This window comes from Mixophyes fleayi, chromosome 5, assembly GCF_038048845.1.
Source record: "Mixophyes fleayi isolate aMixFle1 chromosome 5, aMixFle1.hap1, whole genome shotgun sequence".
NCBI classification, from domain to species: Eukaryota; Metazoa; Chordata; class Amphibia; order Anura; family Limnodynastidae; genus Mixophyes; species Mixophyes fleayi.
Window position 1 is genome coordinate 30315927 of NC_134406.1, and position 144179 is coordinate 30460105.

Here is a 144179-nt window from a genome sequence, read left to right on the forward strand (position 1 = left end):
ACTAAAAATAAAACATCCCCAGTTTGCCCAGAAGGGGGATGGCTAATAGGCACACTCAGTATGTTAATTTGTCACTGAGAAGTGCTCTGTGTCTCTCCAGTCTTCCTTTCCCCTAGAATGTGAATAACCTCTCTGTCATCTCAGAGGTGATAGTTAACAGTTATGTATCTATATATATAAAGGAGATTTTGTACGAGAACCCAATTGTCATATGACCATAAATCATCTAAAGTTATACTAGGGAAAACTTCCATCTTTGTAAGTGTTTATAATCTTTTCAATGGTTTCACTATATTTTGACTACAAATAACCCGTATGCAACAGTCCAGCAGTCTGAAAGTAACTAGACTAGTAACATATTTGCTAATTAATGGAGTGTGTAATTAATTTCTATGTGGCGGGCTCTATTTGAGCTGGAAACACTAGCTAAGCAAGCTCACAGGACATTCCAGTGTATGTACAATACATGGGGTAGTGTTACTTAAGAGCTCAGCACACAATCTGGAATGCTGTAGGAATGCAGAGGCAATATAAAAACCTACAGACTTAAAAATGCACAATAGGATAAAGAATAATGCTAAATAATAAACCTAGCTAATGTATATCTCACATATGACACCATAAATTCCCTAGTTGGTGAAGCAGATGTGGTAAGTTACTTAACTAAAACTATTCATAAAAATAAGTGACAGTTTATATGTGTGTACTTACAGTTAACATGCCCCCATAAATAATCATTTTCTCACTAAATAGTAATTTAAAGGGAACTAAAAGCATTTTTCATGGATACACCACCAATCCAACTGGAAGCCACCATTCCAGTGGGTTCATTGTATCCTATAGGGAGCAATGCTTGGACAACAGGAAAGCACAGTGGACATTGGTAGTTTAATTTTGGTAACAGCAGTGGTCCCAGAGAAAGGTCTGTCCCATTAAAATCACTGAAGTGATCACTGAAGTTAGAGGGGAAAAAAAAAAAGTAAAAGTCCTCATATGGACATTTAAGCCAATTATTCCAGAAATACTTAAAGTGCACTTTTTTAACCCATGTTCTCCTTTCTTTACTTGCTGTCCTCACTAATGCCAGTGGCATGTTATGCAAATGAGTTGTGGAATTTTGGTTCCTGACACAATAGCTTTGAGGAGAGCAGTAAAAACAGCCTTTGAAAAACTTACTGTCCGTATCTTTGCGACACCAAGGAGAAGTCTGTGAATTTATCATATTCTTTCAGTGCTAAGGTAGTTTTCTCTTCCACATTATCTTGAAGTATGTGCAAATAAAAGTGTTCATTTTGTGAAAGTCACAGTAAAACAGTACAGACATTAACACTATATGTTAATATTCGTTTAAAATCTGTTTGTATCAGAAACCAGAATGGAGTTCATAAGAAAAAGATAAAAACATTTATGGTATAAAAATATTTTTCTTTAATTCTTAAGCACATGAAGATGGCAATTTTGTTTTAATACATGTAATTAATTCTAAGGCACGTGACTGTTGGAGAATACTGAGGTCCAAGTTACTGCTTGCGCTTCCACATTGCCCGTGCCGGTCGGCCTCAGCTTTTCGCCTGCCTCCGCTTCTGCACCAGTTCCACTAGCATCTTATACCTACATATACAGTCTTCCTGCAGGGGAAACACAAAACAACAGCATTACAGCATATAGTAATCATTATTCAAACATGATAATGTCTATTCTATAAAGCAAAAGCTACACGAACACATACAGCCTGTATGAAAAAAAAGAGTACATGTGATTTTAGATATTAAAAAACAATCATCATCTAGTCCTCACAAAGTCCTAAAATGTAATACATTTAACCTCCTGTGACAAATATATCATAACAAAGTTTACTTAATACAAGAAGCAGCCATCATGATCATCCATATGCCAAGGAGGAAAACATCTGCAATGATAGCAGAGAAACTATTGTCGTTGCTCATCAGTCTGGAAATGTTATAAGGCCATATCAAACTGGTTGTAATCCATCATTATATAGTGTAAAAAGTAATTACAGCTGCCAACCTTACTAGGAGTGGGCATCCCAGCACATTCATCCAATCATCAGGCTGTCTGATGACTGAGAAATCTCAAAAACCCTAAAAGCTACACCGTTCATGACTCCACAATCAGAAAGACTGACCAAGTATGTCTTTCATGGAAAGGTAGCCAGGAGAAAGCCTTTTTAGAGTGGAATGGTTTGGTCTTTGTGCACAACGTCATGTAATGTGAAAAGTCAACACATTGTATCATGACAAGAGCTTCCTACCAACCGTCAAGCATGGTCGTGGAGGGGTGATGATTTGGGGCGGTTTTGCAGCCACAGGACCTTTAACACCTTACAATCATTGAGTCCACTTTGTAATGAGTAATCTTGAGGAAAGTGTGAGGGCATCTGTCTGACAACTAACTGACACTGGACTATACAACAGGACAATGAACATATCTACTAGTGAATGTCTAAGAAATGGAAAGTATCAAGGTTTTTAAATGGCCAAGTCATTAGCCACTTAAATGTTGTGGTGGAACCTTACAAGAGCTGTGCATAAACAACTGCCCACAAACATCTATGTAACTAAAACAGCATTGTAAGAATGCCTCAAATAAAATGTAAGAGACTGAAACGCTGTTAGGACACACGACCACCAGGATGAACTTTTACAACAGATTAGGGTAGAGGACTTCACCTCTAGCAGCTGCCTTTCTCGTAGAGCCTTTTATGCTCACAGGTACTCAGATGCCCCCACAGATCTTAAGCTCATAGTAGTAAAAGCTCATCAATGGTGGTCGTGGGGCAAATGGAACCGCAGTCGCTAGCCCAGACTGGAGCGGGTGATCAGTAGCAGGCAGAGGTCAGAGGTCCGTAGCAAAACAGCGAAGACCAGCATACAGGCCAAAAGGTCAGGGTCACAGGAAAAAAGGCAAAGTTCAGGGTACAAGCAAAGGTCACAACGGAAAATCAGGCAGACAGGAATCCAATAGCAGGTCAACAACAGCACAAGCCCGGAAACGCTATAACCGGCAGGGAGGTCCAGTCCTCCCTGCCTTAAAAACCTAGAGCAGCCAATGGGAACTAAGCAACCCAGCCTAACTTAATCAGCTACAGGAGGCTGATAATAAATTATTCACCAACACGCACGCGCCTGGCTAATCTCACCGCCGGGGCGCGGCGTTTGACAGCGCGGCATCCAACCGTTTGTCTTGGCAACGGTCGGACCGGAAACCGGGACACCGGGCCCAGAGGAAAGACAGCTGCGGCTATGGACACCGCTGCGACTTGTGACAAACGCAAGCAGAAAATGATCACTTCAAATTATTGCAGCTAAAGGTAGTTCTACAAGCGTCTGAATCCTGTGGTCTACTTACTTTAGCAAACACGGCTTCTTCTCTTCAGCCTATTGTCAGTTGAATATATAATGACAAAGTAAAATCTGTGGTGTTACTTGAGTTTGGCTCATACTTGCCTACTTTTTGGAGCCCCCTCCCTTTTCAGAGGCGGCCCAGGGGAGCGGGACAATGTGATCTGCGTGATGATGCAACTAAATGCAAATTGTGTCAAGGCCCCGCACACTCATAAGACAGTGAAGCAGGATGCGGGAGAAAGACCTATCCCGGCCGTTCCAGGGCCGTTGGCAGCCATGTTTTGAACTAAATTAAATTTTAGGATTTGTTGAGAACTGGATAATATATATCATGATATGTAAAAAAAACCAACGATTTGAAATGGTTGTACTTAACCATTTCTCTGCCAACAGCCTTAAATGTTTAATATGTGGTAACTGGTTAGGTTGCGCTTATTTCCCCTCCCATGTGATATCAGAAGTGTTTATTTAGCTGCATCTGTTTGTAACCAATGTGTCTTACTGTTATCTGCAGCCATCTAGTTTACTGTACTGTGGACACCACTAATTCTCCTGCTACTGGAGGGGCATCCTCTTAAAACCTCCAGTGTCTGTGATTCTTAATAAGCACTTGTGGGCAGCGCTGTCACCTGTTTTAGTTCTCACAAAGACAGTCTGGGTCTGCTGGTATCAAAGACATGGAAAACAGGACAGAAAAACGATGCAGCGCTGACTGAGAATTGTCATTGCTCGAATAATTAAACGGTTCACTAAAAGGTCAAAGCATCTGCTGACAATGCAGAGAGAACAGGACAGAATACAAACCAGTCTCACTACTCTAAAGCCTAACCACTACCCTGTCCAGAGCGGTTGGCCCCACACAAACAGATCTGGGTAACCAATTTGATTTGTTGTTTTTAGGTGGTTGCAAAATTCAATTTGATCAGATGGAATATAAAATCAGGTTAACCTCTATTGGTGGGTAAGGATAGCATTACATATAGTATATAGTTGTTCAGCTCAATTGGTGCGATCTGTGCAATATAGTCATCCCCATTGAACAAATCTGAACAACTGGATTGAAACGTGTGTAACCAAGTAACAGGAGAACTCTGCTGTGGTGTGAGCAGTCTTGTCTGCACCCGTGCAAAGGCATAGTGCAGAAAGGAGAGAGCACAAGTCAGTAACAGGGCTCTAAATGCTGTTACCTGTCTACTCACACCCCCCCCCCCCCCTCCATCCGTGAGCCCCTTAATAGCTGCACGGTCTGCACCTATGGTTCTTATGCCCTTGACTGTAAGGAGAATTGTGCCTGAAGAATTATGTGCACAGCACTGCATACACCTATACACTAAATATTGATAACTATTAAATAAATAAAGCTGCTGTGTGACCGGTCCTGGCTACTGACTACTAGCACACCGCTGGGAGTATAAGCGGATACAAGCTCACAGCTCAGAGCAGAAAGACGAAGATAAAGGAAAAGTGACAATAGGAAACAGCACAGCGTGAGAGGAGCACAAAGGAAGAACCAGATAAACAAATGTAATTAATAGGCAGGTTAGGCAAAAACAAATTATAAAACCTACTAGTAGATTATTCTAAACCCTCAATTACAGTGTGCGGTTTTTACATGTTAAGAAAAATGCGACCAAGACAACATTTTAAAGGCTATACACCTGAGTCAGCGCGATCGTATTGGATAGAAGCCGTCTGATGTTCTATAGACAAAGGACCCTATGGGACGGTCTACACATGAGACTGACAGTCTGATAATAAGTAGTTATAGAGTTTATTATACCCTGACTGTGTAAGAATAGGCATTGAAGCAAAGGAAGAATACTGAATGATTAACACCAGGTGATCTAGAAATTTAGATCTCCAGCAAATGAGGGGATTTGAAATAGAGGTGACAGTCTGTGCTACTAAGGAGAGGAGGATATCAGACTATACAGTAGCTTCATTACTCTATTCCAGATTCAACTATAACAGGCACACACATCTTTCAATATATTTTATATAGTCTATGACATTATATTTATTTAATAAATGTCCGTCATCTTAATTATCAATTGATGTTACTTTCAATTGCTTCTTAAAAGTAGTCTATAATCGGGACAGTTGCACACTCCTTAATGATCCAGCAGATGCTAGAGCTTGTGTGCTGTGGCCTTTAACCTCATCCGACTGCCATTAGTGTTGGATGTGCATGCTGGTAACCATGGCCACAGTTATTATAGAAGAGTCCCCCCCCCCCCTGAAATAAATAGAGGGCAGTATTAGAAAGGAGTATGTCAATCTAACAAACCTCCATACACACAGCAAACATGCACGGCGCCGGTGAAAAGGGACAATCCTCTTTAGGAGTGCACTGTATAAGCCTTAATCAGAAGTGGAGGTAGAACGCAGTATACAATTGTACTCCAGATCAAAAGACTTTTGCTGTAAACCCTTTCAGGGTGGCCTCTTCGTGGGCACCAAAGGTTTTGTTTTAACTTGAATGTGGCCTATGAGTAATAAAAGAACTCTCCTGCAAAAAGGAATCTCAGATTAGTTATTAGGGAGTAACTAATCTACAAACACACAGACATTTCCACCAGTATCATTAACCCAAAACATTTTCTCTACAGATGTTAAAAATAAAAATTGGGATAGTTGAGCCATTTTGCCTGCACATGAGTTGAGAACGCGGATTATGAATAATGTTTAGGTCTAACCCTGTGCAGTATAAACCTGAACGACTTGGAGTAATCAATATCTATAAAACACAACGTAAGAAGTGTTATTACCAAACAGAATAAGGCATCAGATATCGATCAGTTGACATATGTTAATTATTACCTATTCTGTTTAATGGATACAGTTCTGTAGATGGAGAGGTTACACTGGTCACGCTATTTAATTCTACTGCCACATTTTGGACACTTACTATGCAGCATTGTGTGCAGGGCTGAAAGCCACACAAGGCCCTTATTGCTGCAGCTGGGTCAGATAAAGCATTAATACTTCAAGATTTTATATTAATTTTAGACAATATTTACTAAACATACAAGGCACTATAAAGCACTATGTAACAAAGAAAAAAAATATATAAAGCTATAGGACCTGGCAATGACTCCGTTTTAATCATGTAAATAACTGTGTCATGCTCTAGGGGTATATTTACTAAACTGTGTGTTTGAAAAAGTGGAGATGTTGCCTATAGCAACCAATCAGATTCTAGTTATGATTTATTTAGTACATTGTACAAAATGACAGCTAGAATCTGATTGGTTGCTATAGGCAACATCTCCACTTTTCAAACCTGCAGATTAATAAATACACCCCTTGAGTTTATGTAGATATAAGACAATGTGGTAAAAAGTTATGAAAAAGTATGAAAGTACCGCATTATGGTCGATATCTACTATAGGTGGAAAGATACCCTAATCACTGCCTTATGGGGGAAACGGATACTGAGATTTCATATTAACAAGTAGAAATTATTATTTTTTTTACGCCAATATTACTAGAAGTTCAGTAATGTTATATTCACCTTAGATTTCCCAGGCACACATTTGGCTATTTTATCCCAGCGTTCCGCCGTTCCTTTTGGATATTGCTGTAGTGCCAATTCCAGAAGCTTCTGCTGGTTCTGAGTCCATAGTTCTTCTAATCCGCGACTTCGCTCTTTCTTCCTGCTCTCATCCTCACTGTCCCCAAGTATTTCAGTCTCCTGCTCTGTATCAAAGTCTCTCTGCCGCCTGCCCCTGATCTTTTCCTCCGCTTCTTCTTTTATCGACAGGGCTGTGTCTATTGTTTTTGTACTCTTCCTTTTGCGGGCTCGTGCCGCTGCCGTGGGGGCCTCGTTCTGACAAGCGGAGATGTCGCGTTCCTCATAATCGGGCTCATCCTCCTCCCGCTGAGTGATTATGCTGTCAGGTAAAGTCACACTCGTCTTCGCAGTACACTTTAAGTCAGAAAATCTAATGGTACCTAAAAAGAATAAGAATATCTTTAATATCTATAAACCAACAGATGGGTTTTATAAACTTACATGATTAGCAGAATCCTTTATTTCTGCTCATTAGATGAATAGGTGTCATACACAAGGCCAGCACTGTTATTATTTAAACAATGTGAGACTGTTGGGAGACAGTGAATTTTCACCAAGGTCGTCCCAAGTGGTTATTTATAAACATTAACAGTCAGAGGTATCTACTATGAGACATTTATAAACTCCCATTAAATATGGTGGAATCCTGAGAAAGGATATACTTACCTAGTTTTGCAATACAACGGTTTAATGACCATAAAATAAATCAAAATACCTTTCATAAAAACTCCAAACTACTAAACAATCAGACACTACAAAATGCAAAGAACTGGACATCAAAATCATAAAAGTCGAAAAAAATCCCTCTGGTCATGAAAGGTTAAAGACATTTTCCGCATCTTAATGTCCTCGTACAATCGCGGTGCAGTCACTTAAACAGCACCAAACAGAAGGCAGGAAAGAAACGAGAGCATAAAATTGCACACTTAAAATATTGGGGTGTAAGGCCTCGTGATACTATGGATTAGTTATTGTCTTAATTCATTTCAAAGGTGCCCATACAAACTGCAATTTCATAGGTCAAAAGTTTTAAACTGCAGCAATTGATACATCCCGGAATCTATCAGATGTTGATCAGGACCGGGGTAAAAACAGGGCCGCACAGCAGCTGTGATCTGACCTTGTATGTGACCATGTCCGACAGCACTAATTGTGCCCTATCGGATCACACATCAAGTTGTATACAGATCCAAGTGCTTGCTGCGCAGTCTGGCACCTTAACTCACCAGAGGATTGGTCTTGTTCCACATAACATATGCAATTAGTGGTGATCTAACAATAAATGTATGAACACTTATTTATATAGCTCCAGCAGACTCTGCAGCAGTTTACAATTGGGAACAAACAGCAATAAACCAAGACTGGGTAATAACAGCCAGATAAAGAGGTAAGAGGACACTGCAGTCTATAGGGAAAGTAATCTTGCAGGCTATAGATGTTTCCTGTTCCCCGTGTGTTGGTATAGATCTGGATTAACTTCGTTTTTTGGTTTTGGCAAAACCGCCCTCGCGTGTTTTGGTTCCTTTTTTTTTAAATTCCTATTTTTTTTTGCTAAAATCACATAATTTGGCTCTTTTTCTGTTCCTACATTATTATTAACCTCAATAACATTAATTTCCAGTCAATTTTTGTCAAGTGGCAAGAACACTGCTACCCGTTTCTGTGTGAACAATGGGGCTGGATCTCCTGGGGAGGGAGGTACTTACGGAATCCAAAACCCGCGAGATCCGACAACACAACAATGATGTTTTGCCTCGATTCAGATCCAAGGACGCGCGAAAGTACCAAGCTGGCTCGCGAGCCTACTCGGATCCCCTAAGTTGGGGTTGGTTCGATTTTCAGAAAACTGAGCCCGAGCATCTCTATTGTAGGCAGGGAGTTATTATCTCTCTGGTTGTATTACCCACTATTGTTATTATTGCAATTGTTCCCAATTGTAAAGTGCTACATAATTTGTTAGCGGTATATAAATAAATGATGATGATGATGATGATAGGAAAATAGACGTTTGACACATGAGGTTAAGGCAGTGGATTCCAAACTTTTTCAGCTCAAGGCACCCTTAGAGTCTCCATAATTTTTTCAAGGCACCCCTAAGCCAAAATAATTACCAAGTATTCCCCCGCCTTGCTTACCACTGGCCCTGGCCGAGGCACCCCTGTGAGATGACCGAGGCACCCCTGTGAGATGACCGAGGCACCCCTGTGAGATGACCGAGGCACCCCTGTGAGATGACCGAGGCACCCCTGTGAGATGACCGAGGCACCCCTGTGAGATGACCGAGGCACCCCAGGCACACAGTTTGGGAACCACTGTGTTAAGGGCTAGGTGCTGCAGCCACACAGTGACATTACAAATAGTTTTTGATTGTCTGACTTAATAAATGAGAGTTAATTCACCTGATATTTGTACTTAAAATATCTACTGTAAGCTGCATGAACATGGTAGTGTCCCATGGAATAAACCACAGCTAAATAAGATGTCCTTAACAGGTGCAAAATAAAGTTTTTAAAGAAGGGGTAATTGTGATGGGGAAGACAGTATCACTGCAAGGATAATGACAATCTGCAATACAGTTAATGTGTGTACTATCCATCCGTTTATTTTCTGAATTATATGGTAATGATTTTAATGCCTTTTTTTTTTATTCAAGACTTTGATGCAATTCATTTTACCAACATAAACCCTAAAAAACACACACCTGAAGCATGGGAAACTAAATCCTTTGCCTGTTTTGCTTTTGCTGTTACCTGCAAAATAGAAATAAACAGTAAAAAACAAATTGGATGAATTCACATACACATATGGTTAAATAGACTGGATATACATTATATTTTTTTTAAAAAATACACACAGGCTATTGACAAATTATTAGATAATTTGTAAACCTGATTTCACTCCACCTCCTGGTTTACTAAACTGCGGGTTTGAAAAAGTGGAGATGTTGCCTATAGCAACCAATCAGATTCTAGCTGTCATTTATTTAGTACATTCTACAAAATGACAGCTAGAATCTGATTGGTTGCTATAGGCAACATCTCCTAATCTCCACTCTAGGGCCACACTCGCGCCTGTTGTCTGAGCTCTGCCCTTTCCCACTCAAGAAAGCGCTCATGGGCAGGGCCCTCCTTAGCCTTTGGTTTTCTGTTTGAACTTGTCTACCAAGTATTTCCCTGTTTTACACCCTGTTCTCACTGTCAGACACTGCAAGCACAATTGAGCCACACAAATAAATAATAGCAGTAATTATTCAGTTTTCGTTGCATTAGCCTCTAAAAATAAAATTATTATTATTTTTTTTTAACTTAAAAGGTTTTTATTAAGTTTTTAGTAAAAGAATATGTAACAAACATGGCAGTTGCAACAGAGTAGAGTGCATAATGTAGATCCAATAAATCAGTCAGAACTGCCCATAAACAATCAAAAAAGAAACAACAAACAATAACACAGGAAACATTTAAAAAGAATCTGCAGCACTAAGAGTGATGTCACATGTGCATTTTTCATGCTAGAGCTTTTGCAGTTTCAGAAGAGCAAATGCCTAATTTTCATAGACTATTTATTGCAGCTAGAAAAAAGTAGGGCATCTAAAATTCAGTTTATATTTGTGACAGGGTCAGCGTTGGAACACGTGTCCAAAATGCCGTCAGTCTCATGTGACAGCTGCTAGGATTACTCATAGAAATGATTTCCATTTACAACAATTAGTTGCTTTTCACACCACATGTAAAGTTCAGCTTCTGTGTGACGAAAACAGGGAGATTCTATTCAGCACGATGTGTCTCCGAAACAGCCCAAGGACACATTGGCGCGATATTGAGAATGGAATCTCCGCTCATTATTCCTCGCGTCCAATAGAGATGCGTAGAAAAATGAGCAGAGATTCCTTGTCATAATGGGCGGAAATGTGCGCATCCGAACATCAAGGTGTTGTTCAGTGGCACCTCGCTCCTAATTTAATTTCCCTCTAAAAGTTAACAGTTCTCTACACTATAGCAACAAAAAAAATAAAAAAATAGTTGTAACTGTGGCTTCAAGTTGTAATGTATTCAAATGATAGATCTCAATAGTAAGCGCTCCCCCAAAGTACAAACTACAGCTTTGGGCTCACCAAGAACATGCAGTGTTCCACAGATCATAGCCAGCAATGGTCTCTCTTACCCTAAAAAAACAAGTCACCTTACATAAATAAGCTAATATTGCCATTCATATGTATTGTATTTACATGTTATGTAGTCGAGTGCACGTTTATATGCTACTTCGGGGTGAGTAGAAGCTGACTGCATCATTCTTCAATAGGATTACGGACAGGATGTAAGCTGCGTAAAGGAAAATATACACCCCCCACAATCACAAGATGTATTTTTAGCTTGGTGCTCATTTATGGAGCATTCACCATGTGGTAACCACAGCTAAGAGCACTGGGGGACACAGACGTGCATCTTGTCCAGTATGTATGACTGTGTAATGTGGTGTCACATGGCCACGTTACACTCAGGGCCGGATTAACCCGAGGTCTAACTGGGCTATAGCCCAGGGGCCTCGGGCATTCAGGGGGCCCTTAAAAACTCCTCAGCAGCATTATTGATCGGTCGGGGGCGGGGGCGCCCCCGGCCCGATCGATGCTGCTGAGTACTGTCAGTGCAGTCCTCCGTCCCGGCGCGCTGTAGTCTGCTTACTGAGGATATCTCGCGAGAGTTCATGAACTCTCGCGAGATCTCCTCAGTAAGGAGCTTACAGCGCGCCGGGACGGAGGACTGCACTGACAGGTAAGTGCTTGGGGGGGTCCTCGCGGGGGGTGGGGGGCGGCGGACGGCTCACATTGGGGGCCTCGCGGGGAATGGAGGGCCCCTTAGCCCAGGGGCCTCCATTCCCTTAATCCGGCCCTGGTTACACTGAATGCCAGTCACAAGTGATACTATTCTAGATGCAAACAAACCACCCGGGTGCTAGGACTGCTTGAGCAGATGTGATGAAGAACCCTTGAAGGTAAGTATAAACAGGATTTTTAATTTCTGTCATACTCCTTAAGTTTTCAGTGGAGGTATAAATTAAGCTCCTAAAAAATTACATTTATGAGAATGATACGAGAACATCTATTATATAAATCAACTTGTATTTTAGGTATACTATGCTTTTTACTACAGGATAACTTGCTTCTTTGTTAGAAGTGAGAATACTGCTATGGAATCCTATGAGGAATATATGTGAGCAACTGCAATATAATGTTAATAGGTCCAAGATTAATCAGAAAAGCACCGAATACAAGAACCTGTGTGTCTACATTAGAACTAGCAGACTGCATTTCACAGACACGGGAAGCTGTATCTTATGACCCTAGCAAAGAAAAATCTGCTTTATGGTCCTGCACATGGAATGTGATAAGATGACATTTAGTTGGAACTGTGGATTTAGATCCATGTATCCTATTAGAATCGAAGACATTGTGATATCAAAAACACAATAGGACACGATGGAACCACATTCAGCAACACATTGCACCAAAGAACACATTCACTTAATGATGTCCAGTAAGTGGGATTTGTTTATTTAAAACTTATAGATGAAACAAAGAAAATAAACAAAGCAAAAAACAGTATTGCTACTGATAAGATTATTATACATGAATGTGCAGAAGATCTAAGCTTCTATGTAGAGGGGAAACATTATGTCCTATTTAATAAAATTGCACTACAAGTAGACAAATGTCATAGCCCATTGCAACCAGATTATAAACTTATTTTCCTGCTGCAGTTCAGCAAACATCTGATTAGTTGCTATGGGTTACAACACACTAGTGCAGAGTACCACTTATGGCCTGTGTCTGGTAAGAATAATATTACAAGGCACTTTATGCAATCAGAGCTTTGGTGGAAAAAACATGGAACAATACAGCCCACAGATATGAAAAGTATTCAGCCACATCTACGCATCATCCACTCGGTTCCTCCGTAAACAAATGACTGAACCACCTACAAAACACTAATTCACAGAGAAACACAAAACAAGAAATAAGTCCGCTTACACGCCAGGAAAGCCTCTAAGACACTACTGTAACACAAGATGAAGCTATTGTTTAGAACAGCTGTAACAGAAAAAGCAACAACTTTACAGCAGTGTATAAAACAGCTTCGCGGAGGAGCAGGAGGTAAAATTTCTTTGAATTGTTCAGATGCTGCAGGGTTTTAGCTTTCCTTAAATTAACTTCTACTATTTCTCTTTGGAGACAGGAGGGACAGTTTATCTAGTGGAGCATTCTGCTCACATGGCAAGGTAGCCCGGTAATTAAGAAAGTCGCCTTTAATCTATCCACCTGTCTGTTGTTTTCCTGCCTACCTGAGCCCTTTTCCAGGCAGCCGGCAAATCCCCTATCAGTCTGCTATCGCAACCTGAATGCTAGAGATTAGTAACCACAGGGAGACGCAGAATCGGTTTACATCCTCTCAGGCTAGAGAGCCGTACTACTTCACAAGTATGAAATTCGAGAATTTGTGGCCTTTAATTTAAAAAACCTGTAGCTAATAATCACATTATGGCCTGTTTTGCATGCCAGACAGTTTGTGTTTCCTGTTATTTTAACAATTTAAGTGGCCTTTGTGGTTACAAAAATCATCTGGTGAAAGCTATAAATTAACATTGTAAACATTTTAACCGTGCTAAGAGTGTGTGTGGCCACGGTAAGATCATATAATGATACACATATTGTTCCTTCCATCAATGTCACTGTAATAACAGAACAGAAGTAACATTTGTGCATTTAAAAATAAATAGAAGAGGCAACACAGTTCTAGTTTCCCCAGATTAAAGCATTGTCTGCACACAGTGGAGGCAGCCATATTGTGGTCAGAGCCAATGACCACGTTAGTGTGCCTCATGTCTTACTGATGTCACTAATATATAAAGGGTTTCAAGACCTCACATCTATTTACCCAGACGTCTTTTCTCCAAGAAACCAGCACAGATCTGCAGGGAATGACAGAAAAGCTGTAAATATAGGACTTTTAGAAGACCCACAACATCTACTCATGTGGCAAAGTGTTTAAGGCATTTCGCTTTGAGCTGTGTATGTAAACAGACATCACATGAGGGGGAAAACTGGGTGGATTGTTCTTAAAGGACGGGAATGAGTTCTAAGCCTGGGGCTACACATTGAGCTCGGAAAATGGGTCAGGGAACAGATGTGAATTGGCTGACGGGGAGACTGGGCTACAGGTAACCGGGTCACCAAGCAGGAACTATGATTTCAACAAACGCAATCTGGTTTCTCTTCATAATCAAGGAAACAAACCCAATTAACCCTTTCCTGCAGACAGGACAATTATGCTCATTAGCCTCCCGAGTGACGTGAAATGATTTTAAGGAACAATAGGGCTGTATAAATATGCAAATATACCATTTTAGGTGGATTTTTTTTTTTTTTAAGTTGGAAAGTAAATTTGGTGCAAAAAAAAAACCTGTGCAAAGCGTGTAAATAATAGTATCTGTACACTTATTAGAAAGCTGTAATGGCATACAGGTGAATAACAGGACACTGCCCAATGAAAGAGAGAAAGTTGCTACAAAACATGGTTATAAGATAGTTCTGTCAAATAAAAAAAAATGTTTGTAATAGGAGATCTGTGAAATGATTAAACTAAACACATCTGGTAACAGATCGTTGCTGGATTGTGTTGGGAAAGGTTGCATTAAATTTATGGCATGAACTGGTGTAGTATAAAACCGATCAACACTAAGAATATTTTAGGAGAACTATTCACATGTCATGTTTCTTAAATACAAAAATAGGTAAAGGGATATTTTATAAAATGTCACACTATTTATTTCTAACATATCTGTAATAAAAAATAACTTTTTGTCGAGAGATACTCTATCTGCCAATTCCACGCCACTGATTAAAAACAGTTACTGCAAATATAAATGGCATTGTTTTTCTGTGATCAGGTTACAGTAGCCTAAACCTCTAAGCACCAAAATCCCCTGTACAGCTGATCAGTTACAGCTGTTAATTGTAGAGCAGGGGACGTGCACACATCTGCTTCTTGCTTACTTAGTTAATGGTTCACTTCCAGAACCTAAAAGGATTGTGGTCTCTTTGAAAAGACAATGTCAGGCTCTATTCTGAGCCTGCCTTTTACACTGCCTGTCTTGTTCTGGTTTGTCACTTGCTGTACAATGCAAATCTGAGTGAACTCACATCTGCCACTGATCGACCCAATTCGTTTGCAATTTTCTCCCATCGACTAGGGGTGCCCCCAGGGAACTTAACCATACTTCTTGTCAGCTGGCTGAGGTCCTCCTCTGTCCATTCAGGTGCCTGAGTGAGAAAACAATGCAAAGTTTACTACTTCTAGTAGTATATCAGAAATATTAGCGATAGAGATGCAAAATAAATAAATAAATAAATAATAAAATCAATAATAAATGATCTTAGCAAAAAAAAACAAAAAAAAAAAAACACAAAAAACAAAATGTAAAAAAACGACATCTTGAGAAATAAAAGTACAAATTGTTTAAATAATAACATACAATTGACATCAGTAGACAGTAAAGCAGGGTCTGTTACTTAAAAATGACAGTCACACTTCAGAGGATGTAATAATATTATGTGTAAACATATTTGTATGCTTGTATATTTAGATCTTTCTATTTGTCACAGTTAGGGACATTTATGAACCAGATAATGCTAAAACAATACAGAACCCATACACCATATTAAAAAGCATAACCTTTACAGATAAATACCTCATCTAATCACCTTTTCCGATAATGAACAGACATGCATCAAGCACTTTCATTACCGAGCCATCAGCACAGAACAACAGTCAGAGGTGAGTGACCCCAGGGACTATCTCCAAAGCTACAGCAAAGCTTCTCCCTGACACTAATCCTCCCTGTCATTCTCCCACTGTGCTCTAACTACACTGACATCCGCCTGCCGCACTGCAAGCTTAACGGGGCCCTTCCTGACTTCTTTCACTGTCTCCCCTAATCAATGGTTCAAGCGTGCTCTTTTCACCATATCCAAATGGCAGCTTCACTCATAATCAAAGAGCACTGCCCCTGTTAAAGGGCTTCCCGAAAGGCTGTACCATTTGCATTCATTTGCAAAGCAAACTACTTTTATTCACTTTGTTCTGCTATCAGCAATGTTCCCTGAAGCAGATAAATTAGCATAAATACAACCTGCCACTTAAGAGTCAGTAAATAATGGCCAATAGCAGGCAGGATTGTATCAATCATTCTGTTTTGTGCCCACGTGATCCTTTGTTCGTTTAATTTTGAAAACCTCAAATATATTCACGGTTGTTGGGCTGCTCGCATTGTACGCATGCAAATTTATGCATGCACCGAAATATAACACGACCAGTACCCATTATAGGTTCCACTTTTAACAAACTCCAAGCTGCATTAAATCCAAAACCATAGTATATATATATATTTTTTTTACAGCTTGAAATAAAAGTAATTCTGGCACTTTTCATCTAAAAAAATGATTCATCAGAAAAATGACTGATCAGTAAATTAAAAGGTCTAAAAAGTGTACTCAGTTGTTTAAATTTGCGATTTGGGGTTGAACGATTATAAATCGCTCTGACAAAACAAAAAGTTACAATTTTCACTCTTCTACCAAGAGGAGAAGAAAGCAGCCAATTAGAATGCAGCACGGTTTAAAAATCAAAATCTTCCAAATAAACTCCAAGTAAAATATATAAAGGTGAGAATTCTATACAGCTTGCAACAAAACTATACAACGGCAAAATCCTGGGCATGTCTGACTTTATACAGTTGGCTGGTAAGGCATGCTGGTACTTCTAGTTCTCAGCAATGATGTATAAGCAACTACAAATAGAGATGTAAGTTTTGATTTTTTTGGGCTCAACAGGTGCAAGTGCAGATTTTAAGCCTCATCACATATCTGAGGTCCTATCCATATTATGGATAGGACCACAGGCTGCCACCAGGTAGACTGTAATCAGCTCATTTATTGTACAAAATGTCAAATAGAATGATATGGCATTTATTCATGGGATTTATAATACAGATTACAATGCAAGAGACAGTGTGCTTCTGCTATGGAGAAAAAAAGGGGGGTGCTGATGCAACGGTTTAATTAACTATATTCTGCCACTCAGATAACCAATGATAAAAAGTAAAGAGTGACCTTTTTGCCAACAAAACATATATAAAATAAAAAAACATCCGGTTTATATACAATTTTACATAGCTTATAACGAGTATGCAGCAAAATATTTAAAATACAGTACATAAGAACGTTTCAAACAGGTTTTCACAACAATTGTGCTGAAAGATTGCATGAAACCAGGCAACAGAAACAGTCATGATTACTTGTGGACACTGAACATATGCACACTACACTCTTCACAACCCCCCCCCCCCCCCCCCACACCCCGCTTTAAAATAAGCAAAACAAAAAAACAAACCAGAAAGCTTTAGTGTAAATGCCTCCATCAGTAATTAGCTGTATCTTTAAATAAACCACTGATCTGACTACCACTAGGGTGGCTCTAGTATGACTGTATTAATATTGAGCCAATTGTAGCTGTAATTCAAATGAAGGCATATGCATACTGCTTTGTCACTAGGAAACGTGCGTCCAATATTACAGAAACATTGGGAAAAGAATGAATCTGTGCAGCAGTGTTAACAGAGGACACCACATGGTGAGTGGGCAGCTGTCCTGGCTTCACCAGCATTCAGGTTCTGCAGCACAAACAGTCCAGCTCTTCGTCTGAATAGTAAATGAAAGTTCAGAGAAGCTTGGGTACCAAAGAATAAAAATTCATATCATGTCCCTGATGCAGGGGTGAAGAAAACAAAAACAAACGTAATGGACACAGTTAAAAGGAAGGAAGGAACATGGCTGGAGAAGCAATTTAAAAATCAGCGATGTTTAATTGCCATCTGTTCCAGCACCACCACTGCCAGCATAATGCCTGCAAAAATAAAATTATATATCTAGATATAAAGATATATATATATATATATATATATATATATATATATATATATATATATATATATATATATATATATATATATAAAAAGCTGACTGACAATGTTTTGTTTAATATAGTAGTCCATTCTGTTAAACGGAACCCACAATCAGTTAATTGGAATTGTACGTGTATTTTTTTTTTTAGTAAGGTTTAAACTTTTTTTTCTATATATTTTTAGAATATCTAAAAATAAATAAATGTTATTTTTAGAAGACCTTGGGGTAAATGTATTAATGTCCGAATTCTTCAACTCCGGCGTGTTCAGCGTCTTCGGCGATTAAATTTAAAGCGGCGCTGCCTTGTGAAGGGAAACTTCCCTTTACAATGCAGCGCCGCTTTAAATTTAATCACCGAAGACGCTGAACACGCCGGAGTTGAAGAATCCGGACATTAATACATTTACCCCCTTGTGTGTTACCTCTTTTTTTAGGTATTTTGCATTATTTCTCTGGGCAGACAGAGGAGCAATTTATTTAGACTTTTAGGGGCATATTCAATTGTTTAGTTCCCCCTGCGGCGTTAAAACGATTGCCGGTATTACGGTAATAGTAAGCTGGATTTCAGCTTGAGGCTCAGGGAGCTGCGAGCTGAAATCCAGCGAGAAAAGTACCGTAATACTGGTATTTACGCACACTATTACCGTAATGACAGTAATATTGCGCGCGCCACAAGATTTTTGGCTATAACGCCAACAATTGAGTATGCCCCATAAAATAAATAAGAATAATATTTATAATTTACAAGATTTAAATTCTACAAGTCCCATGTGAAAAAGAAACACTATATAAAATTGAATTACTTTGAAGACGCCGTGCAATCCACATTCATGGGGCTACAAGTGATAAGTAGAAAGTATTCAGTATGCTGTGTATACAGTATGCTGAGCAGCCGTATCACTTCTGCCATAACCGGGGCCTGTAGAAAGTGACTTACATTACAATAGAGGAGATCTGCACTCTTCAGAACGCAGTTCGGAACATGCCCGATAATGATCTTAATGATTTCAATAGGATCATTATTGGGCATTGCATTCGTTTTCAGGCCTTAAGCTGCGTACACACTACAGGATTTTCATTCAATTATCGTGCCCACCACATGTCCGTCTGGTATAAGATATAGTATTATTATGTACGCTCAATAATGTTTTATAAATTTCCTAAAAATCACAATCAACAATGTTGGGCAAATGTGGAAGTGTGTACGCACTCACGAGTGTAGGCGGATCTCTATAGAGTGTACAGAGTCACGACCTTTTCAGCAGATGGTAATGACAGATGTAGATCACAGATCTGAAGGTAAATAGTGTAGGTGTGTACACATAAATCTACATGCTCTTCGGGACTTTCAGTCCTTGGTAAAATCACATCTGCAGTAATTTCCTATAGTCTGTACCCAACTTTACACCACGGTAACGGGCCAATATTCTAAGCTCAGCTGCAATATTGCAGTGTGTACAGCCAGCATTATGTTTTCTGAGGGCTACATTGTTACAGTGTAACATTCTAAATTAACAAATCGTACAAGTATATTTTGCTTTACTAAAATTCCTTTACAGCTGAGAACTCATGGCTATACAGCTGTGAAAGTATACAGTGGGTTGGTAAGGGATGCTTGGACTTGTAGTTTTAACATTTCTAAAAAAAAGCCCTGCAAAAAATTTGCCTTATTTTGCATTTGGCCTCAACATCTTTCATGTTTTGCTGATGGAATTTGGCCTTAGGTGTTCCCAGTACTACCCCAACCACATTACACAGAAGTATGAATTGGCCATTGTGGTCCCAGCTCTATTCACAAACTATACATTCAAATTCACAATTACAGTGACAAACTTTGCAAATAGTGAAGCTCAATTATGAACAACAACAATGTACATTACTTGTATGGTGGTCAAGACAAAATGAGGGGACGAGACAAAAGTTAGAGATGATATTGGTTACAAAAGGAACGGTAAGTACTCAAATATGTTTATTTACGACCTTATTTGTGGAAGACACTAAAATATGTAGGGTTATTAACACAGGAGGATAGTGTCTTTCTACAGAGGGATTTAGACAAATTGGGAAGTTGGGTAGGAACGTGGCAGATGAAGTTTGACATAGATCCATGCAGGGTTATACAGTAAACTTAGCCCATCATAGCAAATAAGCTACTAAACATTACAATTGGACCACTCTGAGATGGAAATTAATTTTGGAATACAAGATACAGATGTAGTTTAAAAGCTATACTAATCATTTGTCAGACCACATTTTAAATAGGACATAGGAGAACTTGAGAGAGTTCAGAGGTGTGTAACTTTGAAGAAGTTAGAACACAAAGAATGGTCATTCAAATCGGGCATGTTTACAAAAGGACAAACAAGATGCATTTGAGGCGTAAAATTAATTGTATAAAATATATACAATGTCAACACAGATTTGTTTAATTAACTTTTTATACCCAATAATTAAATGTATTTTAAAAAGTGTATTGGATGCTTGGTACAGTAAATTATATCTCCAGCTATAATGATTTGAATGCATTAAATTGGGTAATTGACCAGGGGAATTAACTGGATTCCCATTCATAGGGGTCGGGAAGTATTTTTTATTTCCAAGGTGAGGGGAAGCCGACAACTACGTCACATGGATTTTGTTTTGCTTTCCTCTTGATCAACACAGCAAGAACTTTTAATAGGTTGAACTTAATGGACTTTTGTCTTGTTTCAACCTTGCAACACACATTTGCTTGAGCAATTTATGTATTACGCGCTAAAACAAAAAAAAATGAGCGCTCTAAAAATATTATCGTTAATACGGTAATATGCGCGTAAATACCGTTAATACGGTAGTTTACTCGCTGAATTTCATCCTGCAGCTCAGGGAGCTGCGAGATGAAATTTAGCGAGTAATTTTTGTTTTAGCGCGTTAACGGCAACAATTGAATACCCCCCATAGTTTAATATTCTGGATGTAATAATAACTCATAGTTCAATATGTAGTACAACTTCTAATGGTTTGACGCAGTTATCTGCCAATGCTGGACAACATATCACTGTGTAACATACAGTGTGTGTGTGTGTGTGTGTGTGTGTGTGTGTGTCACAGATGTAATAACATTGTGGCATTTATTTCAATTCAAATGTGCATTAAAAGGAATTAAATAACCTTCTGCTGCATATTAGACGATATCTCAGCATTCTGCTTATATGGTCACAGAACTTGTTGGTTAGCTTACAGTAGCGGGTGAAAATACTCATATTATTCAACCATAACCCAAAAGGTGTAAAATGTTAAACTATAAGTTCTCTATGTAATCACTCAGATTAGATTCCCTGATTTGTGGTCAGATTTCAACACATTGTAAGGCATAGTTTCTTAGCGCTCTACGTAAGTATACCAATGGGCCGTATTTGGGGGGATTCCCTATATGAGAATATGCAGAACTGGTATTACTGGTCCTGACGAATAGGTTAAAAGCAACTTCCAATCTAATATGTTTATAACATTCCATCACCATCTGGACCTTAATCTGCATACTGGCCCTTACAGTAGTCTGTATTATGTGTATGTCAGGACTTTATTGATATCTGAGGCAGATATTGTATATTTTAAATTGCTTTTACTGCTCTCTCTCGAACACCTACCTGTCCCATCATTACTTGCACCAGTGCCTGGAGTTTCCGTGTTCAGCCAGAGACATCATACAGGCGTCAGTACAGTCAAACTAAAAGGGGATGGCAGACAATAGTTCCTGTTGGCCTGGAGGTATTGAAGACTTGTCGGAGCTTAAGTGCTGGGAGCTGTTAATAGCAATGTGCCCTCCAGAGACTAGGTGAAATAGAGGGATGATGCAGCCAGGAAATAAAATTTAGGACATACCCATACATTATGCTTTTCTATTTTGAACGAAACGCCAAGAACATGCCCTGTTGGTATTATATAAGTTTGTGAAACTATGGTGGTGGTATTGTTTTTTGGGGACGGCTGAATAAACATAAAAGCAATCTGCACTTCTAAGCGCGACAGTTAAATACAACACTTTGCACTTTCTAACTTGCTGAAAACGTAATATGACCATAATGGGCCTGAATAATTAAAGTAAGGTTTTTTGTTTTAAAAAAAATAATAAAATTCTCCGGGACAAACCAAGTTAGAATGCAAGGGGTGCATATTAGTTAATTATTCTGCAAATAAAGAAAATACTAATTGCTTTCTTCCTGTAGCACACAAATACTTGAAAGCTTTATTTTTACACTGAAATATAAAGTTGATCTAGGACATGCCCTACCCCAATGATAAATTTGTCCCCTCCAATGCAACATGGTTTTGCTAAGGTGCAAAGTTACTCCTCTTTTTTTTTTTTTTTTTTGCTTTACTTTCCTTAATGAATCAGACCCAATATGTTCATTAAGCCACATAGTTAAGTGTATTATTCTACATGAAAACCTGTCCTAAGTGGCTCTCATGGCTAAGAATCTTGCATTCATCTTTCCCTAGTGAATGCACAGAAATTAGGGGTTGCACCCAGTTTAGATGATTTTCCTACACTGGGTGAACCTCTCTTTATAGAGATTAACTAACAAAGTAGATAATTGCAGCAACATTTCAATAGATGTATTATTCTGAACATTTACAACAAATATATTATGGTGATGCTATTATACGAGACAGCAAACTAAGCTGTGCAACAAAGTGGTTTATAATCTAGGGTACTTCAGCAAGCAGTGTATTTGTAGGGAAGGGTGACTTGTGGCTTATGGTATATGAAGGAAGACATTAATTGGTGGACGTGAGACCAATTAGGTCAGCAAAGTAACGACTGGTCAATGTGAATCAAGAAACTGTATTGGAGGGGGGCGGGCTAGCCACAAACTGGTTTATCAGATTTTGTGATGAGCCATTTTGCAGAGTAAAACATTATATTCATAAGTGTTCACCCAATAGATTCATTATAACATAACTGAGGCTTGAAGGGGTGCAGCCATATTGAGGACAGAAACAATATTCATGAGAATATTGGCTGTTATTAGGGATCACAAGGGTAAACTGTTAATGGTGCCTCTTGTAATCCCGTTACCCAACACGGTTTAAATATTTGGAATCTTCGCAATGGTGTAAGTACATTTATTTCCCCTTATAAGTTCTTCATTATAGGCTACTCATGTTTATTTGTGGTGAAATTAGACTGGGCTGTATACTTCCACCAGATTGAGAGAAAAAATATGTCTAGCAATGAATTTTACAGATATAACCACCACTTTTGGTGGTATCAGACTCTCTATTAACAAGGTGTTTCCAGCCCCATAGCCTAGTAAGCATTTTTACAACTTTCCCCTGAATTCCCACCAATATCTGGAGTAACGGAGGTCCCAGGATAACAGGGGTTATGGTAAAGATGTCTGCAAGCAAACAATCCATTGGTGACCAGCGCCTTTTAAGTGTCCCTCCATTCCATATCCTTAACAGGTAACAGGTGGGGATGTCTAAGGCAAATGCTAAACAAAGACTCTAGGCTGGATCCTATTCAATGGATTCCAGTCCTCAGTATGGGCAGGTAAGCTGGAGGGAGTTACTTGAGCCTGGGAACTGGCAGATGCACCTGAGCTTGATACAGTGATTGACCTCCTGACAGGGGGGGGGGGGGGGCTTTCAAAAATGGACGTGTTAACCTTTCTGCAACCAAAGTGATGTTAATAATTCAGACCTGTCGCCATCGTACCAGCAGATGCAAACAAACCCACTGCGCAAAACGTGGCAGGAGTCCATTAAGGAAGTGCTTCTAATAAATATAATGTTCCACGACCTAGGCAGCTGTATGTGTTCCTGGCTGAAGCCACCTATTAGCATCACACAACCACTGGGCTAAGGCCTGGGATCCAACATCTGCAGAGAAAACTTCTGCCCTGAAACACTGCCGATAAGTCTCTTGGGTGACCGAGAGTCAGACCATGACGGCAGTCATGGTTTTATTATATTTGGAAGCATCCTTCATCTCCAGACTGGAATAAGCAACTTGTGGATCCTCATTTAACAAGGTGGCAAGGCAGACAGGTCAAAAAAACCTAGGCCAGGGCTGAGCTGTGGTGACTCTCTTGAAGGAAAGAGTCAGGATCACCGCTTACTGTCATTTTAGGTATAAGGGCAGTAACAGGGCATCTGGGAAGCCACAATCAATGAGCGGTTTCTGCACAAAGTTGTCAGATCTCCTCCTATTGTGCAGTCTGTTCCTGCTGAAACAGTACCAGCAGGGCTGTGTCCTCTGAATTGCATGTTCCATTTGGGACTGCTGGAGTTCTTGGACTGCCCATGATGATCTCCATAAGAGCGTCCTGCCACTAGGACTAGACTCGAGCCCACTTCTGACACACATATATAGTGTGCAGTGGCGAGTTAATAACGGGACAGGCAAATCTTGTGTCTTCAGTCAGTGGTGCAAGTAACTTTCAACAGCGGCAGGTGCACAGCAATCAAGACACAGCAAAATAAGGGGGAACTAGCACTAGGTGATGAGTCTGGGTGTTAAGATGTAGTTAGCAGCACTAAGCCTGGCAGAGGTTTCACAGAGTTGTCAAGTCAGGACACTCTTGATCTCCTGCAGACCAACTGCAGACTAGGCTGTAATGTCTTATAATAGACAGAACGTCACCCAGTGTTCTGGTGAAATTTGAAGACAAATCAATTTTGTTGGGCGTTTAACATGAATGCTTTATGCAAGTGAAACAGTCTTCCAAAGAACTACTTTGTCAAACTCAAAGTATGTGTGCTTGAGGATAATAGATTTGCTCTATCTTTACAATCATTAAGCATGATCTCATTCATATACATATCAATGAATCTCTAATTTCTACTAAACTGTGTTCCTGAGGTTTAAAGCCTGTCGCTTCCAAATACGCAACCGTCCTTTTCTCTCTCAGGATGCCACCAAAACTATCATCCATGCACTCATCATCTCCCGCCTTGATTATTGTAACCTCCTCCTCACTGCCTCCCCCACTCCCGTCTCTCCCCCTCCGCTCTATACTCAATGCGTCCGCAAGACTCATCTTCCTCGCCTTACACTGGCTTCTCTTCCCCTACAGAATCCTTTTCAAACTCCTCACCACCACTTACAAGGCTCTCTCCAACTCTACTGCCACTTATATCTCTAGCCTCCTCTCTATTCTCACTCCTGCACTCGGCCAATGACCGCCGCCTCTCCTCCACCCTTGTCACCTCTTCCCACTCCAGAATCCAAGACTTTTCCCGTGCAGCCACCCTTCTCTGGAACGACCTCCCTCGTTCCATCCGTCTCTCTCCTACTCTGTGCTCCTTCAAACGTGCACTCAAAACTCACCTCTTCCTCAATGCCTACCAACCATCTACTTAACCCCCATCTCCTCCCTTTGCTCGTCCTCCCTTCTCTCCTCTTGCCTCAACTGGCTCCTCTTGTGCCTGGTCTGTTTACCCTCCCTTAGGATGTAAGCTCGTATGAGCAGGGCCCCCTCCCCTCCTGTCTCCCTACCTGTTCTTCCGCTCCGTCTTTACTGCATATGACTAGCCGGAGTTTCTGAAGTATTGGTACTTTTTGTTCATTGTTCTGTATGGTTTCACCCTGTATAGTCCACTGTTAGTACTGTGTGCGGCGCTGCAGATACTTTGTGGCGCCTAACAAATAAATGATAATAATAATAATAATAATTTAAGGCACATTTAATTCACAAATGCTGTACAGCTTTTTTTTTCTCCACCAACAGACAGAGCACATAATCTGCCCGGATGCTGGCACGACACAGATCACTGATCCCTATGAGAAATAGAAAGTGTGTGCATGGGTTTCTATACACAATGCAGGAGTGACATGTATGTAGAAAGGACATGTCCCAGTTCTGTGTCTCTACATCAATCCCATGTTGTGTAAGGGCAGCCCTTTATCTCATCGGTAAAGTTGATTCCTAGTGTGGTGGACTCTCCCGTTTACTGGAAGAAACTCAGGAGATAAGCATCAGCCTCTCCAGTTTCTTTATGCAATGTATAAAATTAAAAAAATATATTGTTTGGTGTGTAGACATTTTACAATAAAGAAGCTGCTATCTTGAAGGCCACTGTGCCCAGCTGCTGGTAAGACAGGACACACAAACATCTGTGTACAATGATTGCCATGCTTTATCAAATAGTTTTCTTTAGGGAGTTCCAAGGCCACTAAATCCTTCAGATTTCAACACCTAATTCCTGTGACACACTTTGAAGGTTTTGTTCAAAGACTGTTTGATCTGGACTGTCTCCAGTTCACAATCATTAACCATTTACTTATCACTCACCAGGACATATCACTCACCAGGACAGACAGCAAGACTTGGGAAGGTTTAGAGCTCCTTCAGTGTACTTTGCCGTTACGTAATAGTACACTGTAATATTTACTTTCATTTAATTTCAAGAAAGTGCATTAAACTGATTAAAAGGTCTAAAGCAAGTTGGTTTTTAACTTCTGAGCCAAACATTTTATGAGATGTTCTGCTATTTCTTGAAATTCTTGACATTTGTCAGAGTAATCCTCTCTCTGAAGCTCTATATACATTTAATGTGCTTTGTGCCGAGGTAAGTGAGGGAGGCATATGCTTAAACAGAAAAAAAAAGCAGAAGTCGAGAGATTCACCCCTCAAATTTAGAAACAGCAATATAAGCTTTATTAGAACTTAATATAAAAATAAGTAACCACTTTGATTTTGTCAGTTATATAGTGCTTACATATACTGCAGCCTATACAGCGAATATTTAATCATTCATATTAGTCCATTTCTAAGTGGAGCGAACAATCCAAATTTCCTACCATATGTACACACACACACAGATAATTATGTTTGTTCACAAGCCAATTAACCTACTTGTATGTATGTATCTGGGTTTTCTCTGGGTGCTCTAGTTTCCTTCCACACAAACAGGGGCAGAATATACAAATGTCACACAGAATATATTGGTAGCGTTACCATAAAGAAGAAGCGCAAAGCACTGGTAGAAGTTAAGAAATTAATGCTGAGTAAGATGTTAGATGTTTATCAGCTTTTGCTACATAGATCACTCAACTCTCAATATCAAATAGCACCAAATCCACTCATGTTTTTTTTTTTTTAAAAAATAGTTGATATTTACTTTGTCTCATACAAATCAGCCATTTCAAAGCCCCAAAATCCAAACACAATGGGAAATGAAGCTGAAAGTAGTGGCCAAATGACACCATTTTTTCCCCTTCTTCTACAGATCGAAGGCAGTCTTAAGTGTTCAAAGACACAGGGGTCCAAGCCATCTTAACAGGGCTATTAACGATCATATTGACTAAAGGAAAGTATAGATCTCACCCATAAGTCATGCATTAATACTTTAATGACTCAGTCCCAATGAAAGGATAGTCCTCCAATATCTGTAATGGTACTGTGATATGGAGTGCCAGACCTGGTAAATAACCCGCAATCAAAGGTTCCAGTCCATATGACTGAGCTCTGGGAGCTGTAATTAGCCTTTGTGTAATCGCCACTTGTGCAGGTCCATCAAGCAAGAAATAGGGCACGAGGTCCGCTCTGGATTTAGTATAAAAGGCCAATTAAATGAGAACCATCTCTTGGGTAAAATTATATTTATACATTCTTATTTAGAAAGCGCTGTAATCTGAGGGGGTCATGACATGCATCAAACTCTATACAAAGACATGAAACAGGGGTAGAGATGGCTCTGTCCAACTGAGCTTACAATCTAAGAGGTGTGGGGAACACATGGTTATATATTTTATATACACACACATATATATATATATATATATATATATATATATATATATATATATATATATATATATATATATATATATATATATATATATATAGTACCTAGTACAGAATTAATTATGTGTTTGGCTATACATTATATGCTGATCCAGTCATCTGCATATTCCAATTGTGGGAACTCAGCTATACAGTTGAATAGAGCGTATATGTCCTGAGTTTCTGATGGTAATAGATTTCAACATTTATATAGTGCCTGCAACTTCCGTAGCGCTTCACAATTGGGATGTGACATTAGTCTAAAAGGAAATTTAATTTAACTCTCTGCATGCTTTCCTTAGTGCTATGTGGACAGTCTGGAGCACATGGTAAGCAAAATACATGACTTAGTGTAAACAACAGCCCAAAGACCTATTATATAAATTGACATAAATGTAACAGGTTTTTCACAATCAGATTACCTTATGGACTTATACATGTCCTCCTGTAACCAGGACCAGCCCACTAATTTTGTGTAAATTAGGCGCCTGCTAAAGATTGGCACCAGCAGCAGTGAGAGGGGGAAGGGAGCGAATACTAATTACCGGGCCCCGGGTATGTCAGGGGGCCCAGGCCCACACTGCAGACCAGAAATGTATTTTTATTTTTTTCATTCACCTGGGTGGCGAGGGTGGGGCTAATCTGGAGAGGGGCGGAGCTAATCATCCCATTAGTTCACTGACACGGCCCTGTCAGTGAACTAATGGGAGACAGGCAGCCAGGCAAAAAATCAAATTGCTGCCAGGCTATATTAGTTATAGATATATGCTTGTCGGCTGTAAACATGATGCATCTGAACCTATTTAGTTTTACTAGAAAACATGGTTAAAAAAAAATACATATGTATGTCTGAACTTCCTTTCCTCACAACTACATCCTATACATTGTAAGATTGCAGGGACATCCATCTGTTTGTTAATACCCAGTCTTGTTTGATTACTATTTTAGTTCCAAATTGTAAAGCACTGTGGAATGTGCTGGCCCTCTATTAGTAAATGTTAATATACATCTTTATATTCACCTAGCATACCTTTACTGTGATCCACACTCACAAATATAGACTATTTTCAAAGGGGAAGTGAGTGTGTTGGTGGCACCTAATCTAATTACTATGGCATCTAACCAACTGGGAGAATCATCTGAATAACATACTCCCTTTCCTTTGAAGAATTATCCAGGCAGTCTGTGAATAAACCCTTATATTAGGCTTTGGGTGCGTCAGAGAAAACAATGTACGACAATACAAGCATGGAATATACTCTAACAGAGCAGCAGAGCAGAAACTAATACCTTGAACAAATGTGAAAAATACATGAGGCTTATAGCAGTAGTTTAAAAAGTAATATAATAAATGAACAGAGAAATTGCTCCCATTTAAATGTGTATATTTAAAAGCCACTGAAACAATGAAAGGGGATAAGAAGAGTATAGTTTTAAGCTACTCCCTGGGGTCACCATGCCCAGTGGACCCAGGTGTACCACCACCAGATTATCAATGAAGAAACTACCGAGCAGGCGTGCCAAACATTAGATCGCCTTTAAACCCTCTCTTCATTCACGTACCAGAAAAAGTGCTCCGTGTACACCTGCAAACCAGGCAACTTCCCTATAACTGCACCCTCTCCGTCCTGTTAAATACAATTGCAATATCTTTCTGCAAAGCCAAATTATTTTTTGTTTTGCCAGTCAACCCATGATAGATACTTCTGGTCATGCCCCCATCTGAAGTACAAAAATGGTGTTCTGCAGTTTGATATTTAATACCCTTGGTATGGCATCAGTTAAACAGGACATTGTTTTTTTTTTTTTTATATAATGCCGAACTCCATGGGAAACAAAAAAAACAAAAACAAAAAACCCTGCAAGAGATGCCAGAAACTGACTCCCCTTAGTTACTATAGGCCAATCACAAGCAGTTTTCCACACTAAGCACAACGTGATTGGCTGGTGGTAAGAGGAATCCCAGGGACTCCCCTGCTTTCACATTGCAAGAGATTGATAGAATTTCTATTGATGGGGGGGGGGGGGGGAGGGGGAGGGGGGTAAAGAATGCTGAGGAGCTTCATCCAGGTCACTGGAGTTTCTACAACTAGTGCACAATTCCATTGGAAGGGGCCACACACACACACACACACACACACACCGTTCTTGACTGACTCTAGCCTACTAACTGATGATGAATTTGCCTCCATTACCACAAGATAAATACATAATAAAAGAAATCATGCAGACAATGCTACAGTACTGTTTACACAGCTATGTGCCAGATGTAATGCACACACAAGTGGACGGTAGCCCGGGCTACTTACAGAAAGTATCCACCAACATTTTTCCCTACCACAATCTAGTTACAGTGTGCCAGCATTCTAAGGCCCCAAAATGACACTTCTACTCCGAGGTGAAGTAGACTCTGATGATCCCTTACGCTGGTTACATACTACGGGGTTTTCACCTGATTATCAAGCCGATCAAAAGATAAACGACCGTGGAGCCAGATATTGCATTAGTATGTACACTCCCATGATCATGTTTTATCGTACCAAAGCACATCGTATCGTTTAAATTTTATAAACGGATGAAAAGTCACTGTCAACGATGGAACAATGTCGGGCAAATGTGGAAGTGTGTATGCAGTCACAAGCAGCAGTGTAGGCAGATCTCTGTAGAGTGTGCAGAGTCACTATCTTTTCAGCAGATGGTTATGACAGATGAAGAGCACAGATCTGAAGGTAAATCGTGTATACACATGAATCGTCATGGTGATCGGGACTTTCAGTCATTGGTAAAATCGTTAAAGATATCGCATCTGCAGTAATTTTCTGTAGTGTGTACCCAGCTTTTGTCTTGGAGCAAGAGGTGTCTACATAAACCCTGCTACCTTAATAAACTGTATGAGGTGCTATGCTACAGTGACTGAATATATAACACATACAAAGCGTACATAGATTAGAAATAGTAAATCCCTTGTTTTAGCCTACATGTAGGGTGATGACTTGAGGTGTGCTCCTGACCCTTTGTGTCACCGCATAAAACTCAAGATACTTTACAGGAATAGTGTAGGATGAAAAACAGCGACACCGCAACGCAGTTCTCCATTTCAAAGAATGAGCTCATTAATGATTGTAAATAGTTCAATAGGAATTGGCAAGTTTGATCCTTGATGTTTGAAACATGCTCATTTCAATCATTCTACCTGTTGACTGAGCTGTACCATTTTAAGGTGCCTAGACAAGGAGATAGCTGGGACAAGTGGGTCCTACTAACATATATAGATACATGCTTTCAACGCTCCATGTGGATTTCAAACTTTAAATGTATTACGTAAACAGAGACGACAAAAATTGAATTCTGCCATTTACAAAAATGTGAATGTTAAACAGAGAACATAGAGGAATTTGACATAATCAGATAATGATTGATGGGATACAGAGGTAAGCTTGTATACGGTAGAGATGATGCTGGAAGATCAAGGGGACAATTGGTAACGTGAGCTTGACAAAAGGGCTAATCTTTTTAAAATGGTGAAAAAGAAGAGTAGGTTAGGGGGTCACAACAATGTTGAAATTAAAGGAAGATGAGTGATATGCAAAAGGCCCCTTGTTTAACGTTCTCATAGGAATGAGAATAATTAAGTTATATTGGAAATCACTGCAAGACATAAAATACAGATACAAAGTTATTACAAGTTGTATAAAGCACTATTTTTTCTTATTTTATGCAGGTAAAAGAAATGCAAAAACTGAACAGCAATTTTCTGAATAATGACAGTGATTTTAGTGGAAATACCAGAACCCACAGCGACATGTCTGCTCGGGCTAGCGGTCTATATTCAAAAAAATAAATAAAAAACAGCACATTCATTCACTGGCCTATAATCAGATATTTAAAAAATAAATCTATTTAGTTTTATATGCTTGAAACCGTTGTGAAATAAGGCCCTGGCGTACCCAATGCTTTAAGCTGGCCACACACTGGACTGCCAATTTGGACAAAGATCCTGCTGTTTGGTGCTTGGGCCCAGGATAATTTCCAGCATCGCTGGGGCCTCTAAGTGTGGTTGGGAAAAAAAAATGCATTTACAGGGCAACATAGATCATCTGCGAATCATATTTACCAGCATGCCCAATAGTAATCCAATTGACTTTGAACGGATTATTATCCTCATCAAGCACTATGGTCATTTTGGGGCCACACATGTGGCGATATCACAGCAAGTCTTCCCAATATTAGGTGCTAGCTAACTCATGGCACTTACAAGAATACTTTTCAGCCAATTGAGATTAAGTAGCTTTGGTAAAACAGCAGTTAAACAGGGCATCGCTGGGTTAATACAAGACCCAGCTCCAGGGTTTCCATCATGCACACATAGGTTTAGAGTTGCAAGTATAAATAAAAAAGTTACAAATATCTGCAGGCCACTGCATATATTTGTATAATATACTATTGAATAATAATGTGCCGGTATTATGAACATTTCTGCTAGAATTGCAATCTTTAGTGGAGTTCTTTGTTTGCAGTACAAAATAAGAAGGCAACTGCAAATAAAGACGGCCACTTCATTACTTGTGTAGTACCAGCACTTCCAAGATTCAAGCAAAAGGTCTGAGAAATCGCTTAACATGAAATAAATGCAAAAAGATACTACTGAGATATTTAATCAAATGTACATTCCCATCACATAATAAAAGGCACACGACATTGGCAACATTTATTACCTTTGATGCTATTTCAAAATTGCCAGATAGCCAGAAGATTCCAGCATACAACCACTGCCTGGCAGTACAAGAGTCACATCATCATTATTGTTACTGTACAGGAATGTCGTCTGCTTGGTTAATACAGAGTGTTCCTTTAGGTTAGGGAACAGGGGTAAATTACCCCAAATTGGGTAAAAATTAAATTCCTGGGGGTAGTGCTGCCAATTCACATGCTGTCATTGGATTGTAGACCCCTTTAAATGTGAAATTGCTGTTGTACCAGAAGAGCCTCAAGGGTTGGCAGAGGCACTTCTTGAGCTTCGATGCAATAATGAATCACGTATTACATTTGAAAACAAAGCAGATCTGTCATATATTTAAATGTCAACAGCTGCTGAGGCATTCAAAATTGCACATGAGGAGGCAGTCAAAAAGTTGCTGCCTTTTGCAACAACCTACCTTTGCAAACAAGGATTTTCCACTCTAACGAACATAAAAACAAAGCAGAGAAATCGATTGGACGCTGAAGACTGTATCCAAATTGCTCTGACATCAAATTTCCCCAATATTGATGCTCTAGTATCAAAAATGAAGCAACATCATTTCTCCAAAACCTGAAGTTTTGAAGTTGAAGCTTTTAAAGAAATTTTGAATAGATTCAATAAAATTTTGAATTCCATTAATTAATAATATATGATTTCCTTCCTTTCAAATCAAGGGGGCAACGTCGGCGTATCTAAATATATTTTGGGGTAAAAGGTAAAAAAAATTCCCTGACCCCTGCTTTAGGTGGTAGCATTCATGGTGATACTTTACTAATAATGCTTCAATATCCTACACCCAAACCTGCCAACTGTCTATAATTTCAAGGGACAGTTGTAGGTTTTACAGATGTTGCCCTGCAAATGGCCCTATTCTTCAATATTGGTCTTATGCAAAGTACAATTGTGTATCCATGTATTCAGGATATTGTATACAATACTCACTATCATTATTCTGCAATCCCTGGAAATGTGTTTTTATTGAATAGGAGAATTTAAACTATTATAAGCAAGATTACCACTCCTGGCATAATGGGGATTTGAACTACATGTGATGTTTCGATCCACCTGCCCAGTAGCAAAATTATTTAAAAAATACATTTGAGCGGTCAATGCAATCCTACCTGAACGCTACAGAAAGCGAATTACATTAAACTTCCACTCCATGACTGCTACAAATGCACTAAAGAGTCTCAGGTTTCAGTGTGGAAACAAAGATTAAGCAGACACAAGCCATAAAAAATAGGAGGGGAAAAAAAATACAATTGGCATGGTAACCTGTCCTACCACAAAATGAGATGAGCTCATGGTTAAAGTGATCCATGCAATTAAGGAACCAAGCTCTTTCCTAGGGGAATAATAGAAATGTCTTAGCATAAGCTTTAATACGGCTATCAGTGCAGAAGTGTCCCTCAACTCTCCTTGATTACAGAGAAGCCAGCATTTAGGATTAAAAGTAGCAGGTTATTAAAACTGAAGAAAGTCTGCAGTGTTTGAACAAAATAATATTCCCAATTACCATGACCCATGAAATTCACTTAAGAATTTGAAAATATTTCCACCAAAGACTCATTTTAAAAGCAGAGTAAAAAGAAATGGATTGTTAAAAAAGTGCCTTAACGGCACACCTCCCAACTGGCCCAATTCCAGCAGGACAGTCCCGGATTTAGGGCTCGGTCAAGTTTGTTCAGCAGCTGGGATTGGCTGGGGTAAGAGAGATAACTAATGGGCAGCCTATAACTGCAGCCCTCTGAGGGCATGGCCACACCCCGTTCCGCTCCCAGGGACTTGCATGTTTGGAGGTATGGATTTGCATAGATGCACCTAAATATCCAAGTGTAAGGGATTTTGGGGAGCAGAAGTTTGCACCAGGGAATGGGATGGGATGGGTTGGATATAATATTCCTTGCCAAGTACAGAGTAGGTGCCGCGATGCACCAAGTTTGCAGAGCAGTGCAAAAAATTACTTCATTTTATTAAGATGAGATAAAAAGTGAATAGGGTCCCATTGATTGTAAGCCTGCGAGCAGGGCCTTCTCACCTCTTTGTCTGTTTTACCCAGTTTGTTTATTAGTTTACTATGTTTGTCCCCAATTGTAAAGCGCTACGGAATATGTTGGCGCAATATAAATAAATAAATGATGATGATAGGGTGCCAAGAGGCAATCCTTGCATTGTGAACGAGTGCGTAGATATTTTACTCTGCCAGCTCACAGCTAATTTAAATTCAAAGACTGGGGATTTATATCATACCTATAACATTACAAATATGGCTCCATCCTGTTGCACTTTGCGGGAGAAGAGCATCCCTAGGCAGACTGTGCAACATATAAACTTCAAATCACAAAAAAGTGTCACATGTAATAAGACTGACAACAGTGCTGCCATCACTTCACGGTCATCATTAATGTAAACCATAAATGAGGCTAAACTGTGCCACCTTTGGAGAAAACTTCAATTCAGTGAAAGAGATTGTCTGACGGTGGAGGGATGTTGGATATGACAGTCATACTTTTACACAGTGCCCTCGTCACTGTCCCGCCTGCCCATGAACTACATCTAGCTCTTAGTGGCGCCTCTCGGCAGGGTAGACTAGAGATGCACCATGAAGTGCACCAAGATGATCATCTAGAAGTGCTGGTGCAAAACCAAGACGTTTTAGAGCGTGCATTAAGCGCATGTCATTAATGAGGTCCAGGGACTACTGTTACATTATTTAATTAAACCGTTATTGTTCATATTATTTTTAGAAGAAACGTTACTAATCAAGGTTACATTTTCAGACATATTTCAGTGCGTTAAGAACAGACCTCGTCATTTCTGAGATAAAAAGGACAACACACACATGTCTACAAGTGATTTCAAGAACTACATCAAGATAAATTGTAGGTTTGCTACTTAAGCTGCTCTACTGGAAATGTTATGTCAACATTATTACCAGCTATTTAAATGTGTAAGTAAAACCTAAAGTAGTTAGTTAAGTAGTGGAGAGTCTTTTCTTGAAACCCCTACCAAATCTATTTAGTAAAAAACAATCATTAAAAGATATTGCTGCCATATTTCTGTGAAAGTCCATGTCATGTGCTGCCTGAGAATTGGCATGCAGAGTGGATGTGGCTAGTCTGAAAATGGGACAGGTCATATCAGTGGGACCCGCGACATTTACAAAATGCAATTAACGCATGCAACTATAACACTGGTGCTAATAATGCACTTGCTCTAAGCCACGTCAGGCCTGCTACAGGACACATGCATTGTGTCAGTGGAGTTTACATGTACAGGAATATTCAGATTCTGACGTATATCTCTTCTGTAACTCAGCGCAGTCAGTGGGCAGGACTATAGACCTGATACAAAGCTGTTGTGAAGAGATGGGCGAGAAACACAAGAGCATTTAACTAGCCTACTGAGAATCTATTGTACACATCTCGGTGGGTCCTTTTCATATATTTTACTTTTTGTCATAAGTTAACATTTCTTTTTTCATTTAGACATGCAGAATTCTGCATTTCTGGTGCCTGGTTTATCTGGAAGCCCATGTGCATAGACCAGTGTTGGCTAACCTGTGACACTCCAGGTGTTGTGAAACTACGAGTCCCAGCATACCCTTCCAGCAATAAGCTGCTATATGTTGGCAAAGCATGCTGGGACTTGTAGTTTCACAACACCTGGAGTGTCACAGGTTAGCCAACACTGGCACAGACCATGCGTATTTGTAGCCTGTGTAATAGTCATCTATGATTCCAATAGGCACCACCGTCCCCTCTTCACACCAGCACTCATTTTGCTTTTACATGAGGTGAATGGATGCATATGACACTGAAGTTCACTCAACTATAATATGAAAACCATCTATAAAGTGAGCAATTCATCTGTGATTTCCCAGTATACAGTTTCACAGTGACAGATGTAGCGAGCAGAGAGACTTAGGGGGGTATTCAATTGTCAGCGTTAACGCTGAAAACCGAGCGCTCAAAAAATATTACCGTTTATACAGTAATATTGCGCTCGAAAACCGTTAATACGGGAGTTTACTCGCGGAATTTCAGCTCGCCGCTCAGGGAGCGGCGAGCTGAAATTCCGCGAGTAATTACCATATTAACAGTAAGATTTTTTGAGCGCTCGTTTGTTAGTGTTAACGCTAACACTTGAATACCCCCCTTAGACTCTTCTAATAACATATAATTATACAATATTCACTTCATCTGAAATGACAATTGGATTATCTCACAAGTAAATTATGTTTACAAGTAATGAATGTATGTGTAGTATTAGGGCTGTTAAGTCTACTTTTTAAGAAAAATAAAAACAGTATACTCCAACTAAAATGCCTAACAAACATTTACTGAAAAAAATAACAAATAAAAACTACTTCTACTGTAATATAATGAAGATTAATAACAAAACACAAACAGTAAATCATAAAAAGATAAAGCATAGGACGAAAGAAGAATTAAAAGTTTAGCACTTTATCTCTAAGGTATAGAAATAAAAGGATGGACTGGTCAGGTAAAACCTGGGCTGATTTGTCAGTCTATCACAATTCTTTTGTTCAGTACCTCTCATGTCATACCCTTTATTGGCAAGGTGGTTGTATTTTTGGCTATACCCCATTCCGCCCCCCACACACAATGTCGTCTGTTTATCTTCTATAGAATTATAATTAAAGTCTGAAGTTTAATAAGGACTGCCACAATAAAAATGGGATGTTCCCTGTTTATATAATTTAGTGGCTTGTACATGCCCTTATGCAACTTCTACTAATGAAAGCTTCCGTTCTTGTGTAATTAACACAAATAGCTAGAAAACAAGAGTTGCTTATTTGTGTTGTCCATGGGTACGACACAGCTCTGCTGTGCTCCTTGAATTGAAAAGAATTGTATCCAGAGAGCAGCATGAAGTACACTGCTAAAAACCACAAATGGCTTTTATATGGACGACTTCTTATATCTTTATAATTTACAGTATATTATCTTTTATACAATTCTAGAACAGATAGTACCGTAAAAATATAGGATTCCAGCCATACAATAGTAGATGTAACAAAAGATGTTGGTGCAGAAAGTATCATAAGTCATGGCTAGGTCTTAATATCTTATCACACAGAATTATAGAGAAGCTAAGTTTGTATATGTATATTGTTTAATATTAACCATTTTCTGACAATGTATTGTCTAGAAGTTCCAGGTTTAAAAATAAAAATATCCTTTCTATAAAGCTTGTCAAATCTATCTATGTGTTCTAGTTAAGATTTCTAAAAGCAGAAGTACAACATATTTTTCACAGCCACACATCTGAAAATAACCCTTTATCAATGTGTTTTGGAAGAAAGTAATCAAGACACAAGTAATAACAGACAAGGATAAACCTCCCAATCAAACAGAAATGTCAATTCCTCGACAGAAGACCCGTAAATAACGACGATATAAAAAGATTATATAATGTAACAAATTGAAAATTGCCCATTGTTAGGCCCCGTGACTTGTCCAATCCATCTACCTGTATCGCTCGATGAGACAGATCGCTTGAGCAGTCTCTATACGCGATTACTGCTTTTGGCACAACATACCTAAACAGTGCACTGAAATGCAAGTTTGGAAAGAAAAGGTTTTGTTTTGGGCTGAAATGCTTTGGTAAAAATTGCTCTAAGTTAGGTCTCTTGCTCTTTTCTCCAATAGAAAAACCGCTTAATGCTTTAAGTGATTAAAAGAACTGTTTGGTAACAGGAAGACATCCAAAGTAAAAGATTAAAAGCACACTGGGTAATGCGATAGGACAGCACTGAATATAAAGAGATGTGAAGCAGGAAACAGATTGCCGTATTTACATCCTGTGAAGTCAAACACAAGCAACTGCATTAGTTTACAGTGAATTCTGCTGATGGATAGAAAGATCTAAACAGAATCTCATCTTTCAGCTCTCAGGCAGTCTCACATCCTCAACACATCACATAAGAAAATATACACATACAAAAGACTCTAAAGAACGAACTACACAAAACAAAAAATACAAAATGCCCTAGTATGGGAAACTCGGCCAACTGTATTTTCCGAGATAACATGACCAGATCAAAGGACAGAAATGTGTGTAGATTGCAAGCTGCGGGTGAATTCGTGTCTAGCCCATACAGCAGGTAAACACTGGCGTCCCTCCAGCTGTTCTAGAACCTGTATTTTAGTCATATAGAAACTGCTTGTTTACCAAACGAATAGACCATGACCTTTAACCTTTCTTCCGTTACTCGATATATCATTATTATATACAGACCCATAGATAAAAATCTGTGGACTAACCTATATTCTGCAGTTATTTTGGGAAGCGTTTCATTGGTCGAATGTATGTGATTGTATCTTGTGCATGCAAAGAAAGCCACAATACAACCTGTCACAATGCGAGACTCTTGTGGGTTAGACAACCATCATTCAATGGCGTTATCTTCACGCCACTTTCTGATCAGACCCTGTAATCAGCCGTGTGGTCGTGGGACGTTATCTGATATCTCCATGTCTAGAATCTTACTTTCTGTTATTTAAAGTGTCATTCAGCTTTTTACCTACATTATATGTAGAACATCTGCAGATTTTGCTGTTGACTGGGGAAGAATGACTCAGAATGAAGTGACAAAAAGGGATGTAGTAAATGTGACCATAGAGGAGATTATAGAGAACATACTATACTATCCTGATGCCATCCCTGCAATGCCACCGACCACTTCACCCCGAAAAAAATGAACTAAAAACTAAAACTGCAGTTTCATTTATAAAGTTGAAATTAATGTGAGTGTTAAATTCAGCTGCCAACTAATACATAAAATGCTAACATGACAAAAACTGACAGCAAGGATTGTTGACTTGTTAATCCCAACAAAGTTTATCAGTCATTAAAATGCCAACTTTAAACATTGGCAGTATAGTGTAATTGCTTGGCACCAATCATTGGTGTCCTATTATAAAAGACATTTTTCAATAATAGTACCTAAAGGGTTACTGAAGCAGGAGGTAATACATGCAAAACGCGTTTAGGACTTTTAGGTAATTCTAGTGGAACACGTAAGGGAAGCATGGGTGTCATCAGCATAATTTCAGTGTATACAATGTCCATTCTACAGTACAAATGTAGACTTCCATGCCTCAGAGGCTGACAAGCGAATACCCTCTCTTAGCATGCTGTTCTTTCTTCACGTAAGATGTAAATGTATGTTACTTGTGTTTTATTACAAATTATCTGTGATACTTTTCATTTGATGCATTGAGCAGAACTCTATTCATTAATTGAACGGAGCCCTGAAGTGCGGATTGCCAGTTCTGTTGCAGTTCAACACATACATAGGTGTTCACTCTCTATGCCAAGATCCAAATCGTCAATGGAACCACAAACACTATATATTTAATAACACTAGAAACGTTTAAATACCTAGCCTGATTAGTTGTTTGGGAAAGTGCTTTCAATGTCACGGCACTGTGACCAGGCTTTAGGCATGAGACATACAGGGGGGTATTCAATTGGCAGCGTTACTATTAAAAGTAACGCGGCCTGCGCATTATTACAGTTATTACGGTATTAGTGCACATAATTACCGTTATTACGGTAGTTCTAACGCCGGCTTTTGGCTCGCAGCTCCCTGAGCTGCAAGCAGAAAGCCGGGGTAAAACTACCGTAATAACGGTAATAGTTTTAGCGCGGCGGTACTTCGGGGGGGAATTGAATACCCCCCCCCTAGTCTTTAGAAGAGGACTGAACAGAAATTTTGATAGAAGAAAAAAAATGTATATATTGTATTTAAAAGAGAAAAAAAAATACTATAGAGGCCTAAGTAGGCAGTGGGTTTAACTGACAAAGATGAGTCTCTATGTGGCTTAAATCCCACAAAAGATAGACACTCTTTAAAACACATTTCCCATCTTCAAACCCAATTAATTAAATTTTACTAAACAAGCAGTTAGAGGCTCCCTCCCCCTTCATGAAGATTTTTCTCTCTCTTTGGGGTTAAATGTGCAAATATGACCCCTATCCTATCTGTAATTGATCTCTACATACTCTTGTGTAGACTGTTTATGGTTGGCCACCTCCCCCTGTTGTCTCGTTCAGGTCCTCAGATTTTAATGGAGTAGTATGGAAATCTAAGAACTTCAGGACAAGAGAGTGCTACACGCAATCTACTACATAGTGTATAAAAAAATATTACAGATTGAGTCACTGTGCAAATATTACTCCTATCTGTAATATTTTTTTTTATACACTATGTAGTAGATTGCGTATAGCCTTTAAGCACAGCCGGACATCACAATGGTGTCCGTAGGCTCATTGTGGGAAATTCCCCTTCTAGTCACCATAAATATCTCCCAATGAAAAAATAATGAACCAATTAAAAAAAAAACAAATAATTTCATTAAAGTTCACAGAATGCTCCTATAACAATACACTACACCTATTACTCTGCCACAATACGCTCACTCTAGCTGTACTATTTCATTTACATTCTGAAACAATTTGCTTGGTCAGTCACTCCCTCTCCCACCACATATTACCTACAAAAAACTGACCCTTGCTCACAGCCGTCTTACCAAAGACCACGCGACAATTAAATATTTCTTTATTTTTTAGGTACAGGTTAAGGGGGCAACACCATATATTTTACAGGCTATATATTAATATGTGGCGCTGAAAAACACCCATATTTGCAGACCCTATGATAAATACGCCCCTTAGTGCTGAAAAGATTGAATCTACACAATAAAAAACAAAGTCTTGTACCTTCTTTTTTAGTGTTCGATTCTGGTTTTCCAGCCAGTCATCCATTTGTTCTTCAATTTCCTCAATGCTGACGCCTTGATCATATGATGGGACGTAAGCACCAGAATTAAATTCAATTGAAGAATAGACAGGAAATTCAGTTTTCGGCTTTTTCACTTTTGGTTTCTTCTCTTCTGCAAGTCATTTAAACACATGTTACAAATTGGAGACCATAAAGAAAAAGAAATAATAATAAAAAAATATATCACTTGCATTTTGGAAGCATATAACACTGCACAAGGTAATGAGAGGAAATGTGTGCTCTATACTGTGTTCCAAAATTGCACCTTTATTCATTGAGCATTAAGCACATGTGGAAACTGACCAATAGAAAACCATTTGATTAATGCACATCTTAAGTACATATAAACGTATTAATAAGGGTATGTTTTATATATCTTTATATCTATATACATCTCTATCTCTATATATCTATCTCTATAGCTATAACTGTGAAAGTTTTAGACAGGTGTGGTTTTATTAATTAACAAAATGCAAAGTGAATGAACAGAAGAGAACTCTGAATCAAATAAATATTTGGTGTGACCACCCTTTGCCTTCAAAACAACTTCAATTCTTTTAGGTACACTTGCACAAAGTCAGGGATTTTGTAGGATTACAGACGGGATTATAGTCAGGTGTATAATTAATGATACCAAACAGGTGATAATGATCATCATTTTCATATGTAGGTTGAAACACAGTCATTAACTGAAACAGAAACAGTTGTGTAGGAGGCTTAAAACTGGGTGAGGAACAGCCAAACTCTGCTGCAAAGGTGAGGTTGTGGAAGACTGTTTCATGTCACAGGTCAGACACCATGGCAAGACTGAGCACAGCACCAAGACACAAGGTAGTTATACTGCATCACCAAGGTCTCTCCCAGGCAAAGATTTCAAAGCAGACTGGGGTTTCAAGATGTGCTGTTCAAGCTCTTTTGAAGAAGCACAAAGAAACAGGCAACGTTGAGGACCGTAGACGCAGTGGTCGGCCAAGGAAACTTAGTGCATCAGATAAAAGACACATTATGGTTACTTCCCTTCGAAATCAGAAGATATCCAGCAGTGCAATCAGATTAGAAAATGGGTGCACCTGGGTCCCACTGTTTTTTTCCACCTACTATTTGGAGAAGTATGACCAGAAGTGGTCTTCATGGAAGAATTGTGGCCAAAAAGCCATACCTTTTGACGTGGAAACAAGGCCAAGCGACTCAACGAAACATAACTGGGGTGCAGAAAAATGGCAGCAGGTGCTCTGGACTGAGGAGCCAAAATTTGAAATATATGGCTTTAACAGAATGCAGTTTGTTCACCGAAGGGCTGGAGCGCGGTACAATAATGTGTCTGCAGGCAACAGTGAAGCATGGTGGAGGTTCCTTGCATGTTGGGGCTGCATTTCAGCAAATGGAGATGGGGATTTGGTCAGGATTATGGTGTCCTCAATGCTGAGAAATACATGCAGGTACTTCTCTATAATGAAACAACATCAGGGAGGCGTCTGGCTGTATGTTTCGGGTCCTTGTCCTGCTGCAGAATAAATTTGGAGCCAATCAATGTCATGAAGAACTATATTCAGCGCAAAGAAGAACAAGGAGTCCTGGTATGGCCCCCACAGAGTCCTGATCTCAGCATCATCGTGTCTGTCTGGGATTACATGGAGACATAAGGATTTGAGCAACCCTACATCCACAGAAGACCTGTGGTTAGTTGTACAGGTTGGAACAAACTCCCTGCAGCCTGTTTCCAGTGGGAAAAAATAATGTTTCATTATAAACACCCTTTTAAATTGCCATATATACGCACATTCCATCCACATGGATCTGTAATTGCATATATTGGAAGCTCAGTGATCACTAATCACTGAAATTCCACTGAACCTTTGAAGAAGTTGCCAAGTGTAGGTGATGAAACGCACCAGGACTCCTTATTTATGAATCTTATATTCCGACGATGACTGTCAGCAATTCCTCCTTTATCAATTTGGATACTGAAGGCGGAAACCAGCATATTCCACCAAAAATGAGGTGGAATATGCTGGACGAGTGAACTAAACTTGTATTGCTAAGTCATACCGCCCTGCAGTACTATTTGTATGGAGGTTTGACTTACAGTCAACATTTGAATCAGGTGTACACCCTTTGAACAGAACAAGAGCTATGCTGGCATAGATACCTTAGTTGGGAATTATATGTAATTAATGACAGCTCTCCACTCATATTACAATATTTGCATCCAGAATATATTCAGATGACCACTGGGGGTCTGAACTGGAGTTCTGCTATATTTTGAGGACTATACCTGATCGATGTTAGGATATGTGATTTTTTTTATTTTTTATTATTAGTTAGGTTTTTATAGGTCCTTATGAAGTAAATTAAATGTATGGTGTTTTATGAATCTTTTTGCTGCTGAATAAATTTGTTTTTTTTATTTTTATTTTAGCGATCTACCAGCTACATTGACTTTTCTATATACTGTATATTCCTTGTTTTCATACAATGTGATTTAGCACATAATCTTGATAAAGGTCTTAGAATCAGACTCAAACATTTATCGTCATTAATACATTAGAGGTTTGTTTTCTTTTTCAGAACTGTACCAAAAAGTATAGTTAAAGTCTTACTATGACTATGTTACAGTGCCTTCTTCTGTTCATGCTTCAACAACAAGAGCATTTCTTACATGACAAGTCTGTTCTCATCCACATGATCTATGGGGGATTATTTGTTTTAAAGTGGCACTAATGGGAAAAAAATGTAAATTCTTACAAAACCCAAGCAACAGGAATCTCTCCACACAAAAGTAAGTGATAAATGGCCAAGGTCAACACATACGTTATTCTCTTTGTACCTTTACAATGCAGTGTAGGGCATGGGGTTAAGTACAGTATAGACTTCTATTGTTGGCCTACTAGTGTGTCCTCACCCTATTCTTTATTGACTTTTACTGATTAGGGCAAAACAAGGAGCATTGCGCTATACACAACTTTGTGCAGTGTCTATTTGATAAAAAAAAGTGTGATATACATACAGGAAATTGAGATGTTCTACTGTACGCTACTGCGAACAGAAATCAGTGATTTAGGAAGTGGGATGAATTTACATGAAATATGGCAGCAAGTACTGAGCAACTACTCTACGGTTTAGTTCTGCTTCATTACAAGATAAATATAAGCAATAACATAAACATACTTATTAGGGATTCCAGCTCGGCTTGGGCCTCAGCTTCCTCCTTTTCTTTAATTTTCTTATCATTGTACTCTGCGTAAACCTGCTTGATATCCTGTATAAACAAGGGAATAATGCAAGATCGATATTTGAGACTTTCTCCCCACTTTCAGAGACCCTTATTTTTATGTATTTGCTTTGCGGATCAAACATTTTCCAACATTTAAAATGACAGTGGAAAGCAATGTATCAAACCATTTCTGAATCCACAGCATAGTAAGAAGCAGCTGTCTGTGAAATCTCACAGGCTTCACTAAAATAAGCAAAGTATTAGCCGCGATAATCTTTGAGATAAAATAAATTCAATAAAAGAAATTAAATTACTAAGAGTGGAGTTCCTACAAACGGCGTTTTTAAGGATAGCAGTCGCTTATACAAAACAGAGGCCTACCAATTCACTAGGACGTACTGGCATTACTGAAACATGAAGTGCTTCACTCAAAATTAAAGGCTAGATTTACTAAACTGCGGGATTGAAAAAGTGGAGATGTTACCTATAGCAGCCAATCAGATTCTTGTTATTTATTTAGAACATTCTACAAAATGACAGCTAGAATCTGATTGGTTGCTATAGGCAACATCTCCACTTGTTCAAACCCGCAGTTTAGTAAATATACCGCTAAGTGTCCAATTCCTAGTGAATTTCCTCACTCACATTTCCTCAGGCTCCATTCCTGGCTCACTTCTCTCTGTACACTTCTTCCCTTGGTGACTTCATCAGTTCTGTCAGCCTCCAATACCATCTTTATGCTAATGACACCCAGATCTACCTTCCTCCACTGACCTCTCCCGCTCCCTCCCATCTCCAGCCATCTTTCTGTTATTTCTTGGATGTCCCTGCTCATCCTGAAAACTGAACTCATCATATTCCCACCCTCCTGAGTCCCTTCACCTCGTCACTTCATTAGTACATCCAATGACAACATTACCCTTTCTTAACCTCGACTCCGAACTCTCTTTCACTGCCGACATTCAATCTCTCTCCCAATCATGCCACTTCCACCTTCAAAACATCTCCATCTTCCACCCCGACGGCATCTCTAGCCCAGACTACTGCAACCTCCTCTCTGGCCTCCCTTTACCCTGCCATTCAATGCCTTGTGTTATTTGCACAACAAGCATTTGCCTCCTTCCTCTCTGCCAGTCTCTACACTGGCTACCTTTCCCTAGAGGGTACAGTTCAAACTCCTTACAGTTACATTTAGAGCCCTCATCCAATACTCTCGCCCTATATGTCCAACCTCATCTTCCTCTACATTCCCTACCTAACAACCTCCTCCTCAATCATTATCACTTCTCACTCTCACCTTCAAAACTACAGTCTTGCTGCTCCCCACCTCTGAAACACACTTCCTCTCCAGCAAAGCTCTCCACTTCTCTCCAAGGCTTCAAAAGAGCTCTCAAAACCAATTTCTTCATCAAAGCCTACCTGCTTAGCCCCTAAACCCCCCCCCCCCCCCCCCCATTTTCCTTCCCCATTCTCACCCTGGTGGTCTGCCCCTCCCCTCAAGACTATAAGCTCTCATGAGCTGGGAACTTTTCCCTCCCTAAATACCTAGTCACTAGAATAGCCTGCGCATCTTCTCTCCGTTCCACAATCAGAGGCTCTAACCCTGTTTGCCATGTCCATTCTCCTAGGCACAGGATCAGTTTGCACCGATTTGCTCCCTATTTAGTCCCCCTCTTTTCCTATCCCTCTCCTTAAGAGGGGCATAGGTAGAATATTAGTTCAGATCCCAAAATGCTTGAATTTGCTGTGTGTAAACAACAGGTCCACTAATCTACAGCTGGCAGATGTTGACCCTACTGATATATATAGAACAACCTGTAACTCTCCAGCTGCTGCACTATACATTCCACATGCAATGTGGTAAACAGCTGGAGTCTCCCGGGTTCCCTAAGCCTGATATAGGCACAGCAAACTCAGAATGCAAAGAATGTCTGTCTACAGAGAGCGAAGGTCACAAGGAAAAAAGTAGAAGACCACATACAGTAGTAAATCCCACCACCATTTAAATGTACCTTATTTTAAAATTATTTAACACTATTGCTGTAGTCTCTGTGTTAGTCCCAGATGCCGACTGTATCTAATCTAACTTTTGAAATGAAAATCCCAGTTCTAGGCCTTAGAGCATGCTGAGCGTTGTAGTTCAACAACCGTCAGAGCTACAAGTTTACATATTAAATATGATGAATGGTAAGAAGAGTTTCAGCGCTATAGGAGTCATAAGGTCAACATAATCATTACCCATTGAGAACCTGATTCCATCATATTACCCAACACTGTATTCTACAGCTCTACAATCTATCATGTGATTTAAGTTAGACTCACTAAATTATCAGTTTCTGCACCAAGGATACAACCACTAAAAAGACAACTGTTAACATGTGTTGCACTTTAAAAGCACTAGTTCTGCTGAGAATTAAATGTGTTAAAGAATGAAGAAATACTATCTAGAGAGACTAAACAATACGTTTTAAAGTGCATGCAATCATCAACACAGAAAAAGTAAGAACTAGGTAAGAACAGCTTGTCTAGTCTTCAGAACATGCACACACTGAGACACTAAATGATGAAAGGCTAGGTAGCAGCCTTTTGGTAACAAAAAGCAGATATTCAATAACACAGTTGAAAGCAAACATTTGCTTTTAAATAAAAAAAACACAAAAAAACAGTACTTACCTGGAATAGCTGAGGCAGCGATCTGACTGTGAGATAAAACCAGATTCCCAGCTTGAAAGGAAGTAAATCCCGCCACTGTGGTTTTTCAAGGACCCTTTAATAGAAGGGACAGGCTCGTCACACAATAAAGAACGTATATTCAGTATTGCATAGCAAATGGCGGAAACATATACAGACTATATCCGACATTCTTTACACATTTACAATTAGGACAACTTTTTAGCTCATTTAGTTGAGAAGAATTGAAAACATCCTCTTGAATCCACAATTTGGACATTCCAATAAAATAAGGGCATTAAAATTAAAAGATAAAAGGTTGCAATGCGCCACTATTTATCTCCAAGAGTCATCATGAGGACGGTTAGACTGTTCTGTGCCAAAACAATTTGTTGTAGAGCAGGTACTCAATGTTTCTTTGCCGGGGGCCACAAGTGACAGTGTGCCAGCGTCCCGGGACCACAAGTGTCAGTGTGCCAGCGTTTTAAGAGCCCAAAAGAGAACATTCCCTATAGAATATATTGCATAGATGACTTAACAGACCCCAAAAACAAATTCCCCCAATTGGGGTTCTGATTGTTAAGTTGTGCAGGACTAGAAGAATCAAAGTATTTTTTTCTCTTATTTTTGCACATTTTTCCCTATATAAAAAAAGGTTATAAAATAAAAATGATATTCATTCTATCCTGCTATGTAAAGTAAGCCACACCTGACTTGACAGAAAATATAAAACGAACTTGGATAAATTAAAAAAGTAATTACAATTCCCAGTGAATCCAGTGCAACTCCAAAACGCAAGTCTTGGTCTGATGAGGGAGGGGTAAAAACCCTGTAGTCATTAGGTAGTTAATGTGGGTCCCCAGGTCAAGCTGTTAAGAACCCCCAGGAAACTTCAATGTGATATATTTCTTCTTTTGAACAATGTCAGGCAATAGTAGCAGGTTCTTTATAATGTCACCGTGGGTAACAAAGTATTTAAAGACTTTTATATTCAAGAAACCAGCATAATATGCAGTCCGAGTCATAGTACCACATGATATGGTTAGTCTTACAAGCAGCTGCAAGTGGAAGGAACACATTGTCCTGTTAAATGAATATTGTAATTTTTTTTTTGCAATTGAGTTGTCTTTAAACATGTCTCCTATTATTCTATTGTATTGTAAGAAAACGTACAGACATTTCCATATAAATCATTATATTTTCTTTATCCAGATCATCATCAGTTATTTATATAGCGCCACTTATTCCGCAGCGCTGTACAGAGAACTCACTCACATCAGATCCTGCCCCATTGGAGCTTACAGTCTAAACTTCCTAACACACAAACACAGAGAGAGAGAGAGAGACGAAGGTCAATTTAATAGCAGCCAATTAACCTACTAGTATGTTTTTGATGTGTGGGAGGAAACCACACAAACACGGGGAGAACATACAGACTCCACACAGATAGATTACAGTTTATTTTATTGTGACATGAGCTAATCTGTGAGTAGTGTTGTCATAGGACTCAGCCAGGTAGGATACTTTTCCCACAACTCACCCAGAATGTGGTTCCATACCCGTAAATATGGGTTCTTCAAACAAATAGCTGCATCCATTGTGCATAGGAAACAAGTGCCCTTTAATGGCAACAGGGAAATTTGTCTCATGCGCTTAAGGAATGTTTAAGTAAAATGCAGAAAAATAAACATCTATAATGGTATATTTCACTTCATTAACCCATCTGCTACATTGATGACCATGGAAATATAGATGGTAATATTGATGAATAAAATGTTATAAATTTTCTTCTGCTGTGTTAAGTACTTAACCTACTGTAACTCTGCACACACATTTGTGTCTTCCATATTCCAGATTATCAACCTGGAAAGAGCATTCTGGGCATTTGTAAAATGCATACACTGGATTACAGATCACTAAGGGGATAACACCATCCACTTATAATTTTTAATAGACTAGAAGCCTCGCACAGTATTTGCAATCATTATATAAAGTACAGGGTCCACCACTCAGAGAGGACACCAGCCAGCCAGATATCCATTTCAGTGGCATGAACAGAAGCTTTGGCACTTTTATTCAAGTGTTTAATAGCACTCTAAATAAAAGACCTCTACTACAGTGGTGAGGAATACAGGGATTATGTTCATAGGTGTATTTGAATGATGTATATGTCAAAACAGCAGTAATGAACGTGTACATATTTACAGAGCGTGATTAGTTGATAAAACCAGTGTCGCTTTCAGGTCCAGACAATTACTGATAATTTTAGACATTTTCTGGCCTGAAGGGTTAAAAATCCAGAAAGTGAAACCATAATTTTAAGGTTGCTTAAAAAAATTTTATATATTGAAAATATATGGCACTGTGTGCAGTGGTTAGCATTGCTGCCTTACAGTTCTGGGGCCCACGGGTTAGATTTGGACCATGGAGTTTGTATTTTCTCCTCGTGTTGCAAGGGTTTTCTCCAGGTGTTCCCTTTTCTCCTCCACAGTCCATAAACATAATGGTAGGTTAATAGGCTGCTGACAAAAATAAACCCTAGAGTGTGTGTATAACAGTTTTTAGACTGTAATCTTCAATGGGGCAGGGACTGATGGGAATGATTAAATATTTTCTGTACAGCGCTGTGTGAAACATAGATAATATATAAATAACTGGTAATAATAAAACACACGACGAGAGGAGGTAACGGATAAATGTGATAGAATAGCACCTGTAATTAACAGAGATGTAAGTGATTTGTAAGGTATGGTTGTATTTTGAGCTGGGGTATGTACAGATTTTAATAGGTGGCAATAAACAACCTGTAGCCAATCAGACCATCAGAAAAGTCACAACAAAATGGCTGCAAATTCTGCATGCCATTTATTTATTTTTTTATTAGCTGGCACAAATAAATAAAAACAAATTAGTAAAATGTAATCTTAAGGGCAAGAAATAAAATATATATTTTTTTTGCAATTTTACACTATATTATTGGTGTCTTCAGAGTTTTATTACCATACAGTAAATAAGCAGCAACAAAATGTCAATGTGTTTTGGAATTTAAGCAAATTAGCTGATGGCGAGGGTTGTGGACAGTGTCAAACTTAATGCAGACATGTAAAAGTAAACAACCTATGTAATACAACAAAATATAACATGTTTATTTATATAGATTATGTATTAAGCAGTTTAATGTGCAGGTTGACAGGTCCAAATAGTGACACCATTACCCGGCAATCACAATTTTGACAAGTGTGTTGACCAATTACACCAAAATAGACTGTAGCATATTGTCAGAGTAGGGACATAGTACTAATTCCCACACAGCTCACTGCGTATTAAATGTAAACAATACTTCTGCTGTATGTGTCTCATAAGTTAAGTTCATTAGTAAATAGGTACTTTGGGGCGTCACGTTTGAACTTCACATGGATACAAATATTATCACAATGTCAATGTTTAACTGGATCCATCATTCACAGACATTGGTGCAATTTAGCACTCTCTAAAACTGGCACCATTATTCAAAATATGTATAAGGAGCACTTATTGATATAACCAAAAGTACCTACAACCCAACGGTACCAAATGGCTTTAAAAATAAAGAAAAATCAATGCTTAAATAACTAGTTTGGAAAGCTGAACAAACAAGTCAATGTCTTAAAAAAACATTAATGTCATCAACAGTTCAGTGGAGCATTACTCACTGATGTCACCAGAATAGAAAACAGGCAGGACTGCCTCTGATCTCCTCTTTCCATTGATCCAGTTCCTGCCCCTGCTGGGTGAACTATTTAAAAATGCTTTAATTCTCTCTAAAAGTCAATAGGAAAAATGGTTTTATCTTTCAGGACACTGAATGCCATTACCCACCATGCTTTACATCTGCTAAAACACAGCCTCTACGTCAGCTACGTTTTACAGGGCGGATGGAAGAGATACAGAAGTCCATCCAATTGACCCTTTGCTAAATCCCCTTTGTGATAATTCAACTCAGAAAATCCATGCCAAGTTTAAACTTTTACTGAAGCAAATTAGGTAAATGGAATGGATTATACAGAGTATGAATTTCCCATTGAGCACATAATTCAAATGAACAGTATAAACCAAAGCAGCAGACAAGGACTTCAAGATAAGATAACAACCGGCACTGAAACTTTCTTTTCAAACAATATTTTTCAGATAGCTCCTGCTATGTCATTTGCTGAAGATACACTTTTTGTTCAGGTAAATACAATATGAATTAAAAAACGAAAACACACATATGATATACACCATACTAGACACAACACATTCCGTTCATTTATTGCTTGGCCTGTAGCATGCAGACTTCAGGTGTACTGAAATATTTCACCAATACCGCCTTCATAGTGCCGCCCCGGGATATTGCCGGGGGACAAGTCTCCCAGACAGGCAAATTCCCGGGTTGACACTGCTCCCGGGCAGACTCGGGTCTGGTAAATGAATAAAAAAGTCCTCTTAATTCCTCCACACTGAAATTATGCATTTAAAAGAGGCAATAGCGGATCCTATGCCTGTATAATGTAATCTAGGCGTAGGCTCCGCTATTGCCGCTTTAAATGCCTAATTTTCTCCCTGGCCAGTAGGAATGACATAATTTCTTCATGTAACCTGCCGGACAGTCAGCGTGGAGGAAATAGTAATAAGTGGACTTTTTTATTCTTTTTTTTTTTTTTTTTACACTAGTCGGTGAGACCCAGGTTGAAAAACTCGGGTTTCACCGTTCACAGTGTGGGCGAATTAGACCGGGGTCTTTTGGTGGGGTAATTCCTGGGTCTAATTCCCGGATCAGCAGACCCGGGAATTTGACCTGGAGTCATTCATACCGCAGTCTCGACCCAGGATGCCGTGACGAGCCCTGGCAAAAACCAAGGTCAAGGCTGCGGTACGAAAGGGGTATAAACTCTCTATAAACCATAAACTGTTTCTATAGTTCATCAGTCTCCAACCTCCCTATTGATGAAGATTATAAAATAGATATCTGAGTGACTTCAGAAAATCAGTAAAATATAAATAGAGAATCTAGATGCAGTTTATGAAGTACTTCCAACACTAAGTAAGTGAAAGAAAAAAGGTGACTAGTAAATAAATTATTAGATCGGTAGCAACACAAGAAAGTCTACAACGGGGGGTAGCCATTATGACCTTGACATTATTCATACCAAATGGTTATTGAAATTTCCTGCCACATGTTAAAGTGATCTGCATATAATCATCATCATTTATATAGCGCCACTAATTCCGTAACGCTGCACAGAGAACGCACTCACATCAGTCCCTGTTACAATAGAGCTTACGGTCTAAATTCCCTAACACACACACACATACTAGGGACATTTTGGGATAGCAGCCAATTAAGCTACTAGTATGTTTTTGGATTGTGGGAGGAAACCGGAGCACCCGGAGTAAACCCACGCAAACACAGGGAGAACATACAAGAATATACTGTAAATATATATGTGCACTCTTCCCAATAAATAATTGTGCTTATAGAACTGTTACTTAAAGTCATCAAAGAAAACTCAAAGACAACTTTAAATGTGAGCCTTTGTGTATAGAGTGTGTGTGTGAGCCTGTGTGTATAGCGAGTGTGTGTGTGAGCCTGTGTGTATAGCGAGTGTGTGTGAGCCTGTGTGTATATAAAGTGTTTGTGAGCCTGTGTGTATAGCGAGTACTTACAAAAAGTTTTCTAAGTGTGAAAATAGTATGTTCATGTAGTTGTGCACAGGAGCTCTCAATTTTAATTCTAGTCCAAAACATGGCAGCAAGTACTGTATCTCAAATATTTCTAATATTAAATGGGAATTAGATTGCACCACTCCTGGTCATTAAGCTGGTGCTGCAGACAAGGGGGTCACCTTAACCTAAATAAGAAGTAAGGCAGCAAATGCTGCTACTTTCAGCATACAATGTGTCAGCTGAATCACACTCACATGCACAGCACAATCAAGAGCCTGCTGTCTGCTCTAACACACAAGCCCATGCTGATTAATATATCTTCCATGATAAAGAGTGAAATGTTAGTTCCGCAGCGACACTGTATGTAACCCAGGATTATTAGAGATGGCACATATGAGAAAAATGGTTTCTAAGATCTGCAACAATATGTGTGTATGGACATGGATTCTGAAATTTGTTATTGGTCAGAACTTAATTTACTACATGTTCGAGTCAGAAGCAAGACTCCCATTTCAATTTTTCATCAAAGATGTACTTTGAATACACTGAGACTCCTCGCATAAATGGCTTGGTGACAAGGCTGATTTAGACCAATCAGAATAGACTGACATGTCAGCTGATCAAGACAGCTACAAACCTGCAAAATGTAGAAGGCACTGCTGAAAAAAACCCAAAACCCAAAAACCCAAAACACCACAAAAACAACAAAACCAACAAAAACATCAACAACTACCATACACTAATTATGTCTTACCGAATACAAAAATGTACAGTGATTTTAATGCCTCCTCATAGCAATCTACAAATAGTCACAGGGAGTATAGTGATCAACTAATGATCTACTGGTCTCCTTGTTTTGTTACCCTAAACAGACTGTATTCCAATAGTAGAATGTGGCTGAATTTGATACGTCCCGATAATTGCAAGTTTTAGGACAAGTGGTTTGGAGGTCTTGTATTCTCTAAAAGCTTCCCCCTGTTATCAGACTGCCCGATGTCCTTTCTCCAAAACTCATTAAGCAGCCAAATGCACCTGCAGGTAATAACGCATTGACCAGAAGCGGTGCAGGCATATTTCTGGTAAGAGCGGAAAAGCCTTCAACACAGATCGTGGTCTTACCGCTCATTTTTTTCCAGTAAACTAGATTTCACTTCTTCCAACGACTTGCCCCCAGCTTTCTTTTTCTTTTCTTTTTTTTTTTTGCTGAGAAGCTCATCCTGAAAAAGCAAAAATATTAATAGGATCTCATCTTTTAATGGCATCTGGTTACATGAAGCCTCTTTTCAATCACTCAATGTACAAATAGGCAGGAAATAGAATTAGGCCCTCATCTCCACTGCAGTTCACATAACAGAAAACTATTCTACTTATGCATGTAAATGTAGCTGTATAAAAGGACACACGTTATATATAAATGCATACAAAGCACACAATACTGTTTATATACATATCAGGACTATGAGCTACTATTTGTTAAAGTAATTTGCATAAACAAATGAAAGGGGAGCAATGCCTACGTCACAGGGGTAGGCCAGCATTTCAGGACTTCATAGCAAATCTAGACAAAACCTTTGAAGTCAATATTAACATGTAGAAAGAATGAGGATAAAATATAGATTGGTGTTGCACACTATTCAGAAAACAGGCATATGGCATCCACCAGATTTTCGATTATTTTTTTTGTTTAAACAAATCTTTCAATAATTTTGGTTTTGCAATGTGAACCTTTTACCTTAGTACAGAGGTGCTCAGACCCAGCACTGAAGAGCTACTAACAGGTCACATTGTCAAGATTTCTGTCTGTCAGCAACTGCTGACTTAATTACTGACCTAGGAAAGTAGATGAACTCACCTGCGCATGATTAAAGAAATCCTGAAAACATGAACTGTTAGTAGCTCTTGAATACGGAGTTTGGACACCTCTGCCTTAGTGTATGTTGTCTCTTGGATTTTCACCCCCCATTCTTTCAAAATTTTTCATAGACCACTCTCCACAAATGGAATTTTGATTCCAACAGTGATACCACAAGTTACCTAGGCTGCTACTCCAAAATTACATATGGAGTATTGACAATTAGAATATTAAACTATGTATCCCAAACTCAAGTAAAGTAGCAATTGAAAACACTGCAAAGCCAGAAAACAGACATAATTTGGTATCATTTTAGTTTCTTTTAAACACTGCTTGTTGGAGATTAATGTACTGCAAGACTTTCTATATTGTTATTGCAGAATGTTTAATAACTTTATTTTGCAGATAAACATGGAACAATGAATGTCTTTTAATCAAAGAGGACATCCCTTAATCAGGTAATGAAATAAAACCACCACCACCAGTATATCCTGATGAGCGATGGCTTGAAAGAAAGGTACATTACATTACAGAACATTGTTAATGATCGCTCCCGTTAATGTAATAAAACAGAGTGACAGCTAGAAATAATGATTTCTCTTTAATTCCCATTTCCTATGAATACTCACCAGCTGCTTCTCCAGGTAGATGGACCAGACCACAGCATAATGGCCCACTGTGAAAATAATGAACAGGAGCAATGCTAGCTCTGCATTGCTCATCTTTCTCACCCGCCTGTAATAGAACACAGGCTGTCGCCAATCCGGGAGGCCATTAACAAGGATATCATCGTACCTAAAACAAAAGCATTGGCAGCTTTCAGTCTACAGCCAAGAAATCAACATCAATATAAGAATGAAGAAAAATAAGAGTATTTTATTAAGCAATGACAAAAACAATTGCTACAAAATGTATTTATTTAGCAGATCATTGCAATGCCATAGAGTAAAGTATTTATACATTACAATGATTACACAGGTCGCAAATCTATTTTACGATGGTTTACAAGTACTAAAAATGTATTTAGTGGAAGTATTTTTGATTTATAGGTACTCTAATCTTGAACGGATTTTCTTAATAGTGCCTATTACAGGGAATGTATGTGCAAAACAATTTTACAATAGCTTTCTGTACAGGCTATGAGCAAACCGTGCACATTGTATGCGCTGGTACTTGGAACCTAATGACTTGTCTCAATGCTTTTTACGTCAATATCCAATCCCACGGAAACCAATGTGTAAGTGACAGTATTACTGACAAATGGCATCTAGGAGGAGAGAAGTGTCATCCAATCAGCAGCACTCTTGATACAAGGTGTAGAAATGATGAAATCCAAAATTCTCCTCTGGCAGAAGTGACAATTAGAAGGGCTACTGGTGGGGTAAAAAGTCCTGTGCCCAGACCTTTCTGCTAGGAAGGCGGAGGGATGTTTTATTCTATAACTTCAGGGTGGAGTTCTTTAACTGCCAAACACTCTGAATATATATTGTAACAGCACGGGGTGTTTAAAGAAGTGTAAATTATAATATATATTTTCAATATATATATATATATATATATATATATATATATATATATATATATATATATATATATATATATATATATATATATATATATATATATATATAGATATTTTTTTTTTTAAACAAGAAATAAATATTGTTTCTCTTTGAGGATTTCTAACCCTTCAGGCCAGTAAAGACCTGCAATTATCAGTAATTGTCCAAACCTGAAAGAAACACTGTCCAGACATGCATTCATGGATATATAGAAGAGAAGGCTACTGGGTACCTTGGCTTGCAAAAAAGGAACTGACAATATATTTTCTTTTTGCCTTATTCCCAGTTATGTGCAGCGGTGACACCATTTTATGGACTAAATCAGAGCTCAGGAGAAAGCAGCCTATAAGATTACTAGGAGTGAATGGCTCAAGCCTCAACTGATGTCAGTAGTTCCTATAGAATGGATTGGTAGCATAGCTTCACGTCAGAGACAATAGTTCCAAGTATAGCACTAGTCTCATAAGTATTTATTCAGCCCACACAAAATGGCTGCCTCCACTGTAACACTAACAAAAAATGTCAGGTGTTTATGTTTTGTTATTTTTAATTAAGCATTTTCCACCTCTTTTGGCACATATGCCTGTCATCTACCGGTTATCTGCATATAGTATAACAGAGCTCTAGTACAAAGACGGCATGTACAGGGTGGGAAAAAATTGTGATTTTACATTTTTTCAACTTTTCATTACATCTTATTCCTTCCTAGACATTTATTCCTTAATAGATATCTGACCATATACCTCCTAACACTTATACAGTTGGGGCCAATTTAATTCTGCCGCGAATAGCGCGGCGTTAACAGTATTACCGTTAATACGGTAATTTTAGCTTGGATTTCATTTCGCAGCTCAGTGAACAGCGAGTAAAAATCCACCGTATTAAGGGTAATTATGCGCAGTTTTACCGTATTAACGGTAAGACTGCTAAGGCCGCGTTATTCTCGGCAGAATTGAATAGGCCCCTTAATATCTTATATTTGTATACAGTGGCCAAGTAACTCAAATCTCTCTAAATGTTAAGTACACCCTTTCTACAAATATATTATTTACGAATATTGCAAACGGTTATTTTGAGTTATATTTGAGACACAGAAGTACCCTTTGAACTTGTCTGAGGTGCCGCATGTACCACAGACTGAGAAACACAGGTACAAACAAATCCTTATATGATGTGTTAGACACCCCTGTGTTTTAAGTGATCTGGCAAATCTTTTTTAAAGCCTTGAATGCTATCATGATACTATTTTCGCAAAAATGAATTAAACTACTTATTCCAAAAAACCAACGACAGCAGAAAAACTCAGAGCATTACAGTTCTAAGCTGTGAATTCTCAGTTGTATTCCACAAGAGATGACCAGTAATTTATCCATTCTATAGTGGGTACAACATTTAAAATACAATAAAAAAAAAAAAAATACAACCTGTTAACCTTAAATTCAGCTGCAGCCTTTAGGGATTCAGATCACACTCTGCCAAGAATTAAAATCAGCTTTGAAAGGCCTAATTTGGAGCAACACATTGACCAAAATATTTTAATTAAAAATATTCCAAGTTAGTGGCAAGCCTAATTACTGGAATAGAAACAGGGCCTATATTGTCATGCAGGTCACTGGGACTCTGTAGTAGGTTTTTCTCAAGTAAATTGACCAATCCAGGAATAATAGCACAGCTGCTAAACTGCCAGTCTTGACATGTAAATCAATTTAAAACCAACAAATGCAGTTGCTACTTCCATACTTATTATTAAATTGATACCTAGTGTTATTTGGAGAGAGAGAACGAGAGAAAGAGAGAGTGGAAAAAACCAGCCTGATATTTATGTATTTAAATTGTAAATGTATTTAAGGCCGAATTGAAAAATAATTACTAGTTGGAAGATAAACAAAGAGAAAAATGATAAACACCATCTGATAAAAAGGAAGTTATTTTACAAAACACATTTATGTAGTGGGCCCCGGTTTTGTTAAAAATGAGTTTCTGGCAGTGCAGGGGTTAAGGCGGTATACATTTAATGCATTAGATGCTTAAGAGAGCACTTTACTGAACAATGTGTACAGCTCTGAGCAAAAGTCTCCAAGGATTAATCCTTACAATCAATTCCACATTGATTTTACTATCAATGAACATCATGGCTCGCACAACTGTCCATTTTTAAAAGAAGATCGCTTCCATTAAAACCCACTTTTTTTTTTGTATAGAGGTTGGTAAAAGCTAGTAGGAGAACATAGCAATGCAAGGAACAAAATGACAAGATACGGTACAGCCACTAATAAGACAATTTAATGGACTGAGCTATAACCAGAAAAAAAAAGTGACAATATGGAGCTTCGGAGCACTTGACGGTGGCAGTGTTGTATATTTATATCTGGATGAGTATTGTTATAACATAGAAGCTCAGTTCTTCTTAATTTCCATCAAATGAACCACAATTGTGAAACTTTGTCTTACACATAAAGACATCCTTAGTTGAAACGAACAGGGAAATAAAACCAAAACATACACACAAGACAGGGAAGCAAAACCCCGTTGCACGTGAACCATGGTGAATTAGTGAACGGCCAAACAATTTATTACATAAATATTAAGCGGTCTTTCTGCAGCTGTCTCTTTTCAGATGTAGATTATTCAAGATCCACAAACCTGTGAGTAGATTTTATTTGGCTGATGTATGTGAAAGCCAGCTGATGTTTAAACCATTTGTTTTTAAATAAATATTGCATGCACATGGATGCTAAGCTGAGCAAGGTTTTTAACACAGGAAGCAGAGCAAGGCAGAATTCTTTGCATTGTTAACGAACATGTGGAGTGGTGGGAAGAAAAAAAAAAAAAAAAAAGGAGGCGGCAGAGTGTGTGTGTGTGTGTTTTGTAATGAGTCCTTACTGCAATACACTGCACAGCTTTACAGAAGCTTTCACTGCACGTGAATGTGAAAGGTCGCCTCCGAACCACAACCATCACATCCGAGCAGACCGGGGTGGTCAAAAATATGGAAAATGACAAGTTTAACACAAACATAGCACCAATGATCAGCTTATAACATTAGCTAACACATCACACACTAGTGTGCAGCTCTCTTACTAATAGTAAACAGCTAGAACAGTTTCCATGGCCAAATTATGGATAGTGCTGATATAAATGTGTAATGTGTTTACTGATTGATGCGTTACACTGCCCACCAATCAGTAAAGCTTTTAAATACTTTAAGCTGTCTATAACAGATTGTAAATTTACCAATAGTTACATGGAGGGAACATTTTGCCCAACTAATTATTCATTAAAAATATAAGCACCAAATCGTTGCTTGTTTTTTTTTTTTTAAACCAAATTAGTAAAAATTATATTTATTAACATTCCTATTGTGTCTCTGTGTTGTGTAACATTCATTATAAAGCAAGACAAATAAACTGCATCTAATCTGTATCTTCAGACAGCAGAATTTCTTATATCGATATTTATGAAGAGCCAAAACTTTTTATACAAACCATCTTTTATAATGCTTTCCTTTTCAAAAACAGTTTTTTTTATTGTTTTTTTTCTTACAATTCTGTGCGATTAGGACAGATTTGGGGTATTTATAAAGCTTTGTAATAAATGCTACAACCATCATTAGACTCACCAATGTTTGGTATAAATTATCAATCTAGCCAGGCAATTGTGCAATGTATTATAGATGTAATAACACAACATGACCAAAGCCAATATATGTCCTTCCTAATTAATTGGTTCCCTAATTGAAACATGCCACATAATCCTGCTGGATCATGCTGGAAAAGGTAACACAGCTGGAAACAGTTCAATGAGACAGTCTAACAAACAAGAATAATACTAACAAAGAATATATCTTTACAAGTCAACACCATATACCATAGCAATGTACATAGTCAGTAAAACATATGTGGGTTTTTGTGAATCGAGGTCCTACAATGAGACAGAATAGGGCAGTTGTTTGAGTCAAAATTTGGGCAGAAGTAAACGGTAGGGAACCCATTTTACTATGCACACTTATGCCACTATTTTCTGAATCAGTGCTTTCTCCCTTAGCGATTTGTTCCAATACTGAATGACACTAATAGCTGGGAGAAAACACAATGCAATCATTAATGTAGTTGTAATGTGTAAGGAATGAGAAGTACGTCATGTTATGTAGTAGAAAGTGGCCCATGATTTTTTTTTATTTTTTTTTTAAAGAAAAACCATATGATACCCATAGGGCAAAGTCGAAGTCAATACTTGTCACCCTATGCCGCCATTAGGATGGCTTATGTATCAAACACTTATGGCTAGCCATTCCCACTAATCCTGTTAATCCAAACACACCAGGGGTCTGTATGCTAGGGAAATAAAACTTAAATGTCAGGAGAAAATCAGGGTATGTGGAAGCCCCAGGTTAGGACCACTTCAAGTATTATGCAATGTAGATATAGTCCAAAAGTATGAGAGCAGCAATGCATTAGGCTAGTTCTTAACCTAGGAGTCGCCTTTTGCAAAAAATAAATATGTATAATATATATATATACACACATATAATTCTCTGGCACGACCTCCCTCGTTCCATCCGTCTCTCTCCTACTCTGTGCTCCTTCAAACGTGCACTCAAAACTCACCTCTTCCTCAATGCCTACCAACCATCTACTTAACCCCCATCTCCTCCCTTTGCTCGTCCTCTCTTCTCTCCTCTTGCCTCAACTGGCTCCTCTTGTGCCTGGTCTGTTTACCCTCCCTTAGGATGTAAGCTCGTATGAGCAGGGCCCCCTCCCCTCCTGTCTCCATACCTGTTCTTCTGCTCCGTCTTTACTGCATATGACTAGCCGGAGTTTCTGAAGTATTGGTACTTTTTGTTCATTGTTCTGTATGGTTTCACCCTGTATAGTCTACTGTTAGTACTGTGTGCGGCGCTGCGGATACCTTGTGGCGCTTAACAAATAAATGATAATAATAATAATAATAATAATAATAATAATAATATATATATCTATCTCATAAGCTCTAGTTTAGTACTGTACATTATGAAAATAAAAGTTCAACCAATGTCTGCAATGCTAATTCAGGTATTCAGAACTTTAATGGGTCCTGCATAAAGTGTTAAGAATTAGGAAGTTCCAGCATGAACAGGAGGGAGATGACCACAAAACACAGAGGTGCTGTATTAAAATACATTGCGGCCATAGTTCCGATGAGAGATTAATAACCTGTGCGTTGGGACGCAATAAAAGTTCTACATATAATTTACAGCGCATCCCATGATTCTCCTTTCCAAACGCCCGCACACTACTAAAAAATGTATCAGATTTATATTTGTTTGTAAATGTACAACGTTTCTAACATTTATAATTTAATACAATTAATATATCCGAAGCCAACAGTAAAGTAATTAAAGACAATATGTTATTAATTGCCCCGAGGCCAAAAAAAGGGAAAAGAACTTCAGGCCTATTTCAGAACAGGTGACAATGTTCATAATTCCAGAGATGACGTTAACACTCCAAGTGGCAAATTGACCAGAAACATATTGTATACCTATGTGCTATGAGCTGTATCAATAAAATGAACGCTCAATTTCCCTTTCTATTATTCCGGACAGGTTTCATTAACCCTGCAAAAAGAAATCTGATTTTTTTTGCATTCAGGAACTCTGTGTGTCATAAGATATAATGTCTTGTCTGAGGGGTTGTACAAAACCAATTGCAAACAATTAAGGAACAAATGAAAATATAATTACACAATTTAAGTATTTATTTTAAATACAATACACTAGTAGTAATACAAGAAACAGGCATGTTCATTCTTTAATTAAAGTTCCCCCAGTTGCATTTTGCAAACCCTTTCTAAGGAGAAAATGGTTATGATAGGTGGAAAATGTGAAATGTTTCTATGCAGTTAAAACCGCATAAAAATAAGAATCTTTACAATGAATTACTGATAGGAAAGTTCCTACAAATAAAACAGCATTTGTATAACTATGAAAAAAAAAAATCCACTTTACAGATTTTTTTTTTTAAAAAACTCAGCGATTGCAATAATGACAATATGTATTAATATTCATCATTTAATTACAATTATTTTGTAACAAAAATACATTCCAACTAAATCAATGTGACTAGTATATATCACTAATTCCATCACCATTCTTAAAACAAACTACAACATCCTTCCTATATATAATAAAGTAACAATATGCTAATATATTGTATTTGAAATGCAAATGTTAGCCACATCTGTGAGTCTTACTATCTCAATAGATGTTTTATGCCATAAAAGTCTACCTCATTCACTCAAAAGGTCCAATTCTTTTTATTTAAATCCAGTTTCCTCTTTGCAAAAAAAGGTTAACTAGCAAAACCTTAGCAGAAATGGTTTAGATATTTATATATTTATTTTATCTCAATTACCAAACGGGCCTAAAAGATTAAGTGTTTATGGGGGATTACTACTTGCCTCCAGCAAAATCAAGGCACGGGGCCAAAAAAAAGTCGGTGTACAATAAGACAAGAACGAGTGGATGAAGTAGCATGTTCAAATAAAATCAAGCAGACCCTACAACTCAAAACTGATATCACTGTAAGAAAACGTACCCACTCCCGACCCCCGAAATATGAGGCGACATAGCGATACGTGCAGAGGGGTCCCATCCCTGCTCGCTGGCTACTAGAAGATTTCAACCTCACCATGAAGCCAAACAAAATGATGAACAGGATAATTTTACAATACTTTAAACTGATGGGAATGTTTAGTATGCTGGCAGTGGAAATATTTTTTTTTTTTTTTTTTTTTTACATTTTAGGTATGGATCTACCACAAACATTTTAAAGACATTAAGTCACACAAGGGTTTTTTGTAAGTTATGTAGCCCTGCAAAATGATGGATTGCACTTTGCAGGGATGAAAAATGTGAGAGCCGAGTGTAGAACGTGCCTTTGTACTGCAAGGTAACACTGACTGGACCAGCAGAGAGATAAAGATCTGCAGCTTGGCAGGATATAAAACACACACTTCAACTCATTCTCCCTTTTGGGTTGTACAGTGGTTTTGTGCCAGGTGTCTGGGCCAAAAAGTGTGTCTAATGAAGTGGCTGAGATGAGTAAATAAGAAATTAATGTTAGCAAACAGCTGATAGTAATGCAGTACTGGGAGCCTACCAGGAATTTGGTTTGTTGCCGATGCAAGTGTGCCTGTGGCAATGTTATAAGCCTGAAACTCCCATCATATCCGTAAGTGCCAATCTGACGTGTGCTCTGTGCAACAAAAACTTTAAAATAAAAGGCATGTTCAGACCTAACCTCCGGTTCTGCCTCTAACACCTATTATCTACAGTAGGATAAGGCTCGGTTATTCAAAACACAATCTCCAAATAACCAGTCTTATTTCTACCATGATGAAGGTTGGCTGGTTAATATGAAACCATGACATCACTGATGAAACAAGAGAATTTAAAATAATACACACTAACAAATAAACATGCTATGTACACTATAAACAGAATATCTAATGAACTGCTCAGAATAACACAATTTGTAAAACAATATTAGATTGCAAGATGGTTATTATAAATAGTGACAAAACTCTAACACGCCCCCAAGTTCAAAATGTAAAAAACAAACAAATGAATTTAAATGCGATTGTGGATTTTACTTGACAACAGTTTTCAACAAGAATAATACAGAATGTGTCCTTACCTTGCTCTCCGTTCTTCATCTTTTAATACTTCATAGATTGCTACCAACTACGAGAAAATAACGTGATCAGTGTTGCAAAACAATTATTACAATGATTTATTGTGATTCTTTATTGTCGCTGCAGAACTGTCTTTTATATTATTCATAGCCTGGCACAAAACACACAAAAAAATAATTAAAAGTGAATTTTAGTTGAAACTAATAAAGTCAGGCAATCTTTAATATACCGTAGAAAGATCAATGAGAGTTCTACCACTTCAAGTAAAAGGATATTAATTAAAATTCATTATTGTGATTTGTAACCCAACATAAATCTCTACAAAATAAGACTATTTGCTTGTACAGAAAAACTGGAGAGAAATGAAAAAAAAATAGAAAAGTATTTCAAGCATAGAAATATGTTTCTTAGATAGATAGATTAATGACTTACTTGTCTGAACTGCGTTTCTGCGTTTTCCTCCTTGTTCTTGTCTGGGTGTAGAGTTAAGGAGAGCTTGCGATAGGCTTTTCTGATGTCAGCAGATGTAGCATCCTGCAAACAAGGAGCGGTGGGAGGGAGATGAGGATACACAAAGCAAACTTTTGTAAAGAAGCTGAAATTCCCAGAACCTCGTTAAGATGTAGAGATAGCCAACCAACCAAGGCACCGAAGGCAATGTAATTTGAGACATCAGCAAACCAGCTAGAGAGTGACCCACATGAATGGACAAATTATTCAGCCTAACTTCACTTTCTTCCCAACTGCCCCATGAATATCATATCTTCCCCCCTTTGTAAAGCAATCCTCTGAGCTCCCAAATATTAACTTGCAAATCTTTACAAGATTTAGAAACATCTTAGGACTGCACAGACTAAACAAAGCAACTTATGGAGGAGAATATTACACATTATTTCAGCCTCACAGGCACAAATAGCTGAAGTTTACTTTTTAAAATGCACGAGGTAGATTCCGCAAACTTAATTTATTGTAGAAACTACAAATTCAAATTATAAATGATGCAAGTCGTATAATTAATTAAAATTGCTGCCGTTTCTGACAATTTTTTTTTAAAAAAGTATGAATGTAGATTTATATAGGGGGCCTGATTCATTAAGGAAGGTAAGGCAAATATGAGTACGTTTTTTTTGGGCAAAACCATGTTACAATTCAAGGGGTGCAAATTATTTTTTCATGTTTGCACATAAGTTAAATACTGTGTTTTCCATATAGAACACAAATACTTGATAGCTTTATTTTTACACTGAAATTTAAAGTTGATCTAGGACATGTCCTACCCAAACTAGAAATCTGTCTCCACATTTTAAATTTACCTCCCCCTCCAATGCAACATGGTTATGTCAAGGTGCAAAGTTACTCTTTTTTTTTTTTTGCTTTACTTTCCTTAATGAATCAGGCCCAGGATGTCCACTAAGTACCTTTAAAAAGACAGAACTGTCGTAGATTTTGTACAACAGTTTTTGAGTTCCAAAACATGTCTATTTAAATGTGAAAGGTGTATAAAAATCACCTGCCAGCACTTTGTGTTTCTAGATCTTAGATTATTTGCTTTTAAAATAAATTTGGTCCTAGTTAATGGGGGGGGGAGGGGAGGGGGTAACAAATGCTACCTCTGCCCTGGTTTACTGGGTGTAATTACAATTCTGTTGTTTTAACTTCAGAACAACCAGACTTGCACGGGTCATTAAAATATCCAGGGGATCCAGTGTTGGGCTCCATGCCTTAATAGGCCCATGAGCATACTTCATACTAGAACCTGGAAGTTACCCTATACATGAAAATAGATTATAAAATATGTCTACATTATAGACCATCTTTTATTGTAATAATAGATTATGTTTTCGAATTTACATTGGTAAATGGTGAAAACTGTACTGGTGGGACCTGCACAGCCCAGTCTGATGGTGGCACAACAGTCTCTCTGAGCATAATTCACAATGTAAAAAAAGACGTTTTCATGATTCATCAGAAAAGAACGAAATGGAAACTAGTAAAATCATGAAATAACTGCTGAAGCGATGTCAAACTAGTTTCAGAATGGACATTTACACTTCAATTAATATTGCAAGTCAACGATTTTAAATAAGTCATGTAAAAAATAAAATAACCCCTTCTCAAATGATTAAAAAGCCAAATAAAGCTTTATGCAACAAACACAAATAACAAAACTATTACAAAATTAAATGTTAAAAATACGTTTAGAAATAAATTCATAATGCTGCTTGAGTGATATGCATGAATTATATAATTACAGAATGCATTGAGGTCATACACATCTGGTTCTATACCTGTCAAAATAATAAAATTACAGTGCATAAGAAAGGATTACTATTATTACTATTACTGGGCTTGTTGTTTTACAGAAATCTGATTAGTTTTCCTGTTCTATATCAATCTTGGCTTACACTAAGTGGCCATCTACTTGTACTTAACACTGAATATTAGTGTTCAGTGTTAAATGAACACTAGTCACTTTACCGATTGCCGTCTATCAGCAAAGTTGTTGACAATCCTAAAATAATGTAACAACAACTGGGCAACGTGTAAAATAGAAAATGAATATGATGTTATCAAGTGTTCAGAGTATTCCACTATAATTTCAGGATCCACGTTATTAGAGTTAATAATGAGCACAAACATATTAGTGACATTTTCCAACCCCAAAAAATGTAATGCTACAAAAGAAATATATTTTAAAAGGCTCACAGAGTGGACATCATCATCTATTTATTTATATAGCCTTCACTAATTCCGCAGCACTGTACAGAGAACTCATTCACATCAGTCCCTGCCCCATTGGAGCTTACAGTCTAAATTAACTAACAACCTCTCTCGTTCTGTTTGTGTGTGTGTATAAGGGCAATTTAATAGCAGCCAATTAACCTACCAGTATGTATTTGGAGTGTGGGAGGAAAACGGAGCAAACCCACGCAAACACGGGGAGAACATACAAACTCCACACAGATAAGGCCAGGGTCGGGAATCGAACTCATGACCCCAGTGCTGTAAGGCAGAAGTGCTAACCACTAAGCCACCGTGCAGATAGGTCTTGAGGTATAAATATATTGTGTCACTTGATGAAGAAGAGTTACTAAGCCACAAAGCTAACAATCAAGGATAGCAACCAACTCACAGGCGGATTTAACACGGTTATAAATTAATTTTTACGTTTTTTTTTTCCAGTAACGCTTGCAAAGCACACCATCACTCTGTAGATTGTAAGAACAGTCAAAACAGTCATTTAGGTGTGCAAAGCACAATTTACAATTCACCACCAACAAATCAGTCGTCTTGTATATATGGACAGATAGAATGTTACGGTTCTATGTAATTGAATGTGTCGCCCATCTTCAATGTATTGGATTGTAGGTGTTCTCTTTAATATTACTGGGAAAAAATTGCTTTAGCTTTAGGATTTCCTTCTGTATTTTTCAGCCATGTAGTTATATCACCAGTCAGTGCTGTACATTTTTTCTGCCCTCACACATAACATAGGTGTGCGGAGCTCCCTTTATTGGATAGGATTATGTCTAGAAACTAGGCCTGTGTCCTAATCAGGATTCTGTCTCCGATGGAGTGTTCACACCTATCTGCATTAATACGTTTTTCAGATGCGAATACCCATAAACAGCATTAAAACTAGTACAAACTGACTTATTATTGTATTATCTGTACAGCGCTGCAGAATCAGTGGCGCTATATAAATAAATGATGAGGAGTCTGTCAAACTCAAGACAAAGGGCCTGAGCCATTAAGGAGAGCAAGGCAAGAAAAATGTTTTACTCCCCCAACGTTGTTTCTACTTGATTGTCTATTAGTAAATGAATTTAACAACAAGAATAGGATAAAAAAAAATAAAGAAAAACTGAATGGGTCTGTGTCATTAAGGAAAGGCAAAAAAAAAAAAAAGGAGTAAATGTTCTCTGGGACAAACCAAGTTACAATGCGAGGGGTGCAAATTAGTTTATTATTTTGCATGTAAGGAAAATACTGGCTGTTTTTACATGTAGCACACAAATACTTGGCAGCTTTCATTTTAAACTGAAATTTAAAAAGTCAATATAGGACATACCCTACCCCAACTATAAATCAGTCCCCACATTTTAAATTTACCTCCCCCTAAATGCAACATGGTTTTGCCCAGGTGCAAAATTGCTCCTGTCTGCTGCTTTGCTCTCCTTAATGAATCAGGCCCAAAGAGTGTCCCAACTGAAGAGGGCAGGACTCCAAAGTTCCTCATCACAACACAGTGAATACAACTCTTCCAATTACTTCTATAGACAAAAATGGGAGCTGTAGATAATATTCAAAAATAGTGTTATATCTGCACTGCAGCTCTCAATACAGGAGTCTGATAGCTGCAGGATATATAACAATACATAAAGAAAAAATAGACAGCACTGTATACAGATATAGTATCTCAAATTTATTAAAAATTACATATAAAGATCTTAGTACAATGATCATCTAAAACCAAACTGTACAGAACGGTGTCATTTTTAATAAATTTGATATACTATATCTGTATACGGCGCTATTTGTTCTTCCTTACAAATACTGTTGGGAGAATTTTCCTGCTATGAAAAAGATGGGACAGGGATATTTTTTTTTATTTTTTTTTAAATCAGACACAATGATCAACACCATGATCAGCGGGCAAAGTTCCCCAACACCAGGATTAAAAGGCAAAGCCTATTTCCACTAGAATTAGATGAGGACTATTATAGAATGAAGAAAGCTTTGACTAAGTAGTATAACCTCACCGCAGGAGCAGACCAATATAAATGTGGTAATCTGTAATATGGACCTACTGACGGCTATTCTGATGTTGTGCGTCGTTCGAGAACCATCTTTCAACAAAGGATTAATAGGCTATCCGTTATATACCTTGTGGACCTGATGAGAGACCCAATTCTACACACCCAGATCTAATATAGATGTGCCAGTCTGTTTAGCACCACAAGCCTAAAACAGCAGACCTGGCTGCTCAATCTGCAGATTATAGGATGCCAGAATCCATAAAACTGCTTTACATAGCTGGGAGTTATTCAATCCTGGAGGTAATCCTCTCTTCTCCACCTGTCAGACTCACATGGAGTCCTAAACCAGCCCCTCCTGGGGATGGAGTTAAAACGGGAGCACGTGTATACTCGCCAGTGTTTTGTATTCAACAAGTGGGCCACGTTAGTGTCTCATGTCCGGACAATAAAAAAAACGCAGTCTCGGACTCATCTTCTGCAGTCTTATTATACAGATAACGTACAGTCTGTTACCCTGAACAACAGTATAACTGTTTGAGAGGACTGCTGCATCCAGAGCAGTTGAACTCAGGAAATTATTCCAGTGAAAACCCTGAACAACAATAAATGACAGAAAGGTAGCTAAATGGTAACCTACAAGTTTAGGAAACAGTTATTAGGGTAGCTCATGGGATCCTGCTAGCTGGGCATTTAGGGGTGCAGAAAACTAAAGTCTGTTAGCATCACATGAGTACAGACATGACAATTAATGCAAGAGCGACATAACTGGCTAACAAGCTGTGGATATCAGTAACGCCACATTAATATGACAATATTCTAATGTGATTAATTTAGAAGCCGTTCTCAGAGTGGAGGTTTATAAAAGTTGGCCACACCAAGCACATGAGGAAACAATATAGTCTGACAGTAATAGACTAACCGGTACCCAGAAGTAGTGCTAGCCCATTCTCTGTACAAATATATAAACTTGCCAATGTCCTGCCCAATACCTCTCTCAGCGCAGAAAAATGTTACAATAAACTGTAGTATATCTAATCATCCAGATATACTATACAGCCTTGGGATGTTGGGACAGTCTCCCTACACGCTGCTTGTAGCAAGCTAAGTTTGAAATGGATTTGAGCGCTTATCCTAATTTTTTTTACATTAAACTGTAAACTACAAAGTTACTCTAGTTACTTTGGTTCCGCAGAATCCCAAGGTTCCACCAAGGAATGGCAGAGGTTCCGCAAGACAGAAATGTGTAATTGTGTAAAATATTTACTGGCGTGCCTAAATTTGTGTGTGTATATATATATATATATATATATATATATATATATATATATATATATATTAAAATTTGTGTGGTGACATGCAACACTAACCCTTCTGTGCACGGACAAGTCATCCTGCTGCACACCAGAAGATTCTTATTACCAAGACTGATGACTCCTCACCAATCACCGCCCGGAAAGTTCTATGCCTCACTTAGCTTTCATCTTTCCATAGAAGCAGATGACAACACCTCACAACAGACAATTTAATGCTGGTCTTTTATGTTATTTTGTACATACTACTCATATATATATTTTTTGGGGTTAAGGTAGCAGAAACTTGTAGCCCAGCTTTGGAGGGGGTGGCATATGTACAGATAGGGGTCCATTGGTAAGTTCTATAGCTTTTAAGGGTTCTGTGTCCTAAAATAGATTGAGAACCACTACTCTAGATGGTGGCGGAATATGATAAAAGGCTACCTGTATACGGCCATACTGCAGACTGTCGGAAGAGAGGGAAGCTAACTTTGTTAGTAGACACTTCAGATACAATGCATGCATCCTCAATGGGCCCTAAGAGCCAGCTGAGGGGTGTAAGGCCCAGCTATTTGAAGTGATTAATCCATATAAGGACACTGTCACAAGGAAGCCAGAAAGGAACCTCTGTCTGCATGTGAACACTGGGAACTACCTGCCTCTTAGACAATCAGCTTACAGCTTCTCCTTAGGTGCGAGGGCAGGTACAAAAAGATGACTTGAGGAAATGAGCTTTGTGCAATTCAAAAATGCAATAGAGCATGGACCAGAGGGCTCGTTTCTATAGACTAAAGAAAATAAAATGAACAACGATTCATACCGAATGCTCAAGATAGATGAGCTGAGTCCACTATGTAACCATTATGAACATGAGTGGAGGATATTACCAAACCCCAAGGACAGTGGACACTCTGGAAAATTCAGCTTCATTGCTCTTTTGGGATTGTATGATCATAAGGAAATGCCCTATTATTTTCCAGAGGTTGGCCGATCCCCGTTAGAGGGTAAAGGTCTGTATTGGTTTACAGGTGCTAGACAGAAGCAAATCTGGAAAGTTTCACACGAAAGACGTGCAGTTCGATGATACAGAGTCGGTGGGTGGAACACAGACCAGGACCAGGGAAGGTCATACAACAAATAGGTACCCAATTATAATAGAGCATACTGCCTCATAGGTCTGATAAAGCAAATACTTCCCCTAATAGTTCAATGAAATGTGAGAAATAGATTTTTTTCCCTTGAAAGCAGCTGTGTGCTCCACACTGATGCTTCCACTTAGGGACTGTGAGCAGTTCTTAGCTAGGTGAACCAAACAGGAAAACACTACTCCTATTGTATATCTACGCAGAAGACTGCTACCAAGGGAAGTAGCCCAAGGCACAGTAGAAAGAAGCACCCAGCAGATACCAGGACCCTGCAGAATTTGCACAACGTCACAATAATTACATATCATAAACTTCTTTTCTGATTAAACAGAGTGGCTGGAGATCATGGGAAATTGCTTGTGTGCCAAACTCTTCAGCAATATGAAGAGCATGGTAATGCAGATGGGCTGTTCCACCAGGAGAAGATGTGGATGAGAAATAACCAGAATGCCAAGCTCCCTTGAACCATTTAAAAAAGGGAGGCGTTATGGATCGAGCCATGGAAGTGTTAAGTGGCGCAGCACTTCAGCTGATGGACTCAAAAATTGCAGAGGTTAAATAAACAATTAATGACATTGTTCTTACAATGTATTTGGTAGAATGGACTTCATCATGCGTGCATCCAGGATTAAGTTAACCTAAAAGAGACATAATGCCCAATTCTGGCAACAGACCTGGTCCTTTAGCATGTTTTGTTGTGTTTATGGTTTCCTAAAGTCATACATGTGTAAATCCCAGATACACGTCAGCACATGGTTTACAATATCATACAATCCAAATAACCTCAAATTTCTTCTGTCCTGAAGAATTCAGATATTCTCTCCACATGCTGTCACAAGCAGGAGCCAATGCAGAGTCAGGTAAAACCACACGGCAGGGAATGATGACATGTGCACCCAATAGCCATACACCAAGGTACAGTCAGGCACACAGATTTATTGCCAGTCAATGCCAGCACTAGTTTTCTTAGCCAAGATATTTTTTAAAAAGAAAAGTATAAGTGATTTTGCAGATGTAGTATTCTTGGAAGGAAAATAGTACAATTTTCTAAATATTTCTTTTGAGAACATTTATTAACTTCTGCAAATTTACATTTTTTGCTCAAATTACAGCTTAAAGGAACTTGCAGACACAGGAAGGTGATCAAATATTAGAGACATTGTGAAGGCTGAGAAAGCAAAATATTGAATATTGCATTAATGAGCATTATTGATTTTATAATTCGATAACAAGGGAGCCTGTTATTTGACTAATACTAAAATAAATCAGATATGGATTATATTAAGATACCTACACAGTATCTTAACTTAATTAATATGTTCACAAAGCTACCAGTGCAGTAATTCAGAGAGTAAGGGAGGCATAGTGTGTGGCTCTCAAGCCTCGTTCACACCTATCCCTTGCCCATGTCAAACCTCATTATAAAATAGTATGGATGGTTTCATATAAGCTCATTCCCACCAAGGTATGCTAAGAGATTAACACTGATTTTTAGAACGTGACATTACTTATTTCTGATGCGTTATTGTATGCTACTAGTGCTGGACCAATATGAAATATCATCATCATCACCATTTATTTATATAGCGCCACTAATTCCGCAGCGCTGAACTCACAGAGAACTCACTCACATCAGTCCCTGCCCCATTGGAGCTTACAGTCTATATTCCCTAACACACACACACACAGACAGACAGACTCGGGTCAATTTAATAGCAACCAATTAACCTACTAGTATGTTTTTGGAGTGTGGGAGGAAACTGGAGCACCCGGAGGAAACCCACAAACTCCATACAGATAAGGCCATGGTTGGGAATTGAATTCATGAAGCCGTGAACCGTGCTGCCCATAGCATGTAGCTCTTCAGACTTCCATTGTTCAATAGATTGCAGGCAGGGCCCTCTTACCTCTGCATTACCCAGTATTGTTTTATTACTGTTTGTTCCCAACTGTAAAGCGCTACGGAATTTGCTAGCACTATATAAATAAATGTTGATAATGAAACAATGCATCCAACGAACTGGAGTAAAGCGTGTGTCAGTTTTCATAGGTTTTTACTCATTTTCCCCGGACATGTGTTAACAAGCCCTTAAGACTGATTTCTGGCCTCAATGTCCGTTTGAAATTCAGAATGCGCTATAAGCGGTTCCAAATTGACAACTCCATTATAGCAGAAACCGCTGTGGTGTGGTTAACGGAACTTACTATCTAATGCAGTTTAATCAATTATATTTCAGATTGGTCAACAGGATGAAATACCTTGATACTAAATATTTACGCTGTATTGCTTTATCGCCCATGAAATGTGAATAGTTAAGTAAAATCAGAAATAACAATACCAATTATCCACAATACAATGGATCATACACGGATTCCAAAAATATGAGACCTGTTACAAATTAAATATTGTACTACACTGCTTACATTTTTAAGAAAAAATCTGGAGAGAGGTCCAGAATTTTTTTTATATATATATATATATATATATATATATATATATATATATATATATATATATATATATATATATATATATATATAAATCTACTATATAAATGCCTAGTATATATATATATATATATATATATATATATATATATATATATATATATATATATATATAAATGCCTAGTGTATATATAAATGCCTAGTGTGTATATATATATATATATATATATATATAAATGCCTAGTGTGTGTGTGTATATATATATATATATATATATATATATATATATATATATATATATATATATATATATATATATATATACATATATACACATATATATATTCATATATATATACATACACACACACACACACACACACTAGGCATTTATATAGTAGATAGATATATATATATATATATATATATATATATAGATATATATATATTCTGAAAGAGCATTTTTTCTGACCAAAAAAATGCTAAAATTAATTTTGATAGTGTGACAAATGAAAAACTAAAATTCAAGCTAGTTTTGAGAAAGAAAAAAAAAACGCAAAAAATAAAACTACAAATGAATAATTATTTACATGTCCGACTTTTAACTACACAGGTGCATTACATTCTATTTAAAAAAAAAAAAATCATCAAGAAGCAATTGGAAAATGTATGTTCAAAAGAAATGCTAAACATTACAAACGCCATTATAGGCGATAGAGAACAGGTAGCATATTATCTTAAAGATTATCATAAATCAAGATTTTTTTTTCTTTTGTAATTATTTATAACGTGACCAAAACCACGTGAAGAGTGCAATATCCAGCACTGAATGCTTTGCACACACACACACGCTTGGTGTGTAACAGACAATAAGGTATACAAGGTTTGGAAGTGCTGAAGCTCCATCTAGAGGCTCTTATTTTAAAATAATCACCCAGCTGAAATGCTAAGAGGATCACATGGAAAATACGAACCGGAATGAATTTACATGGAACACATTCTTTCGCTTTTATAGAAGTGTATTTTAGAATATGCAACAAAACAATTTATAACAGAGCATTTATAACAATAAGCACTGTAAATAATCATTTAAGAAACAGTTGAATAAGAGCACACAAGTAAAATACAATAATGTGACTAATTTTATAGGAGACTGATCATAGTAGACAGTAAGGGGTAACTTTATCAAACCTTCTTAAAAGGAGAACCAGAGGTGTTGCCCATAGCAACCAAGCAGATTCTATAATTTATTTAGCATAGTTGCTATGGGCAACACCTACACATTGTAGACAGTTTGAAGCACTCCATTTGCAGTAGGCTTGAGACACAAGGTGGAAACGTGCAAAGTGAAAAATAAAAAACATCTCTGCAAATTGGTGCACATTGTTACAAAACAATATTTGAATTGCGTGTTGTTTATCAGACTTTTGTAAAAAAACAAAACAAAAAACAGGGTAGGACGTGCACCATGTGACGATAACGAATTAATCTTAAATATATAGTCCTATCACATATTAAACCAAAAATGACTTACAAATAACTCAAAAAACAAAGAGGTAGGCAATGGGCAGCAGGGGATGCTGGGAGATGGAGCAACATATTGCCTGAATAAACAAAATACATTTCAAGTAAAACGTAAAGGATTCCTAAATAAAAGCCAGTAATCATTTACATAAGAGCAGACAGACAGTCAGCATTATATACAGGAAAGAAGAAATATTTCAAAAGACAATAATGGAATTTCCCCACTGGAAAGCTTAGTATTTTCCAAATGTGTTTTCACATTGTATTGAAGCTACAAGAGCTATACTGATAGTGAAATGGTATCACATATTGAGGTTTTTTTTTACACACACGTGTGAGGTAGATATAGATTAAATATATATATATATATATATATATATATATATATATATATATATATATATATATATATATATATATATATATATATCTATATAAAAAAAAACATTTTGTGGTGGTCAAAGATAACTACAAGTTGGCTAGATGTGGTGAAAACAGATGTGAAACACATACAGTAGCAAGAGATAAAATTAGATAATGTATGTGATATCTAACAGATACATATTTACACCAGGAAGCTCTGAGGAAATCATGCAAAGCTGATACCGATTAACAAGCCCCCACAAACTGGTGCATTCATGGCATCTAACCCCAAGGACAGAAAGTAAAACAGGGTGTTTGGTGAAAGAAAGGTGTAAAGAAGGACAAGGGTAGGTCCTTAGAGTAATTACAGGAACCAAGCCAGTGAAAGTGTTGCAGATAGAAGGTACATTAGGTTTAATGGGTGCTGCCTGCAGCAATTTATCAGAAATGGTTCTCAAGTGTTCACAGCCAGCACATGATGCACTCATGTCAGGACACCACAAAAGATGACCCTTTACAAATTCAAAAGACAAAATGCAGATTTAAGAGTATGAACATGGCTTGTTCCATAATGTTAATGGATCGGTCTGTTAAGATGAGTTAATAAATGACACAGCTACCTACATCCATTCTGCAGACTGCACAGCGCAGACAGACGGTGTTTACATGTACTGGAGACACAGCTAGGAAATGTGCCTTCAGGTTATTAGTTAAGTCATTTGCCCTCCATCAGATCAAATGAATTACAGATTAACCTGTCAAGGAAGAAAAACAAAAAGAATAATACGACAAGTAAGTGCGATATCTCTGGCATGGAACTATCCTAGTTTTGCTTAGTGAACTAAATAGCTAATTTCTTAAGGGAGTCAGGTAATGTCCTGTTAGGAGCTGAGAGGGAGACATTTTCCTGCTCAAAAAACAGCTTTTATTTCATATATTCTTCTGTTTAACACACAAAAATATTTTTTAGAGCAACTATCATCACTTTTATGAAAAAATAATTTAAGGCAAAAGGGCACACAGTATCATTCATTATAGGCAGCACTAAACTCTAATCTCACAGTAGTTTCAGAACGCCAAAGAGTTAAGTTGCATAATATTATGCAATATTCTACAACACAATATCCTCAAAACAAACGGTCCACAATTACCAAGTACAGAATCTTACCACAGATGGGCGACTAGTCACCTACACACAAAGCAGCAGCCATTTTCTGGACTGGACCAATATTAGGCATAATAATCCACTAGGATTTAGTGGCATCACTGAGGCACTGAGTGCCTCATGCCTCTGTGAGGTCCCTAGTTAGATTTATTCTCATGAATGCAGATTTAGCCCACAAAATGGCTGCTTCCACTGTGAGGAAATGACAGGTATACTTTAAAGAGACTATATTACACCAGTTGAAGATTCATCATCATCTATTTATATAGCGACACTAATTCCGCAGTGCTGTTCAGAGAATTCATTCACCTCAGTCCCTGCCCCATTGGGGCTTACAATCTAAATCTCCTAACATACACACACACAGACAGAGAGACTAAGGGCAATTTAATAGTAGCCAATTAACCTACTAGTATGTTTTTAGAGGGTGGGAGGAAACCCACGCAAACACAGGGAGAACATACAAACTCCACACAGATAAGGCCATGGTCGGGAATCGAACTCATGACCCCAGTGCTGTGAGGCAGAAGTGCTAACCACTAAGTCACTGTTCAATTCACACACCCCATTGTAAATTTCTGCAGCTAATTTTCACTTTTGGAAAATGACAAAATGATGGAGTGACAGATTACGCCCCCCCACCGGAGTTTTCTTTCGGGGATACGGAGCAAATCTGGGAGGACAGAAAGGCAAGTAGACACTGCATTTCTACATGCACATTTTACAGATCAATGCTGTTCAATGTCAGGTTCACTAGTGGATCTTATGGCTGCCGGAATCTAAGTTTTAGTTACCAAAATTGCAAAAATCAAAAACAAAACTCCCAGGGGTTATTCACTGCCTCAAACTGAGGACTTGCATGGAAGTTGGTTTATCTCATGCTACCTGTAGTCAACCAGCTCGTGATTACAGAAAGTCATAACACTAGCTACAAGGAAGAAAGCGAAAAAGTAAAGTAGAGTAGAGTTCAATTAAACAGAATCAGACGGAATTTCAAAGGAATATTTGTAAATCTAGAAGAACAAGGAGCTGGGGGGAGGGGGGGGGGAATAGGGAAATTTGCCAATACTCATTAATTTTTTTCATAGCAAATAGAGATTCTGTAAATGGTATAATTTAATTATATATATATTTATAAAGTGATGTCAGTGTACTTGATCATCAGAAAGGTGAGTGTTTGAAGGTATAGGTATGCACCAAGAAGATGAATAAGACAGGAATCTTCTTTAAGTCTCAGCTACACTCGGATAATGTCTAGTGTCTCTGTGTGGTATTAGTTGTACAAGCAAATGAGGCAAGGGGGTAAAGGGAAGGGAACAAAATGTATTGATCTGAATTAAAGGGCAATTATAACAAGCAGCAGTTTGCTCATCGCTTCAAGAACAAAGTGAATTGGAGGCAGCAAAGAAACAAAAAAGAAGTTATTATTGTTTGTTTTATGCATAAAATGTGACATTGGCACATGCATCACCTTGTAATTGACATTACAAGCCTAAAAACCTCTGATTTAAAAATGTGTTATATGCCGAAACTATTCGGCAGGATTACAGCATGAGGACAGAAGACCACACCAAGAGGAGAGGACGTCCGTTCTATAAACTGATTTCTTCAGTTCACTTATTTATTTGCACTTCTCGATTTTACTTTTTTGTCTATAAATGAATTTGTGACATTGATCATATAGATGAATTGTACTTCTCAATATACGAGAGCACATGGAGTAATTATGGATTAGACAGAATCTGGGAAGGATAAATTATGTGAAAATGATATCCTAAATATATGAAGGATTTACAACAACAAAAAACAAACAAAAGTTCAGATTTAAAAACCACTTTTAAATGCATTCAGTGTAAGTATACCATCTATAAATATCGGACAACTGCATGAGAAGACTGTCCCATTTTCAATACCTCCTCTTACCTGGCATTCACCTCACTCATCTAACCGCGCTTCAACCCGTCCTGAACTCCATGACAAGACTCATCTTCCTCTTTCGTCGCTCCACATACGCTCCATCACTCTGTAAATCCTACACTGGTTCCCCATACCTCAGTCCTCATCACCAAATACACTCCCTCACTCCTTGTTTCATCTACACCTCTGATAAGCACCTCACTTTGCCCTTGCCAATATCCACATAAGGGATTCCCTACCACAACCTGATCAGACTATCCCCCAGCCAAAGTAACTCTCAGAAAACCTCTTTATTTGATTTTAACCTACTCCCAACTGTAACTCACACCAGTACCCCTCGTAACTGACCCCACTCTGAGCCACACCTGCTCATGTCAGCTGTGCCCTTTCCCACTGCTGTTTTAACGTCTCTATTTTTTGTTTCTACCTTTGTATGTCCCTGTTTTATGTCTGGCACTGTGGTGTTTCGTGGCACCTTACAAATCAATATCATAGGAAATTTAGACTGTAAGCTCCAATGGGTCAGGGGCTGATGTGAACGAGTTCTCTGTACAGCGCTGCGGAATTAGTGGCGCTATACAAATAAATGGTGAAGATGATGATGAAACACCGCAAATGTCTTTCTGCAATGTCAGATTCAAATTGTTTTGCGTGTAAAGCAATCATTTGTGTTTTAATGAACGATTTGATTAAAAATGATCGGATGACTAAAAATGCAATTGACATGTGAGTCAATTTCATACGGATGTAATTGTATAGAAATGCAACTGTATGGTAAGAAAATAACCTAAATAAATTACTGCACGAGAGGTCAGTTTAAAGCTGTCCACACAGTAAGATACTAGTAAATCAATTTATTTAATTTGACTATACGTAACAAGCAATGTACAGCTATCAGAATCCAATCTATTTAGGCCTGTTTCAGCAGGATGGAAAATTAGGTGCACTGAGGACGCTCATTAGGCAACCCAATTCTATTAAATCACTTTAATCTGATTAAATCTGTGCAATGTGTCTCTCCACGTGTTGCCTAATTGTATAACGATCCAATCGGATTGCATTGTTCCACTACTGCCATATTCTGTCACCTGCATTGTTTGTCAGCGAATAGAAAGCAACACACCAGAGGCTGATTTACAACCGAATGTCTTTTATTTAAATGATTAAACTGTAAAAATTAAGACTTTTCTGCAAATGGTAAACAAAGGATACAACCATGTCCTCCTAAGGCATTGTTTAAATATAAGTATATGAATTCTGTAGAGTTGTGAAGATAGTGTTACTTCATGTGATAGGTGCATCCTAATCGTGCAAGTCATATAAAATGTGTAATCCGACAAATATAAAATTAAATAGATAAACCCATGTTTACTATACGGCTATGATTTGTCTGCTCCAAAATCAGGTCACATTGTTGTTGGCCCCTTGGAAATGCATTAACACTAAATCTCAAGAGCCATTAACCCTGGAATGTGCCTACACTGAAAAACCCAGAGTGTTAAAGAAACCAGAACAAAATGCTTGTCATTATTAACTTGTACAAAGCATCAGATGCATTATGCAAAATAAATCTGACATGCAAATGTAAACGTTCTCATTCTAAAAGCATATAAAACATGCCAATCAGCCAACATCCATCTTTCAGTGTTACACAATTATGCTACTTGTTAATATCACTTAAGTAAATAGAAAGGTCAGCATTTACCAATGTCTGCATAGTACAGTCCTTAACAGCTAGTCAATTTAGATGTTCTAACAAACATGGGATGTCAGGATGCATGATGAAAACACCTTTCTACACCCCATTTAAAGTTGTCTAGGTAAGATCATGAACATTGTGCATGGTCATCGGCAGGGCCATCTTAACAACATTATGGGCCCCCGGGCAAAGCAGTGCACCGGGGCCCCTAGATATAGATATAGAGATGTATACAGATACAGATATAGATAGAGATAGATAGATGTATTTGCTCAGTGACCCTTGTAGGTTTTTTTTTCAGGTTTTTTTCTTTTGCAGGATTATTTATTCTCATTAAGAGCCCTGCCTATGGGGCCCCCTTGCCCGTGGGGCCCCCGGGCAGCTGTCCATCATGCCCAATGGAAAAGATGGCCCTGGTCATCGGACATTTATCACTGCAGCAAAGGAGGCTCCAAATGATTACATCAAAACACTGGAAAATCAAAGTACGTCTATGATCAAATAAACCATGGTGTTTGTGCTAAAACTCAGAGACATGCGCACTGTGTCTAAACAACAGAGTGGTTTGTATCGAGAATAGGTGTGGTGCGGCATAGGGTATTTTTGGGAGCATTAATTTGCCTTCCAGACACATTGCAGAGACAAGTGGCTATCTACTGACACACTCACCCCTCTGCGGATGCCCAGTGTGCATGTTGTACAATGCATAATCCACTACCTGAACTTGTGTCCCGATTGGCTCTGATACAGGGATAACTTTCAGCAATATGGGTGCATATGTTGCCTTGTTATATTTGCCAAACAGTAATAAAGAAATTATCGTTAGCAACTACTGACACCCAAAAGTTATGAACAATTTGCAAAAAACAGCTATGTTGGAAGAATGTATCTATTCATAAACTAACTAGTTGTTCCAAACTCATATTTGTTCTCCAATTGCAAAAAGAAGCACACAACTAGTTTACAATAAACCACTAATTCCTCCATTTAGATTGTAAGGTCTCTAGTGGGCAAGGTCATCAATGGCTAACTTTTCCCTATGCTAATACTTTTAATAAGTACTCCAGGATGCTGTAACGGTCTATGGAATTTTGCCACTAAATAAATAGAATAATGAAAATGTCAATATTATTGGTATATTATTTACTGTACAACAAATGTTTATTTCTCCTCCTAAACTTAAATATTCAGCTTCTTTCAACATTGAGAAATAGTGTAAGAGCAGTGGTATGTATGATCAGTTGTTCATACATATAGAATATGCTGCAGTATACATAGGACATAAAATACTTCTTTGATAAGAAAAGAGAGCAGCAACTAGGTAGAACACAGCCCCCCGGAGCACCCTTGTGCTTCCTGTATATTCCTCTAGCTGCCTGGCATGGGTACTTCCGGCTGATGTAAACCAGAACTCACTCTGCCACTGTTCTTCTGTCTGACCCTTCAGTGCCCTGCTAGACAGATAGGAGAGAAATCTGGAAAAGGAACAGGAGCAGAGTAAGGAAATTGGAGAGTTCAAAGTATTAAAGAGCTTTAGATAAGAGAGAATTTGGAGACAAGAAAGGGAGGATAGAACAGTGTGGATACAAGTGCAGATAAATACAGTGAGGAGGAAGGAGAGGAATGGTTTGGGAGATGCAGGATGTACTTGTGATGTCTGTTGAGTTATGTCTCAAGCAAACCACCATGAAAACTAAATTTGCTGTAAGTGCCCCTGTCATCTACACATTATACAGATGCCTGAAAAAATATAACATGTAACCATTATATAGTTCTTTTTTATTCACCTACGTACATTCCTGCTTAACACAGATAGGCAAGATATTCTTGCATTTTTTATTCTGTTTTATTATTTTTAAAGTAACGCAAATTAAGTTAATGCAAATTACATGTTAAACATGTAAAGCTGAGTACACAGTATAGTAATTTCACACAATTATTGTGCAGATCACACGACCGTTTGGCTAGATATTAGTGTGTACACTCCGACGATCGTGTTTTATTGTACCAAAGCACATCGGATCATTTGATTTGGTTTTATAAACTTCCTAAAAATCACGATCCATGATGGAACAATGTCAAGCAGGTTGTAGACTCACAGCCAACAGTGTTGGCAGATGGTTAAGATAGAAGATCACAGATCTGATGGTAAATCATGTAGGTGTGTACGCATGAATCTGCAAGATCATCTTGACTTTCATTTGTTTAGAAAATAGTTACAGAAATAGCATCTGCGGTAATTTTCTGTAGTGTAGCTTAAGATGAGGGTCAATAGCCTAAGCCAAAGGTACCGCGAAAATAAGTCAATAGCCTAAGCCAAAGGTACCGCGAAAACTTATGACATGTTCATATACACGAGTATTGATGAGACTGAACAGCCGTGTGTGTGACATCACAAAACTTAGGAAATGCCAGCTTGCAGCACACTAGCTAATGATAACATCAGATTAGTGACAAACCTTTCAGCCCACACCAACAACTATTTTAAACAGTGGCAGAAAGTTAAAGCAGCAGAAAGTACAAGAGGAATGGACAGTCATGCAAATTTCAAGGAAAGTCTGTTGAAAACCATTTAAAAGATTCCAAATGAGAAGATTTGTGTTACTGCAACCCTCAGCAGAGGCTGGGTGATTAACATTTTGCAACCTTCGATCATCATTTACTTATATAGCGCCACCAATTCCGCAGCGCTGTACATTTGTCATTCACATCAGTCCCTGCTTACAGTCTAAATTCCAAACACATACACACAAACCTACACAAACACAGGGAGAACATACAAACTCCACACAGATAAGGCCATAGTCAGGAATTGAACTCATGACCCCAGTGCTGTGAGGCACAACTGCTAACTACTAAAGCTGGGTACACACTACACAGTTTTCATCCAATAATCGGCTAAATCAGCCAACATACGACCTCTCGTTCAAAAGTCGGGTCAGTGTGTGCAGTGACACGATGGTCAAAAGTCTGCCCAAATGGACGATTGTCGCCTCAATTGGTTGATCGTACCGTTTAATATTTTCGTTCCAATCTCGTTTCCGCTGCGTAGTGTGTATAAACCTCCGACCGATCCACAACAGTGAGTATGAAATTACAGTCATTGCTCACGACAACATGGCTGTAAAAAGTCGCTAAAGGGACGTCCGCTCTTCCCTTTATCGTCTTAAACAAGGCTAGTGTGTATGCAGTCCATGGACCGAGCGATCGGAACATCGATCGCATGTAAAATCACTCAGCATAAAAAGTTGGTCGAAATTTCTGTAGTGTGTACCTAGCTTAAGCCACTGTGCTGCCCATACCTATTGTTCCTTGCACAGGGATTTGAAGTCCTTGTACACAGGGGCATTCTTTTGAAGTGTTTAAAACACATTTTTTAAGAAAAAAAAAAAAAATTACAAAAGAAAGTGTACAAAATGCAATAATGAAAGTCAAAAGCGAGTCAACGTCTTAAAAAAAAACCAAAACAATTTAGAAGACATCAGATATATTACAATAGATAAATAATGATCAAGGTACTAATTATAAAAAAAAATGTATATTAGTACAAGAAAGCATAAATACAGAAATTAAAATAAAACCAATGCATAAACAATAATGATACATTTCTCACACAAATAATATACTTTCTGAATTCATAAAGAACTTCATGTCCCTAAATATGGCTTCCAAAACGTAATGCTAGCCAGTTAGTTTATAAAATTAAATGTAAACACATCAGATTAAATAGTGAGATAGAGGGCACATATTAATCGGGGGGGGGGGGGGGGGAAAAAAAAAAAAAAAAAAAAAAAAGAGTAAAAAAATGAAAACCTTTTAGAGATACACAGATCAATAAGCTATTATAATTTGTTAGTACTAGAGATATATAACATCCGATATAGCGCTAATCACATCATCCTCCGGAATAGTACCTATCTCCCATAAACATTCTTTGAGAAACCAGTAAGTTGGTACAATAATATGCTGGTAGGATAGATGTGAAATATATTGTAGCAATGATCGTAGCATAGAGTGCTCACCACTCCCCTTGTTCCGCACTCTGAAAACAATATTCCCAGTAATATAAATTAGGAACTGGTCTCACTATGTCCAACACAGCGGTTGGGTAGTCCAACAGAATCACATGACAGGTCTCTGAAGAAATCACCTCGTGTGAAGAAACGCAAATTCCAATGGATTCTACCTAATCAGTCGTTCTCTACTGGTACTTTCCCTTCCATCTCCAAACTTGTGTAATGCATATATTTTAAAAGCAATATATGTATTACACATTTATAATATGAAGACCAACAAAAATTGAGACAATTATAGAGTTCAAAATCAAGTAGCAGCAACTCTTTTTGACCTTAAACAAATATCTATCTATACCTATTTATTGTAAGAAGGGCCCTCTTACTTCTCTGTTAAGACCCATTCTTGTTTTATTTATGTGTTTATTTCCAATTGTAAAGCAGGTATGTTAGAGATAATATCATTTATTTTTATTATTTATATAATATTATCATAATCTCCCAATTTCTCACTGCAATATAGAAGTCCAAACGGGCAGGGAAGCTGTACTAATAAAATACTGTGAACGGCTCTGCTTAAACGGTGTAAATGATAATATATATATTTTTATTTAACACACACACACACACACACACTCTACAAAGTAACATCTGCTATAACATCTGTAAGAAGTGATACCTGTTAATAATTGTAAAACATACAATAATACCGCTTTCATACTGCCGCCCCGGCAATATCCCGGGTTTTTGCCGGGGCTCGGATAGTTCCAGCTCAGAAACACCATTCATACTGCACCTCGGACCCGGGAATTTCCCGGGTTGACCCCATTCATACTGCACAAGTCTGTGCCCTGGCAATTTGTGGGAGTCATCACCAGAGCAGTTTTCATTGGCTGAAAAATGGTGATGTCATTGAAAGGTGACTGTTTTTTTGACGCATAAAGATGATGCAAAAGTGGGTGGCGATTGTTTACCTCCAGAGACAGGCAGACAGCCAATCAGCTTGTTTTCTGTGCAACTCGGGTTGAAAAACCCGGGTTGCACCATTCATAGTGCAGGCAACCCGGGTCCGACCCGGGAATTACCCCTCGATAAATCCCAGGTTGATTTTTGACTTGTACCATTCATACTGCACCAAGACCCGTGTTGTTTGAGCTCGCCCCGGCAAAAACCCGGGATTTTGGTGCAGTATGAATGGGGTATGAATGGGGTATAAGTGACTGTAGCAGTAGAAAGCCAATGCAAAGAAAATAGAGTAACAGACTCTAGGATGAGTGAATTTGAGATTGTCCATAAACACTGATATTTACGTGCAAATCTCTGAGATTTCCTTTGCATGTTAACATAAATGTACATATTGGTAGGTACACAGAAGATATGAAGGAGAAAATGAGGCATAGCTTTAACTTAAAGATTAATAAGAGGTTGGTTATGATATGAGGCGTATGGTGGCCACACTTTGTGGAAAGATGAGAAGTTTCTCAGGATGCTTGTTATGTGCGCCATTTGGTATATGTGCCACACATGACCGCTAACAGGTGGGAGGTTGAGGATTCTTCCATGAGGCCATGATTTGGTATGATGCTGCACTCATATGTCTGAGCAACCTGGAGGCGTTTTTTTTTAAGAAATTCTGGGATAGGCAGGGGATGCAGAACATGTTTAGGATTGTGCGGGATCTACAAACGTAAAATGGTGGCTATGGAAAATATTTCCTTCCAAAATGGTTGACGTTTAGGGCAGCTTTACCAGACATGCAAGACAGACCCTGGCTAACCTTAATTCCTCCAGATGTCTGAAACGCCCAGGAAAATACCATGAAGCCTAGTTTGGATATAATACCACCTGTAGAGCAACTTACAGACTCCCTCTTTGATGCGAACGTTAATGGAGGACTTTGCAACCCCCTCATATATGTCAGTCCACTCCTCTAGAGATTCACCAAATTCAGCCTCCCACTTCATTTGGTATAAATCCATTTCACCATTCGAGATAGGGCATTATATAGCATGAAAATAAAACCTCTGGAGGAGCGCCCTGATTGGCCAACGTTTTCAACTACGGAGGTTGGTCTGCCCATTAAGAGAGTGGAAGAAGTGTCCAGCCTGCAGGTACTGGTGGAATGGTCCTTTTGGCTACCTGGTCCCAGCCGTGGTAAATATACAGTGCAGTCAAAATAAAGGTGATATATATATATATATATATATAGTTATTAGTATTTGAAAGGAAAAAATAAGTTACGCTGGTTACCTGAAAGACACATGAAGTCTTCCATTTTTCATTAGGGATTAGAAGCAAACTCATGTTAATGATTTACAGTTTGCCAAGTGTTCTGCGTTTACCATGGCAACTAGTCACATGACATGATGTGTGACAAATGACTGAATCATACTAAGATCAGGATAAACTGCAGAAATCAAATGTTTCCAGGAGGGAGACACTTTGATTGCAGTAGCAACCATCTGAATATCATACACAGATTGATTTGGCAAAAGGAGTTATAATAAGACCTCCCAGGAAAAAAAGTTTCATGTGTTAAAAAGGTACAAGACTTGCAGTTTACAAAAAATAAAAAACAATAAAAAATGACTCCTTTAGAACACCCACATGTAATTTAAGAACTAACATTTCTACATTTTTTTTTTTTTTTTTAAGTAACAAGCCCCAAAATAACAATGTGATCTAGAATCCTGTTATCTGGAAAGGAAAACTAAATAGTAAGTTAATGATGCTCTTCAGTGATTTTGACAGATGCACACTAAGGGGTAAATTCATCAAGCTGCGTTTTTACAGCGTGTTTGAAAAGTGGAGCTGTTGCCGATAGCAACCAGATTCTAGCTGTCATTTTGTAGGATGTACTAAATTAATGACAGCTAGAATGTGATTGGTTGCTTTAGGCTCCACTTTGTCAAACCTGCCGGAAAGTTGCAGCTTGATAAATTTACCCCTAAAGGTACAGTGTTGGGGAACAAATGGGTCAGGTAAACCGAAATCCACATTCCACACAATAAATCCTATACATGTATGTGTAATGTAATTTGCAAAGCTTTAATATATTAAAAAAAAAAGGAAGGAGCAGAAATACATACCGTCTACACTGCTATGTTGTCAACTAGTCTATTTCAAATGTTAAATGTTACCAGCCCTTAGCAACACATAGCTTACAGATGCAATTTAGGCAGCTGTCAGAGAGTAGCTCCCAGCTGACAAAACATATCAATGATGCAGCTCATGCAGGTGCTCTATAAGTTGACTGGTTATAAAGTTGCCAATGTGCAGAGGGTGTATGTTGGTGCAATTAGTACTTAAGACTATTTCTAAAAGAATCCTCTATATCACTCAATTATGCCAATCTATACAATCATTTAAAATCACACTGCACTAATAGAAAGCTATTTCTGTAAGGGTACAAAACAACGGGGGTGTGAATTATGTATTTACAGTGTTCTCCCTAGGACCTATTTACCTATAATAAGCACTACAGCCAGCAGTGTGTGCTCGACCACTGATCACACAGCCCATTACAGGAATAGGTTGAGGTGACAGGCAAAATTAATTCATTAAAAAAAAATAAGTGTGTTCAAGCCAGTAAGCGGACAATAACCGCAAGAGTCTTTATAAATAAGTGTTGGCAATAACCTCCAACATTTTATTATTATTATGATCTATTAGACTGCCCTCACCCAGCTACTTCTTAATGCCACCCAGCCGTCATAATTTTCTGAGAACACTGTATTTATATCCATTTTTAACATATGTAAACAGATGTGACACTAGAAATCCCCAAAGTGAGGTCATAACAATTTGCATTTCATTTTCCTGAGCTCTACACGTTTCCTTTCAGCAACATTTTCTGCGTTTCGACGCATTTGAAGACTACAATCATCTCTACATTAGTAAAAATGAGTCAGTCTCATATTTCAAGCAAGGTGACAGGTGTTAACTTTTAAACTAATAAAGGTGCATTAGGATTGTCATTGTCTGTAGCATTGATATAATGTTTTATGAAGCATTTGTTCTAAAATTGCTGGTGTAATCCATAAGATCACTTGATTATAAGTTATCATTGAAAATAATGTTTTAATATATAGTTTTATATATTTTAATAAATTTGTAAGTGAAACAACCTTGGGAACTTTGTTAAAAAAATGTTTGTCATTGGCACGTCCTGATTGAATATACATCTTGTACCTAGGTTGTCGAAGAACACTCAGTGCTTTCCTATATTTTGGCATTTTATAGTTTTTATTGTGAATTGGCAATCCCACTTTTGGGAAGCAGCGAGTGTATATAGACACACACACACATTCCAATGACACATTTGATCTAGTGCGCCTATAGATCTTTTTCCTTATAAATTATTAAAAACGCACATGAAATGATGAAAAATTTAAACAAAACAAGAGTCAACAGCCATAGCATTTTGAAATTTTAACACTGCCATTTAAAGTATTAAGAGCGCCGCACAATGTATTTGTTAACACTAACGTTACAGTAGAAACTGCATGACAAACTTCTTAAAAAGGATCACTAATGCGCAAGTTAGTTTTCATGCATTTATTCCCATGGCATATTTGTGAATGAGCCCTATACGTCAGCAAAAGTATTAGTCGCACTCCTGCCAGTGGGGGTGTTAATAGACCAAACTTACAATCAGTAGATGTACAGGGGAAATATTGCAGCATCACTACTAACTTCTCATTTTATATTGACAATCACACATGGTCCTTAATATTGATCTTGCACATTACAATAGGACATGATGAGAATGCAAACATTAATAACAAGAATATCCCTTGCAACCAATATAAAAGTGACAACCAAGCAGAGTACCAGTTTCATGGAACAACTATCACAATCACAGGATCTCTGGTACATCTGTGGGTCACTTGTCTCTATCTACATAAGTGATGAGTTTATGGGACACATCAATGTAACCTTATAGTACATTTTGCTAATGAACACAGCTGCACCTAGGAGCCCACATATTTGGTCAGCCCCCCATCACCCCTAGGCTGTCATCATTCTAAAAGGCTCCATTTACCTGCTCCACCCCCAGGAACTGGTAGAAGTTTTGCTGGATCTCCTCCACCAAGTCAAAAAGCTCCAAATCCCCGTTGTCCCAGGCCCCTGCCAGCTGCGTGCAGCACAGAAGCAGCAGAGGCGGGAGGAGACGACCACCGGACCCCCACATGCTGGAGCAGGCTGGGGATAGAGAAGGAGGGAGGCCCTGAAGCCGCTATGACTTATCCCCCTCCTCCTTACAGCAGACGTGGCTGCCAGGCCTCGCTCACACCGCTCGCTGCTGCCTGGGCTGCAGCACATCAGCGTGGGAGGCGGGAGCGGTGACGTCACGTCTCCTAGGCAACGGCAGAGACTTAGTCAGGGCCTACAAGGCCGTGCGCTATACAAAGGTCCTCTCCGAGCCATGGTGTGTGATTGCTACAGCGCGCCGTGGTGGTCATAGTGCGCCCCTACTGGTGGTGTGTGGAGAGTGCAAGACAAAGGAAGTACAGGGAACAGCACGATGCATTTCCTCTAGGGGTGATGATGATTCATCGTGTTACGTTATTACAGTGACCATAATGGTGACTAGACTCTCAGTGCTGTGTGCTGACAGACACAGAACGTTTCTCTTTTACATTAATATCGAGAGTTCATTTATTAGATCTGATGTTTTCACACAGAATAATGTACTTCAAATATATTCTAAAATAATGGGGTTTCACCTGCAAAGAATAAAACAGTCAGAGCTGAATTAAGGCGTTCAGAGGTCCTGGGTACTTAAAATAGTGGTCTAAAATTTATAAAATGGGGGCCTATTAGTTTATTCATTTACGGTCACAGTGGCACACGCAGGGGGGGGGGGGTTTCTGGGTCTCCAGAAACCCCCCCCCCCCCCCCCCCCCTCCGCTATCTAAGTGGCCACCATAGTGGGACTGTCCTATACAGCAGCCACGGCGCTGTCAAAGAAGCATCCGTGGCGGTGCTGTATTGTATACAGCACTGCCGCGGACGCTTCTTTGACAGCGCCGCGGCTGCTGTATAGGACAGCGCTGCCAAAACGGAGCCCGCGCATGCGCAGCAGCTCTCGCGTGGTTTTTGGTTTTTTTTGTCAGGGGGGAAAACCCTGCCAAAAAACCCTGACACATTTAAGCTATGTGCACATTTTTTAACAGTGCATCATCGCAGATATTGTAGATAATCTGCTGCTTTGCATTTTTTTTTTTAAATCCAAAGTAGTCTCATAGATGTCTATGGGGACTGCTGTCTACCGCAATTTAATAAGTTCCAAAAAAAACAATTGCATATAGCCAGAGCCGTAACTTAGAATCCTAGCGCCTGGGGCGAGAGTAACAAATTTCGCCCCCCCCTAGCCCTCAATTTTAACCAAATTAACCTAAAATATTCCTAAACTGCGCCCCCCCCCTTCAGCGTTGCGCCCTGGGCAGCCGCCCCTATCGCACAGCCCTAGTTACGGCTCTGCATATAGCTAATGTACGCCAGTTCAGGCCGTATGTGTTATTTTTCAGCTCTGCTCCAAAGAGAAGAACTGAAACCGCGCATGTTTGGAGGGATCATTTGATCCCTCGCTGTCACATGACGCATGTCTTACTGTAAGTGCTGTTTGTGCGCATACCCAAGGTTTTCAGTCCACGCATGCACACACTGAGTTTGAAGGACTCCTTGGATCGCGCTTGTTTTCAGATGAGAAGAGGGAGTGTAAAAGTTAAATTTTCTACTTTGCAGGAACAGCAGTTTTTTTGTGACTGCTGTTCCTGTTGAAGATTTTTAATAAATATGCACAATGTTTCAATCCTTATCTTTGCTATGAGAATTGAAATAAATCGTGCATAAAATGTGGTGTTACATAAATACAGGCTATAATGTCATTATTCACAAGAGAGAAACACAAGCAGGTGGTAAATATTAGAGACAGATAGACCAATTCCATCATAAAAGGAATATTTATTTAACACGTATCCAAATATAAAAGTGCCCATGTGAAATGTGCACCAATAGTGAATATTACTTATATACTGTAAAGCATGCTCTTCACAGCCATTTTATGTGCAATTATACTAGATGATGAATTATGCCATTTAGACTATGTAAAGAATTCCAGTTTCCCAGCCATTTCTCATCTTTAACCCATTGTGATTGATAGAGTACTCCTAAAGTTGGTACCATCTGACCCCAATCCTAACATTTACCATCATTGTACCATGTGGATCTTTCTCAAGATCCTTTAGTGCCCCAGAAACCACACGGATAGAGACACAACACATAGGGCACCAAATCTAAATCATGTTATTTCCATTGGTAAGCAATACAAAATTACTTGTGTAATTAGGGGGCCCGGTGCATATGTCCCCTGTGCCTCCCTCCTCTCACTCTGGCTCTGCATTTACTACAATTTAAACAGATACACAGTGGCTGTTCACAATTTCCAGTTGCTCATTACATTCAATTGGTCTGGGCTGTTGTAAGAAATGTGCAGATTTTTTCCTCTTCACTCAGGCATTTATATAGTCGCCCATTGTCCCTATTTTCTCGGAACTGTCCCAGATTTAAATGAACGATTTGTTCCCTAAAAATTTCTCTCTCTGCGCAACATATTGCTTTCTTTTTTTGCACGTTGACTGCAATTACTTTATTCTCCGGGCATTTAAGAACTCCGGAAGAGGAGTGTTAAGAATGCAAACATTTTAGTTATCATCAAATTTAGTACACTTGTCAGAAGACATTGTACGTGATGTGTTTAGATGCTTCTATTCAGCAACTAAGTAACCTGTAAATTATTTTAAAAGGTTAGCAACTATGTGGCTCATGTACTGTTGGACTTTCGCATTTTATTTGCCTAAAATATGCACAAACTGGTACAATTTCTGTACTGTGTATGTGGGGCTACTTTGGAGAAAGTGGGAGGTCTGAGTGGCATGTGATGGAATTTTGAAGGAAGTGAAGGGTACATGGGATAAGTAATGTTGGCATGGCAAAGTCTATTTTGTGCTGTTTTTTTTCAGTCTTGGAAAAAAACACATATGTGGCCCCTGAAATATTTCGGGTTGCCCATCACTGAGCTAGCAACTTTTGATTAGTGGATTGAGTGCTCCAGCTATTTAAATTGTTGACCCCTCCAACTACTTAAATCATTAATGTGACTGCTATATTATATAAAGCCATGGTCGTCTATGGGAAAGAAGATTTCCATTTGATTTCTATAGAGAAAAACAACAGGTGTTTGTATTTCATTGAGTTGAGTTTGTGTTTTGCATATGTGTTTATTTCATTATTTTTATATGGAACATGGGATTTTCACATTTATTATAAACTGTCAAAACACTATTCTCTCCTAGGTATTTTATTTTTGTTTTTTATTGACAGTCTGGGATTGGTGCTTTGCGCCCCAAGTGCAAAAAAAAGGTGCTACAACTACAGTCTCTCTTCCAAAGAGAAAGGGCCCCTCTATTCCCAACCCTCAAAACCAGAAGGTCGCTTAGGGGGCAAGGGTCTTGAGAGGCTTCTTCACTGCAAGGCTCGGGGGTTCCTTTACCATGGGTTTCACCAAAACTTCACCGAGGATCCGGAAACTTGCCCATCCCCGAAAGGCAGGGCATTGAAGGTTTTCAGGAGGGTGGGACCTCAGGGACACAACGCCTTGCTTATCGTGGAATTGCAGAGCCCATAAGGGCCTAACATACCCCCTAGATCCTGTGAAAAAAAACACAAAATTGAAAGTGACAAACAAGGCCTGAAATAAATACTGCGGTGTGTGGGTATTGCCCCATCCTAATGACTGGGGCATAAAGAGGTGATTGCAGAAAAAGAAAAGTGGAAAAAATGTACTAAAGTGCCTTAAAAATCATGTGATGTTGGATCATCAATTATTCTCTGGCAATCCCTGGTCACCACTCCGGGGTCTCATTATCCCGGGCTTTCTCCACAACACCGGCTTCTTAGCCAGTGGTCCAAGGTAGCCTGTGTAATTCAGAGGGGCCCAGTTCACCCCCTGATAAGAACTGATACTGCACTGGATCCTAGCCAGAGCACTGAGAAGCAAATTCTCTCTTATTATTCTCTCTTGTGTTCATACCTCTTAATTGTCCCGATTTCAGCATGACAGCCCCGAATTTAGGGCTCTGTCCCGCTGTCCTGACGGGGGCATGTTTGTCCCACGAGTGGGAATCTTGGGGGAAGAGAGATAGCTAATGTGCAGCCTAGCTGTCTGGAGGCATGACCACACTCCCATCAAGAAATGACCACACCCCCTGTCTTGTGCCCGCGGACTTGCATGATGGGTGGCATGTGTGTATATGACACTTCATTACATTATTATATTGTGCACAACCAGTGTAATGCGACTTTAGCTACTAAGACTGTCAAGTCACATCTCTGTGCTATCGTGGAGAGTAAGTATACACACTTGTTGCTTCTGATGTAATCCTGGTGCATATGATAGCGGTGTACAGCTGGACAAACCTTGAGATACGTCCAATTGAATATATCTACGTAAATGCACTTTTTCCTGCATGCATCTTCTCCTACTTACGTCCGGGGCAAAGCTGAGTGGACACCTTTATACAGTGAGATATTACTCTGTCTCTGGTCTTCACATTGATTTGCACATTGCAATAACCTTAGTTGAATTTGTTAAAGATGCCTTTAACTTGCAAAAATTAACTCAGCACAGGTGATTGTAGTTAGAAAACAAGTGTGAACAGCGAATAAACAATAAAGGTGCTCACGGCTCTGACCCCATCCGCCCTATGGGTCTAGCACTTAAAATGAAGATTAACGCCTTCTCTGTAACTTTGGCTATCAGGAAGATTTGTTTTTAAAACACATAACCTAAGTTTAACTAACCTATCCCAATAATAAGCTGTTCTTTAATAATGGATTTTCACAAACCAGGCATAGAATGCTCTGTTTGATTTGATAGGGCCTTCTTAAAAAACTATTTGTTATCTCCCACCAAGCTCACATAATAATACACTGATTCTTTTTCCAATTAACTTAACATTTTTAAGCATTGTTGAGTAATCTAATGCCCACCTTCATATAACACAATTCAATTGAATAAATTCTGTAATTCATGACTCGGGCCCCATCTACCCTTGGGTACTTGCATGGAAAATTTTGAGGCACAAGAATGGTTAGACCCTAGCACCCATTAGGGCTCTAGCACTGAATCTCTAGAGTTGTGTTCTGGGTCTGGTGCTATCTGAGGTGCTATTTTACCAAACAGGTTAGTTTTTAAGTTAAATTTAAGTTAAAAATAATTTTTTGGTAACAAGGTAAGTATAGATATGTTAATATAGTGTGTGATTGGGTGGTCTTTTAATAAATATGGTATAAGAGAAGGGGGGCTATGTTAATACAGTGTGTAAGTGCGATTGGGGGGGGGGGCTTTTAATATATATAGTGTGTGAGGGGGATTCTTAATATACTGTGTGAGGAATGGAAGGGGGGGTTTTAATATAATGTGGGTGGCAGGTAGACTATTAAATTACTAGTGGTGTATAGGTGGGGCTAATTATTTAATGAATTCTATTTTATTTGTGGGGTGATGGTGGGGCTATTTATTGGTGGGCCTATTAATTTAAGATGGGGCGTCGGGACCATAAATGTAATGCTGCGGTATTTTGGGGGCTATTAATTGAATGTGGTGCTGAGTTTGGGGAGGGGGGCTATTTGTTAAATGTATATGCTATTAATTTAATTTCAGAGCTGGTTTGAGGAAAATACACATACAGGGCAGATACAATGGGCTCACACACATACAGGGACAGGCAATGGGCGAACACACATACAGGGACAGGCAATGGGCGAACACACATACAGGGAAAGACACAGTGGGCGCACACACTTACAGGGACAGACACAGTGGACGCACACAGATAAAGGGACAGACACAGTGGGAGCACACACATACAGGGACAGAGGCAATGGGCGCACACACATACAGGGACAGATACAGTGGGCGCACACCAGGCACGGGCTGGCAAGTTTAAGCCCGAGGGGCGCACAGGCGGCCGCATCACGTGACACGCGATGCGACCGTGTAATTGAAGACACGGCCGCATCGCATGTCATGTGATGCGGCCGAAGAAAATAAGTTAGTATTACTGCATCGGAGAGGGGGGGGGGGCCCGGCCCTAACAGTGGTTGGACTGGGCGGCCCGGGGGGCCTCTGCCCCCCTGCCCCCAACCCAGCCTGCCCCTGTCGCACACACATACAGGGACAGACACAGTGGGCGCACACACATACAGGGACAGACACACTGGCAGCACACACATACAGGGACAGACACACTGGGGGCACACACATACAGGGACAGACACAGTGGCAGCACACACATACAGGGACAGACACAGTGGGCGCACACACATACAGGGACAGACACAGTGGGCGCACACACACACAGGGACAGACACACTGGCAGCACACACATACAGGGACAGACACACTGGGGGCACACACACACAGGGACAGACACAGTGGGCGCACACATACAGGGACAGACACACTGGGGGCACACACCTACAGGGACAGACACCGTGGGTGCACACACATACAGGGACAGACACAGTGGGTGTGCACACACAGGGACAGACACACTGGGCGCACACACATACACGAACATACACAGTGGGCGCACACACATACAGGGACAGACACAGTGGGCGCACACACATACAGGGACAGACACAGTGGGCGCACACACATACAGGGACAGACACAGTGGGCGCACACACATACAGGGACAGACACAGTGGGCGCACACACATACAGGGACAGACACAGTGGGCGCACACACACATACAGGGACAGACACAATGGGCGCACACATATACAGGGATACACACAATGAATGCACACACATACAGGGACAGACACAATGAACACACACGATACAGAGACACAGAGACAGACACAGTGGGCGCACACACATACAGGGACAGACACAGTGGGCACACACACATACAGGGACAGACACAGTGAGCGCACACACACATACAGGGACAGACACAGTGGACGCACACATATACAGGGACAGACACAGTGGGCGCGCACACGCAGGGACAGACACACTGGGCGCACACACATACACGGACATTCACACTGGGCACACACACATACAGGGACAGACACAGTAGGCGCACACACATACAGGGAGAAGACACAGTGGGCGCACACACATACAGGGACAGACACAGTGGGCGCACACACATACAGGGACAGACACAGTGGGCGCACACACATACAGGGACAGACACAGTGGGCGCACACACATACAGGGACAGACACAGTGGGCGCACACACACATACAGGGACAGACACAGTGGGCGCACACACACATACAGGGACAGACACAGTGGACGCACACACATACAGGGACAGATACACTGACAGCACAGACATACAAGGACAGACACACTGGGCGCACACACATACAGGGACAGACACAGTGGGCGCACACATATACAGGGACAGACACAGTGGGCGCACACACACAGGGACAGACACACTGGGCGCACACACATACACGGACATACACAGTAGGCACACACACATACAGGGACAGACACAGTAGGCGCACACACATACAGGGACAGACACAGTGGGCGCACACACATACAGGGACAGACACAGTGGGTGCACACACATACAGGGACAGACACAATGGGCGCACACATATACAGGGATACACACAATGAATGCACACACATACAGGGACAGACACAATGAACACACACAATACAGAGACACAGAGACAGACACAGTGGGCGCACACACATACAGGGACAGATACACTGACAGCACACACATACAAGGACAGACACAGTGGGTGCCCACACATACAGGGACAGACACAGTGGGCGCACACACATACAGGGACAGACACAGTGGGCGCACACATACAGGGACAGACACAGTGGGCGTGCACACACAGGGACAGACACACTGGGCGCACACACATACACGGACAAACACAATGGGCACACACACATACAGGACAGACACAGTAGGCGCACACACACATACAGGGACAGACACAGTGTGCACACACATACAGGGACAGACACAGTGTGCACACACACATACAGGAACAGACACACAGGGCGCACACACGTACAGGGACAGACACAGTGGGCGCACACACATACAGGGACAGACACGGAGCACACAGATACAAGGACAGACACAGTGGACGCACACACATACAGGGACAGCTACAGTGGGTACACACACATACTGGGCCCCACCTACCATTTTTTTGGCCCCACCTACATGAGGCCAGTTTCAGACTTTTTTACAGGGCCACATTAAGTTCCAAATCCGCCCCTGATGACATTAACATAGGACTAGGATATGGTCATAATGAATACTATTGTATATTAGATACCTCTCAAAACATAAAGAATAAGAGCAGATCAAGAAATTGAAGGCAATACTGCTTTGTGTAAATAATAAGATTCAAGGACATTCCCATGCACAAATATTTCCAGTAAAAACTGTAAACTCTGGGGCTGTGGCTGCAAATTAGGATTAGTTATATGTGTCCTTCTAAATGTGTGGGAAAGGTGTTATATGTTAGTGATCCAAAGTGTAAAGGTTTAATAATATTTTAAAATTAGTTTTATGTATTTACCTTAGTTTGTGTATACTTTGTTTATACTTGGCCTTGATAAAGCAAGTTTCAGTGAAACATGCGTTGGAGTGCATGCTGAATGTCTATGGCTGAAATAGAATAATAATTTAAGAGGCTACCTGCTATCCAGATTAGATGCAGTAATAGAATACGGTATAGTTAGACAGTTAATATGCACATTCATCCTGACTGATTAGCTCATGTACCCTGACAGCTATTTGGAGACTGACTTTGCAAGAAGTATAGTCAACATCAGACATGTCTGTTTAATAATATAAGAGTGCGAAATAAGGTAAATCTGTCTAATTTAAAACACATGTAGGATTTAGAATAACTCCATAAGCAATTAATCAAACAGATAATATGCAATTCCTCATCTATTTTGCAGAAAGCAATGAATTACATTGTAATAAGTAAAGCTGATACAAGGTATTCACAACTATTACTTAACATCATCTGCATTGTAGAAATGTTCACACTTGTACTATTTCTATAATAATGTGGAATCAAGATTAAAACACTATCGGAATGCATTAATTGCTCCTCTATAACAATAACATAAATTTGCATACAACTGAAACCTATCTATTATTTTTGAAAATTATAATAAGGTTAAGAATTTTTTTTACCTTTTAAAAAAAACACATTGATTAGGACAAATAATGTTAAAATCATTGTGACATTTAAAGTTGACACTCAGAGAGCAGTTGTCTTTTTATTTTCACTTCTCACTTGATACACATTTTATTTTAATATTACGCTGGCCCTAATATTTGTAATGACTTTTAAATAATATTTTGCCTTTTAATCTAGAGAAAGTACTTGGTTGTAGATCTGCTATATTACAGGCCTGGTCAACCTGTGCCTCTCCACTAAATAGCCAGCCGGCAGCTGTCAGGGTATAGTGGGACTTGTAATTTCACAACACCTGGAGAGCCACAAGTTGGCCAGGTCTGCTATATTATAGGATTAGCTGTTAGTACACTACTAACACTAATTCTTGTTCTTTCTCTCTATGAAAATTTTACAGCACATGTATATGTATGCATCTTTGTTTGCATATGTACATTTTAATTCTTGTATTATACTAGAAATGAGCCACATTTTAACAACTATTTAGCACAATATTCATATTTATTCTACATTTGGCTGCAGAATGTGTCATGTTTTGCCAGGGGAATTTAGCCTTAATTGTTCCCAGTACTACTCCAACCACAGTACACAGCAAAATGAATTGACTGTCGTCATCCCAGCTGTATTCAAAGACTTTACTCTATTCATCTCTAGGTTTTTACAGTTGTCTGTCCTTGTGAGGATATGTCAGAGTTACTTTACTAGGGCTCTCTTGTTCTCTCAGGGCAGTCCTTGTTGCTTGGTGCTGAAAAACACTGAATTATATATTAAATATGTTTTTCTTGAAGGCAGATTCCACTAAGATATTAGTGGGTATAAGTTTAGTAACTTTTATGGTATTTGGCAATGAGTAATGGAGCAGGGTTGAATACATTGCATGGAGGAGCAGGCAGTGGGTACCAGAGCGAGGGGAATGGGGAGAACATAGGAAGAACATAGGAAGCAGATCCTAAAGTGTGGCATGTATGGGACAGAGATGGGCAGAGTGCAGGAAATAGAGAGAAAGAAAAAAGGGCACACACAATGGGGCTCAGACAGCAAATATTGGAGAAGCGGGGGAATAGAGTTGGGCATGGAGGAGCAGATAAAGTGCATGTGGAACCAGAGAACATACGCTATAATAGGAAGTGCAGTAAACAGTAGGTTATGGAGAAGACACAGAGCACCGGAAAGTGAGAACCAGAACAGAAGGGAATGGAAAGGACACGTGAAGACTACAGTAAATACCACATTTCCAGGTGCACTTTCCCAAATAGAAATCAAATCTTCAAACACAGAAAAATTCCAAATGAATAAAGGCAGTCCCGATGCCCACACACTTTCACAAGCACTTAAGTCATTAATTAGACTAAATCAAGAATAATTTTAGGAGTAAAATGGAACAGTTAGTTAATAAAAAGTGTTGTTACACAGTAGAGGAGTTTGAACTTTCTTTTTTTTTTAACTTAAAATTTTATTGAACAAACATGAGGGATAATCAGGATTAAAGACGTAATAAAAAAAAGCATAGTCACAACAGTATGTAAAAAACAAGAGCCGCATACAGGACAAAATGGCAGTAGATATATACAAACTGAAGGAGTCAAATGCAATATATTAGGACAGTGGTTTCCAAACTTTTGCAGTGCACGGCACCCTTAGAGTCTCCATAATTTTTTCAAGGCACCTCCAAATTAATTACCGAGCAGTCCCGTTTTATAAATAGTTGGGTCAAAATAACGTAATAAGTATTTAGGTCAGGACAGAAATACTTAATAAGTTGTTTGCAAAAATAATACACATAAATCCAAGGGAAAATAATATTTTTATATATTCTTTTCAAATATATTTCTGTCAAAGAATAATTTACAGCTAATATTAAGAGGAATAAGATCAAACAAAATAAAACAACAACATGTACAAAAATCATCACACTGTGCCCATTCACGATCACACTGTGACCTCCTTCATCCTCACACTCTGTTCCACCTTCATCCACACACTCTGTGCCCTTCTTCATCCGCACACTCTGTGTCCCCTTCTTCCTCACTCTGCCCCTCTTCATCCTCACTCTGCCCCTCTTCATCCTCACTCTGCCCCTCTTCATCCTCACTCTGCCCCTCTTCATCCTCACTCTGCCCCTCTTCATCCTCACTCTGCCCCTCTTCATCCTCACTTTGCCCCCTCCTTCAATCTTATGCCCCTCCATTGCTGTTTCCTATCACCATTTCCCCTCCCCTTTCTTTACTTACAATACTTGGCCTTCATACTTCTATCTTTTCTTCTGTTTTCTTACCAATCGGGCGGCCCCTGGGACCCAGCATCCTCCTCTCTCCTGTCGCTTCTCACTGAATATGTCGGGCGTGATGACGTCATGCCCAACATTCAGTGAGAAGCAAGGAGGGAGGAGAATGCTGGGTCCCGGGTGCCGCCCGATTGGTAAAAAATTTGTTTTCTATTTCCTTGTCTCAGTGGCACCCCTGAGAGCCGTGGCGCACACTTTGGGAACCACTGTATTAGGAGGATAAAGCACAGAGGGGAAGGACAGGGGGTGGGGGGGGGGGGGGGGGGGCGGTTGACAGCTGTAAAAATAAAGCAGAAGAGATTGAACTTTTAATACAACATTTACACTATTATACAGTGCTCCTTCTCATCTACTTTGCAGAGGCATCTCCCAAGAGTGTAGACATAGGTTCTTGGTGGAGCATCTAGACACAGAGGTGCAAAACTAAGAACTTTTTCTCTGCACGTCCATTGTGTTTCCTAAATGAGTTCCACCGTGTGTGCATGTAGCATATGCTTTTCAGGCTAAGTTACCCTTAGTCATAGCGGAATACAATTTAAACATAGATTCTTTTTATTGACTACAAATCAGGTGTGGCATTTAAAGCCATTAACTTAAAACAAAGTCAAAGCATTATAATACACAAGAATACAAAAGAGTACCTAACAAAACATTATATTGGTGCATCAATAACCGTCCTAAACCATAATCTGAAAATGGACAAAATGTATAAGAAAAAATGAAACCTAAAAGCTAAAATCATTGATAATTTAGGGCTAGTGGTTTGAAATTGTGCAGCAGGAATATACAGAACATTTAGTGTTTCATCAATGTATGCAAAATGGACCTGATTCATGTACAAACGCAACTTGCACTGGAACGTGAGCGTAGTTCCGACCGTATTCAAATCCAAGTGTATCTCAACATAAATTTCAATTTAATCTGGGTGTAAGTACACTTTGCCTAAACAGTACTTGTCATATGTAGTCACACAAAATAGACTGCAGTATAAGAACACGTATAAGAACATGCGTAAGTACTATAAAAGGTCAGAATTAACAAAAAAAAAGTTAACATACAATAAAAGAACTCATAGCAGTATAATTATTCCTAGAAATATCTATTTTCACTTGCTTTTTTTTACATTAATTACATAAAGGTGATTTCAATGCATAATGTACATACAATTCGCTTTAAACGTCTATCTTAGTTGAATACAGTTGTTCTGTGATAGCCAGTAGCACTCATACGTGTACTTTTTTGTGCAAACCTCATTTATTAGTTTTCAAAACAGAATAAAACATACCACAATGACACACAGTATATAGAGAATAGAGGATTCAGAGCACAAGAGAAAGGTGTTGTTAAGGTAACTAATATAGAATTATTATTATTATTATTATGATTAATTTTTATTTATAGGGCGCCACTAGGTGTCCGTGGCGCCGTACAGGGACAAACAAAATTATAATACAAGGTGAGACAGCACAGTACAGTAAACAATAATCACAGTAACTCAATGAGCTCAACGCTAGGGTAGGGGGAGGGGAGAGTCCGCATATGACGGAGCCCAGAAGGGAGGGCACGGGTGACAGGGAAACTCCCAGAGGGAGAGGAGGGAGCGAGAGGGGAAGGGGGGGGGAGGGGGAGAGGGTCTTCGAGGAGGAGGGCTGATAGCTGGAGAGCAGAGTTAAAAGTGGTGGAGACAGGAGGAGAGATGACTCTGCTCAAAGGAGCGTACAATCTAGAATACATTGTTAACTATATCTTGTAAGATTCACAAAATAACCAGGTAAAAGAAGTAAACAGGGGGAAGGAAGAGTTTACAGGAAGACAAAGAGAGGGGTAAGTGGGGGAGTAGTAATAATGAAGCTTGACGTATGTGGGGGGAAGGGGGGTTAGGGGTTATGGAATAGAAGCTATTAGATCATAGCCAATTCACGTGGGTGACTTTTCTATGGAACAAACATGATGGTCAGGTTTAATTCCATTGAACAGCAAGAAGAGAGCAAGGAAACACGGGATACGTAGAGCGCTGTCCACTGTGGGCCTGATTCATTAAGGAACTTAGGCAAGGCTTTGAGTACATTTTCTTACTTAAGTTTTCTGGAAAAAACCATTTTGCAATGCAAGAGGTGCAAATTAGTTTATTATTTTGCACATAAGTTAAATACTGGCTGTTTTGTCATGTAGCACACAAATATCAACTTTAACTTTCAGTGTACAAATAAGCTATCAAGTATTCGTGTGCTACATGAAAGAACAGATAGTATTTAACTTATATCCAAAGTAATAAACTAATTTCCCTCCCTTGCATTGTAACATGGTTTTGCCCAGAAAACTTAAGTAAGAAAACTTACTCAAATTCTTGCCTAAGTTCCTTAATGAATCAAGCCCTGTTAGAGTAAATTGTGGTATGTCTCATATCCCGATTCATTGTTGAACTTTATTCAACTCTACAGGTGGGCAGGAAGAGGTAGGAACTGTAATGTGCAGAGTCTAAATCTTGAAATGTAGACATTAAAAGAGTCATAGTTATCGCCTGCTACAGAAGTGATATCATCCATATCCATAAAGAAATACATTTTGGAGAACCAATTGGATATGGCAGGAGGAGAGTAGGATCACTAATGGGTGAGCATCACTGCTTTAACGGCGTTAACAGGGATTTTTTATATTTGGAGACTGGTATCTTTCACCAATTCAAGAGTCAAAACTGCGAATCTTCGACTACATCTGCGTCTGAACACCCTTACTGTTCATGGCCTACCTTAGTTTACCCCTTCCTTCCCATGTTCTGCCATTCAAGTTGTAGGCAGTCGTAAGTGTCATTTGCATTAGGACACGAATTGAATGCAATTGCATTCATTGGAGTAATGTCCATTTCTGGCCCTCCACAGAGCTATTTCATGCAAGATACACTACGCAAACGAATGGATGTCCAAACACGGTGGTAGGATGGTGGTGTTACCTTCAGAGTTGGGGAGGTCAGTGGTGAAATCCATGGAAACATGAGTCCTTGGCATCTGTTGAATGTTCAGGAGTATCAGGAGCCTGGAGGACAAGGTCTATGACACTTTGGTGTATGCTCAATTGGACAAAGGAGGCAACATCCCTCCTTACAATCTCCCATCAGAATTCCTGGAGGGCCAAACCGATTGTCTTTCGAGATGTGGAGATTCCTTGCCAATCATGCCCTATTGCAGGTCCTCCAACTGGCAGCCAGGAGGAATTAACCTTCTGCCTTCAGGTGCATTGGGCACCTTGGTGAGTGCTGCTTTCTTTGCCTGGATTCTGTCAGGCTTTGTCCCCTGTGTTCTTCCATCTGCACAGGGATGGCCGCCTTCTTCCTGGTTGGGTGCAGAGTCTGGTTGCTTGGCAACCAGACACATGAATTCTGGCTGCCGGCCAGCCCCTGGTGCGCATGCAGGTCCTGTCTGGCCACTCCCAGAATAAAGCTTGGATGTATAATGACCTCTCCCTTCATGTTGGATTGTTCAAGAGAGATCTGCTGGATCCAGGCCGTTATGTTATGATAAAGTTTAACCACGAAACTTAGGAATAGCGTTACTGTACCTGCCAATTAAATCAATTCAACCGCTGAATAGACTGCAGGTTCTTGTGGTCAGCAAGAATCTGATTCTCTCCACAGGGTGCTTCCACTCTGCGAGGGCAATTTTATAGATCGCCTTATATGAGGTAAAGTTCTTTAAAAAAAGGTGCAGGGATGAAGGATGTCCTAGTCTGGGAAAGCAAAAATGAGGACAACATCCAGGTAGATGAGGACTGATGTCTGCATTAGGTCCCTAAAGGGGGAATTCACATATGCTTGGAAGAAGGCTGGGGCATTGCACAGGCTAAACAGCATGACCCACCATTTGTAGTTGCCACCCTTTGTGATGAAGGCCGTATTCCATTTGTCTGCCTCCCGTATATGTCTAATTTTATATGCTCCTCGAAAGTCCTGTTTGGTGAAGACCATGGCCTGATGGAGCCTCTCGAAGAGGACAGAGATCACATGCAGAGGGTGTAAATTCTTGATAGTGATTTCCTTGAGTGCCCGATAGCTGCAGGGTCTTAGAGAACAATTTATCTTTGCCACAAAAAACAACCCTGCATTGGCTGAGGACCTGGACTCTGTGATGTAACCTCACTCCAAGTTCTCCTGTATGTAGATGGTCATAATCCTTGTATTTCCTGCCCCCTGATGCCAGGCCGAAGGCTGATTGGGTGGTGGTATCTCTGTCTGCACTTTGTCAAAGACCCTGCTGAAATTATGGTACTCCTCAGGCAGTCTTTCTGGTCTGGAAATATCATCATTATCTTAATTTTCTTTAGGGCCTGAATCAAGTTCAGACATACAACCGTTTGTGTAGCATAGCATATGTTGTGTGATTTCACATTGTAATACAAAGCATATTTCCACCCATATTCAAATTGTGACATATCTTAAGAAGCTCTTTGATTTGAATACAGGCAGATTTATGCAAAAGTTGCATACTCTTTTAAATACATAAATTACGTCCAATTTGTATTCCAACTTGATTCAGGCCCTAAGAGTAGTAGTGCATACCATTTGCTGCTTTTTCTGGTTGTAGGCATGTGGTCTTGCAGTACTTGTCCCACTACTGTATCTTTTTAGCTCTCCAATCTTTAACCACAAGTAATCCATGATGATCGGGCTTTTTAGGGTATGGTCAGTACTGAATGAGATCAACTCTCAGTGACTGGAATCAACACACATCAACACCCAGTTAGTCTCAAGGGTTACTGATGCTGGTGTTAAAGGTTGTTTATCCACAGCTTCTACGACCAGTGGCCTGACCTTTAGAACCAAGGTGCTGAGCTGAAAGCAAACGGCAATGTCCCTCCAGGGACAGGCAATTGAGCTTGTATTTAATGGAATCCACCCATCCTCTCTGAAGAGAGTCAAGCAGATATTCATCATTCTATTCTGTCTCTACTACGAGAGTCCGGAATTGAATGGTGTACTGGGCAACTGATTGACCACTTTCCTTCGATCTGACCATTCTTGTGGAGGTATTGGTGGAGCAATGTCGCACTGCAGACTCACTTTCCAGGCTCCAGCGATGCTCTCCTCGATCGTGACCATTTTTTAAAGTGGGCACGTGGCACTTTCATTCCCAAAGTCACGTGACCACACCCAAAGGCATTTAAAAAAAAATAATTGCTAAACTATTTAAACTTGCTAAGAACACTGCAGCAGAGTCAGAGCAAAAGGTTTTCTCACTAGCATCTGGCTGATTTCTGATTCTTGGCTTTGAAATTTTTCTGGCAATTTTTTGTTTGTGACTATTCTTAGGGGCCAATTCAATTTGTCCGCGTTATTCTAGAAATAACGTGGCCTGCGCTCTATTACCGTTAGTACGGTAAAAGTGTTTAGCCATGTTTGAATCAGTCTTAGTAAACACAACAAATAGTTTCCTCCTCCACCACCACATATAAAATGAGGCTGGTACAAACTGTGTAAGTAGTTATACCTGAGAATCAGCTTGCATTTACATATCAAATGCTGTGAGCCAAGTTCCTGTGAAAGGTTGACTCCACCCAAGAGGAAGATTTTATATTCTGAATCACAGGGTTTGCAACACTCTCTTTTCTTCTGCCTCATACTAGGAGCAGACAGCTGAACATGATGGAAATTATAAGCTGAATGACATGGAGTGTAGTTTGTGTGTGTGTGTGTGAGCCAGTCTGGAAGGCCATTTATATTAGAATATGTATGAGATTATAATTTGTTGAAGGGGAGATAGTTTGTGATGCAATTTATGTTAGAGTATGGCTGAAATTAGAGTTTTTTCTAATTTGTATCTTATCTTGAGGTAGACAAAATGGAGGACGACCTTTACTAGCCTTCCCCAGAGCCCACCCTCCACACACACACACACACACACACACACACACACACACACACACCACACACAATACATACTTAAACACACACCTTTAATACAATAGGCACTGTTTCATACTACACCCTCACACATCACAATACCAGCTTATACATACACCCTTACACACAACAGCTGACACACACCTCCAATAACTTACATATTTAATAAATAGGCAATGAATATAATGCATTGTATTAACATCTATGCTGATGATTATTTAAAATCTAATCATTTTAACTTATTCTTTACCCACCAACCGGTCAAAAATATGTGGTGTTATTTGATCTGTTAATTAAATCTGGTCCATCACAACTTCTTTTTGTGCTCACTTTAAGGAAATGTATTGAAACACCTGTTTGAAAGCTAAGCGTTGTCATAAAAGCTCTTAGTTAAAATTCTGAAAAATTTATTTTTACGAATAAAGAACCATAGCCTACATACTGATTATTCAAAGGAAACATAATTTATAATTAATTGACTTTTAAAGAAGTAATATTTCTGCGAGGATCCACCACAATACCAGTTAGAGACAACAGGTGGCAGTGCACCATTAACAATGACAACTGCAAATTCTTTTACATTGCAATCTCTGCTAAACGTCATATCAATTAGGACTATGAGACCACACCTGTATGCAGCATTTATGATGTCTTCACTCCTGCAAATTCTTACATGAACAAAGTTGGAATTTTGTTTCTCTGCTGGTGCTTCAAGAGTTCTGGTTTGTCTGTTTTTCAACATCGGCTTCATCCCAAACGATTGTATCTTCTCCACCTTGTTGCTTTGTCCCTCACAACCCTCTCACTCTCAGGACTAAGCGGCTTGTTTGGTTGTGGTGTGTCTCTGATAGCTACCCCAGCCACGTGGTCTCTCATGGGAGTAACCAGCACTATTACTATGTCTCTTTTGTCCAATATAAATGACATGACTGATAAGGTAATAAGGGATTCCTTGTTAAGGATACGTGTTAATACAATCCACCCTAATCATAACCTAAACTTTGTATGCAGCTATAATACACATTTTAAACAAATTGAATCTTTGATCAATAAAAAATGGAATATTGTAAAGATGGACCTCATGTTGTAGTTTTATATATGCATGGACCTCTAGTCTAAAAAATAAGCTTTTCCCATAATGTCCATCAAAGTGGTAAATGTAAAAGGTATACTTTTACTTCCTATAACAATGGTTATATTTTCTACATTAAAGGTGTTATATCCAACTTCTCTATTTAGTGTATCTTCTTTATTGTACATGTGGATTGCAAAATGTGATGATTATATCACTTAAATAACATGTTTACAAACACTAGCAACACAATAAAAATCAGCAATACTTCACATGCTATATACAGACATTTTTCTGATCCATAATGCTGACATATCCCAAATGGTGTGGTAATAATATAATCCCTATAGATAATTGTTGGGGTGATAAAGTGGCTCTTTTATATATACACAAAACATATTGGATTCATTCTTTAAATACATTTTTATCCACAGGGTGTTAGTGACTCTTTTTATTTTAATGTAGTTTTAAAATGTTAATTCATTATTATAGAATTTTGTATTTTATATGGTAATATATGATATAATTGACTTTATTTCTTTTTTTTATATTAATTTATGATTTAGCATTTTTATGAATTTGTTATGGTTTTGTAACAGTATACTCTTATAGTATAATTTGTAGTAATTGATAGAACCATTATCTATTATTCATTGCATCTTATGTAATTATGCTAATTAAATAAATTGTACTTCATGTATGGTTTTTATAAGACATCAGTTGTACAGACTTAGTAGAGAGTGTCTCACAATCGCCTGTAGAGGGAGATTCCTCCAAAACACTTAGCAGTGAGGACATTGGAATCAGGTTAGTCTGCTTCATGTATTGAATACTTTCAATCCACTAATGTTGTAAGTACAACTTTATTTGTGTGAATAAAATTGCTAACAGCACTTGATCTATAGGTGACTTTACATTTCAGCACTCACCATCCTGAATTAATTAATTAATCTTATGAATGAGTCAGTGGGTACTGGAGTTGGAAATGCAGCTGAATTTATTCATTACACAGAACCTTTTCACTGGGCACCTTCCCCATCCCTATTCATGGAGTCTCTGTCCATTGGATCCAACCATTTAATCTCATCTTTAATTATCTCATAATAATCTGGATTGGGACAGCACGTTGGCTTAGTGGGTAGCACTTCTGCCTCACAGCACTGGGGTCATGAGTTTGGTTCCCAACAATGGCCTGATCTGTGTTGAGTTTGTATGTTCTTCCTGTGTTTTGCATGGGTTTCCTCCGGGTGCTCCTGTTTCCTTCCACACTCTAAAAACATACTGGTAAATTAATTGGCTGTTATCAAATGGACCGTAGTATCTCTCTCTTTGTCTGTGTGTGTGTAGGTTAGGGAATTTAGACTGTAAGCTCCAACGGGGGAGGAAATAATATAAGTTCTCTGTACAGCGCAGCAAAATTAGTGGTGCTATATAAATAGCTAATGATAATGGATCAAATTTTTCTAGAAATGATTGTAATAAAAGTTTCAATTGTATCTGATAGCCAGTATGATTCATACAATTCCTCTTAATTCTAAAAAAATTACTTTTCGGAACGCCTCTACACAATTAAATTTTATGTCCACTCTCTGTGCTAAGATTTTTGTGTTTACTTCTTTGAACTGTGTAGCGGAAAATAAACATTCTTAATAATCAAATCCAAGAAACTACTGAAGGCTAACTAGCAGTATTTGTGGAGTTTACATTAAAATAATTATTAAGATAGTTATAAATGAGTCCAATTCCACAGATGTACCTTTTCATATAATATCCCCATTTGAAAAGATACACCTAAGGAAACCATGGAACACAGAACTAACTGACTAGAGAAAAAAAACGAACAAAAATATAGAAGAGCGCTGGTTATGGTGAAATGTTATTAATTCTCATATATATATATATATATAAGCAAATCATGCAATAAAAAATATATTCCTGATTATGGCAAATTCAAAAAGCAGTAATTGATAAATCCCAACTCCTCAGCACCAATACTTTGCTGGTTACAGTTAAGTAGTAACCCTTATATATGCAAATACAGATGGCCACAGAAATTTCATACATAATTCCTAAAAGTTCTGAAACAATTACTTGTCCAAAGAATCAAGACAACAGAGTCCCTTAATAAATTATGTGGTTAGAATGCATTGTCCAAAAACAATTCCACTTAGCAATCCAAAAATATTCCAAATATCAGTAGGACTGTTCAGTCAGTATTTGAATAAGTGTTCACAACTGGTATTTAGGATGAAAAAATCCCATTGAAATATATGACATAGTCCATCAAATTTAGGCGACAGTTCAAAGCCAAGAAAAATCTCACTGTAAGCAGATGTAATAAATGTCATACCTTAATTCAGATGTAGTGCTCCAAACTTTGTGCAGTCCACATAGGCATTGGAAAGGCCAAAAAATCCACTTTGTTGTTTATATACAAGGAGCTGAGTATTTCAGTTAGTTGCCACTGATATCCCTGACGCATTTCTCCGCCTCTAAAGGGGGCGGTTTCATCAGAGGTAAATACAGAGGCAATACAGAAGCCCTTAAATACCATTCAGTGTGTTGTATAAACCAATCATCTCCCATTTCTTTTAAGCTTAATAAAACCTTCTCATTCACTAATAACTGTAACCACCACCTATTGTCATGAACTTACCTGTTCCCCGCTCCGCTGCACTGTTGGCGATGTCTGGCAGCTGTGTCCTCTCTGGCGGTTCAGCGCTTTCCTCTGATCGCGCCCCCGCACCTCCGGGTTCTCCCAGCGGCAGGGCATGTGACTCCTGGGCGGGGAATTCAAAACTCTATATCTACTCTACTCTGACACGCTATCTGTGTCAGAGCAATGTGTTTCCTGTTCCTGGCTACCTCTCCCTGTGTTCCTGCTCCCTGTGTGCTCCTGCATTCTCTCAGACTCCTGTGTACCGACCTGGCTGCGTTCTGACTATCCTTTGGCTTATCCCTGGCACCGTGTATTGGACTGATTCCCTGTGTACCGACTCGGCTGTGTTTCTGGCTATTCTCTGGACTCCTCCCTGGCTCCGCATATTGGATCATCTCCTGTGAACCGACCCGGCTGTGTATCTGACCATCCTTGGACTCATCACCAGTACTAGGCATACGACAGATACCGTGCACCAAACCAGCGTCCGCTCCAGTCGACCAGACCCTGGATTTCACGGTTAGTGTGCTTAATTACTTGCACTATCCTGTCATATTTTCCGCTGTCTATCCATCACTTAGTACCTTTTCCTTACGTCAGTAGGATAACCTGGGGGCCGCGACCTGCGGTTCTTCGGCAGCAAAACCCATCCTACCTTGCGGTGGTTCTTGGTGAAGACCGGAAGGCCGTTAGACTCCGTGCCCTAGGTAAGCCTGCAAAAATACTGACTAAGGTTCCTAAACCGTAACACCTATATCTCTTTATATGATGGTACAAAATACACAAGCATTTATCTACTTTGCTTATCAATTGCAAATATAATAAGATAAGACTCTTCTATAAAGACGTAACTGATCCAAACATAAACAAAAGACATGTGATCCAGCTTCTATCACATGACGTTTCAGTCTATCTGGCATATCCTTAACTGAGTCTTGTGTTATCATCACATGATTGCATCTACGATCTCACACTTTGAAAGACAATAAGTGGGACACACCCACAAAGGTGTCTAAGACACATGATTTAAATAACCAATCAAATGGTCAGAATATCCTAGCTGGCATTAATCTATTATGGAAAACATTTGAGAAGATTCAGTGTATAATACATAAGAATTCAAAAACACATAAATAAACAAAAGAAAAAATACAGTTGATTCCGCAAATTAATGGGTGACATAATGATTAAATAACTATCAGCATTGAGCTTAGTTATAAAGAGTAGGACCGATAAATAACATAAACTGACTAATTTGTCAGTCACCTAAACTAATAACCAATAAATCTAAATAAACCAATAAAGTTCTAAAATATGCTAACTCCATTGGAATACATAGACCTCCAATCTATTATAGATATATAACAAAAATATACTACTAATAATAATAATGTTAATATTAAATACGAAAATACAAAATAATATAAAATAAATAATAATACAAATACATAAAAAAATATATGAAATAAAAAAAAAATGGATGTAAAAATTAAGACAACAAGATTTGCAACATTGACTTCCAAACTAAAAATCATATATTGTTAAACTCAATAGTATCATTCAAACCTTGAGACATAAGGGTTTTTAATCTGAATATCCAATATACCTCTTGTTTGCACAGGAGATTGAAGTAATCCCCCCCTCTATTTGTCATTTGGACCTGCTCAATAGCTCTGACTCTTATGTACCTTAACGAACCAATTCCACAATTGTTAACATGATAGGGCAAACTGTGGGTTTTAACTCAAAATATTTCTACGATGTTCTAAAAAACGTAAATACAATGGTTGTCCGCCCTATGTATTGAACACCACTGCCGCAATTAATTAAATAGACTACATAACTAGACCTACAGTCTATAGTATTTTTAATACAGAATTTCTCTCCGGTTATGAATGATGTAAATTCACTCGCTTTGTGTTCAACAAAGCCACAAGTAAGACAGCGCGTTTTCCCACATTTATAAAAACCATTAGGGTGTGTATTGAGCCAGCATTCAGGATTCCTAACTATATTGCCATTTCATGATATTTTGTTATCTTGCTTGTCCCTAAAAAAACTTGGAGCTAACAATTCCTTGAGATTCTTTGCCCGCCTGATTACAACATTCTTCCCTCTATTTATATTGGGGCATATGAATTCATCTAATTCCAATATTGCTGAATTTTTATTGATTATATGCCTAATTTTATTTGCATCTGAGTTGAATTTAGTGACAAACACCAATGATTTGTCACTATTTTCTATACTTCTTATCTTCTTCCTATTTTGCACCATAAGAGTACCTCGATCCAACCCTCTAACTACTTCCAAGGAGCAATCTAATAGCCCTTTTGGGTAACCCTGCAATAAGAATGATTCATAAAGAGTTTTCACCTGTCTGTCAAATCACTGTAATTTGTACAGTTCCTCCTAATGCAGAGAAACTATCCCTTTGGGAAGTTTTTCTTCCATCCTTTCTCATGATTACTTTTATAATTCAAATAATTGAAACTATCTACCTCCTTAGTATAAGTTTCTGTACGTATTTTCTTTTCCCTCACCGCAGTGCAATATCCAAAAAGGTGATTTTTACCGCATTGTGTTAACTGGTAAACCTAATCCCAAATTCAGTATTATTCAAGTGAGACAAAAAGTGCGAAACAGAAATCTCATCACCATCCCAAATAATAAATAAATCATCAATATATCTGCCATAGAGAACCAGGCTCGCCCCACAGTCAGAGTCCCAGATGTAAAGGTCTTCGAACATACCCATGTAAAGGTTGGCATAACTTGGGGTGAACCTGGTTCCCATGGCAGTCCCTTGTATTTGTGCAAAAAATTGTGAATCAAAAATAAAATAAGTGTGCTCTAAAATGAACTTGATCCCACCTATGGAAAATTAAAGTGTTTTAATCGGTTTAAAAATAAATACACTTGTCTGTGACCCATAGTTGGTTAGTGCACTTTTAAACAAAAGGTAATAGAACGAAAATGCACTCAAAGTAAATTTGAGTAAAATTTATTGAAAAGCCCCAATCAGGGAAATGAGATAAGAAGGATTCAAAGACGTTTCAAAGATTTCAAAGATGGTGCCTGTCACAGCAATACCCAACTTGGGTTGCATGAAATGTGCGTGTTGAAGGGTTAATTGAAACAAAACCTGGTCTGACTAAAAATGACTAAAATCCTCCAAATTATATCTGACACTCAGTATTATTCACCCAGTTCTGTCACCACTAAGGTTTGGATTAAGAGTTGACACTCTTTATGAAGTCTTCAGCTACTCCCTGCCCTCACAGCCTAATTTACTCAGATTTACTGTAAAATAAAAAACAATTATCTGTCTTAAATTGGGTCAGCCCATGTCAAGTGACTCAATGAAAATTACCTTATAATTTTCTTTTACTCTCTGCACACAATAAAATGTTTTATCTCATGTACTTTTTGATTAATAAAGTATTGAAAAAGTCATAAATCCACAGAATTTATCATTTGTGAGCATACAAAAACCTAGTAATTGGGATAGCAATCAAGTGACTGTCTTAATGTTTTTGTTAAGATAGTAGAAATATGCAGATTACTGTTGAGCTATAAAAGAGTGTGTTTTCAATGTTAGGGGTTGTTCACAAAAAGTGTCGATAGAATCTTTAGTACTTTTTGTAAATGTTTCAAATCAGCACTGTCAACGAACACACAATGGGGGGGAATCCAATTGGCTGTGTGGTGCCACCGAATATTGACTTAATGTCTGGCTGCCCACTTTGTGGACCTATACGGTAGCAAATTTCCGCTCATTTTCTTCTTGCATCCCTATGGGACGCAAGGGAAAATGAGCAGGGATTTGAAAAAATCTACGCCATGATGTGTCTTTGCAGATTATTTCAAAGACACATTGCGGCACCTCGTGTCTAATTCAATTCCCTCCAATGTTTGTACATAAAACATTCTATAATCTTCTCTTCCAAGTTGTTCATCAGCTGTTTCTTTAACTGATCAGTACTTTGACAGTTATTGCATTTATCTAAAAGGCATACTTCATAATCACTCAGATTTGATATATCATCTAAGATAATATTGTTGAACTTTACTCTATGTATCATTCATTTTACATTCTGATGAGTGGTACACACACAAACAGAATATATAGCAATTTGACCTGCTAAGACACTGCACATTAAGTACATTATAGACAAATATGTGAAAGTTATTGCAGGTTGCAGTAAACAAAAATTACTAAAAAGATAAGACAACATTGAGATCCTACCTTTAAAATTGGTATAAACATAAAGGAATAAACACAAGTTTTTTGAAAATGTTGTCATATGCATAATGAATATGTGACTTTGCAGTATTAATTCCTAATTTGTTTTATTTTATTTGTTTTATTGAAATATCTCAATCCTGGTGAGAAAATTAGGTTTTTGCATATTCACAATGGCAAAAATCTGCAGATTGTTGGCTTTTTCAAACACTTATAAATCAAAAACAACATGAGATTAACAAAAAACTAATTCAAGATCTATAGTCAGCTTTGATGGTCCATTAACTATACTGAGTGAAATAACAATTGGGAAACCTATGGTAAAAAATGTATTTAATATTGGAACAGATGATGTGGAGTCACAGTTTATGAAAAAAAAACAAGCTTATCTGATACGTGAATTCATTAAAAACACAAAAAGAGAACATTATTTAGTGCAGTTTAATATGGCAAAGAAAGTCACAAAGTTTATAGCGTAAAAGGAAAACAAATTGACACACATAAAATATAAATGCAAAACAGTTTCTTAATATAAACAGTACTAAAAACAGAAACAGATAACTCAGACTCCCATACTTTTCAAGCAATCTGCTCTCCGGGGGAAGGTTAGAAAAGGGACAGATTCTCAGCAGCAGACTGACCCCAAAGAACTGACAGTTTTTAACATCATCTATTCCAATGTTGGCTAACCTGAGACACTCCAGGTGTTGCAACACTACAAGTCCCAGCAAGCTTTGCCAATATATGGCAGCTTATTGCTGGAAGGGTATGCTGGGACTTGTAGTTTTACAACACCTGGAGTGTCACAGGTTAGCCAACATTGATCTACTCCTCTCTTTCTTGTGACATCAGGCAGGAGGTTTGCTGGTTTGTTGATGTGTTTTATGACTGGTTTTATTGCCCTTTCTGTTCAAACACACATATATTACTGAATATTATAACTGGGATATATCTCCTCAGGAACATAACAGAGGTATAATATTAAACCAATAAATTAAAGGGTTTTCCACACATAAGAATATCAAATATCATTATGCAATATGGATTCTTTAGGAAGGCCATCAGAGCAACTTAGTTTGTAACAGTATACTCTGGCCATGACCTCTGAAGGACAAGGTGAACCCTCCGCTCGGGATTTGTTACTCCACTTGGCTCAAAAGGTTGAACAACACGATGCAGAACAGGCCAGGCTTCTTCAATGTATTCAAGGTATTGCCTCCCGCCTGGACTCTCTTCAGGCCTCCTTACTGGCTGCTCAATCAGCTGTCATCGCCTCGTCTGGAGCCAGTCCTCCTGTTTCCTCTCCGACGGCTGTTGCATCATCCTTCTTGCGGCTGCTGACACCAGAGAAATTTGATGGGGACCCTAAGAGATGTCGGGGATTTCTGAACCAATGTTCTATTCATCTCGAAAGTAACTCCGGAGCCTTCTCTTCTGAACATTCCAAGGTGGCTTTCTTTATTTCTCTTCTCTAAGGACAAGCCCTGGCATGGGCCTCACCTTTGTGGGAATGGGAAGATCCCCTCCTACTGAATATCTCTTCCTTAATAACATCTTTCCTGAAAATATTTGACAAGCCAGGTTGGGTTTCTTCTGCAGCCTCTAGCCTCCATTCCCTACGCCAAGGTTCCCAAACTGTTGGTCAATATGCGGTTCAATTTTGCACACTGGCTTCCGAGCTGAAGTGGAACGATGATGCACATGTGGCAACATTCTGGCAGGGCCTTTCGGATCGCATTAAGGATGAATTGGTATCCTGTGAATTTCCAGCAGATCTTGATTCCCTCATTTCCCTATGCAATAGGGTAGATCTTCGCTTCCTGGAACGTACCCAAGAGAGATCCTCTGCCAGACGCTTTGTTTCTCACCTTGCTCCTCAGTTTCAGAATCCGAACCCTGACCCTCCGGACGAGCTCATGCAGGTAGGACATTCTCGGTTGTCCCCTGAAGAGAGAGAAAGAAGACTAAAACAGAATCTTTGTCTCTACTGTGGAGAGGCTGGTCATTTGCTAGTCTCCTGTCCTAAACGGCCGGGAAACGCTCCCTCCAAGTCGATGACAGGGAGTCTGTTCTAGGAGTAAGACTTTACACTCCTTATTCCACCTCTAAACCAGATTTTTTGTTGACCATCTCGCTGGACACTCCTAGTGGCCTCTTAGTGACCTCTGCCTTCGTGGATTCCGGCACTGCTGGAAATTTCATCTCTGCCACCTTGACATCACAACTCCAAATCTCAACCCGAGACTTGCCTCAGTCGTTATTCCTTATTGCCGTGGATGGAAATGTTGTTATTAACGATTCCATTTCCAAGGTTACATCTCCTGTTTGGCTGACTGTAGAGGTCTTGCATTCAGAATGAATCAAATTTTTGGTTTTACCTCAGTCCATTAATTCTGTCATCCTGGGTCTTCCATGGCTCAGACTACATGTACCTCAATTCAATTGGAGTTCAGCACAAGTCACTTTCTGGGGCACTCAATGTTTCAAGAAATATCTGCTCACAGTTAAACCCAAGAGACAGAACATTTCTGCTACATCTTGCTCTCCTCTCACCTGGAGCACCCTGCTTCCTATACCTCCTTTCAAGAGATGTTTTCTCAAAAGCAGCTTCTGAAATTCTTCCCCCACATCATCCGTGGGACTGCCCAATTGACTTGCAGCCTGGTAAGCCCATTCCCATGAGTAGGATCTATCCTCTTTTGCTACCGGAAGAACAGGCAATGTCTCAGTACATCACCGAAAGTTTACAGCGTGGCTTCATCAGAAAATCCTCTTCTCCTGCAGGAGCAGGATTTTTCTTCGTTAAGAAGAAAAATTGAACCTTGCACCCCTTCATCGATTATCGGCAGATAATGCCATTACGGTAAAAAACAGTTATCCTCTCCCCCTCATTTCTAAGCTATTTGATCGAATCAGTGGCTCGAGAATCTTCTCTAAACTTGATCTACTAGGCACTTACAATTTAATCTGGATTTGTGAGGGGGACGAATGGGAGACTGCCTTCAGTGCTCAAGATGGGCACTATGAGTATCTCGTCATGCCCTTCGGGCTTTGCAATGCTCCAGCTGTGTTCCACTCGTTTGTTAACAAGATCTTCCGAGACCTTCTGGACGATAAATAGATTTTTTCCCCTGATCTCGTCACCCACCATTCTCATGTAAGAGAAGTTCTGTCCCGGTTATGTCAAAACAAACTTTTTTGTAAGCTTGAAAAATTCCTTTCCTGGGCTACTTAGTCTCTGGCTCTGGTTTGCAGATGGATCCAGAGAAGGTTTCTGCTATCACCAATTGGCCTCAACCACTGAGTCTAAAAGCTGTTCAACGTTTTATTGGTTTCACCAATTATTATAGACAATTCATTAATCAGTTCTTCACGCTTATTGCTCCCATCACAGCCTCACCTAGAGATCATCGAATCCTAAGGTATGTTCCCCAGAGGCAATCTCAGCATTTTCTTCCTTGAAAGAAGCCTTTTTGTCTGCACGTGTCCTAACCCAACTGGACCAAGGGAAACCATTTTTCTTAGAGGTGGACGCCTTCTAAGTCGGGGTTGGAGATGTCCTTTCCCAAAAATCTTCCTCTTGTACCCTTCGTCCTTGTGGGTTCTTTTTTTAAAAAATTCTCCACCTCTGAACGCAATTATGGGATTGGAGATAAAGAATCAATTCAGCTTTGGAAGAATGGCGCCACCTCCTCGAAGGAGCCCTGCACCCGGTTGCTGTCTTTACGGACCACAAAAATTGAATCTATCTCCGGGACGCTCGCTGCCTAAATCCCCGTCAGATGAGGTGGTCTTCTTTCTTTGCTCGCTTCAACCTGAATTCTCTTTTTCTCGGTCATTTGACGAATCTGATGTGGCACCCTCAGCTGAACCTCCTCACATTCTCGATCCTTCCAGCATAATTGCTGTGACCAGTGCCAGGACTCCTCCAGTTGGATGTTCCTATCTGGAACCTCACCTTCGCCTCAAAGCCCTCCACTGGGCCCATGCTACTGAATTTGCTGGTCACGCCGAGTTCAAAAAATCCTTCTCTCTCTTATCCCGACGCTATTGGTGGCCCACCCTCAGGATTGATCTTAAAGAGTTCATAGACTCTTGTGATATATGTGCCCAAAAACAAGATTCCTAGGCTCCCTCCCTCTGGGTTACTTCTGTCTCTACCTGTTCCTGAGCGTCCTTGGGCAAGTCTTTCCATGGACTTCATTGCCGATTTGCCTCCTAGTTAGGGTTTCAATACTATTTGGGTGATTGTCGACAGGTTTTTGAAGATGACCCATTTCGTACCATTAAAGGGGTTTTCCATCTGCATAAGTTTTTATAAAAGAGGTGTTGCGGCTTCATGGTTGTCCACAGGAGATTATATCGGACGGTGGGGTACAATTTATATCACATTTTTGGAGAGCCTTCTGTAAAGATCTAGGAGTTGACCTAAAGTTTTCCTCGGGGTATCACCCTCACACCAATGGCCAGATGGAACGTGTAAACCAGGATCTTGAACTATTTCTCGGCTGTTTTTCCTCCGGTAGGGATGATCTTAATTTATGAGAGGGGAGCTGCTATACTTGAGATTTATGGAATGCTGCAAATTGCATAGGACAAACACATGCTACTAAGGGTAATCTGTAGTATACAACTTGTCACTTCATTTTTACAGAGGATTGGTCTTATATTGTTCATTTATACGGTCTTTGCCAGCATCCTTTTTATTTGTCACATGTGCCCTAAGATGAAATGTGACTTTCATCCCTGTGTATAGGATGCATATTTGTTTCTGAGACAATTCTTACAAAATAATGTAACATCACTACAGGGATTTTGTTTGTTGTCTTCTGGATCAGCATAGATAAATATTTTAAAAAGTTGATCATGAACTGACAAGTATAAAGAATGGTCAAGCTGAACAGAGGAAGAGCTGAAATCAGTTATAAACTCGGTCAAGCACTGATTTAAGCAGAACATTGAGAAATTTTATAAGCACAAAAAGTTGTGGAGCATACAGTGTAATCATTTGGTCTACAAAATTTTGAGATATGCAAACGGGGCAGTGTGTGGCTGCCCAATGTGAATTGTAGGAAGTAGACAACATGAGTAGGGGATTAGTTGAAATTAATGAATGGGTGGTTTACTTAGATTCATTTAAATTGGTGTGATTATTTAATGTGGACTAGAAAGGATTTTGGTGCTTAGAAAGTGTCAATAAATTTTGTTGTGAGGAATTCCACGTGTTAGAATGAGTGTTTTCCTGGAGCCCATCGTCTCTTAACTGCATCAGAATGTAAGTCAAGATCTTTAATCTATTAATTTCCTTTACAACATTATTAACAACTTAACTTCACAGATTAGAAAGTACAACTGCAAATATCTTAAAGACTAAAGAGGTGTCATCTGCTTAAAACCATCAAAATCCTTGGTTCAGAAATTGAAAGGCATCTCTAATTAGTGTTATATATAAAGCATTATTCAGCTGCTTGTTCAAACTTAGACAGTGACGGTCTTGCACATGTATAAAATTTTAGGAAGTAATGTACTATTAGGCCTATTTTATATAGTAGAACAGAAAAAAACATGGAGTAATGTTTTAGGATATTGCCAATATCATATTGCAGTACTTTCATATAACAGTTTGTGTAGAAATAAAAAATATGGTTTATAGGATATTTGTAGAACATGACTGACTTGAAATGTCTGTGATACAGCCAAAACATAAAACATTGCAGTAAACGTTTAATTTTCCTTCAAATATGTGTGGATGACTAGACTGTGAAGCCACCATTGCTGACAAGTATTATACAACCATTTAACATGTCAAAAATTGATCAGAGTGATGGAGGCAAGAGCCATGAAACCAGTTACAAAAAGATGCAGAAAAATCAAACTGAGAAAATCGATTTAAACTAACATAAAACCAAATAGCCATCCCATTTTTTACTTGTGAACTCTTGTTCCTTAGCAGGTAGCCTTTTCGTTCTTATAAATGTATTAAGCAATCATTAAACCCTCCTTGACAGCAAACTGTGTTAGAAATAATGTTTCTTTTCTACCAAAGTACTTGCAGAAAAAAAAAACTACCCACTTTGTTAACAGGGCTATCTTTCATAATGGGTCCTTACCTTTCCAAGTGAAGTAAGTTTACAAATTATTAACTCAGGCCGGTAACCTTCTATAGAAAAGTTAGCTAAAGGAAACTGTCACCTACACATTAAACATGTGAACATACAAACATATTTACACTTACTGTGTATGGTGCAGTGTATAGGTTCTACAGTGGTGCTAGGCAGTTTGTGAACCTTATGGAATTTTTGGCATTTCTAATAAATGTGACCTTAAATGAGTACAGGTCTTCATCTAAGTCAGAAAAATAGCGAAAACCCAATAAATTAAATAATACACAAAAAGGTATTAAATTACACACAAAAGAATATACTTTTTCATTCATTTATTGATGAAAATGAAAAAAAAAACAACTTTTTGGGCAGAAAAAATATGCAAACTTATGCTTTCAGTAACTAGTGTGACCCCCTTGACCAGCAATGACTTAAATAATACTTTTACAGTAATTGATGATCAATAATGCACTTTGGCCCTGACCAACTACAGAAAGTCAGGAGTGTGTTCAGGAATAGCCGAGGTCAAAAGCACCTGGCCAAGGTGTTGGAATATAGGAATCAGGAATCAGGAATAGCAATGATCCAGCAATGATCCAGAGCTGCATAACAATGATCCACCCAAGTCGGATTGCCAGGGGTGAGTATTTATAGGTTAAGCGTCACCAGCATTACAAATTTACAGCTTAGTGAGGTAGCTCAGCTGCTTCTAGGGAACATGATCCCCATAGCAGCCACTGGTGGGGAAAATGCAGAACTGCACCAATCAAGACTTACAGCAGCAATGAGTCAGACCATAACAAGTGGCTTCCTCCTTTCGATCCTCTAATGCTCAATATTCTTGCTCACTATTTGCATTATGGTGGACTAATAAACACTGACATTAGCCAGTGAAAGAGAGTCCTGCAGATCCTTTAATGTTTCCCTGGGGTTGTTTGTGATCTCCAGGAATATTATATATTGTTGGTTGACCACTCCTGAGCGGAATAACAATAGTATTGAATTTTCTCCATGTATACATTATCTGCCTGATATTGTGAAGCTCAAAGTGTTTAGAAATCTTTTTGTAACTTTTTCCAGCCTGATGAGCATCGACAACTCTTTTTCCAAGGTCCTCAGAACTGTCCTTTGATCAAGGCATGGTATGTGTAATAGTGACGACTGAGGTTTATGGTTTTTTAAACAAGGCAGTGCCACCCAAACTCACAACTGATTGTCATCCCATTGATTGACACTTCTGGCGTATTCCTTAACTGAACTGATAATCCTAGAGGTTTGCATACTGTTTCCAATTAAGAAATTTAATGTTGGATCACTCTTAACAATAAATTAATGAAAAAGTATATCCTTTTGAATACTATTTGATTTATTTGGTTCTTTTTATATATTTTTATGACTTAGATAAAGATCTGAACATATTTAAGGTCACATTTATGCAGAAATTCAGGAGATTCTAAAAGGTTCACAAAGCTTCTAGCAAAACTGTATATTCAACTTTATGTCATGTCTCTGTGTCCATGTCTGCAAATAAGGAGCCATCTTTTTAAATTTTGGTATAACATAATTAATGAGTGGTTACAAAATATTCTGAACATGCACTAGAAAGCTAAGTAGTATTGTGTATTTATTCTTGAACATGTTTTAAAAGTATTTACATAAGCTTATAGTCTAAATAATTACTAATTTACATACATTAGGCATTCTAATAAAAGTGTAACAAATTAAATCATGAAACATTACTTTGTATTTCTTAATTATTCTGTATAATTGCTTAATATTTAAATATGAAAACAAAACTGTAATTGTGTCTCCCTGTTGTCCCCCCTGCACCAGCTATCTTTAAGGGATCAGACATGCAATTTTGTCTTTAACCACTGCTCTTGGTTCTGTTACCCCGGTAATCATCATCAAGCTTCGTTGCTCCCTGCCTCAACCGTGGTACTCCAAACTTACCCGCTATCTTCAAAAATACTTCCGTAGTGCAGAACTTCCTTCACATTTAATTCATACTCGCTTCTTACAGTTCCACCGTATCATTCTCAAAACAATCCTTCTTTAAGTCTCTAATCTCCTCCCAGTCCTCCAACTGCCGTCACCTTTTTGCCATCTTCAACTCCCTCTTCTCCCCTCCCCCACTCTCACTCTCCTCATCGTGCTCTGCTATAGACTTTGCTACTCACTACACCTCCAAAACTGTGTCAATACGTCATAACATCTCCTCCAATCAGTCCCTTTTTGCCCCTCCCTCTCTCCCCTTCCTACCTACTTTGTCCCTCCTCCCACTCAAATCAGACTTGAACCCCTACAATCTATCTGGCACACAGCGGCTAGATTGATTTTCCTTGCAAACCGTTCTTCATCTGCTGAGCCACTCTGTCAGTCTCTACATTGGTTGCCTGTATTTCAACGAATCCAATATAAACTTCTTCTACTAACATACAAGGTCGTCAACAAAACTGCACCAACATACATCTCCTCACTTGTCTCAAAATATCTACCAACTTGACACCTCCTGTCACGGGCACTAGGAGTCTTTACCCAGGGATCACCAGGTGGTAAGCTTACCAGAGCAATGTAGATGGTAATAGTGTACTCTGGTAGCAGGGTGATCACGGAACAGGCAATAGTAGATGATGAGATGCTCAGGAAAGTCTATGACTAGCAGCACTGGTAATATGGAGGTAATAATACACGAGGAACTGTATGGACAAGGGCAAGTGGAGGTAGTCAGTGGTCTGCGTTAGCAAGTTGTACCACTGCTATAGTGAGGAGGAATGTCCAACAGAAACGGGGAGGTGATGAGAGTCAGCGGTCTGCGGATAGCAAGTGGTACCGCTGTCTGAGTGAAGGAATGGAATCCAAGTGGAGGTATCCGGGAAGTCAGTGGTCTGCGGTAGCAAGTTGTACCACTGCTATGTGAGAGGAATGGAACAGGTGATACCGGAACAGGAATCAGTGGTCTGCCTTCAGCAAGTTGTACCACTGAAAATATATGTGAGGAGGTGTACGGGGAGAGACTGCAACACAGGATGTACACGGGCACATTAAACACGATCCACAGTAATATGCACAATATATATAAATGACTGAACAGGTCTGCAAATGTAGGAAGTCTCTGAAGTAATCCAGCACAAGGTAACACAGTCAATGATGGCAACAGACTCAGCGGATTGCAGACTCCAGAGGAGAACCAACACAGTCCAGCAAGATATGCAATACACCAGCACAGTCAATGAGAAGTATGCATACCGTGGTTCAGAAGGCAGTCAGATAGGAGTGCAGTGATACCTGGGCGGCAGGAGGCCGACAGGATGAGAAGTCCCTGGATGTAAGAGGCAGGAGTCTAGTAGGTGCAGCGCACAGGTAAGTAGACCAACAGGGACACGAATCCACAGGAATCAGTAAAACATGGAACTGGACTCATGGAGGACCCAGGAGAATGGAGATGATCTAGCAGAGGAGTAGCTGATGAGATACGAATCCAATGCTGACAGGAGGGTAGCGACCAGGGGAAACAGGAAGGCGTGGAGAGCGGATCAGCAGTAGATGGACGATAGGACTGGCAGCGGCAGCAGGACTCTGCGGACCCACGGGAGAGATGAGATGAGGCTGACGTGCACAGGAGCAGCGGATAGGAATCAGCTAGCAGTCACGATGATGAACACAGGCGAGTTGCCAGCTGGAGGCTGTAGTGCACGGAGGCAGCGGATAGGAATCAGCTCACGGTCACGATGATGAACACAGGCGAGTTGCCAGCTGGAGGCTGTAGTGCACGGAGGCAGCGGATAGGAATCAGCTCACAGTCACGATGATGAACACAGGCGAGTTGCCAGCTGGAGGCTGTAGTGCACGGAGGCAGCGGATAGGAATCAGCTCACAGTCACTATGATGAACACAGGCGAGTTGCAAGCTGGAGACTGCAGTGCACGGAGGCAGCGGCTAGGAATCAGCTCACAGACTTGATGATGAACAGGTGAGTGGATAAGGAGAGAAGGCTGTAGTGCACGGAGGCAGCGGATAGGAATCAGCAAACAGTCACTATGGAATATAATAGCGTTGAAGTGGTATAGGAGACTGTAGTGCACGGAGGCAGCGGATAGGAATCAGCAAACAGTCACAATGGAATATAATAGCGTTGAAGTGGTATAGGAGACTGTAGTGCACGGAGGCAGCGGATAGGAATCAGCAAACAGTCACAATGGAATATAATAGCGTTGAAGTGGTATAGAAGACTGTAGTGCACGGAGGCAGCGGATAGGAATCAGCAAACAGTCACGATGATACAGTTGATGGTAGAAGTGGTATGGGAACCACAGTAGTAGAAGTGGTTTGGAAACCACAGAGGTAGAAGTGGTTTGGAAACCACAGGAATCAGCAGCGCTGAATACACGAGGAAACACAGGAACACCTTCAGAGGCTCATGGGGAATGAGACTCCAAGATCAGGCAACGTGGTGTTGACCACAGGTGCTTAATATAGGGAGTGTTGCCTGATCTGCCAATTGAGTTAAAGGGACATACACAGAAGTATAGGAAAGGGCTGCGCATGCGCAGACCCTCAGGATGGAGGACGACCACGGTTCCTAAATGTGTGGGAGGAGGCACTCACGGTCCGGTGAGTGACACCTCCATTCTGGACAAGATTTGCATCTCTCTTCCACTCTCATCACATCCTCCCATTCTCGGTTACAGGACTTTTTTCGGGATGCACCCACTTTTGGAATTCCCTCCATCGCACAGTAAGACTTTCCTCTAGTCTTCAAACCTTCAAGCATTCTCTGAAAAACCACTTCTTCAGATAGGCTTATAATATTTCTCAACCAGCATCCTAATCTCTCTAGGTTACCCTATTACCACCCTCTACACAGCTAACACAAGACATAAACCTTCTGACCAACATTGCTGTGTCTGAACACACAGCCCACTGAATACGTTTTGCCTTTGCATTCTAGCTGGTCCAATGTGCAATATGATGTGATGTGGCACATGACCATGTGTTTCAAACTCCCATTGTCCCATAGATTGAAAAGTTGCGAGCAGGGCCCTCTTACGTCTTTGTCTGTATGTATTACCCAGTATTGTCTTAGAAATGTTTGTTCCCAATTGTAAAGCGCTATGGAATTTGCTGGCGCTATATAAATAAATGTTGATGATGATGATGATGATTTCGCACGTAAGAAAAATACTGGCTTTTTTTTCATCTGACACACAAATACTTGATAGCTTTATTTTTACACTGAAATTTAAAGTTAACCCAGGACATGCCCTACCCCAACTATAAATCTGTCCCCACATTTTAAATTTACCTCTCCTCCAATTGAACATGGTTTTGCCGAGGTACAGAGTTACTCCTTTTTTATGCTTTGCTCTCCTTAATGGCCCAATGTACTCACAAATGTGCAAGTCGCACCCAATGAAACGAGTCGGGATTAACACTAGCTAAAGAACATTAGAGTACTGTGGAATTAACACTGACACCACAGGGAAAAACATGAAAGGCAGCGCGACGAACAAGAGGATTTGGACACCTGAAAAACATGCTCAGGTATTGGGACTGAGAGCGGTTCTATAGTTCTTTCTGACACTCCTATTTTAACCTGCTGAATACAATGAAAAACGTGAAAATAATGTGGTAGTAGGCAGCACCGTGTTATGTTGTTTTCACTTATCAGAGCCATATGTAAAAACAAATACACATTTCATTTCCTAAGTTCCTACAGAGTAAGATTTACAACAGCATAAAAATACACTGTGACTCATAAATGATACAATTAGTCATTAATCTCCAGTGCCTAAGATATGTTCTCTCGACCATTTGTTTATCAGATCTCCTAGTTATCTTTTTCTTTGTCTAAAACATCTTAAAAATACACCAAATAATTTAATTAAATTTATCCATGTAGCCGCTAAAATACATATTTCATCTTCCTAATGGAAGCCTTCCTTTTCTATAGCTACATTAAATTAAAAAATATATTATAAGATAGTCGAGAATATTTATGTATGATAATCTTCTGTATTTATAAAGCACCAACATTTTACTGTGGTTGTTTATGTTGGTAACGTATAATTTACAGTATGTTGGCTCTCTGTAAGCAAAAAGGTGTGTGGGTTTTTCCATGGGTCTCCCACTGGATAGGTATGTACTGTGAAGGGTTATAAAGATAACTGAAAGTTGGGAAAGGATTTATGTTCTAATACTCATATAGTTTGATCATAAGATTAAGAGCTGCTATGAGAGATCCTTGTAAGTCAAGATTATGGCTGATAGAAGAAACCGATTCCTATTTTTACACTGGGAGCATGCGGTGTATATATGACAACCTATTCTATTTGATCAAGCACGAGAAATGTGATTAGAACTCTTCTGATATTGGATTTCATTAACCAACTCCTAATATTGTTTGTCTTATGTGCTCTTGTTACTTATAACTTCATGAAGTAACTGAGATATACAACTTATTGAAGTCCTTAAAACACATATATTGTCCCATTAGGATGATGTGAATGTCATTTCCTTACAGTGATATTATTAGTATTGGGGTAATTTATTTAAAATATTTTTTAATATTAACAATAAAATTAATTGATTATTTGATCTACGTCAGTTGTGTGTTTAGACTGCTCCCAGAGCTGTATTATCATTTCTTTCAAGATTATACTTGAGCATGTGCTGGATGTGGGTTGCATACAAGTCATCAACTCTCGTTAGAAGAACCAAGTCTTCCTTAGTGACGTCATTATGAGAATACCAAAATACAATGATGAAGTTGTGCATTTCTGCAATACTGCATATAGTGTTCAGATAGTCAGTTAGAAGTGAAATGGTGAGGTACCTTTTCTTTCCGCCAGCCTGTGACTACATCAAATGTCTTCTAAACGCTTCACATGAACCACAAGCGGGAAGTGTATGAAAATGCACTGCGCTGCTTACCTGGAAACTCTTCTGATGAACACATTCCCATTTATCCTGGTCAATAACTAATCTATGGCAACAAATGGGATAAAGGAAATGTAAGCAGGAGGAGGAATATATGAAGGATCCGTGCCATAAAAATCTGCTTTGGTTATTTGGGGCTTGTGGATACAACAGATGACTGGTTTGCTGATATGGTCAAGTGAAATAGGGGGTATAATCTGAGAAGTCCTTTCCACTAATGTACTAAAATTTGAAAAATATTAGTAATAGGCTCCTTGTGGTCTCAAGACCCTACTGTATTTTATGTAACTCCGTCCCAGCAGCCTGGTATTCAGTCAAGGTTAAGGAACGTATATATCAGAAGACATGTAGTTCTCTTTGGATCTGTAACAATCCTGTCCAGGTTTGCTACTTTCCCTGTCTGCTCTGTTCTCCTGTGGATCACGTGACTCACCTTCAGGGCGGGCCATTCAAACCTGGGGGTAAATGTATGAAGCTCCGGGTTCTTCATCACCCGCGAGTTCGGCATCTTCAGCGCTTAAATTTAAAGCGGCGCTGCCTTGTAAAGGGAAGTTTACCCCCTGCTCTATTTAAACTCAGCACTGACACCTGCTCACTGTCAGTGCAACTAGTTTGCTAGCCTGACTCCATGGACTCCTGTGTATTCTCTGATCTTTGTGTATTCCTGAACTCTCCTGTTGGATTTCCTGTGGGTGAACCTGCTTCATCAACCAAGTGCTGGTAGCACTATCTTTGGGACACTCCTGTTTGCAAGTATCTCTATGCATCAATTTACAAGACTTTGTTTATTATGCCAAGTGTGCGGATTCTCATCATTGTGATATACTGAACTGCCATCTCACCTATACTACTGTACAAGAACTTATTTGATACCTTCTGCGGTGATTAGACCCTTACCTTGCATATATGTTGTAGTGCAAACTCTACTAATTACCGGACCCCTGTGGTATCCTGAACTTCGTTACTCACCATCTCTACTGTGTACAGAACTTTGCTGCATTGTTTTTCATGCGTTGATATGTACTTACGCTCATATTCATTGATGTACTTATTAAGCACCCACTGTCTTGTGTTCTTATTCTCTAAGCATCGTACCGATCCTGACTCAGCTAGTCACGTGCACAGGCCATCGTGGGAACCGCCCACTAGACCTGATACTATTCTAGCCCATAACAGGATCATAGACATCGGTGTTTCCATGGGAGGGCTGGCAAATTTCAGCCTGGGGGGCAAGACTCAACTCAGCAGTCAATTAGGAACATTTTAAAGGGAAAAAAATGCAGGTAGCCCAGTGACCCAGCCCAAGGTAGCCCACTATGGAACCGGCCCAGGGGGCAGATGCCTCCCTGCCCCCTAGCCCAGCCTGCCCATCAGTATTTCCCTTGTAGAAATAAATATGGGGAAGGCTCTTATGGCAGCGCAAGGGTCTGTTTAGTGATACATACTTATTGGATAATGCATACATTTTTGTATATATGTGTTTCATTACTTTTGCTGTTAAATATGTGTCTTGCAAATGTATAAGTAATGCATGCAATCGTTATAGTTTAATGTAACATGCAAAAGAAGCAAATAACTTATGGCAAGAACATTTTCCATTTAAAATTCATTTCAGGTAACTGGAAGGGGATTTTATCCTGAAGACCAAATGCTGATGCAGCATGAGGCTAGTTTCACTGGTAAAGGCTGTAGCCAGTAAAAAGGTTCTATTCACACATGCTGCAACGTGAGATATGTTCCTGGGAGACTAGAGTACTGAACAAACAGCTGTGCTATTTTAATTGCCGACTTGTGCTAGAATTTCAGAAACACACATGTCTCAGCTTTGGGAAGGGAGTGAAGTAATGTCTATCTTTTCTGATTCTGTTATACCCTTACAGTTGCATCTAGCTAAATCCCTGATTAGAAGCATTCCAGTGGAAAAGAAGCATGTAACACACAAATACATAATGGAAAGGGGATTCACTGTAAAACCAGTCAAAGCTTTGTTGGTGTAAAAGCATAATGCCTAACAGCAATAATATTAAGCTGTTTTTGAGTTTTAATTTTGCAATACTTCAGAAAGTATTAAACGTTATTACACGGAAAAACTATATGTTTAGAGTTTGTTTAATGCTTTCACAACATGATTTTGGATCTGTTGTTGTGTATAGAGAGCAGCCACCCTTGTCACCTACCAAAGCATCATCATGAGCTATTTATATAGTGCAACTAATTCTACAGTCCTGTACAGAGAACTCACTCACATCAGTCTCTGCCCCATTGGAGCTTCCAGTCGAGAGAGAGAGAGAGAGAGAGAGAGAGAGAGAGAGAGAGAGAGAGAGAGAGAGAGAGAGTGAGAGAAACTAGGGTCAATTTAATAGCAGTCAATTAACATCCAAGTATGTTTTTTGAGTGTGGGAGGAAATCGGAGCGCCCAGAGGAAACCCATGCAAATACGGGGAGAACATACAAACTCCACACAGATCAGGAATCAAATTCATAACCCCAGTGCTATGAGTCAGAAGTACTAACCACTGAGCCACCAAGTTTTTTTTAAATCATATATAAATGCCTATGTCTAAAAATGTAACCTTGTCACCAATGTAAATCTAAAAATATTTTTCTAAATGTGTTAATGTATTTTTTTAACTCTTTAATTACAATTTCAGAAATAATGGACATAAAATTATGTGTTAGCAAATAGAAAGAGACAAAATGATTAGTTACAATACTGTATGTTGTCCCCACCCATGCTTCACCATTTCACTGAACCCAAACTAGCCTAATAAGAGGTTATGGTAAAACACTTTCTTTTCTCTTACTGGTCCCACGTAGGAGGAAGGTGAGACCCAATGTTCACAGAGAGCACAGGAGGTTATAAAGCATATTTTTAATTTATCCTAATATCATTTACTTTGCACATCAATTTGGCAGTTCAGAGTATATGATCTATTAGTTTACATGTATATCCCATTAACAGGATTTTTTAATGAAGTCAGCATGAGTCCGTTTTGCACTACTGGAGCATTCTTGAAGATAGCGAGTAAGTTTGAAGAGTCACAGTTGAGGCGAGGAAGGACGAAGCTTGATGGTGATAGCCGGTTTGACAGAGTCAAGTGCAATAGTAAGGGTGTGAATATAGAAGGAGACGGCCTCATTAGGGCAAGAAAGAGTGCTGATGGGGGAGAAGAGTGAGACCAGGGAAGAGGAGAACGTGGAAGGATCAATGGTGTCAAGGTTATGCCTGGTCACTGTCACTTTAGAGGCTGTGGAAGGTGAGTGGGGTGCAGAGATGCTAAAAGTGAGTATATGGCGGTCAGAGAGAGGGAAAGGTGAATTGTTCAGGGCTGAGACAGTACCAAGGTGTGAGAAGACCAGATTAAGGGAGTGGCCACTGCAGTGGGAGGAAAAAGAGATCCATTGAGAGGGACCAAGAGAGGAGGAGAGGGAGAGAAGTTTGGAAGCAGCAGGATCTGTGGGATTGTCTATAGGGATATTAAAGTCCCCAATATGAGGGAGGGAAGGTCAGAGGAGAGAATAATGAAGAAGAAAGAAGAAAGAAGAAGAAAGTGAGAAGACTGTGATTCACTGTAAATAGAATCTCAAAATATTTAATTTATTATCTCCTTAGCAAATGTAATAAAGAACAGCTATATACAGCCAAAAGTTTTGAGAATGACACAAATATTATTTTTCACAAAGTCTGCTGCCTCAGTTTTTATGATGACAATTTGCATATACTCCAGAATGTCTTGAAGAGTGATCAGATGAATTGCAATTAAGTTCAAAGTCCCTTTTTGCCATGACAATGGACTTTATCCCAAGACAACATTTCCACTTCATTTCAGCCCTGCCACAAAAGGACCAGCTGACATCAGGTCAGTGATTCTCTTGTTAACACAGGTGAGATTGTTGATGAGGAGAAGTCTGGAGATCAATCTGTCATGCTGAATAACAGACTGGAATCTTTAAAAGAAGGGTGGTGCTTGAAATCATTGTTCTAACACTGTTAACCATGGTTCATTGTAAAGAAACACACCATTTATCGGATTATCAAGAAGTTCAAGGAGAGAGGTTCAATAGTTGTGTAGAAGGCTTGAGGGTGCTCAAGAACATCCAGCAAGCAGCAGGACCATCTCCTAAAGTTGATTCATCTACGGGATCAGGGCACCACCAGTGCAGAGTTTGCTCAGGAATGGCAGCAGGCAGGTGTGAGTGCATCTGCACGCACAATGAGGCCAAGACTTTTGGAGGATGGCCTGGTGTCAAGAAGGCCAGTAAAGAAGCCACTTCTCTCCAGGAAAACATCAGGGACAGATTGACATTCTGCAAAAGGTACAGGGATTGGACTGCTGAGGACTGGGGTATAGTCATTTTCTCTGATGAATCTCCTTTCAGAGTGTTTGGGGCATCTGGATAAATGCTTGTCGAACGAAAGGTGATCACGACCATCAGTCCTGCGTCATGCCAACAGTAAAGCATTTTGAGACTATTCATGTGTGGTTGCTTCTCAGCCAAGGGAGTGGGATCACTCACAATTTTGCCTAAGAACACAGCCATGAATAAAGAATGGTACAAAAACATCCTCCAAGAACAACTTCTCCCAACCATCCAAGAACAGTTTGATGATGAACAATGCCTTTCCAGCATGATGGTGCACCTTGCCATAAGGCAAAAATGATAATTAAGTGGCTTGGGGATCAAAACATTGACATTTTGGGTCTATGGCCAGGAACTCTCCAGATCTTAATCCCATTGAGAACTTGTGGTCAATCCTCAAGAGGCAGATGGATAAACAAAAACCCACAAATTCTGACAAACTACAAGCATTTATTAGACAAGAATGGGCGGCCATCAGTCAGTATGTGGCCCAGAATTGGTTGACAGCATGTCTGGGCAAATTGCAGAGGTCTTCAAAAAGAAGGGTGAACACTGCAAATATTGACTCTTTGCATAAACTTAATGTCATTGTCAATAAATTATTAACAGTAATTGTAAAACCAATAAACACTGCTGAATATCATCAGGGACTGATCATCTTCTAGCCCTACACGATAATATGATCCAAAAAGATGAAAACAAGATGCCTATATATCCAGCAGGTATAAGATCGTCATATGACACTTTTTTAGGATAAAGATAAAATGTCTATGGTCTCAATGTAAGTGCAAAAGACCCAAATACTTGCCAGGGCTTCTTTGAAGGTGGAACAAATCCTAATTGGACCAAACTGAGAAGTGGAAAATACCCATCAGTAACTACATGGACTTTGGCTATTAACTTTATCGGAAACTCCATAGAATGCCGATGTCTTGATAGTCGCAATGTAGTTTCTTCCCATGTGTCCCTATAGGTCTTGTGCTCTCAGACAGTATGGTGCAATCTGAACTAAATGTTGATTCCTACCAGTATTAACACTTTGTAGTGTATACGTGGGATGCCAGAGTGTTCCTATGTATTTGTCATCGCTCTGAACTCCACAGGTGTTCTAGCAAATTGAGATATAGTATAGCGGTCTTATAATTAAAGTCCCACTGGAATACAATCTTAGTGGTAATATGTCAGTAATTCAAAAGTCCCACACTGATATTTAAATATGCAATAATAATATCCTTACGTCTTTCATTATTAACAAATAACATCTTCAGAGGAAAATATCACAGAACCAACTGTGACATGGCTGTATATAAACCATGATGTATTCATTAGAGTTGAATGAACAACAGCTGTACTAAATTGCAGGGATTCATGGACTATATAAAAATATAAACAATTTTCAATTATGCAAAATGATATAAAAAATATGCAAAATGTCAGAATGTAAAAATAATCAAAAACTTAAGAAAGTCATATCTGAAGCATAACAATATGCATATATAATGTTTTGAATGAAAAGTTTTCTTAATTAAGAAGCAACTCTTTTGTATAGATTGCTTAACACTGAAAGATACTCGAAAGAAATCCAGCTTATCTCATATCATCTATTGACAGCGAGAAGTTACACAGTACACTCTCACTTGTTATTCATGCTAGTGTAATAAAGACAATATTAATACAAGGCATAAGAGACATCATTCCATTTTATAACTTCATAGGATAGTTAGTATCCAATTACAATCTAGATGAAATCTCAATTGCTATCTCCCCGTTTGTTATAAAAACATTTGTAGCTTTTTAAAAATATTGTTTATTGAAGAACTTCAGACATGTACATAGTAAAAAGCATACATGACAAAATAGACATACATATATTCAAGACTCGAAATCAACAACATGAAAGACAATATGAGTTAATTTCCCATATATCAACTGGTAAAGGAAACCTCTGCTCTTAGAAGACATCAACAAGGCATATTATAGAGACGGGCCAGAAGATCTGAGGCGCGGAGAGACCGGAGCCCTGACAGCGATTAGTCAGTGAAAGAAATAGGTGGATCTTGTATAAACATTCTTGTCTCATACCAGAGAGTCTGATAAAAACACTTGCGCAATTGTTCTTTCAATGAAAAACATTTGTAGTTTTAACCATGAAGTTATTGTATATTGTTGAGAGAAAAAAGAGCCTCAGAAGACACATGCTCTACATATCTAGATGATCAAATTTCAGTCCTTAGTCACATTTTAAATTAAGTTGCATAATAATATTAGCAATGACTATATATATTTATAAAAAAAAAATATATATATATATATATATATATATATATATATATATATGTGTAGAACTCAAATGGGTGTACAATTAATGAACACAAAAGCCTTCTCCTTGCACATAAGTTAAATACTGGCTGTTTTTTCATGTAGCACACAGATACTTGATAGCTTATTTGTACACTGAAATGGTAAACTAAAATTGATCTAGGACGTGCACTACCCAAAATATAAATCTGCCATCACATTTTAAATTTACCTCCCCCTTCAATGTAACATGGTTTTGCCTTACTTACTTACTTTTGCTTAACATTCCTTAAGGAATCAGGCCCAATGTGTCTAAAGAAACATAAATACCTAATCTAATCTAATAATAATAATAATAATTAATTACATTTTAATGTGAAAATCAGTAGGAAAATAAAATGAACAGAAAAATTAAAAAACAAAAAACTACTGAAAGATTCCATTTAATTATATTGCTTCATTCAAACCCTTTCTGTGCAGTGTATTCAGCTGAAACGTCCACTACACTTCTTTATGGCACAAATGTTTAGCAAAATCACCCCTCTGTAAGCAATGTGTATATGCTCCATACACGTCACTTTCAGTTCCTGAAGATTATAATAAGTGTGTCGAGGGTTGTAGTGGCAGTAAATAGCATGCTAGCCCATGCTGTTTAGTATGCTAATTATGTATATTAGTATGCTAAACAGCCTGATTAGCATGTTCATCACCTGGTCCAAGGAGCCTCTCCCAGGTGGACGAGGAGGGCAGGTTGCTGCAGGCTGTTCAAAGGACCTGTCACCTCTTGAAAGCTATAAAACATCTGATATTCTATTTGTACATTCAATCATTGCTTTTCTTCGGATCATCCCTCCCCACTTCGTTTACTTTTCCATATCCCTCAAGTCCTGATTTTGGTGTGACAGTCTGGAATAGTAGCACCCAAAAAAGGTGGCGCTCCTGACTTGGAGGCATTGCTTAAAACTGTGAGCATGACTGTCCCTGTTTGGGTGTGACTGGACAGATTGAGGCATGGTCTACTTAGGTCCTTATGTTTCCCCATGCCTCATCTCATGATGCTCTTATCTGCTTTTAATCATTACAGTTAATTATACTGTTAACTAACAGTTTTTGTGTTACTTGTCTCAACTGCTATTCTTACTTGTTATACTAATTGTTAAAAACCGTTACAAATAATATTAAAAATAAATTACACTACTGCAGTTGGAAAAAAAAGATGTGTGGCTCAATAATTCATCATTAATGAGAAATTACTTTTACTGAATGCTGCCTAATTAAGGGTATTTGGATGCATTTTGATTATATAATTATATGCACTGACATTTAGTGTACATTCCAGAAAATGTATATGTCATGAAGTAGCTATAGTAATGAAGGTGGCACTATAAGCTTATACACAGAAATCACACTTCTTAAATGAAAGTGAAGGTTTGTTACATGGATACAATCTTAAAGGAATAACTATCAACATAATGTTTTGTTTCAACATGTTGTATAAAATTAAATATAATTGATCTCATCCGTAAAAATAACAGGCTTTAAATTATTTCGTTTTCCTATAATGCTAATTGTTATTTATTTTTTCAGAGCACATTGAAAATCATATTTTGCGATAGGCAACATAGGGACCAACATGTATTTTAATCAATGACTTCACAGCTGGTTTGCTATGATTTCGTGGTCCATCCAGTAACTGGATCGCTAGCAATAATTAATAATACCATAATAGTATGCTGTGCTCTTCTGCAGTGAACTCTGAAGCAACTAACTGGACTTCACAGAAAAATGTACAGTTTAGTGGTATTGCCAATTGCAGCAGTTACTAGTAACTATAATAACTACATGACATTAGGAGCCGTGGTGCTAGGAAGATAAAAATAACAGCTGCACATTTGTACTATTTGTTGGACAAATGGGTTTATATTTATTTGTGGGTAAATTTGAGCTCTATTATATATAAGCTATTAAGGCCTGCATCGGATTTTTATATATGGTTAAACTATTAAAATAAAAGGGCTATTAAATTGCCCTTAGTCTCTCTCTCTCTCTCTCTGTATATGATAGGGGATTTAGATTGTAAGCTCCAATGGGGCAGGGACTGATGTGAGTGAGTTCTCTGTACAGCGCTACGGAATTATTGGCGCTATATAAATAGATAAATAGATGATGATGACTTTGTTAGGTCTGGTACATTTTATTAAGTGGATATAGAATGGGCACTTAAGTTAGACATCAGAGCTCAGCGTCCTTTCTACACACCTATGGTCATCTGTATTTCAGCACAAGCTGATATAAACTACATGCCCATGTACAGATACACAGATATTGTCCAATGACAAACATTGGAGACCAGATTCCACATGTAGCTGCTTAATGAGCATACACGTGAAAAAAAAAGTAATCTGCAAACGGATTGGATGTTCAGGAAGAGAGTGGTAAATATGGAGGAAAGAGGGCAATGTGAATCAATAGGAGATAAAAACAATGGCTGGGAGGTAGGTGAGGGCTGGCTAACTTTAGCCTGGGGGTGGGGGGGGCGAGACTGGGCTCAGCAGCCTATTAGGAACATTTTAAAGGAAAATAAATGTAGGTAGCCCAGTGACCCAGCCCAAGGTAGCCCACTATGGGACCGGCCAGGGGGGCAGAAGTCCTCCTGCCCCCCAGCCCAGCCAGACCCTGGGAGGGAGCAAAGAAAATGAACAGGAGAAAAATGAGAAAAAGATGATGGTGAAGAAGTGATAGGTACAACAAATTAAAAAGAGAGACAGCATATCCCCTCCGCAGCCTAGTATTAAGAGACATCCTCTGACAGTTTTCTGATTTGAGATGTCAGAGACAATGTTAGTTTGTTCCTTCCTTACTAGTCCTGTACCCCCCCCACCCACTTTTTTTGTTTTTATTTTCCCACCCCCTAACTCTTCTCCTACCTTACCCCATCCTTAACAATAAAGAAAAAAAAAAGAGCAGAGACAGGGTCAAATAGTAAAAACAAAAAAATCTGTATTTATGAACTATAAGTATTTCCAAGTAAGCCTTCTATGCTTTACTAAAATAATCTGTCCTTTGGATGCTGCTCTTCTATTACTGCATATGGATGTTTCAGTTTATAATCTATAAAATAAATGTCTAGTGGCGTGTGTTAGTCTGTCTGTGTGTGTGTGGAAAAAATAAAACCAAGCTGCAGCGCCACCTGCTGGGCGGAGTTATACACTGACCTACTAAATTCTTAGTGTGTGTGGAAAAAAAAATTCAGAAAGGGCTGAAATTAGGTATACTAAGATGTTTTTAATTTGTTAATTTAATTTGTTAATTGTTAAAAGTGTTTATAAAGATTTTAAAAAAATATATATATATTTCTTGAAGGAGAAGTGACAGTGGGGAGTGGTTGGTGGTTGCCGGGGGTGACAGTGGGGAGTGGTTGGTAGTTGAGGCCTGGGCTATGGCCCAAATGCATGACAAGAACCTTTTTAACACCTCAAGTAGCTTGATTTGACTAGAATGCATGAGTATCATGCACGGGTTAACTTGTAACAAATATGCTTTGAAATACGTTTCGCTCAGTGGTATAAATCATACAAGTGGTGTATGTATAGAAAAAGAAAAGAAAAAGAAAAAAACATAAAATGTTTTTTTTTGGTTTTTTTTTACCTTTAAATATATTTACAACATTATTTTTTCAGCAAACGCTTTGAGACAGTGAATTTTACTCTTAGAAAAAAGGTGCCATAAATTGGTGGAGAAGATTAACAGAGCATATTTGAGAGAATCACACATCCGCAATGACTGAGTTTGTCAGTTTTACAACTGTTGTCAGCAGTCAGTATGAATTCAAAGCAGAATGGAGCTTCAGTATACATGTGCCAGGGGATGAATATTTTACTGAGGAGACTGTGCTCAGCAAGGCTTGAGAGGAAATACACCTGAGATGTACGCAGGAAAGGGTTTACTTAATGCACAAGTCTTTCAAACTTAGATTTATGTTTTCTTAATTTTATTGGTGAACAGAAAAGTTCAGAAGGACTTACAGAGTACAAATAAACTCTCATCTATCACTTGAATTATTATCGAAAAGTACAAAAGGAACTATAACGCTGAAATGTAATTCAGCATTTAAAACAACAGATGCTGGTAGTATTGCCTGTGTGCCTAACCCCCATACATTTGGGAGATTTTATTATTCCTATTATTTGTTAGCAATTTTAGGCAATATACTTCAATGAATTGCCAGCTATCAAATCTGTAGTGTATGTTTCTTATGTTTGTTGTTCAAACGGCACAACTTGTGAAGTGATGTTATTATTTTTTACATTTTATGCAGGTCTTGTGGGGTGTTCCCGGTATGCAGAGGTTAGTACCTAACAAAAGTGGTCCAAGGAACTGGTGAACAGGCGACAGTGTCATGGGCTCCTAAGGCTCATTGATGCATGTGGGAAGCGAAGGCTAGCCCATCTGGTTCAATCCCACAGAAGAGCTACTGTAGCCCAAATTGCTGAAAAAATGAATGCTAGCTATAACAGAAAGGTTACAGAAATGGAAGTTGCTCAATGAATTTATAGGTTCACAGCAGGTGCTTGAAAGAGTGGGCTTATCCAGAAAAGAAAAAATACTTTTTTCAAGCACCTGCTGTGAACCTATAAATTGATTGAGCAACTTCTATTTCTATATTTTTGTTTTAGAGGCATGTCTGGTACCCGTTAATGATGGGGAGTGTTGGTACTCTATTGCCATTGTGTGTGTGTTAGGGAATTTAGACTGTAAGCTCCAAAGGCGCAGGGACTGATGTGAATTCTCTGTACAGCACTGCGGAATCAGTGGCGCTATATAAATAAATGGTGATGATGATGATTGTCCTAGAGAGGCGTTATAGAGGAGTGGGTTGAGGTGGTCTCAAAGTGGAATATGCAATAGTCTCATTTCTGACAGGTGAAGGCAGCAACTGGGTGCGATTTCAATAAAAGAGGCCTGTCGCCAATTGGGACCCCTAGTAATGAGCCTAAGGATGGCGTGCAGCAACAGCAGGGCTCCAGATCAATCCACAGAGGGCCCTGGCTTTTTGTAAACCATGCCACGGCTTGACTCTGGTGAGTAGCAGTACTGTACAATCAAATGTCTGGAAAGCCCCTGCCACCGCTAACCGTCACTCAGCGGAGAGTGGAAAAGCTAGTGTGCGGGGATTTATGCTGCCATATGAATTGAGAGAACCAGTGGTGTAATTGGATTAGGGTGGGCATAAGTACCTGCACCTGGAGAGTCTGGAAGAGATAAAGCAAGCGGGGTAGGATATTCATCTTGAGGGTAACTATCCTACCCAGCCAGGAGATGATTAGTTTCTGTCAAATGAGCAGATCCAGCTTAATTTTATTGATTAAGGTGGGGAACTTTTCTGCATATAGAGAGTCATAACAGGAGGCAATAAAGACCTCTAGATATTTTATTTTAGACTGCCGCCAGGAGAAGTTAAATTCACTTTTAAGTAGACCCAGGGTTGAGGGTGACATGTGGAGAACGAGGGATTCAGTTTTGGAGATGTTTATCTTATAACCAGAAATAGATCCATAAGCTGTGATGGTGGCAAACAAGTTCAGAAGTGAAGTGTGTGGAGAAGTTAATGTGACGAGAATATAATCTGCAAATAAAGTTTTTACTCTTTGGAGCAGACCGGGACACCTTTAATATCAGGGGAAAAGCGAATTTTGGTTGCCAGGGGCTCAATCACAAGAGCAAAGATCAGAGGGGAAAGAGGGCACCCCTGACGCCTGCTGTTGATGATCGAGATCAAAGATGAGACCAAATCATTTCCAGAGACTCTAAACCCCACCTACGATTTTAGTGCTGGTGTCTCTCTCTTGTCATATAAAGTACTATGTAATATGAGGAGACATCATCCCAAAGCTCTTTTACAGAGGTCTCACTTTTCAAGTAATCTGAGGATGAAAAACTTGGTTTGGTGTTGGTTCTACTTAAAGGTGATTCACTGGTCTTGATGCACCCAGACAGCAATCCTCTGCGTGGATTTAGTAGTCGACTCTGACAGGTTCGGTGATCTGGGGCTTGCACTTTCTTTGTGGCCGAGTGCACTTGCATACTTTCTATCCTCCAGTAATTGCAGTGCTTGTAGTGATGGCAGGTTGGAAGAGGCATCAATGGAGCTGAGACATGCTGTCTTTCGAAGTTCATTCCTCCAGTGGATGGGACAATTACCGTAGATAGTGTTCGCGCTTTGATAGGCTGAGGGTGCATGTCTTTATTTGTGGCATCTGAAAGGCCCTGTAAACCTAAATACACAACTGAGCTCTGAGAAGTGGCAGGGTATGAGCCGTGGTTGCTCTAATATGGATGGTCCACTCCCAGGATAATCCAAGTAAGATGAAAACATGCAGTAAAGTGGAGTTCGATGAGCCGCTTCTAATAGTAATGTCGGATGATGAAGAACTTCTTGAAGAACCACTTGAGTGTACTTAGCCTGGCGGTTTTACGGAGTTCTCAGGTGAATAAAGACTGTGGTTCTCTGATGTCAAGCCTGCAGGCAAACTTGAATCTACTTTCCTTTCGGTTCTCTGTGTGGGCATAGGTAGGAGAGAGAGTCCAAGTAGGAACTAAAGTGTTCCACGGCGAGGTGGCTGGTCTGCAGAACTCAGCTGGGAGAGGTTATACATTGGACGTTTGTCTGCAGATAGCCCTGATGCTTTTGATGAACGGTGATTTGGGGGAAAGATATGGATAATTTAAGACTGTAAGTCGCAGCCTTGGAGCACAAACAAGGAAGATAAGTCTAGTTAGTTCATACTATACTGTTACAAACACAGAGCTAACATTCTTGAAAACTAATGCCTTTACCTCACAGGATATATCATGGTCAGCTTTGCTTTAATACTATTTCCTTATGTACTTTATTGCAGGTTCACTAGCATAGGAGTAATATGTATACTTCATAATTTAACAACATGTTGGTTTAGAGCTTGCATTATGTGTGCTTGTGTGTCTGCGGTAAGCCAGCCCAATAATGGCTGCAGCTAATCCATCACTGTCATGTCATAAAGTGAATATTAGAGAATGTGCACAGTTTTAAATATTAAGCATACGCCTGTCTGATTTATATGCGAGACACCAGGAATTACAGACTTCCTAAATTTAAAACTAATTTCACCAATTAACAACTTGTTCTGACCGTCTAAAAAATTCAGCTTGTGTCCTACTGATTTGGCAACTTGCTATGTGATCTGAACTTTGATGGGTTTCTATGGAAACAACAAACAAGTACCAAACTAAGATATTTACAACTAATAATGTACAGTTTTTTCTTCCATTTCTATGTCAGAAAGACAGATTTAAATATGTTGCTTTTATTAAAGTAGATATCCACCAAAACACATTTATAATATTAAACCTACTTGGACCAAGGTATCAGAACGGCAGGTACTCGCCTCTTTGGCACCAACCTAAGGGCTAGTTCCAGTGCCCCGGCTTGTGATGTGATGAAAGCACTGGTTAGTCAGTACTCTTGACACATGACAAACCGCCAAATTTCAAAGTTCTCCAACCACCAATGAGAACAATTAGCTATTAGAAAGGTAGAGATTGGGGGATTTATGAATATCTCCCAAATGACGGGGGTTCAGTGCATCAGACTCCTGCCATTATGATACTTGGAGGAGGTGTGTTTAATACTAAAATAACTATATAACTAAGATAACTGTAGGAATATTTGGTGAACTGGATACAACTGTATTAACATTAGAGATGTTCACTGAGCCCAATGTTTTGGTTTTGGTTTTGGATCTTGATTAACTTGTTACGAGCCGCGGCTCCCCGACGGGCCGCCGCGGCTCGCTTCCGGCTCTCTCAGACGCCCCGGCCGTCTCCATGACGACCGGGGTCTCACTTCCGCCTCTGACGTCCCGGTTGCCTAGGCAACAACCGGGACGCTGTAATCCGGAGGCCGCAGCGCCCGGCCAGCGGGCTCACACCCGGGCATATTCCTGCAGGGAAAGGTAGGGATATTTATACATTGGAGCAGACTCTGTGAGAGTCTTTTTGATTCAGTATTGATGCTGTCTTGTCTCTGCCAGTATTGTCTCGGTGCAGTGATTATGCTGTGGGAGGGGTTGTATTACTACAACTCCTATTGGTTCTCCTTGCTATTTAAGGCAGTGAGGACTTAGCCTCATTGCCAGTTATAGCTTCCTGTTTAGCTAGGCTCCTGTTCCTGTTTCCCTGCTCCTGTGTTTTCTCTATTATTGGATTTCCTGTGTATGACCCCTGGCTTGTTTTTGGACTTCGTTGTATTGCCTGTGACCCCTGACTTCGGCTCGTTTTCTGATATCCCTGTCTGCTGCCGGCCCTTGACCTTTTGCCTGGATCTCACATCGCTGTGTTCTACCACGCTGCCTCTGGGTTCTCCCCAGTCAGTGCACACTACACGACCCTCCGTTTGTCTGCAGCCCAGTCTGTCCCCACCACTAGGGGCTCCAGTGAACACCAGACATCGGAGCAGATTCCGGGTTCTGTCGTGCTGACTGAAGGAGTTCCTAACATTATAACTGGCCCAAATAAATAACGATCCTATTCTCCACTGATGGAACCCAGTCCAGCTCAAGTCCTAGCAGGGCAGATCCAAGTTGTCTCGCAGATGGTTCAGGATCTTTCACTCAGGCTTTCTGCTCAGGAAGAAGCCGCCAAGGCCTCACAAGCAACTCCGGCACCTGAGCCAAAGTTAAATCTTCCGGACCGGTTCTCTGGAGATAGAACCTTATTCCGAAATTTTAAGGAGGGCTGCAAGCTGTATTTTCGTCTCAGGCCCCGCTCCTCGAGCTCGGAGCAACAGAGGGTCGGCATTGTCATCTCCTTACTCCAAGGCGATCCCCAATCCTGGGCGTTCAGTCTGACTCCTGTGGATCCAGCTCTACAGTCCGTAGACGCCTTCTTCAATGCACTTGGTCTCTTATATGATGACCCAGATAGGGTGGCCTCGGCTGAGTCCCACCTAAGAGCGCTGAAACAGGGGAGGCGGACAGCGGAAGAATATTGTGCCGAGTTCCGGTCGACAGTCAGTGGAATGACCCCGCACTACGGAGTCAGTTCCGGCTTGGGCTCTCGGAGCAGATAAAGGACTCCTTAGTCCAATATCCTTCATCATCTTCCTTGGAGGCCTTAATGCAACTAGTTATTAAAATTGACCGCAGGATCAAGGAAAGAAGGTCCGAAAAGGAGGCCGCCTCACCATCCTGGTCCTCTCCAGCCGTCTACTCAGTTCCTCAGGATTTACCGGAGCCCATGCAGTTAGGGGCTTATCGCCTGTCCCCTGAGGAGAAATCCAGGCGCCGGTCACTGGGGCTATGTCTCTATTGTGGCAATAAAGGCCACCTCCTGCGTAGCTGCCCTAACAAGGCGGGAAAAGACCAGGCCTAGGAGTAAAGGAGGAGGTACGCCTAGGTCTCCAGATGGTCTCTTCCAAGAATTCGGTCTTAATCCCTGCTCGGATCATGTATGGTAATCGATCCGTTTCTATCCCTGCCTTTCTTGACAGCGGGGCAGCTGGAAATTTTTTGGATATAAACTTTGCCAAGAGACTTGATATTCCGTCCGTAAACTTAGACTCAGAAATCACGGTCTGCGGTCTGGACGGTAAACCGTTAACTGACGGAAGGGTCTCATATCAAACACCACCTCTGCAGCTTACGGTGGGAGCTCTCCATTCCGAAGTCCTCTCGTTCTTTCTAATTCCCTGTTCCTCCGTACCATTGATCCTCGGACATCCCTGGCTTCA

General features: G+C 39.2%; 1 protein-coding gene across 1 annotated transcript; it reads right to left on the reverse strand.

Annotated features, from left to right (window-relative positions):
* Positions 1-1404: 1404 nt before the first annotated feature.
* DNAJC1 (DnaJ heat shock protein family (Hsp40) member C1) lies at positions 1405-89626 on the reverse strand. Its single transcript, XM_075211941.1, has 12 exons — positions 89310-89626; positions 64372-64473; positions 63942-63988; positions 55333-55498; positions 53971-54068; positions 47170-47263; positions 44451-44541; positions 41222-41394; positions 15134-15253; positions 9641-9689; positions 6880-7319; positions 1405-1628 (listed from the first exon to the last, which is right to left on the reverse strand). Exons 1-12 carry the CDS (start codon positions 89457-89459, stop codon positions 1560-1562), a joined length of 1599 nt encoding a protein of 532 aa, XP_075068042.1. The 5' UTR covers positions 89460-89626; the 3' UTR covers positions 1405-1559.
* Positions 89627-144179: the final 54553 nt, after the last annotated feature.

What these genes read in the sequence shown, in the direction of transcription:
- DNAJC1 (XM_075211941.1), bottom strand. Translation starts at nt 89,459, where the DNA reads ATGTGGGGGTCCGGTGGTCGTCTCCTCCCGCCTCTGCTGCTTCTGTGC. An exon ending in CGCTGCCTCAGCTATTCCAG is followed by an intron (nt 44,542 to 47,169) that starts GTAAGTACTGTT and finishes TTGTTTATACAG; the next exon opens with GATATCAAGCAGGTTTACGC. An exon ending in GTGTGCCTGGGAAATCTAAG is followed by an intron (nt 1,629 to 6,879) that starts GTGAATATAACA and finishes TTTCCCCTGCAG; the next exon opens with GAAGACTGTATATGTAGGTA.